Genomic DNA, 144,179 nt, shown 5'->3' with positions numbered 1-144,179 from the left:
CCCAAGCGCTGTGTCAAACTTTGAACAAAGAGACGCTATCCGCAGAACTTGGGGAAACGTTTCAACAACAAAACCTACTGTTCTGTTGAAATTTGTGTTGGGTAAAAGTAAGGATACTGTTTACCAGAGCCTTGCAGAAACCGAAAATTCTATTTATAATGATATTTTGTTTGAGGAAATATTGGAAACTTATGAAAATCTGTCACAAAAATCTATATCGTTGTTGCGATGGGCTTCCACAAATTGTAAAGGAGTGAAATATCTTTTGAAAATTGATGACGACATGTTCCTTAATCTTCCAAGACTTTTGAATGAATTAAACGCTCATCCGAAAACAAACACTATATCCGGCTGCAAAGTCAGTGGTGCTTCTCCATTCCGATTTGCATTCTCGAAATGGAAGATATCGAGATCAGAGTATAAAAATGATTATTATCCAGATTATATTGCAGGAACTGCTTATCTGATCAGTGGGGATATCATTTCGAACTTATATCGGGCAACACGAAATGTTCCGTATTTCATTTTTGAAGACGTATATATAACAGGCTTATGTAGAAAACACATTGGTGCCGATGCATTAGAAAATAAAGGTTTTAATTGTGGATATCGAAATCGTGGTCCCTGTGGAAATAACTTTAGATATCAGATAACAGGACATCACTATACACCAAGGGAAATTCAAAGGATGTGGCTGGAGTTACAAGATCGATGGTCAAATTGTCGACTTGTGGATCATTACTTTATTTACAAATTAGTTGATTTGTTCAAGTATATGTTTCTGTGAATAGGTGTGGAAAATTGCAAAACACATGATGCATGATCTAAATAAAACTAAAATCATCAAACAGTCTTACTTTCATGATCATGAGACCTGATCGAATTATTACGTTTATATAAGACTAAAATTTCTTTAAAAATATTTCTTTATTTATTACAAACATTTCAAATGCCAATATCGATGGGTTAACGTACAGCATGCATTTCAGTGGCATTTTTGATGTCATACAAGTCGGCATAAACATGCTTCACTTTCACCTCAGCTCTTTTGTCAAAACTATTGGTGTATGAAATTAGATCATAAATAAACAATTGGTACTTTGACCTCTTTCCTAACTACATTAAATTTTATTTGGATGTCTGTCTTCTTTCATCCAGAAGTAGGTAACCCATTTAATTTAAAGGGACATGGTCACGATTTTGGTCAAGAATAATTTTTCCGATTTTTATGCTTACAATGCTTCAGTAAGGCATTTTTAATAGGCAACCAAAATTTGAGTGCCATTCGTTAAGTTATAAGCGAATTAAAGTGCTTACAATTCTTTGCTATGTAAACAAAGGTTTAGTTTCCATTTGTATGTTAAAGAGACAATTCCAGTTTTTAGACCTAAAATGAATGTGTTGAGCAAAAGGAACTGTTTTTTATGCTTTAAATGAAGCAGATAGACAAATCAGCTTAAAAAGATTTTTGCAGGTATATTGAACCTATGTAAACAAAAACGGGGCACGAGCCTTGTTTACATTACAAAGAATTGTGAGTCCTGTATCTTGTTTATAACTATGTCTAATTCTTAAATTTCATTTAATCATTAAAAATGCATTCCGAAAGCATTTTCAATGATAATAACAGAATCAAATTAAGGAAGCAAAGACTGTAATGTATTACAGTAAAGAGATTTCTTCTTGTTTGACAGGTTGCAATCATTATATAAAGAAAACAATGAGTGCAAGCAAACACTGCTGATGGGGTTTTCTTTTCGGCAATGTTCGCAAGCAGCTTTGGACTGATATGAAAGAACTAATCAAGGAAGTGTTTGTTTCATTGTGTTCATGACGAATTACTTCAGCACAGTTGTCAATTGTTGATTCATTTCATCAAGTGAACCCTTCATGTTCATGGTTATGTTGACGCGTTTAAATATTTAGTTTGTTCCTTCATCAGATTACACAAAGGCAAACGTAACATGCAATGTCTGTAAAGGGGGTTTGGAAATTTTTTCCTTGTGTATTTTTTAATTCTCGTTCAAAGAAAAATATTTTTTACATATTAGAAGGAAGTAGCTTGGTGGGTTTTTTCTCTTTCTCTTTTCATTTAAATGCCAATGCATATCTGTTACTAACTGGGTTTTCCACCTAGACAAAACCCGTTATTGAAATTATAAAAAAAAACTGGCGGGCGGTTCCCAAAGTGGTACACCTTTTGTACGGATAGCTTATTCCAAGTTTTTTAGTTTCCGCCTGAAACTGGCCAAAAATATTGCTTAAAGATATAAAAGCAATAAATGTGTCATTTTGTTTGAAAAATATGCATACAAGAACAAGACAATGCCTTTTTAATCGCTCAGAACAGTTGTCGAACTGTGCAGCTACAGACTTTTTTGAAGTTTTAAAAATCTGGAAAAAATATGAACGGGGGCCATTTGTTGAGAAAAAGTTTCAATTTGGCTCATTTAAGTTGTACAATCCATAATGAAATGATTGTTTTTACATAAATGAATAAACTTAAAATCTTTTTTTTCGCGCATGCTCATTATCTGGTATAGTAATCAACTTGTAACTTTGCTTCAAAATAGGGTACCATATTTTTATCAGTCAGCATGGGACCTATTTCAGAACAAGAAAAATTCACTCTATACTTAGCACTCCTGTGTCTATGGAGACCCATTGGCGTCATATTTTCATAGAAAAAAATAAATGTCAATTTTAAAAATTCCGTTTTTAAAATTGAAATACATTTCTATATCTGTTCCATGTTTGTTTTATGAAGATTTTTTGGTTCTATAAGTATAAACTAAAAAGTAAATTCTTTTTAGAAGTAGGATATAGGGGTCTAAAAAGTGATTTTTAGACCCCTTTAGAGATCTTATATTAAAAAAGTAAACATCATATTTCAAAGCAAATATATCTGTAATGTACCTCCATAGACACAGACAAATATTTCTTATTTGTGTTTGGGGGCCCAATTTAAGAATAGGTTATCTTACTTTGAGACAAAGTTACAACTTAAATGAGCAACCTTAGACATTTTTCTCAACAAATGGTTGTTGAGAGGACACCAGCCAACCCCTTCATTTTTTTCATATCTTTAAATCTTCAAAATAAGTCTGCGTCAAAACCGGCGTACTTACAAAAGCTGGAGGTCCGCCGCCACCAACTGGCGGTATTTCTCGGCTCGATTTTAATATTTGCGAGTCGAATCAAATATTTGAAGCCCCTTCCACAATTGGCGTTAGAGCAGACAAGAGAAGACAAAATCTTCGTGCAACAAAAACAATTAGATATGGTTCGTAAACTGTTCCCAAAATAATTGCATATACACAAGACATATCTTGTGTCTAAATGCAATTGTTGTACAATGAAAGTGAGTATTGTTTGATAATGCGATAGGATCGTACGAATTCGAAAGACCAGATGATCGGACGACCGAACGTACGCCATTGCGATAGGACGAACGGCGCTCGACCGATCATGCGTTTCATCGTACGAATGCGCGAACGAGTCAGAGGGGGTATATGTGAATATAACGCCCGTTTCTGGCGCTTTTCAGTAAAAATACTTGTATGCAAGAGAAGATAATGCCCAAGAAGATGACTGTCACAAAAACGTCAATTGTGGCCTGAAACAGATAATACAGTGTGTACTGTATAAGGGAACTATTTGCCCCTGTTTTATTTTTGCTCATTTCGTTCTTTTTATCAGTTAGCGGATTAAGTGTTGCCAAATTCAAATGCCTTATATTATCTCTCTTTTACAACAACATTGTTGGGGCGAATTCAACACGAGACAAAACCATAAGTAGAAGCGAAAATATCACGGGGAAAAATATAATGTTACAGTATCCACTAATGATATAAAGCTGCATAAGTGGTCAGACTTTGACTGTTAATGATACAATTTTATCATTAATGAACTACCAAGCCGTCCAGTAATAATGCAATTTCTTAATTATATCATTAAGTGTCAAAATTCACGTCCACTAATGAAATAAGAAAAAGAACGCAATATAAGTACATCGTTAACATTTAAAGGGGCATGGTCACGATTTTAGTCAAATTTTATTTTTCTGAAATGATCATTATTTGCAATGCTTTAGGAATGCATTTCCAATAATCATATGAAATTTGGGTGCCAGTCGTTGAGTTTTAAGCAAGATACACGGCTTACAATTCTTCGTCATATAAACAAGGCTCGTGCCCTGTTTTTGTTTACAGAGGTTCAATATACCAGTAAAAAATCTTTTTAAAGCTGGTTTGTCTAATTTTTTATTCATTTTAAGCATAAATAAACGGTTACTTATTATGATTAACACATTCATTTGAGGTCTAAAACTGGAATTTTTACTTCAACATTCAAAATGTAAACAAACGCTTTGTTTACATAGAGAAGAATTGTAAGCTCTGTAACGCTCTTATAACTCGGCGAATGACACTCAAATTTTGGTTGCCTATTAAAAATGCCTTACTGAAGCATTGTAAACATTAAAATCGAAAAAATAATTATTGACCAAAATCGTGACCATGCCCCTTTAATGATGATTTTTTTATTGCATTACAGGATGAACTTCAACATATAGTACAGTACAATTTTACATCCTACATTGTGCATGTACCCTTGTCTATTTCTCTGTTGACTAAAAGGAGGGTCTGACAGATATTATTGAGATTCTACTTTGCTTTCCTAGCTCTTTTAATTTGATACGATTGAATCTTTAGATGCAAGGTAATAAGAACCATGAATTCTTTCAAGTCTTAATATTTAGCTGGTAGTACAAGGTTAATTGAAAATGTTTATTAGGCATTGTAGAATATAAATATATGATATACTTGATAAAAAGTGTAGAATATTCGAACTAGAGGTGAACAAATTTTTTTAAGCAGAGGGTTAAGCCTTTTGAAATATTATTTTAAGGTATGTTCATATAACTCTTTTCTTTAATACAAAATTTAGCAAGCAAAAAGTCATGTTTCTTATTAGCATGTACCTATGACTGAAGTAATCCCTAATGATATATTCTCAAATGATATGAAGTCGCATTAGTGGGACAGAATCGTAATCTTTATTATTCAGGTACTAAGTACTACCTGTGTAGTAGATGTGTTTTTAATTAAAAAGTTATAAATAAAAATGAAATATAAATGTAAATAAATAAAAGTTTATCAAATTAAAATGAAATAAATTCTAATTCTTTCTTCTACTAACAAGGTATTAAGTTAGAGGCTTCCACCCCTTTAGATTCACACACACACACACACACACTCAAACATTTTACATTCATTGGTTGATACTGAAAATTCTCGGGTTTTATTTATTGGTCAAAAGTTTTCATAGTCTTGTGAACAGTATTCAGGTAGAACACTCTCAGAATTTGAACAGAGAAGTTTATATTGTCAAATATTATATTCCTTTTATTCTGAAGACCTGAAGACATCCAGACAATGTAAGTTTCTATTTTAACCACTTACTAATATTATAGAAAATTGGAGTTTATATTATGAACTATCAGGATTAAGCATTTAGAAGGAATTACTCTGTAAATATTGTATATATCAGATGTAGATAAATCTGATAAGTAAAGTTGTGTTTTTTCATTGTGTCAGATGTAGATAAATCTGATGGACAAGCATAGGATATACAGCTTGATATATAATAGTAAATATTTCTAAGGAAATATTAAATTGTTTTATATTGTGAATAGGAAATATATGTAAGGAACATGTATTTAAACATATATTTAATATTCAGATCAATTAACATCAGTAATTGAAGATAAAGGATTAAACTGAGGAACCGGACTCAATTCCATAAATTGGTATGATTTATAATTGTGTATTTTAATATTTTATTGTAAAAGAAAGATAACTTTTGTATGTTAAAATTGATAAGAGTTATTTCCCTTAATTGTGTCTTTCTGATTTTGGACTGAATGAAATTATATGTATATGGGAATGATGAATTGTGTATATTTCAATGGAAATGTATTTAAAGATAATTCTATTGTAATAATGTATTTTTTATGACTTGATATTATACAATTATGTTATATTTATTTTATCATAATATATTACAGAGTATAAAAATATAACGTCATTGACGAAATTTGGAGAAAGGATTGTCTTTATTATTGCTGGGAATTCCCGTTACACCTGCTTTAGTTATTGATGCACTTTCCGGCTTGGATCCAGAACTTCTTCCAGAGGGCAGTCAACTCATTTTTCTAATAAACTGTCATATATTTTTTTTTTATCTTTGCAAATTCCGGGGGAGTGGGATCAGCCCCCCCCCCCCCCTTTCCGACCCCCTCTCTTGATCCGCGCATGACTTTAAAAATTGTATACTAGTAACAAATGGTCAAATTCTAATCAACTGATGTATTTAATTTATTTATTTTTTTTGATTTATTCTTTCAAATAAAAACGCTTAACATGGACCTATTGTACATTAATAGTTTATTGATATGGCTTCTGTTGCATCAGTTGGTGGACTTGAACCATTAATTGAACCCCTCTATCTATATCTCTGTTGGTCGAGAATAGTGTATCAGATCGATTATCAACAAAGAAGACAATAAAACATAAGTACAATGTTTACCAATAATGATGAATCGCTATATTCCATTAGGCCCAGTGATTACTGTTGAATCATTAAAATCCGCGGGGCCAAATTTGTGGATTATTTAAATTTTACAGGCTCGTCGGAAAATTTCGTGTATTATCATATGCCTACAAATGCAAATAGGACTTTCCCTAATTTATTAATTCGTAGATGGTGTTAATTTGTGGATGAGAGAATTCCACGAAAATTGAGGCACCACGAAAGCTGATGATTCCACAGTAGTCTGCCTGGACTATCCATTGGACAGGTCATGATCTTATTGACAGGACAGTCTGTCTATTTCTAATATGTTTGCTTAGAAACGTATTGGATAATTTATTTAAAAATTAAACAATTTAAAAGAATACATCTTTGACGCGCGTTATCATTAATGATATATCATCATACGTGTATTGCACTATTCCTAGTTGATGGTGTTGCCTTATGGACGGATTTCAACCACTAATGATAAAATTCCATGTATGAAGAGGTACATGCAAATTGCAAAATTAAAAAAAAGTACTATATTATACATAATTGTATCATTAACGGTCGAAGTTCGTCCTTTAGTGCAATTAAAATTTTATCATCACAGTTCAACGATGCAATTATTTTGCGGGGTTTCTTGTCTTATGTCATTAGTGGACGCGAATTTTGACCCTTAATAATGTAATGTTGCAATTGTACCATTACTGGACGGTTAGGTAGTTTGTTAATGATAAAATTGTATCAACAACGGTCAGAAGTCTGACCACTAATGCAACTTTATATCATTAGGGATACTGTATCATTAGAGGTTACTGCAAAGCCCTGTATCCAGTTTATACAAGTGACAAAGCGATCTTCTAGTGGACATGCACACTATTCAGACGCGACCGAACGCGATCCAAATTATCGCAGTGCAACGCACGAACATTAGAACGATTTTACAACGTTTTGTGTACTTGCAAGAGTGATACACGATTTATAAAGATCGTAAGATAAATCTCTGGTGTTTATGCGTCTGTTTTGCGACCGTGAGACTGTTGCTCAACGTGTCTCTTGTAATCTTGCAACGTTTTACTATCACTGCACGATCTTAAAAATCTTGCATCACTCTTGCGAGTACACGCTGTAAAACGTTCGTACTAATGTTCGTGCGTTGCAATGCGATGCTTGGGTCGCATTCGGTCGCGTCTGAATAGTGTGCATGTCCAATATTTAAAGCCCCTTTAACAATTGATGCACGACCACTTTACACCACTTTGCGATCGAAATTTTTTAGCTTTGCACGAGCTCTCGCATACGTTGCACGAACCCTAGCATTCGTTGCATATGTATTACTGGTCGCATCAAGTCTCCTCTGAATAGTGGACATGCACACTATTCAGACGCGACCGAACGCGATCCAAATTATCGCAGTGCAACGCACGAACATTAGTACGATTTTACAACGTTTTGTGTACTTGCAAGAGTGATACACGATTTATAAAGATCGTAAGATAAATCTCTGGTGTTTATGCGTCTGTTTTGCGACCGTGAGACTGTTGCTCAACGTGTCTCTTGTAATCTTGCAACGTTTTACTATCACTGCACGACTTATCAGCCTCAATACATGTATGCCTTGCTTTGCTACTAGTATATATACCCTGTATAAGTATCTCTGTTTCAGAACAAAATTACAATATACATTTATTGCATGATGGTAAGGGAAATACATGTATGAAGATTTATTACCTGAAGAAAAATCATCTGGGTCCCGAGGGCTTCGCCCGAGAGAAATTTGTTTTTTCTGGGGAATAAATCTTCATATTCCCTGAACATTAATGCAATAAACGTTTTATTATACCAAGGATTATATGATTACACAATATACGCTGATTTCTAATAATGTTTGACTTTTCAACAGTCGCAACATTAACGTCGTGATTATTTAATTTCCCATGAAACTGTCTCATTTTTCTTTCATAAATCATAGATAGTTAAGTTGGTTCTGAGATATAAAGAGAATTATAATGACTAAATATTTTTGATTTAGTCATATTTGTCCTCATCGTATGTTCATATCGGCTTTTTCATTCCTATGACATCGCCCTGTCACGTGACTTTCTAGACCAATCAGATATATTAGAATAATCATATTGAGGTATAATAATAAATGCCGCTGTATATCTGTATCTACTGTTGTGATCGGCTACGGCCGATCACTGTTGTGTCCATATGAGGCATCCGGCAAATGCTTCCACATGCGCACACATTCCACTTGCATAAGTAGTTCTTATAAAATCTTGAAGCTTTGATTTAGTATTTATATAACATTTTATTCAGTTTTATTTCAATTCATTTACCTTAAGAGATGAAAAATCATTAAATACAGTTCGATCTGTTAATTCAAGAATGCACATTTTGTCTCACGTGTAAGAATTTTGATCGAAAGATTCATTCAGTAATGCAGTTGACCTCGATGAACTGACCTCGATCATAAGAAGATGCTCCATGAACTGACCTCGATTTATTGATGTTGCATAATAGTAGCTAGGAAGACGGCTTGATTTATAAACAAGGTTACGTTATAATGCGACCTCAATAGCAAGTTATGATGGCATTCAATGTTTTTCAGTCGCATTAAGGTAGTCCTATACTCGGCACTTAATGGACTCAATCATTAAAAGCTTAGCTTTAAATGATAAATATACATTCTAGCAATACATATACAAAAGAAAATAGGTATGTTTACATGCTAGTTTGTTTGTTATCACCTCTCAGACGGGTGTTGCGAAAATTATTGACAATTATGAATTTGCCAGACGTCCGTTTTTCATAAAAATAATTACCAATTTTGGGAAAATTAGAACTGAACATACAAAATAGAGTATAAAAATTTATTTAAGCCATATCTCATCAATAATTTTGCGCAAATTTTTGTAAGTAAGTACGCTTTATGGACCTGATGTATCAAAATAGAATACAAAAAATGCAATGCTACATGTAGTGTCGCGTTCGATAATTTATTTGCTATTTTATGGACTCAAACTTAAATTCATGGTGTTTATTCTATAGATTGACATCTTAAAAAAAAAAAAGATTTGGTAAAAAAAAATTATATGTTGACGGATTACTTTTCACGCTATAAGCTCTAAACCAAGTAGACCCTGACGAAAAAATCCGTAAAAGTCACATTTTGCTACAGTTTTCTGCCTAGATCTGTCAACAATGTTAGATATCATTTAAACATTAATTAATTGACGATTGATTAAATTTGAAATAGCTTCTGTCTCTAAATTTAAACCGGTTTTAGTAAAAGAAAAAGAAAAATTCGGGGGGGGGGGTTAAAACAAAGAAGATATAAGCATACCTGAGATCCTGGTTAATCAGAAACTTCGATTTTCATTTTACTTTAACAGAATCGAGTTTCTCAACATTAATCATTTCTATCTCTCATAGAATGCATATATTACCCTTCTAATTGCTTATTATTGCCATTGTTTACAACAGCGATGTAGAGCAAAATCAATACCGGGTATCAAAAACGCTGTGTAAAAGTCGAACCAATATTGTAAAATCCGTATTATGACGTAGTGCGATACTCGGACTACTTTAAATTATTTTAATACAACTCTTTCTTTGTATACGTGTTAATGCTCATTGAAGAGCCCTATCAGAGACATAAATAACAATGTTATTTAAGACTCTGGCCCTACTCAGTATTCTGAAGAAGAAGAAGAAGAAGAAGAAGAAGAGTTTACGAATGGCTTTCCCCAAATTTATTTCAAAATTAAATTTGTTGACGGTTTATAATGATGAAGTTATGGTGTACAGATTCAAGATATTCTATAATTTGTAAAAATACAGTACTTTTTAAATTATTTTGCATCAACTTGATCATGCTGATTGCTTCTAGCTATCTATATATCTTTATTGCCGATCATTCCTTTAAAAGGAATACTTGTCTCGCTTTCAACTATGTCTACTGAACATGGGCGGTGTATATACCCCTCTGACTCGCACGAACATTCGTACCATGGAACGCATAATCGCACGTCCAATCACATTGGTGCACGTTCAATCGTCCGATCACCTAGTCTCTCGCGGGTTCATATCGTATTATCTTTCAAAAGTTGCTTTCATTGTACAACAGTCGCATACAGACGCAAGATATATCGCAAGATTCAAAGCGTTTACATCATACAACGCTCGCTCAGATCGTGCGAATACTTTTTTCATATGAGATTTTTTTGGCAACAATTAACGATTCATGTCTAATTTTTTGGTCGAACGAATATTTGGTCGCTTCTGCTCGTGCGCCAATTGTGAAAGGGGCTTTAAGGAGACATGATGCAAGCACTAAAACGCATGCAACGAATGTGAGAGCTCGTGCAACGTATGCAAGAGCTCGTTCAACGTATGAGAGAGCTCGTGCGAATCTAAATAATTCCGATCGCAAAGTGTTGTAAAGTGCTCGTGCGCCAATTGTGAAAGGGGCTTAAGACACGTTGAGAAACAGTCTAATGGTCGCACAACACACACATGAAAGGCTGCAATTAATCTTACAATCTTTAAAAATCGTGCATCGCTCTTGCGAATACACAAAACGTGGTAAAACGTTTGTACTAATGTTCGTGAGTTGATTTGCAACAATTTGAATAGCATTCGGTCGCGTCTGAATAGTTTGCATGTCAACTATTTTGAGAAGATTTGTTGCGACCACAAAAACGCATGCAACGAATGCAAAAGCTCGTGTAACGTATGCAACTGCTTGTGCGAAGCGAAATAATTCTGAACGCGCAGTGTTGTAAAGTGCTCGTTTGCCATTTATAAAAAGGGCTTTACACACAATTAACTAATAAAACTACGATACAACTACTCAATAATATCGCTTTAATGGGGTCTTGCATCTCAAATACAGTCTAGTAAACACAGCGACGTGTTAAAATTTGTTTATTTCGCGCATTTTTAGAATACTTTAGAATACTCTATAAGCCTCCTCTATTGCAACCGATCAGCTTGCATGTGACGTCGATAATGAACTTAGTAGGTTTGGTGGACACCACCTAGTGACAAAAATTTACCATACTCGTTTAGGATTCATATTTCAATATCATTTTTCAAAATAAATATTAATTTATTTGCAATTACAAAAAATACAATCGATAGTACTAAACAGATGGCAATCAATAAACATAATTTCTTTCGTAAATTTTGGGTTATACGTCAAATTCATAATATTTATTTACACCACTGATGAAATCTGTAGGTATAAATTCGTGATATGCACATTTTCTTGCAGAAATTCACGCTAAAATATTTAAAATCGATGCGCTAAGCTGGTAATCAAAAGGCAATATTCACTTTATTGGTCGTCAAAAATTAATAATTTAACGGCAAATTGAGAATTTTCAAATTTTACAAAGCATTCTTTTTGCAAAGATAATACTCTTACCTTTGCAAGAAAATTTATATAAGTTACTGGAAAATTGTCATTTCATGGTATTTTGCGCAAAATGAGCTGTATTTCCTCTTCATAATTTTTGGAAATGGTAAGAAACATATTTGATCACTCTCTACAATCGAATCATATGTTATGTAAAAGAAAAAGAACAACTATGCGAAATTGAGATACTATTACCTAACATTAGGGGTTTTAAACAGGGGCGAAGATGAAAATGATATGTTTGCTGTTCAAGAGTTTGTATTGATTATATTAGCATAAATCTATATATATTAAAAATAATTTTTTTATAATCGTAACTATTAAAATATTTTTTCTGTTTGCAATTTATTTGTTATTGTGTATATATTGATTTCCATATAAGAGTAGGAACTCTTCAAGATGTAAAATTCTAAAAGAAGTTTCAATTTTGTAGTATTTGATATTGCAAAGTCTTCATACTTCAAACCTTCTTTATCTTAAAATTTGGAAGATCGTTTATTTTTATTAGTTTAATTCTCTCTGAAATGATGCCTGCGTCTATCTGTACTTTGAGTACTTTGATTTAAATCTCGCGATTACAGATTTTGCGTGTTTATTGTTCTGACGTGCGTTATTCCTATCCTATCGTTTATTTTGTAAAACTTAACGTTGCGGGTACTGTATTAGGCTCTACTGTCTGTATTTGTTCATCAGTGTGATTATCAGAATATGGAGTAGATTTTCATTTTAAGTGGTATATTGGCGAGTTTTAATGCATATTTATCAAAATAAAGTCGACTTTAGTTGGAGGCTTCCAATTTCCAATTTTCGTAATGGCGCCTGTTTTGACGTTTTCCTGGCAAGTAAAATATCGAAATCATTAAAATAAAAGCCAGGAAAACGACAGATAATTCCCAATCCCTATTCTTTCTAATTTGATCTTGCATTTGTATGAAAATATATGTTTTGTACCTGATGTACCAATGATATGGTTTGAGAGATATAAACTTTCATAACTTTCCCCCCTGTACATAATCTGCAGTTAGATAGATCAAACATTTTGGTAACGAGGTATCCGTTAATTATTTGGATTAATTATCTTTGCACGATTTTGGTGACGAGGGCTTTCAAATGTGTGGTGTGATCATGAATCAGATACCAATATAACTCCAGTTGGATTAAGACAACTAAGACAACTATTAACCAAAGGTTAAGAGATCAATTTTTACAAAAATGGCATAACGATATTCAGGAATCGACCAAGGGTGTTATATATAGAATTTTTAAAACAAATTTTGAATGTGAACGCTACTTACTCTTGTTACCCAGTAAATTAAGAAAAATATTAGTTAAGTTTAGAACTACAAATCATCATCTTCCTGTTGAAATAGGAAGGTGGGGTATTGTTGAAAGAAGTAAACGTTATTGTAATTAGTGTAATTGTAACAAAATTGGTGATGAATTTCATGTTATATTAGAACGCAAGGAATTAAGTAAATTACGAAGTCAGTCTTTAGATACATATTACTGTTCTTCTCCTAACACTAAAAAGTTCTATGAAATCATGTCTTCAGTTGATTACATTACATTAAGAAAATTGTGTTTCTTTATTTCAAAAATTAATCATACTGTTCGTTCACCCCACTTACTTTCTTGAACTTTACAACTATATTGTATATATGTAAATATGTTTGGTCTTCTTATGTACCTCTTGTACCATTATATGGTGTTGAGTGAAATAAATAAAATAAAATAAACTGAAAAAGAGGTATAAGTTAATTATCTGGGTTAATTATCTTTGCACGATTTTGGTGACGATTTATCAGTTAATTATCTGGATTAATTATCTTTCAACGAACTTCAAACTTCTCGGCTGTCGATCTCGAATGATTTCGTGTTGATGGTTGAGTGAATTTGCGATACCAGGTGGTATCCCCCCTTTCAATGTGGCGTGGCGAGGCGTCCTCAAAAATCCTTCAAATCTCTCTCTCTCTCTCTCTCTCTCTCTCTCTCTCTCTCTCTCTCTCTCTCTCTCTCTCTCTCTCTCTCTCCATTATCATGATTGCTACCTTCAAAATCCACGGGAATCCTCTGAGAAAGCCTTTTATTGTTAACATTTACATTTTTTTAAACAAGTTAATCATAAATTGATCGAAAAGAGTAAGTAAAAGTAACTAAACTATTGTTAATGTACATACATGTAAGTACATTAGATAAAAGAAAGGGTCAATTTATCAATCAAAGTACTGAAGTACTGACATGAGTTGATTTTATCGATTATTATTTATTTTAGAAACAACGATAATATTATTTTGCATGGCAAGTGGTTTCCTACATGTATTTGATTTATGCACATTTTTTATAATATGAATACTCGGACTCTTCCGAAAAGAATTTCGAGAAAACCCGATATGAATCATGTCGTGTAATATTTAAAGATACTATTAATTCCATCAACGTACGTATCAGTAATCGAAATATTTTCTGAAAAATTGTATGGATCCAAGCAATATTGAACTCAAGCTTCGTTCAACCAGACGCTCGGCTGTCTCCGTTAATCTCCGAGAAGCAAGAGAAATTCTCTGCTTGTCGAAGATTTTACGGAAACCACAGATCGTCTGGTTGAACGATACTATAGTAAACTCTAGCGTAGGAATACATAACACTACAAAAAATGTCTAAATTGTTTCCTATCATTTAAAATCTGACTATTTTCAAGTTATCAATAAATAAGTTTCCTTGAAAAACAATGCTTGAGAATTCATTACCGCGAATTAATCGATTATTTCCGAGAACTAAGTCTTGTCAGCGGTGATGATTTGTGCTTAGGTCCAAACACTGTTTCACTTTCGGTTTGCCAGAGTAACTGCATAGGAGAGTTGATTAAAATCAACTCCCAAAAAGGGAAGAAAAAAAGATCTAATTCTTTCTGGGGTTTATAAACATGTCATTATTTTGTAATTCACGAGCGTTTCCAGGGAACAGTTCATGGTCACATTAATGTTTTATTGTTTTTATTGTGCTGTCGAACAGATGCCGGATGCTTGCAATAAGCACTCAAGGGACTCTTGTTCATTTATACGGTAACCGTAACAATAAAAATTTGAATTTTTTGAAAGGACCCTAAACTTCCACATCAAATATCGTGCGCTTAACAATGAAGAGAGGAAATGAGCTTCATAAATATCCTTAATTTCATCATTTACGTTACATCTCAATAGATTTGATTCGATCTGTCGCAAAATGAAACATTTTATCAGAACACTGAACTTGAGTTAAAATTTGAATCTTTTAATTTCAATATGAATGAACATGAATTTATATTGACCTGTGACAACACTTTGAAAAAAGTGCAGGGTTTGCATGGTTGACATATTTGATACTTTTAAACAGAGTAAATAATTTAGTTAAGTAATAGTTAGATCATATTAAGTAAAATTTACACGATAAGAACTCTTATTGGCGTAAATTTTACTTAATATGATCTAACTTACTTAAAACATAACCAACTTGTTCACTGCATGGTTGATAAAAAGTTCTGCGCCAATCAAATACATGTATCATCTCTCTTTTATTTACAGCTCTCCAAGCTGTCAATCGAAAGTTGACATCGCTGTCAACTTAGAGAAATTCTTAACGATTATAAAAACATAATTTAATAGAATATTTAGCGACTGCTAATTGGATGAAAAAGTGGGTTATGTTCTAAGTAAGTTACATCATTAAGTATTTTTTTTACAGCGTCAGGTGTCATGGAGCAGACGATCTAATCAAACGACTAACGTGAAAACAGTTAAGCTTAAATGACTTTTTTAGCTCCGCTAAAAACATAGGTTTTTTTGGTAATGCAAAATGTTATTCTTAGTATTAGTAGTTTTTTGTTTGATTGCTTGTTTGTTTGTTTGTTTGTTTGTTGTTGTTGTTGTTTTGTTTTTTTGTTTTGTTTTTTTTTTGGGGGGGGGGGGAGGGGGGCTACATGTATTTAGTCTTTACTGCGGTTTGTCAGTCATTCTGTCCCATCTTCGTTTTGCAGACTTTTTACGCTATCATGGTTAGGCAAACTGATTTCAAATTTCTTGAGTAATAATGCACTACAGATATAGTATGACGATTTTTATGTTTTATCAACATGTGTTAACGTACTTATTTTTTTATCTGTGAAGTTCTACTGACTGCACCAAATCATTACGCGTCCCGGAAGAAAACTTGATAATCGCATTTATAAAAGTGAGACAAATAGACTTCCCTGTATGGCGTCCCTGTCCTAGAAAATTCAAACTTACTGAAATAGCCCCCCCCCCCCCCCCCCCCCAATCGAAATTATCTTCTACCCCCCCCCCCCCCTCGCGATCGTAGTACTAGTTACTAGTTTTACAGAAGTCATATGTGCAGCGTGAATCACTTGATTAGGTAGCAAGTTAATTAGGTTGATAATTTACTGCACGTATTCCTAGAGAGAGAGCAAAATCTGAAAAGTATGTGCTTGATATGAAATTTTCATCATTTATTGTAATGTACTTATTGACATAAAATTATTTCAAGGCCTATGATTTAACCAAAATATTTCCTTGGGAAATCCAAATGATTTAATCAACTTACTAGAATTGAAAGAGTTAGCACTCTTTGTGGAACAATCTTCATGCATATGACAATTTTCATCTAACATATAATCTGTATACATACTGTTTTTTTCTTCACTTTTATTTCAGCTATTATGATATATATAACATAATAGCAACAATATTTGACCAGTGATATCAGTGCGTAATTTAAAATTGCAACATACAGAATAATTGTAGGCAATCTGTTCACTTGAATGGCAATCATCACTGTACAGTGTACATACATTTTATCGCACGAAAACCCCTTTGACAGAGTCAACAGAGATATGGAACGTGACAACTACTAAGACACCATTGAATACCATCTAAGAGGGTCATCAAGACCTTATATGAAGAATTCTTGGTACAAGTGATACCTGAAGCATCCCTCACTGACCACAGGGGCTTGGTTGTTGGATAGTGCATTTCCTATCTTATCTTATGTGTATTTCTGTGTATTTTTATAAATAAATTCACTGAAACCCCCCGTTTCACTCATGTTAAAAAAGTGTATTCAATGTACATTAAAAAAAGTTTAATGTATATTGAATACACTTTTTTAACACGAGTGAAACGGGGGGTTTCAGTGAATTTATTTATAACAATACACAGAAATATACATTTAGATTGACAATTTTAATCAATTTTTTCTTCGGGAACAAGTAATTAGGAAATTTACTATCCAACAACCAAGCCCCTGTGTCACTGACTCCTTTCTGATAAAGACTGGATTGAAAGAAGGCTGCTTACTCTTGTCCATCCTTTTAAAATTAGTGAGAGATTGAATCGCAAAACAGGCATTTGACAAGCCAAGGGGAATACAGGAATACAGTGGACAATGGTCAGAAGGTTAGTGGACCTCGCCTTACTGTCCCATTATATATGTGACATCAGAGAGAAGTCAAACAAACTAAATAAAATTGGAAAGAAAATAGGACTAAAAATTAAAAGCAACATTTCATAGTTAAGAAAATCAGAAGGCCCTCTACCAAAATTGTGTCATGTTGTTTTTGAATTTACTGGGTGGGTGTAAATACAAAATTTACAACATGACATGTTGTAAATTTTGTATTTACACCCACCCAGTAAATTCAAAATTTACAACATGACAATTGAAAATTTCATATCCCCTGGGTAGGGGTTTTGACTCTTGTTCGGGGCAAAATGGTCATATATAGTGTAATAGCGAGCGCAGCTCGCCGGCGCGCAGCGCCGGCGCGAAGCGAGCTCTACCGGCAAGGCGTGTGTGAATAGAAAATTCGGACTAGTTGCACATTCATTCAACGGATTTTTTTGGCGTCAGTAAATCGGACCAGTAATGCATCGTTTTAATCGTCCCAGTAGTTCCCTGTAATCATGGCAATTTTTATCACTTCACACTCTCACGAGAATCAGCAAGACAAATTTAGACAGTAAAAACAATAACGATGTAAGCGACATACAGTCAATGTTACCTCTAAAGTTCACCTCAGTACACTTTCAATCAAAAATAATCGTGTGACGTCACAAACGTTTACACATTGATCCGATATATTTTTTTAGTCTCGTTCAACCAGACGCTCGGCTGTCTCCGTAAAACTCCGACGAGCAGAGAGTCTGGTAAAGCGTCACGTTGATTACCGCTACCGATAGGGGGCGCTGATTTAGTTTCATTTTGAATCGTTGTCAATGTGTGCCGGTTAAAGATTTGTGTGATATACAGTACTTTATTTTCTTGCCGTGAAAATTATGGAACTTACGTCAATTTAGTCTTATACTATAGTCTCGCTTTCGATAAACTCATTAAACATGACTGAACTTAAGTTCGACGAAGCTGTGAATGTTTGTTTACAACCTTGACAGCTTTAAAATAGATTAATTATTGGTTTTACCCTATCCCGTATGGTAACACTGCATATAAATCATTTGCATTTATAACCGTTTTTAAACTTTCCAGTCGTAGATCCTTCAGTTTAAACGGCAAAATCGTTTGCTTCTGTCATTGTTTACATGTTATAGGAGGTGTGTTTCTTTCAACCAATCAAATTCAATACCAGGATTTTGGTAAGCCTCGTTTTGACGTTACAAACAATAACGTGACGCTTTACCAGACTCTCTGCTCGTCGGAGATTTACGGAGACAGCCGAGCGTCTGGTTGAACGAGACTATATATTTTTTCGGAGTCAGTAAATTTTGACCCACAATTCATAGTACCAATGGTTTCCAACCTCACGTTCCAACATCACGTTCTCCCGAGAATCAAAGTAAAACCTTTGAAAAGCTTATAAGATGTGTAATTTTAAGAACAGCATGCTTTTTAAGTAAATAAAACAGTATACTTCGCATACTTTTATTTCTCAGGGGAGTTTTAAAGAGTAAGACGACACTTAACCAACGTCAGCTTTGACGTCACAATAAGCACTGATAAGGGGAAATTACTCTAATTGAAGTTATTGTAAATCTGCTGAAATGACCAAAATCCTCTTCAAATCTTGCAAAGGCTAAGATAAAGAACAGATGACGAATAAGGACATTTCTTCAGATACAGGAAACAGTTGTAAATTGCACTAATTTGGATGAATGCTCACAAATATTTTATTCACTATAATTACGGTAATTTCCTGAAACGTAACGTTATATACGTAGCAGCGCCTTTTTTTAAAGGGGGTGGGTGGGTGGATGGCAGCCTCATCCAAAAAATCTTTGCAAGCAAAAAGAAAAATAAATCATGAAAATTCTAATCCTTCAGCTCTTTAGCAGTTCAATGGTTTCTTTATTTTCACTTCCATTTATTACATGCGGGGGGGGGGGGGGGGACAACACCATGTTCTTTTAACATGATAAGCAAATATTTTTAAGCGTAAATTAAAAATAAAATTAAACATTAATTTTTTTTTTTAAGTGGAGGGGCAAATCCATGGTAAGTCGATTTTCTATGTATAAATTGACAAAAATGAAAAATTTTTTAGCATGGGGGGAGCTCTATGATGAGTCAAGTTTTATATGTAAGTTTAAGAAAAAATGTCTACTGCAAAAAAAAAGGGTGAAATCAATCAATCAATCATAATCACAATCACTTTAAAAGAGGAGATCGATGCATTGCAATGAATATTTATATATTAAATTCTTTATTATTTAACAACATTGTTTCTGAGATTAAACTATTGTTCTACATATAAATAAATAAATTATAACAAATCTTATAAACTATGAATAATGAAAATTTACTGAAAAATAGGTATGTTTTATTTTTTGGCATTCAAATTTTACGTTGTTAATTTTATTTTATTAATTTATTATAATTCATTGTTTGATCACATGCTGTGCTCGCCCCAACGGTCGCACCGTAAAACATATTATATATAATATTTACATTTTCCAGTGTCTTTGCTTGGGATAGCACTACATATCGATTTTGTACTATATAACCCATAATTTCAAATGTATAATTAGGGCGGCAGCGGGGTGTGTTTATTTATATTTAAATATTTAATCGTACAATGGCTTAAAATTATATAAATATACGTACTGAATTGTTTATTGGTCAACAGCTGTACAGCTCATAGACATATACAATTAATATACACATGCTAAGTACAATACAAGTCACTTGAAAAAGGCAAGTTTATACATGAAGTTTTCTGATAACAAAAGCATTCTTAATATATTTACCTAAATTGCACAAATCCTTTACATTTTGTGTTGACAATCATAGAATTAATTTAAAGATAGAGGGTTTAAGGAATTTTTCTTTTAAGTTACATTAATAGGGACAAGTGATAAGGAATCATTCTTTGAATATTGTGAGGTGATAATTTCGGTCGGGGCGTGATCAAATCTGTCACGGATGGATAGATGGATGGATGGCATCACTTTCGATTTTTGCGAGAAAAGAAAGGACAAGGTGGATGTATTAAAATGTGTAATTTTGTTTGGTTGCTATTCTTTATTTTTTCGTTTGTCAATCTTGGCCGACTCCCGTGTAATAATACTGGCGACAATATGGCACTGTGCCACTGTAATTATTTGGCTCTGGTATATATATGCTTAATAGTTAAATTGAATGTGTAAACGACGTCTGAATCTACTTATATACACAATTTGATATTTTAGCTAGTCGCCATGTAATACGCAGTTAGTTGGTTTGGTTGAAAAATTATACTTGTTTTAGGACAATATAATTGTACTGAGAGAGAGAGAGAGAGAGAGAGAGAGAGAGAGAGAGAGAGAGAGAGAGAGAGGTGTCTTTTCTATATTGACAGATTTTACTGACAAAAACAAAGAAAGATGCGAATAAGATTACAAATTTGCAAGCATCAACTACTCCAATTATTTGGAATTTGCAGATTTATATGTCTAATAGATACTACTCTAAAACCTCGAATTTCTACAGGATGAGTCGCTCCAACAAAAAGGATTATTTAAGGAGGCCGGGGGGGGGGGACGTAAAAACTACGATAGCAAAACTAAGTTTTTAACCATATGTAATTAACACCAACTATTTATATTTGCGAAGTTTCCAGAAAATCTGCCATCTGGTTCTTTTTATGAGCCACCTAAAAAAAAAACCAAGTACACTTACTGTAGGGATATACATGTATATAGGAAATTGTCATTTTTAAGTTCAAGGACACTGTCATTGTCAAGGTCATTGTCAAGGTCATTGTCCACCGACGCGAAGCGGAGGTTGACAATGGTTTTCGAGGGGTGTCAATTTCAACTGTTATCCTCCCAAACAGGCACTATTTATTTTATTATACTGAATGTCTTAATTTTAGAGATTTTTTTAACTGATTTTATATAGAAATGACGTGAATCCACGGCGAACCGCACGCGCATAATTTACGCGCATGTAACAATTCGTTGTGTTACCCGTTGCTAAGTGTGTTGCTAACGCCGAGGGTAATAGGACGGATCATCAACTGCGTCTATTATTATAATCAGATATCAGTATTTAACATGAAAGTATAATAAATGAAAAATGGTGCATCCAAAAGAAAAATACTTGAATTGTTACATATTCTTAGTGGAGAGTATTATTTATGAACTTGTGCACAGTATGTCTAGTTACTGTTTCTTGTCATGATGACAAGAGAGAGAGAGAGAGAGAGAGAGAGAGAGAGAGAGAGAGAGAGAGAGAGAGAGAGAGAGAGAGAGAGAGAGAGAGAGAGAGAGAGAGAGAGAGAGAGAGAGAGAGAGAGAGAGAGGGAGAGAGAGAGAGAGGGAGAGAGAGAGAGATGTCATGATGACAATAAAGTCATATTTTTTCAGTTTTAACCTTTTTGATTGTTTGTCTGTTTCATCCAATGTTCGTGTCCTGCCGATCTGAACATTGTTCATTTCTGGATTTTCATAACCAAATATCGTATGTTTATGACCCCTCTGAACATATAGTGAAACAACATAACTTATCATAACTTATCATGAAAATTTTAAGAAATTTCATGAAATTGAAGCTGTAAACTAAATGTCCTATAAGTGTACTTTGCGATACAAGTTAAAAATTCAGTAAGAAAATCGCACAATTCTTAATTACTCCCTATTACCTCGGTAAACACACTTATCCCTCGGACCCCCCCCCCCCCCCCGGTAAAAATGATGATACCAAAATAGACCCTATAAATGGGCGCGTCTTTTAACCACAATGATCCACAATGAACCGCGCTATAGATAAATTCGTGCATATTTTCACGCAATTTTTTTTTTTTGCATTAATTCATTCACACAATCATTATATCTCATTTATTCATCAGTTCATTCAGCCAATCTGTCATTCTACTGTTCTATATCTCCCATTATTTAGTCTTACGAGATTTACCAAATCGAACGGTTTTATTTAATTTCTGCAAATATGCCATCGAATCTTAAATTAAGATCGGGCTCTGGATTCCAACAAGTTTCGATCAACTCCGGTAACTTCATGAACTTTTGTGAAGTCTGTGATGCATGTCACGTAGACTCAGATCGGGTGGATATCTGGGACGGTGATATCATGTCTGAATGAAACTATCATACCTGTATTGGGGTAAGCATTCTTCTTTTTAATATTTGCCTAGTTCTGCATTTTTTATCATCCAGTTAGTTTTGTTGAACAGTCGGTGGGTAGAATCACGGGACTTGTCATCAAAGCATGATACATTTAGAGGCCTGTAACGTAGTCTATTTATAAGCTTCGCAAGCGACAGGTCATAGATGTTGTTTACTATTTACCGTCATAGATAAAACTATCAAGTCCTGTGGTAGAATACGGCAATCGTTCCTATACTACATGTGGTACCTCATAACTAGGAACGTATATACACGATATATTGGACTTACTAATATATACGTCCCAGTACTCTACCCAAAAATGGCTTAAATTAATTAAAGTTCATGGCCGGATTTAATTTGTTGATTTGTGGAACTTATTCATGTTATTGGTGGTGAAATAATAAAAATCTTTTTTTGTTTTGTCAGGGACGTATATACTAACTTAGTATAAACGTCCCTGGTTTTGTGGTATAATTTCATTGGTTTTATTGACCGTCGAATATTAATCGAATTGAAGAACAATTTCTCAGATTGACATGAGGAAATGAGGAGTGAAATTGAAGTTATAAAGTACGCCGTAAAACTGTTTCAACCTACCGTATTTTTCCGACAATTAGTCAGTATTTTTTTTCCTCTGAAGCAGAGCACCCGACTTATCGTCTTGTTCGACTTGTCGTAGGCTCGATGTCAGAAATTTTTTAAAAATAGCATTAAAAATCTTGGTTTTAATCATCTTGAGTTGGCTGTGTGATTGAAAATTACGTTGTTGAATTCACTGTTCATCTTTAATAATTATCATTTTCACTCATCTGTCAACACTTAAATACATAATAATAACAACAGTTATTAAAAAATGTTACATTGTCCTTAATCAATTAAAAGTTTTACCGTTCCGTTTTTATAAACACATCGTCACATGGTTCTATGTATCACTAGTAGGAAGATAACATTGCGCAGTAAAATTGAAACCAAGTTTGAATGGAAGAAAATATTGCAGTAGGTCCGGGGGATGTTTTTTTAAATTTAATTATTTTATTTGTAGAGTTGTTAGTGGAAAGTATAAATCAGAAATATTTAATGGTCAAATTCAATCTTAAAATACGTAATCGGCAATTATCAATACTACTGTTTATACAATAGGCTGACACCGGTTGTGTTAATTATCTTGCCCTAAGGCTGAGATCTTTACGGCAATTTCACTCCCTGTGTATATAAAGAGTACCTTTATAAGAGTGATTATAGTTCATTAATTATTGTCCAATTCTTTGATTATTGTTAGATAATTTTTTTAGGAAACGTATGTATGTCGTATATCGTCATTATCAAGTCGTACAAATGATCGATCTATTTCTATAAGTGTCTATGTAAAACAATAGCGTGTAACTGCATTACTGGATACAAAGTAAACAAGTTTCATTAAATCATAGTAATTGCTAAGCTTTCTTCACTTGAGATCCCCCTTTGAAGTCCGACACGAGACAGGTGCATGCCTATGACACTGGAAATTGTTAAACAAACATTGACCACGCGCCAAGTCAACAGGTGGCTGGTTACGTAATGGCGAATACACTGGCGATAGTCAGAGTGGATACTTATTTTAATGCTTGGGAATAAAATATTTCTGACAAAGTAAGTTTAGTTTTGCATAACCTGCGATATCGGGAATTGTTTAAAATGCAAGCGACTTTTTAGAAGTTGCCGGTATTTGAAAATTTGATGCATAAGTATAAAGCGTAATTGTTTAAATGTTAATCATTAATAATAATTGGTAGCAATATCGGTGACATCGTGGCATCATACACTGATAATGTTACTGCAGTTTTATAGGCCATTTTGAAGTGATAAGATCGACGTATGGTCTGAGATCGATGTATCATAGGATTTTGTTAAAATTTTGGCTAAATATGGGCAATTCGACGAGTCGTCCGCATCGACGAGTCGTCGGGAAAATACGGTACTTTATATGAGTCTTCTGACTCTTTTTTAGCTATTGAATTTATTTTGTTTATTGTTTGAAATTGAGACAAATTTGTTCTCTTTAGGAAAAAAATGAACAAAATTTAAACGTAACATTGAGCGGCTTAGTACATTTTTATGTGTGAGCAATTGTGATGTCATCAAAAAAGTTTATAATGTGTTACAAACAGATTATAAATGATTCATATTTCATAATCAAGTCAAATTCTTTGATTTACAGTCAAAAAATTAAGTCATAATGATATCAACTGTGTAAAGGGGTTTTTATCAGTGAGAGATCTTTCTCATACCAATATCTACAATACTTTGATTTTAAAAGACCTGACTGATCCAAAACATTACACTTTTTTTTTAGTGCTCCGTGAAGAATTATTTGTGTCACTGAGGGGAAAGGGCACCATAGGATAAGGGGAACTAACTTGTATAGGCCCAACCCAACAGACAGGGGGTCGACCTATAGTTATTAGGCTTGAATTGACCTTTAAGTCGAATATGCATAGAGCTATAACTCGAAGGCAGGTTTCACAATTTATAAATTAAGTGATTTGAATTCACTATGAATTATCATTTATTGACTGTCCACCCGAGTCTGTCAGTAGACTAAGAAACATAGAGATAAATTTTAAATCTGACTCATTTGGAACAATTATATTGACTAATTGGGGATAATTAGCAGATCAGACTGACCACACTAATTACTTGTCATCTGGCATGAGCAAACTCTAAAACACATATGTTACACAAAATGACATACCACATGACATTTGATTAGTTTATTTTGAAAAATTTAACTATTTTACTATGAATTTAAGTTATTATTAAAAGAATGGGCACAACACATGCTTATTAGAAGGAAAAAATTGTCCGGTGAATTTATGTCAGATCCATGGCAAAACCAAATTGAAAAATTTGACATTGAAATTAAATGATAAAATCTCCAATGACAATGTTCATATTGAAAATGTATTTTGAAATTTACATCTTCATTCATTTGTGGCAGATTTTGTATTTTTGTGGAAAACAGTTAAGAAAGAAATATTTAGATTTTGCTAAATCATTTTACATGTAATTTGAATATCTTGGTAATAACCAAATTTTTGATGATGGAGCATCTGATGTACTTTATTCTAAGGTTACTTTATTGTTAACCAGGTTTTCCAACGGAAAAATCTTGTTATTGAAATGGTGAAAATGGTGGGCAGGTGGCTGCCAAAAGGGTACCCGCATTTGTCGGATAACTCCTCATACAGTTTTCAAGATAGGAAGTTGTTCTTTTGCAGATCAATTGTACATATATCAGAGGTGTGCATATTGGTAGGATTTTGATTTCTGAAAATTTATGAAAAAAATACTAGCTTTTGAACTTGATTACCAGGATGATTATGTTAAGTAGTTCTAATTCAACTAGGATAAAAAAAAAAAAAAAACAGCATGCGGGTGCATTCTTATTTATTTGTATATTTTAAACCAAGTTCTCCGATCCATGGGGGGGGGGGGGGGGGATGTGTCTGATGTGTGGTGAAGTTGCCCTCATTAAGATAAAAAATAGGATAAGTTTAATGCAAGATATGTTAAGATTAGCTCAAAATACAGAAAAAACTGACAGGTGAGGATCAATCTAGAGCATCCTTTGTCCAGATACAATGTAACTCCTCTTACAGTTTTCAAGATTTAAATTCAGTTATTTGCATTAATCAATTGTACAAATATGCACCATTGAGATACGCATCATACATGTACTTTGATTTTTTTATAAATCAACAATTGGATTATTGATACTACATGTTCACACAAAAGAAAGTCTGGTTTGCTGTCACATTGACTGAATCCTCTTGTTTATCTTTTCCTCAGGAGGACGTCAGATATTTTTGTTCATAAGTGAAGGACAGGCCTAGCCTGAACTACATAGGACACTCTCTGATGTTCCTTTTACTTTCTAGAATATTCTAGAATAGTAAAAAATAACTAACAGTTCCACCATTGACTTGGATGATGATTGACAAAGCTTATTTATCCTAAATATTCACACATTTGCAAAAAAAAATAATATAATTTTATTTTACATGATTCAAGTTTACTACACTGTTGATATGTATACTTTCAGAAACAATTTCAACTTAATGATACCGAGACCCAGGTTATTCGGAGGTCAGGGGAATCAATATTAAAACCATTATAAACTTATAGACCCGTATGGAATGCATAAACCTACATGTACGATCTTATATAGGTATAAATGTTTGTTATAACAGTAGTGCATATATCTTATGAAAAGCTCATTTCTAAATTAAAAGTACATGTGCCTCATGAGTGCTTGCATGCATTCAGCCTAAGATTATGTATAGTCTGAGGTGAATTTAAAATAAGAAATAGAAATGGTAAGGCATCATGACCTTTATGATCTTAAAATTAGGTGATTTAATACCTATAAATTCTGTCACACTTGACTGAAGATTAAAAGTTTAGATTTAAAGACTAAAAGTACCGGTACTGGTAGTTTTTAGTCTTTTAAGATAGAAAAATGTCCCCTCCGCGGTAAACACAGCTAACTACTGCATAGAAACGTGGTTTAAAAACACAGCAGCAGCTAGCATACAAATTGATATTGCAAAATTTCTTTTTCCGTTGTGTGTGTATGTATGAGCAAGTGTGGTCACGTAATTTAAATCCGTATACAAAATACGCACAGTGGCGTTTGGTGGACTGTGTACAGGCTAGCAAACAGAAGTGTCGTGATTATTTTTATTTCTCTCTTTTCTCCAACTTTTGAAGGAAATCTTGAGCGAGGAAATGTCACTGACAGTAAATGTTTACTCGCAGTCAGGATTAAAACATTGATGACAAAGAGAAACAATGTAAGTTGTAAATGCTTGTAATATATTTGTTTATTGCTCTATGGCTATCAGTTGTACAGCTATGATTCGAATTGAACTTATTAAAATAGTGTCTAAGAAAAAAAGTATCTGTTTTCAGAATTAGACCGCATGATTGTTGATATAATATTAATCTTAAATTCACTGGCTTATCAAAGCATGAATTACAGTAATTCAGTGAACCTATCAGTATGGACTTACATGTGCTTGTAAGTTATTGTCTTATTTGTCAGTGTTACTTTAATTAATTTATATTCTTGATTGTTAATATATGCACTGATCCAGAAAAATTTTCCAAGGGGGGGGGGGGGGGGGGGTCTAAATTGAAAGCTACACTAATCATCAGAAATCTTGGGGGCAATGTAGTACATGTATACATATAGCTTCAACAAAAATCCATACCCAAAAAAGAAAAATATTCCCCAAATCATGAAATTCATGGGGGGTTAAGGTGGGGGGGGGGGGGGGGGGTCCGAGACATATTTGCGATAACTTTACTATGTAAATTTAATTTAATAAATTTTCATTTTCATTTTCCTGGCAGGACTCCCCCCCCCCCCCCCCCCTCTAGATTTGCGCATGACAATATGTTTGACTTTGTTAATTATGTGTTACATATGTATCATGACTATTAGCTAGTGCTAGGTTTCAAAAATGAGATTTGTTCCAACATGTACATGTAAATTGTAAGCTTTTGGTAGATGACTGTATGTTTTCTGAGGATTTAATATTTGTCATGTTGATAAAGAAATACAATACTGTACACAACAAATTGAATCTAATATTTGAAAAAATCCAATATTTAGATAAAACCCAAGTTGATTAAGAAAAAAAAAATTATTTATATATATATATATATATAGATATATCAGCTTAGTTCACCAACAATACTTATAAACACTTTAGAGTATATATACATAATATATATTAAACATTGTATTAGATATTTACAACAGATATGTAATTTGATATGGCATCGGCTAGAGTTTTTTTTTTTTTTATCAATACCCTTGCATGGTGTTGGCTAGACTGTTATGAAATCTTAGGTCATTATATAGGACAACCATTTTTTTTTGTGCATTGAAAGTCAAACAAAGAATCTATAATTAAAGGAGATTAAATTTCTAGTGGCCAAGTTGTGACGTGACCATACCGGATATGGCCATCACAGTGACTGAAAGTTATGTCAAGATTAACCCCCCATTCCTGTTCATGTTATAATGACCATACTGTATATGGTCACCACAGTGACTGATGATTATGTCAAGATAACCCCCCTTCCTGTTCATGTTATAATGGTCGTGCCATGTTTTATCCTGGTACGTCCTAGCTGGTATATTATTGTGCACATTTTATATGTACATGAATAACATCTTTAATTTACATGGAAGAATTTAGAAACCAACTTTGATTTCAACAGAGTTTTAAACTTCAAAATTCATATACATGTTTGTAAGTATTCCACTAATATACTGTAGATTCCTTAATTAAACGTGAGGAATTAATATCCGCGTAAAATCGTGGGAAGCATCCTTCTGTGATTTTAAAATCTCGCCATTATTTTCTGAGTGTTGACAACTATATTGCAATAAGAAGAAAAGTTCCAAGTTTGCAATTTTTTCTGATGACATTGCTTATTTTGTATATAATATATTCACATCAGAGTGGAGATATCACTAGAGAGCATGGGCTCACAGTTAGCTTGTTTTTTATGCTTTTGAAGATATAAGTTAATTACTAAGAAAATGCAAAATAAACAAAAATCTTATACATTTAATTTTAAGTAAGTAGCAATGCATTAAGAAAAATAATGGATGTAGTATAATTCAAGATGTAGATGATAAACTTTGGTAAATCTGTATTGGAGTTAAATGTGTGACAAAAGCTTTTAATTAAGTCTGCAGCAGTGTTCTATTCTGACTAGATTAAAATACTGTTCTTTTCTTATAATGTCATATACCACAAAACACATCTTTCAATGTTTACCCAGCTGACATTTATAGCCCCAAAAGGGGTCTCAAGAATGGGGATGGGGGGAGCTGGCCGGTTAAAGGTATTTTTAAATCCTCCAGTGATTTTGTCCAGGTGAATTAGAGATACGTGATTTAAAGCATGAACTGGTCGATACTGCGCAGTAGATAGGTTCACCTCAGAACCCCAAGCTACAAAGCTTCCAGCCAATCTTCAAAGATCTGTGTCTGTTTATCAAACCTACTGTACGAAGTACGAAGTCATCACTTAATTGTACTGTCTCAGGCGAGTGCCATTATCTCTCATTGCTACCTGTTTACAGGTGAGAGAAGGACTGAGGTAGGTTTTTTGTGGGTATGGTACAGTGATTAGCATGCATGGTGACACAGGTCTTTTATAGGGGGGTGAAATATTTGTCCTTTTCTGAGACCAGTGATCATGATCTGGAATTGAAAGAGAAGCGTGACTCTCAACTACTTAATTTTAGTGAGAAAGACATGTGATCTTGGGATTTAAACAGGTATGTAGGAGTGATCAGCGTATTCATGATCGGCCTTTAAATACTGAAGGTAAACATTACCCTGCTGGGTGGAGAATTTAAAAGGTCTGAATGAAATTTCGATTAATCCACAGGAGACTTCTGGGACCTGGGTGTTAAAAAGCTGTTACAGTGGCTAAAGTATACGTTAAAGAAATACTTCAAAATCATTAATAAACAAAGTTTAATTTTTTAAACAATTTTGTGTAATATGATATGTTACTTAACTTTAGATTCAATGTTTATAATTAGTTTTTTCAAGATTTATTAAAGAAAATGATTATTTCTGCTCTTACTCCAAATTGTTTCATGTTGCTTCAATCAGTGTAACATGAGTTGAGCCTCACATTAAATGAACTTAATTATTTAAAAAAGATCAAATCTTACATTTAATATATGAAGGATCAATTCCACTTGTAATCAATTAAGTTATAATTAAAGTTGCATTACATGTATTCTGAAAAATTATTGTGAAGATTGGGTTGTAAATTGCATGCCTTGGGAATCAAAATTTCAAAATTTCATTTTTTTTTTTTATTATTATTATATGAATTATTCTATTATATTCAAGCAGATTGGCTAAGGAAGATAACTTAGATAAGAAAATTTAATGTGCTTAAGTTTCAACAGTAAAATAATTATAACTGTAAAATTGGCATCTTATCTAACCCAGCTTTCTCGTCCCTCCATCAACACAATTGGACTTCATTAGTTTTTATCATAGTACATGTATTTAATTCTTGTAAGAGTTATAACCCTATATACTGCTATTTAATTAATATCGCTAATATTGAACAGACATAAGAAAAACAAGGGTTGAATACAGTATATTGTGGGTGGCTCTTTATGTCTTAATTAAACAATCACTGGTTTTTGGAAATGAAAAAACAGACTTTTCAATGATGGAGCTGTGTGTATAATGATCAAAATATGTAATGCGGGTGCTACAGGTATCCGTTGGTATACGGTTGACCTAACGAACATTCAACAGGAGCATTAGCTTATACAATGAATATTGATTAGAGGGGCTCGCAGGAAAGTCATTAACTTTCATTCAAGTACATTGTTTGCCTGAGAGCAGTATTGATTCATGGATTGATTCAATAAAATGTTGACAATTTTTTTTTTTCGTTCATTTTATGCTGAGGTGGTAGAGAATAGGGACGGCGATATAAGGCCATACAAGGTTTCGGTGGTCAGTGGTAGGTCGATATTGATTTGCTTGGAATATAGTTTGACTGCAGTCCGGTGTATAGAAATGACTTTCGTTTCCATAATAAAAATTTACAGATATCATACAATGTAGATTAGAATGATTTAAATATCAATTTTGTGATTGTTTTCCTGTGGTGTTGTTATGATTGAGGTGAGGGGAAGTTGTCATTCATCATCGAAAAACATCCTCACCTTGAAGACTTCTTACAGGTATGTCACTTGCCTATACCAAATGCCTTTGAAAATTGTTTTAATGTATTAAAATAAGATAAACCACACAAAATGGCCTTGACCTTGAATACATACAGGTGTAAACATACCTGACTTTTTTTGTTTGTTTGATATGTTGAAGTCTTTTACATGTTCAGTATATGCCACCTATAAGGCATCATTTGCATATATATATAACTACAGATCTACTTTAACCTTAACTTGACCACCACTAGATGCAATTTCATTTATAAGCACCATAAATGCAAAATATTTAAAATTGTAAAATCATTGTATTTAGAAACAGTTAACAGGTTGGAACCAGTTCCCCAAATGGGATATAATAACCCTTTTTTTTGATAAATTAGCCAAAATGGGATATAAATTTAAAGTGCAAAAAATGATAATTTTTGATTATGAAATTTTTGATATAAATCTGCATTAGAAAAGATGAAATATAACAACTTTTGGTAAACAACCTTTTCTGTAACTGTACTATAATGGAGGTTGATCCCTCAGTATATCCAAAACTTCTTGGGGATCAGTCTTATAATCTAAAGACATATAGAAAAACTTCTTAACCAAATGTTGCATTTGATTCACATTAATGCAGATTTATATCAAAAATTTCAAAGTCAAAATTTTTTATTTTTTGCACTTTAAAGTCATATTCTATTTGGGCAATTGGTCCTGACCTGGTTAACACTAAGACATACATGTATGGAGAAATAAACATGTTAAATGGGAGAAAATTAATCATACATTAATGCTTCATGTACATGTGTAAGTATAGTTATGTACTTTAAAAATGAAAATGAATATTTTAAAAGTATTACTTGTACAATTAAGGCTGTGATGGGTTGGGGTCCAAGCTTGTATATTCCAGGCTTCACAATACACCTTGCCTATTTTTTGGTGTCTGTAGAATTAATTCAAGCAGGTAGAAAGTACAAGCTTGTACTTTAATTGTTGTCAATGTACTTTGAAGTTGTTTACTGCAAAAATAACAATGATTTTTAAGGAATTTTACACAGGTATTTTGTTATTTCATCTGAAAGGAAAACATTGTAATACCGTCATGATCATCATAATTATAAATGAAAGCTTTAATTGTTTAATTATTTAAATCGATTACTTAAAAAATATAGTTGTAACAAGAAGAATGCAATGATTTATATATCTACATTAATAAGGTTCAATATGCCATAGTTGTTTACTGGAGCATGTCTGTATTAAAGGGGAAAATATTGTTTTGATTTACCGGTACTTTTTAACTTTTTATATGCCGGATGTCTGTCACGTAATGGTATCACCTACCAACTGCAAGCCAGGTGAATGTGTGGTTGTTGTATCTGATTTATAAGGGGTATGCTTTTGTGTGTTAATGCATTGAGTCGGAAATTTCCACAGATCTGTTGATTGTCCTCGCGGTCTCTGATCATAGCTATATATAACTGGCAATATGCATGTCTCTCTCTGATCACCGGTTTGTAAACAGGTGATAAATGTGTCTTGTTAATAAACATTTTTCACCTCATCAGATACTATACATTTTCAAATCAATATTTTCTAAATGTACAGCGCGACTGTGACTAACTCAATAATTGCTTTTTCTCATTTCAGATTTCCATCCTGTGTCAGTTGACGTTTTTTCGGTAGTTTGAAACTGTAGAGAGGAGTATTATGGGAAGTTTTGCAGGACATGCCCTTCCAGGGTCTTTTTTCATTGTGATGTCGGTATGGTGGATCATCTCCATCTTTACGCGATATTTCAAAGCTCTGAAGCGCGACACCAGGTTCAAGAGTTCCGTCACGTTTCCATTCCTCTGCTGTCCTGGGAGACTGCGGAATTGGCCACTGGAAGCCATGGTCAAACTGTTCATGGTGTCTGTTGGGTTCTCGCTAGAAATCTACACTGGGACCAGTGATGGAAAATTCACAGCACTTGGCAATGGGCAGCACGCCACAATGTTTTTCTTTTTTGGAATAACTGCTGTAATAGATTTACTTCTCTTCTTCGATGTGCCACTACCAAAGGACTTAGATTATGTTTCAAACATTTTGGCCATTGGAGTTGAGGGTCTTCTTTTCAAATTTCATCTGCATGGCCGAACACATTTGGATGTTCTTCTGCATACGCTTTTGATTTACTCTATAGCCCTCAATGCATTAGGAATTATTTTGGAAATGAAGTACCGACATAATATCCTCTGCGCCCTGTCCAGGTGCTATGGATTTTTGCTCCAAGGAACCTGGTTCTGGCAGGTTGGCTTCATTCTCTACAATCCATATCCAAACCACATCCCATGGAAACCCGACGACCATGACGATTTGATGATAGCCACCATGTTCTTTTCGTGGCATGTAGCTGCCAATTTCCTTGTCGTTCTATGCATTGGTGGAGTGATAGGCTTCCTTCACCGGCGCTTTGGGGGCTACGCAGGCGAGGATGAGTTCGCCATGAAGCGGTTGATCCACAAAGACTCAAACGGCCAGAGACTGATCTCCATGCATGAGGAGAGTGACAGTGATATAGAATTCCAAAAGCCTGCCAGCAGATAATTCAGGTTCATCCATCACTTAACATTTGTTTTAATTGTTATGCAATTTGTTCATATTATTCGTACATCTGCCATCTAGAAAGTCTCCTAGTTACATGCATGTGGAATAAGAAGAATCCAAGGGGGCAGATTGTGGTAACAAAGTTTTGCTTTTGATTTCCATGAAACTGTTTTAAAGTGTGGACTTGTAACAGATATATGTGTACCATTGAGGTGTTTGTTTGGATTTAGATGTTTCATTATTTCTTTTAAACGGGAATGTAAGTTGTAAAAGCTGATCGAGTTAGAAAGTGGTATATTTGTGCAAAAACTTGTCTTTTTATTTTATAGGAAAAAAATATCATTCATTTTTATCTCATCAATAACATACAAAGAAATTTCCTGTTGATTCAGAAAGATACATGATACATTCAAAGTGAAATTTATTTCAAGTTTTAAAGTCCCAATGTCACATCTCATTGATCAAGCATCAAAAATGCCTAAAGACATACTTTTGTGTACAATTTTGTTGACGTGTTAAAGCAAAAATAAAGCCTGAATTGTTGAAGATGAAATCAATTTATTGCTATTTGCCCCCAGGCACATACCAGTAATCATCTTCGATTTTTTGTTTGTGTTTACCCAATTGTTTAAACGAATTTAAATGTTTTTGCTCCCACTCTATTTTTATTGTTATAAGAATGAATTCCTTTGTCAACCACTCTGACTTTTAAATATTAATTTGGTTTTAAAAAATTGAAAGACTTGAATGAAGTTGATGAAAGTCTGTTACACAGTCATGTTATATACCGTTTTCCTGAAATGTGATAAAACCAAAAGATCAAATTTTTCTTTTTACTCTGATTTTTTGCTGTAGAATATATCAAAGAATGTGATTCATTGTTTTTATATTTTTTTTTAAAGAGACAAAAAATAGTGATTCAGAAGGAAAAAGAAACCAAATTATTATATTCATTGAATCCTAACTTGAACCACAAAGGGAACCTTTAATACATCTTCCCAAATTGAATCCTTGTTTACAATATGTAGTGAATTATACTTTTTCTTCAACATATCACGTGAGGTTGTGATGGATAACTTGAAGATCCAACCACATTGTGATGCTATCTTGTGAGAGCTATCCCTTCATGTATATACACAAACAAGCTTCCATCCAGGCATTTAAAATATATATTTATGCAAAATTTACATCTACATGTATATTTTTTATATAGCATAATATTTACAATGTCCTATAGAGTTTCTTTAAGTTTTTGCAATGTTTTGCTACTATGTGGACATCAATATGTTTATTATTGTCGATGAGGGAGCTATTTATATCAGTATGTATTTTACGTGTACTTGTTCCTTTATTTTGCATGTATTTGAATTTGCCGTTAACATCTTAATTAGTATTCATCTTTTCTCTCCCCTCAAATGTTCAGTGCTAATTAAAAAGTTTAGACCCACTACACTACATTCTGTACATGTTGTGAAAACAAGTTTAACCTCCATGGCTCCCCAAACACATCTCCTCCAGTCTAAAAATGATTTGGTCTTGTAATTATAATTTTCTCTTGATAAAATTTCACACCAGTATGTATGTAAACTAAGAGTCCATATTATTTCCATACGTTTTTTGGTTTTTTTTGCTCAGATAATAGCAATTTGTTATATAATGACATTTTATTTTATATAATGACGCAGTTAAAAACTGAAGCTTGCATTAGACAGGGTTGCCTATTGTCCTCCTTGTCTTTGCAATAATCTACAGAAAAAAAAGTACCATCTTTTAAGGCTTATTTGTGTGATTTGTTTAAGTTCTTTAAACATGTTTGTTATTTATTATGGTATTTCTACATTGCATACTACACTGTTATATTATAAATGTGTATGGAAAACAGGTGTTCAAGAATATTTTGTTATAGGATTATCATAGAAATTATCAATGTATTTAAAGAATAAATACTACATCCAGTTATGGACAATATGATCTTGATGAGATGTGTGTTTATTTATGAAAAGTTCATCAATTTTATCATTTTGTGATTGAAATGAGAAATCCATGAAGAAGTCTTATATCATCTATTTTATGTATGGTATTTTATTTATTATAGTTTGTTAGCTAGTGATGAAAAACATGAGCATGTGTTTTATACGTGTATGTTGAAACAAATCAATTAGAAAGTTTATCTATTCTCTTTTTTTTTACCATCCAAAATATTTCAATGTTACACAAATCTTCGTTAATATTGCAGCATAATATGAGTGTATATTGGAAACATTCAGTGTCCAATTTTTTCATGACATAGTCCCAAAAAATATGAATTGAAGCAACCAACTCTTAAGTATTTTGTTATTTTTCAAGTTCAATTCGTTTTTTACATGTTTGTATATTGGTACCAAAAATGCATGTTGAAAACAAAATGATATTCTGTGTTTATTGTAAACATTCTGTGTCCAATTTTTTCATGACATAGTCCCAGAAAATATGAATTGAAGCAACCAACTTTTAAGTATTTTGTTATTTGTTCAGTTCAATTAAAATTCGTTTTTTACATGTTTGTATATTGGTACCAAAGTATATTAATGCATGTTGAAAACAAAATGATATTCTGTGTTCCTATGTGTTTACATGTTTCTGTATAAAACATTAAATTTATTAATGTTCCGTTTCAATTCTTGTTACAATAGAGTTCATAATTACATTTTTCTGACCTCTTTATCTCTGTAGATAGTTTGATTAAAACTTGATGACAAAAAATGTATGTTTTTGTTCTTTAATTTAAATTATGATAGTTTAAGGTGGTATGGGACACTTGTCAGTATTCATTTGGATAAAAGTACATTAAAATCAATGTATTTTGACTTGTTTTGAATTTTTATAATTTAAAATATTTGACCAGAAAATTTTGGGAACAGAAAAATTAATAAAATCCCAAAGGGGATCGATTCAAACTCATGACTTGCAGATTCGTAGTTAACGCTCAAACCTATTGCGCAACGCTGTTGTGAAACAATTTTTGGGGGGGGGGCATTTATAAAAATTATATTTGAATTATTTGTTTACTAATACATGCATTTCGATATAGGAAGAACGTCACAATATGGATGTGTCCCATACCACCTTTATTAATATTGAATACTACAGTGTGTACCCAGTCTGAATGAATTACAACTCTGCCTTACACAAACAAATCAAGCAGGATATAGATTTGGTATCGGACGTATTCGCTTAATTGATTATGTTACAGGACGTCCTGAATTCTATAATGTGCAGAATTTTGATTTGTATAAATATTGATGGGTTTTATGTACCTAGGTAAAATAGACTGGTAAATTCATGTTACAGTAATAGTGTGAATGTACAGGCACCTGTTTTAATAAAAAAAAATTTAATCTGAAGTTTTCGCCTCCACTAGCTTTCAGAATGGTCTTCGATTAACGAATATTACCAAGTACAATGAGGAAACCCACGGCAAAAACCTTGGAGTGAAACTTGATATCCTAACCATGCGTTCACAGTACACACTACGATTGAAGTCCCTTTTGTTGAACAAATTCCTGGCTTATTTTGATTGATTTCAACTCGTTCAGGTGGGAGATTGGGGAATTATTCCATGCCTTACCAAACATGCAAAGCAAATACATGTATTCTGGCGACATCACCATAGTTTCATGTCCAAAGTCGGGGGAAATATATAAATACAAAAAATCTAATTGTATACAGGCTGGATTCATCAAAATTGCCGGAGATTATGTAATTTTTTTATGATTATTTACGTAGTTTATCTTGCATGGCTCTTATAATTGAGATTTTCATTTGTGTAGTTACTAAATCTCAGCAAAATACATTACAAATCTGGTATTATAGTAATCAGGGGAAAACGGAACGGAAATAGTGTTTGCCATGACACACTTTCATGCTATTAGCAAAGTGTCGTTCATCTTATCTCGTCATACATTCCGCATTAAATTTACATTAAAAGAAAAAGAAACAATTTAACGGTTCTAACAAATCGGTTTTTGAGAATGTACACGCTGTTCTGTCCATGCCTGTATAAACGTTTTACGTTAGGAATCGATTAATTCAATTGTTTTTCGGTATGGTTTCGTTCATATTAAAAAAAACAATCAATATCTTGTTATTGATCGGTAGGTTGTATATATTATTATTTCACGATCTATTTGATTTAACATATTTCTTCAATTCATCATTTCTATATTTTAATGTGGTTTACAAAGATGGTGTACTGTTCCACTACACACACAAATCAAAGTACTGAAGAACTGAGAGGAGTTGATTTTGTCGATGTTTATTTATTTCAAAATCAATGATATGTTATTTTGCATGACAAGTACATGTATTTTCTAATTTGAATTACGCATATTTTTATAATATGAATTTTTGGACTTTTTCGACAAGAATGTCGAGAAACCCCCATATGAATAATGTTAAATAATATTCAAAGATAAAATTAATTCAATCAAACTATGTATCGGTGATAGAAATATTTCTAGAAAATTGTATGGATCCAAGCAATATTGAACTCTAGTCTCGTTCAACCAAACGCTCGGCTGACACCGTAAATCTTCGACAAGGATTCACGGAGACAGACTCTGGCGTAGGAATACATACGACTACAAAAAAATTTAAATTGTTCGTACCATTTAAAATCTGACTATTTTCAAGGTATTTAACAATAAGTTTTCTTGAAAAACAATGCTTTAGCATACATTACATAGAATTCATCAATTATTTTCAAGAACTAAGTCTTGTCAGCAGCAGTGATTTGTGCTGAGGTCCAAACACTGTTTCACTTTCGGTTTGTCTGAATAACTGCATAGGAGAGTTGATTAAAATCAACTCCCAAAAAGGGGAAATAAAAAAACAATTGACTTTTTTATGCAGTCTACATTAACTGTTTAAGTTGAATTTAATTTTTATAGAATTGTTTTAATGAAAAGGAGTTAAATGGGTTTTTTTTTAATTTTGCATCCAACATTTTATTTTAAAAAAAAAAAAAGTCTGTCTGATGGACGTCCATGTGTCTGTTTTTAATGTCGGTCCGTCCGTCCGTCTGTTTGTGTCTGTCTGCAAAAAAAAAGCCTTTTCAATATTTGTATTGTTGGGGGTTTTTTTAACCGCAGAAGGTAATATTTCAGAATTTTTCATGTATATTTTCTCGCTGTGTCAACCTTATAATGTTGTACGTTGGCAAAATAATCGTGCATAGTGTCATAAATAACTTTTATGTAGACATAATGAAAAATAACTTCCATTAATATATAGTGTCATTTAAAGACTTCATTTATATATCTTTATAGGATATTCTATTGAACCTTTTTTTTTCTTTTTACATTTTTACAATTTATGCTGAGGTAACGCGGAAGAAAAAAGAGCCCCCTCCCCTAGAACAGAATCCATAACACCTTTATAGTATCCATTATGTTTACCTTTCCCAGGGCAACACTTACATACCATCGAGGCTGTGCGGGAATGATATGCGCCAGACAGCATGTTTACGACCCAGAGGTGTAAATCAAACCAAAGCCCTCATGATTATTTTATAAAGCACCTTGATTAAACAAATCCAACAGCCCGGGTCCTGCACTTCAATCTGAAAATAAAATCTTTATCATCGGGGAAAATCCCAGGTTATATCGATTGATAGTGCGAAGTTCTTTGATTTAGTTGCGCATTAGAATGGCCCTTTCCCGGGGTTTTTGCGTACATTGAGTGCAAGAAATCTTTCCTTTTTTTACATCCAGTTTCCGGGTTTTATTGACATCGACGGTTATCGGCCAGTGTTGGGACTAAACATCTACTTTAATTCGAAGCTTTTATGATTCAAACATATTTTATCATGTGATGGAAAACAAAAGGATTGGGCACAAGTTCTGAAAACTTAGAACGTCCATTCCTACATAAATAGTTATAACACAAAGTGATGTTTAATATTAAAAACACAGAAGTATCAAAGGTCAGTATATAACGTTGCAATGTATATGTACACATTGTAGTGGCTAAACTTATGACAGCAGATATACAGAAAAATAATTAAAAGACAAAGTGAATAAAAAACGAAATGTAAATAGTTTTGATATTCTTTTAGATAGGATTCTTACAATGACTTATACATGTACTTAAGATTCTATATATATATATATTGTTTGGCCTTGCATTGAATCGATGAAAATAAATGAATAAATAAATAGTGTTTTGATCTTGAATTTATCTTAATCAGATGTATTTTCCTTTTCCGCGCTACTTCTTGAAACAAGACCCTATACTGGTTTTATGACTATACAATTACATGTATGTATGTAGCGCAAAGATTTATTACAAGTGCTAATACTAACGACCTTGGCTATAAAGGCTTGGAATTAAACATTAATCTTTAACACGAAGTTTTAATAATCTTTAAAATTAGAATTCTTACAACGACTTGTAAAGTATTCCATATTTTTTATTTTAAAGTTTGTCCTTGACCTTAAAACAATAAAAAAAAAACACTGGTTTTGATATATTTATATTTGAGATATTTAATGTTAAACTAACAATGCATATTGTGTTATTTTATGGTACTTCTTGATCAAGATCTCATCCACAGTATTACTGGTAATGTATTGTAAGAATCAATTTCATCAAGGCCTTGGACTTTCGGCAGGATTTAACTATCATATCCTTGCGTCAAAACAAGTTAAAAATGATGATGGTTAATTTCAAGCGAAATGAACACCGATTACTTAACTCAAAAGCCAAACAAATCGTGTTGATTTCAGAGAGCCATGGCTGAGTAGCCAGCAATGAAATAGGCAGGCCTATACCTCACAATGCTGTTTGACACAACTACCCAAAGTCCAAGCTCTTGTTAGAATGGTTCAAAATCCGGTCATTTTTGTCCTCAGTCTCATTTTTTCGCTCTGTTGTATAAAAGTGAGACTGAGATAAAAACTGCGCTCGGATAAATCTTATATGGCATCGAGATCGGAATTGACAAAAATAAAACAAACGGAATTGTGTGTTCATTAGTTTATTAGAATAAGCTTTCAAAAGATTTTTATGATTACAAGCCTATCGATTTTGAAAATTTAGTCGATGAATGATTTTCAATCAACGAACGTATGATGACTAAGCAATAAACAGAGCAGCAATAGCAAGCATACAGAATCTGTCCTTTGAATTGGAACAACGTCTATCACTATCTATATATTTCTGAAATAAGAAATTAATTTTACATGTATTCTTTAAATTGATTTTCAAAATTTTATGGTATTTTATAGTGATATTTATCTTGTACACGTCAATATCTTTTACGTTGTATGTTTTTTTTCTGAACCGCATCTGTCTTTGGGTGATTGAAGCATCGTGATAATCTTTCATATACAGACGTGCTTACGCGAAAAAACTACTTATCACAAGACTCCTCCTATGATTTATTACTCTATATGAACGACAGATGTAAAATATCTTTTCAGTCTATATTATGTTTACACTAATGTCTCACTTGCCGCATGTTATAATATTATCGGATGGTTATGATCGATACATATTTACTAAAGATTGATACAGACTCTCTCTCTCTCTCTCTCTCTCTCTCTTTCTCTCTCTTTCTCTCTCTCTCTCTCTCATCTTTTTTTCCCTCTTTCTCATCCAATCGCATCTCTCTCTCTCTCTCTCTCTCTCTCTCTCTCTCTCTCTCTCAAAAAGAAAGAAAGAAAGAAAATCCGGATTCCGATTGTAAATATTTCAGAATTAGAACGAAGATGGTGTGGTCCTATCAAAATTGTAGTCGAACGGTCATATAAGTGATATTTCGCCATCGATTTATAGGCATCTCCTCATCTTGTTTTCTATAACTATTCCTTTACAAATGTGATATATCTATATCATTTTTTTTCCTTCTCCAATATAAAAGCACACAGTAAATGTTCTTAAAAGGATATAAGCGGTTCTGATTCTTTATATATTCTAGCACGACATGGGTTAGAAGTAATGAAAAGTTTTCTGGTCATAGAAAATCAATAAATATATTATAGAAATTGCCAGAAGTTTCCCTGAAGCTTTAAAGCAATCATGGTTAATGAAAACCAATATCGGTCCATCGATTTACAATAGTCACGATTGCAAACGTTTCTATGTGTATCTTACGTGTTTTGAACGAACTGGCAAACTGGAAAATAATTTGTTGTAATCCGACTATTTTACTGTTTTCTAATCGTTAAACGGTTGAAATAATTGGCGAATAAAATTTAATTGTCATCAATTTGATCGAAAACTTGAAAGGTCAACCATTTTCAATTGCATGTGTGCACTATTTGAGTGTAAATTAACATTTGATATTTTGTCATTCAAGTACATGCAATACATAAACACGCGCTTTTCATAGAATTTAACATTACATGTAGAAACACAAACATGTACAAACACAACGAATTTCCCGTTAATCTGCAATATATCGAATACAGGAACATGATAAATAAGAATTAAGTTGCAATATATCTCGAAAATACATAAATACAGTTTATTTACCATTACGAATATTTTAAAGATTATTTTTTTCAGAATGAAGTGATAATAATTAAGAAAAATCATGCATGGCTTAAATATATAAATTGATGTATAAATCTACTTTTAGCCGAGGGCATTTGAATAATTTTTATCAATGTAGATATTAAAAATTAGTAAATAATTTCCATTCGCCAAACAGAGACAGTATTTGCGAAAAAAAAATGCTTATTAGGCAGGCATGTAGCAACCGGGATCGAAGGGGGTGATTGTTCGGGGTTCCTCTCCACTTAATTTTGTTAAAATGAGCGTACATGATAGAATAGCTGATTATCCCCCCCCCCCTACCGGATTGAGAATTTGAGACTTGTCAGAAATGCCAAAACTGTATAAAATATTGCTTTAGTCTACCGGTCTTATGAAAAAGCTTCACAACACTCTCAAAATCTCCAAAAACGTGATTTTACAGCCATAGGATGGTCTTAGGACATGGTAAGTGATGTCCTAAACTTACATGTAGGAAAAAGTTATGGCGGTTCCTAAAGTTAGGAGAGCTTTGAGGAACATGCAGACTTAAGACGAAGACGTATCCTAAGAGTACTTAGGACACACCATAGTCCTAAGATACAATGTAGCTTTGTGAACATGCCTGCAGGTTTCCAATATTCATAGAAACCCTATACCTGGAAGTCTGCGGTGACAGTTTACCTAGTCGTTAGTACCTGGTTTATCCGGTAATGCCACTGGTATCGTTATACTATTAGCAAATCATTAAAACACTGAGAAACACGTTACACCAATATAATCGTTTTGCATTTTTATCAGGTACGTGAAACTGTATACATTTTACATAATATGCTATCTATCGTTGCTTTCAGATTACGGTACATTCTTAAATTGTAAAGAACCCCCTATAATACCCACTTAGTTTGGCACAAGTACATGTATCAACTACATGTCCTATGACACACCTTAATTGCCCTATATGTACATTATTCATTTTATGATGACCACTCTTCATTATATAAAGGTGCTTTTATATTATCTTATAGCGCTAGACACTAAATACCTCTTCATGATATGCTGGTTCCTATAGCTACAAGATGCTACTTGTAATTCCTTACATGATGAAATCTTGACATTACCCGCCACCAATTTCGTCTTTTAAGCTGATACTTTGTCTGCTGGTAATTGGTCATGTATCCTAATAGTTTGTCATTTATGCTGATATGTCATCATTTTTGCGAATACTCCGTCATTTTATGCTAATACTTCGCCATTTGTGCTAATACTTCGTCATTAATGCTGATACTTTGTCATTTATGCAGACTCTTTGTCATTTAAGCTGATACGTTGTCATTTATGCTGGTAATTGGCTAATTTTCCTAATAATTCGTCATATTTACTGAAATGTCATATTTTATGTTAACACTTCGACATTATATGCTAATACTTCGTCATTTATGATGATATTCTGACATTATATATCATGCTATTCGACATATATGTCATATATCATGATACTGTGAAAAAATCTTATTCTTTACTAGGATAGTGCAGTTGGTGAGCATTGGTTTTTGGTTTTATGGTGAAATGTTAAAAAACTTAATTTTTATCTTTGAAAATTTAAAAATAAAATTAATTGTTTAGATAGGTAATATTTGAAAGCTATGAAATGGCGCTTCTGTTCTTCTACTTTCTTTCTTTCTTTTTTTAGCCCATGTTTATTATACAATTTACATCATGTTAAAAATCTTATGCCTCGTAAGATGTTTATTTAATGTAAAATAAAAAAAAAATGAAATAAATTTGAATGTTATTTCAATATATTTTTGAGCCATCGCCAGAATTCACCGAATCGCTTTTTATTTGCGTGGGACATTCCTTACAAAATCAGATAAGTATGTCATTTGATATTTGATAAACTAGTGTGTGACGTGTGACCTGGAATCTGTGTTTTGCTGTACTAGTCTCCTTCTGGATCTGATATTGACAAAAATCAAATTGACGCAAGTGTCAAACGAAAGGTCTAGTTTTACTTTACATTTTTAAAATACATGGATGTGAAATGGACAAGATTGAGTTGGTGTATTACATGGGCAATACACTTAAGAAAATTTAAAATTAAAAAATTTCCATATCACAAAGATTGATAAACAAGTCAACAAATTATATTAATATCTCTTGTTTGCATTTAGTGTTATCATCCTAACCTTAAATTAGATATATTTGTAAATACACATGTATTTGTATATTATATGTCATCTTTCATGTATTTGTATATTATATGTCATCTTTCATGTATATGAATATTATTAATATGTCATCTTTTATGTATTTGTATATTATATGTCATCTTTCATGTATTTGTATTCTATAATTATGTCATCTTCAGTCGGAATGATCGAACAACTACAAGTGTGTTCCCTATGTTGTGCGTGACTCCTGCAAAAACTGCGTATCAAAAAAATCAGATGAGTTTTAAAATGAAAACAAAGCTAGTAGTGTAAGTGAAGCGCACACAGGACCATTAAAGGGTTTTTTAAAAACCCTCAACTCTGGTGAAAAACACTAGGTTAATTTTTGTTCTGTTTGAGGAGAAAGGTACAAGACGTATTTCTATTTTTCTCATTTTCTTGCCGAGTCAAATTCAACATAATTTTGAAAAGATAACAATAGAAATAAATGGATATTCATTTTTAAAAAAAATTAAGAAAACAAAACCAATATCCTAATGAGTATAACGACACAAATTAATTTTAAATACAAACATTGTTCATTGTTTTATGCATTGTATAATTTGGATGATTCCATATATTCATCATGATTATCACGTATCTAATGCGAACGCCCAAAAAAAATTCTGTTTTGTTAAATCATGTATTTTATTTTTTCTTGAAAATGCATAAAAAACACCAACCTGTTGGTTGTTAAAATCCATGAATTGAGAAGGTTTAGTGAACGCAATAACAGGACTCTTCCATGGCTTAAGAGTCAGACATTTATTTACGGTATTTGTTGTATGCATAAATGATATAGAAAGAAAAAAATATCAGAGGAATTAATATCCAACGGAAAAAAGATTGAGAAACGAAAAGCTCACGAAACATAACTCGTAGAACAAGAAAGAAATGGGACTGATGGATAGGAAAGGGACATATGGCATTCATGATCACGTGTTAAACTAAAAAAAAGCTAACGAAAGAGGTAAATGACATTTACTTACATGAACAGTGGGAGACATATGAAGATTTATCAAACAAATACAACGGAATCATTTAAATTTGTGGGGGCCAATTTTGTTGGAGTATACACTTTTTGTCTATTCGTTGGGATGTAGTTTCGGTTTTCAGTTTAAATAAAAAAATCTACCTTTTGTTTTTGTTGAGAATGTCAATTTGTGGGGTTAGGCTATCCACAAATACCACGAAAATTGAGCCACTGGTTTTTTTTTATCCGGTACACTGGTTTGATGGAGTATAAAGGAGAGAAAATCAGTGGATTCGATTCCGAAGATATATGTCCCAAATACCTGTTTGGGACACTTTTCGATGTTTTTTTTTTAAAATATCGGAAATACACTTCTCTGCCAAAAAGTACAACTGATATTGATGTATGAATAAAACATGTCACATATTTTCTTTTTAGCCAGAAAATTTCACAGCAACGAAAAAAAAATTACGGTGACATTTTTTTTCTGTTTAGAATTTAAAGTATTTTGAAACACATAGGACAATTTTCCACTGTTATCATAATCTCCATATATTTTATTATTTTTATTATTTAAGTCGCGTTTTTCAGTCAGAGAGGATAGAGGGGAAATATAAAGAGAACATTTTTCATTTTAGTGAGTGAATATCCTGAATTGAACTCTGAGATATTTATGAAAAACAAAAAAAAAATCTAAACATTGTGTTTTGAGGATATCTTTGAACAGATTATAGTTGTCTTTTTAGTGGCTTTAATTCTGTCTGTAAGTGTCTTGTTGCATGTCTTTAAAAAACTGGATTAGCAAAACCTTTTTTTAGTGAATGAAGACTGTGTATTGGCAATTCTTCAAAGATAATATCAACTGCATTTACAAAACTGTATTGTATATATTGGGGTTTTTCAATAAAAGAAATGCATAACATTGCATACACAATGACCATTTATAATTTGCTCCTCCACTTTCTACTTTGACGGTCTCCAGATAGTTAAGCTTGCATGACGTCTATTTACATAATTTTTATATATCATATACACTCTTATTTCAGATCAATGCAAAATTAGCTTTTTAAGTAATATGAACATAAATTATCAACTTTTGTTATTAAAAATACTGCTAAAAATATTTCACTTGTATGAACTGGAATCAAGATACATTGTACTTTTTTGTCTTTATTACTATAACTTGACATCCGAACACTTAATAATTACTAATATTTGCAACAAAACGTTAGATGTACCAACTTACATTATAAGTTACAAACTATGCGCCTCTTGTATTATGTGATTAAATACAATAATTTATAACACGATACAATGTCATATTATATGTTACAATATCATATTGCACCATTATTTATTACACTATTATATTGTATTGAATTATTTATATTTTAAGTATCATAGGATGCAATATCATTTTTTATGTCATTGTATTGAAAAACATTGTATCTTATAATACCGTATGAAAAGAACATATGCTTATCATACAATTTTTAACAGATGATATACGATATTGTGTCAAAACAATATCTATGAATATCCAACATCGTAAAGTATGATTCTCACATAAAATGATAAAGGTGTTCTCATACAGGTGATGCCTCATTGAGGTGGTGCCTCGTCTCGGTGAGCTTTGTAATCTGTGATTACCTATGTTTTAAAAATCCCAAACACACACGAAAAAAGAAAAAAAATGAGTTTCAGTGAATTTTAAATTTCCTATTCTTTTGAAAACCTGTTTTCGGTTTTCAAAGTTTTGACGATTAACGCAACTAATTAAAGTATTTCTATAACAGTGTGTCCATTTACCAATTGATAATGAACTACTAAATAAATAGCTTTAGTAGTTGAACGCTAATACTTTGAAATTGTACTCACACGTATAATTGATCTATATGGTACTTCTTCCTCCACGCGTAGGTGTAGTCTGGTGGTAGTACAGTAGGTTGTATGGGGTATATTCAATTATATAGATATCAATCAAAATTTAATGCATAATTACACACCTGTATATACGCCTATACAATACTGACAGCGTTCATTTTTTCCCCCTACAAGTATGTTCGAAGTACAGAGTAAGAAAATGAGTTTTTCTTGTTTCGTGAAAGATTTACATGTAACAGAATATGAAATAACATATTCCGAGCATCAGCTGGTTTACAAGAAAACCCATTCAGGAACAATGTAAAATAATTTTAAATTTAGAATTTGTTATAACATTTGTTCAAAATTTGTTTATCTGTTAAATTCTATCAGTTCGTAAATATTTGTTAATCAAAGATTTTGACAATTTTTTATCGTACTGTTTATTTTGTAATAATAAAATAATTACAGACTTTAAGAAGTAGTGATCTCAAATGTTTGTTCTTCGAGGGAAGATAGTGTTGAACACATGTTGTTATATATGCATGTACTTTGAATAGTCTTGCCCAAACAAAAATATGATATTTTAAGTACATATATGCAACTGTAATTTACTATGATAAACTATATTGTTTTTTAATTGCAACGTTAATAAACCATTTTGCACAATTATAAGAGACAATTTGTTAAAAATAAAGATTTATAAAATGAAGTATTTTGGTAAAAAGTGTTAATGAAAATTATTCAAATAGTATTTGTGAATAAAAACGTTATCCTATATTGATGGATTTGCAAAGATTACTGTTTGATTTTATTTCCATATTTTCAATAAATATAAGTTTAGATAAATTGATGTTGATAAAATAAATATCAATCAAAACGATTCTATCTATATTGAAGTTATTTTTTCTTTTCTTTGATATGGTATTTATTACACTTTATTCCTTGCCATAAAAACATTATTTAGGAGAGGGCTTTCAACCCCAAAAGATTGTGCGCGCTTAAAGAAACTGCACCTTCGCCATTGATTGCTTGCCAGTAAAAGATTAAGACGAGGGGCTAGGCCCAGAACATACACCTGCCCTAGTGAACCAGTTCCTGTTACATGTGATACAGTACCACCACTTCTCACTAAGGCAACTCCCTGCCAAGGGATCCCGATCTTGTACATGTAGATGTACAGGCGACAAATCGTATCACCAGTATTATCTATATCCACCCCTGGCCTGCAAAACTTATATTAGATTTGGATTAAAGAGATGAATTACTCATTTGAAGATGATATATCTATTAAGATTGCTTCCAATAATTCAAATTTCAAGTTATGATTTTCAAATTAGATAAAAGAACATTGAAACGATGAAAAATCGCTTTCTTCCCTCAATTTCTAATGAGAATATCCCATTCGAAATTCCCTACCTTCATTAACTTCATGTTGTATGGTTGATATGTTGATCGATGAAAAGAAAATGATAATTTTTACCAATCTTTCACGAAAACTAGATAAAAATGGATCTTCGAAAAACGATTTCCCCCCATAAAAATTATTCTCAGGTTATTTGAAATATTATAAATATATCCCAGTATTTCGTCGGGAAGCAGATCCGATCAATTTATTACTTCACCTTCCTTAAATGGTCTTTCAACAATTTCTCTCTAAGGTTTATCTTTGAAAGACTATGTTGGTACAAAGAAAAAATATCCGATGAGCAAGAAAGATTGATAAATACATGTACTTAGCGAAACATAACTATAATGAAATAAAATGTCAAAAAGAAAGGTTCGCCAACAGAAAAGTACCCCATATAGATGAGAAACGGAAGGGAACTGAATAACAATGAACAAAGAAAGAATTACTGATGAAAAAGAAGAAGACATATAGGATAAAAAAGATAATGACATGCACAGTTGACACACTTTGAATCAACAAATGAAATAGCAGGGTATATATGTCTGATAAACAACTAATGCCCTTCAATAAGAATCACACAAATCCGTTAATAAGGAGAAAGAAACAACAGATAAGGAAGAAAGAGGCACTGCTTTAATTGGCAATAGAGAGATTAAATTATGACAAATGAAAAATAGAGATATATATTTCTGGTGGATAAGAGAATGTCAAGTTCCCGCGAATAAGGACATTTGTATGTAAGCAGTACATCGGGTGAAGAAGGAGAGTTGACTTAATATGCATTACATTTGATGGACTCAACTCGTAAAGAAAAAGGAAATTTTATGTACAACAGAGACGTTCATGACGTTTTTTTCTTTTGAGGTAGGAGCTCGACCTTTATCATTTGGCAGAATAATCTACACAATGAGGTTCTTTGTATTTTTGTTTTCTTAAACACAATGATAAGGAATATCTTACTTATAGTCAATTGTTTTATTTACAACATAATATAGCAAATGAGAGTGTTTCAATATTTCCGGTATTTCCATATACATGTATATCAACTTGAAATGTCCTCTATGTTTACATATTAAACTATAGAAAAATATATCAAGGTCAGGCCCAGGAGTCATATAACTGAGGAATAAATACAGATCTAAGTGAGCTTGTTTGATTGCCTTCATCTACAACCTGTATTTATCATTAAATGAATATTATATTTATAGTATGATAAAAAGTCCAAAATATTTTCAGTAGTATTTACAAAGAATTACAAGTCTCAACTAAAAAGAGTCCGTATCCATGCTGAGATCTTGAATGAAATTGCTTCCGTTTCCGGCTCGTAATCGTCGTCCATGGCTGTGTTTACTTTTAATTACTGGAACCGCGCACATCTCGACTAAATATGACACATACACTAAGATAAGGTCACAGACTTGAATAGAGGATAAATAGAAGAAATAACTTGAAAAGAAATAATTTGAGGCTCTAAGTATATCTGAAGAATAACCTGGCACTATGTTTGCAAGTATATTTAATTTTTAACATAGTGCAGATTTTACTTTGTTCAATGGTTATAAAAATGCGTCATACTTAAAAGCCATGATAATCACGGAAATACATAAAGTATATTTTTAGGGAAATATCTGTCATAATACTGTTTAGGGAAATCCGAAAAAAATATCTATTTGCAAAAAACATTTGCGGGACGGCTTTCTACCTTCTACCCCCCCCCCCCACACACACACACACACACATGCTCAATAAATCAGTTAACCAACTTTTTGCATACCTTTTGAGTTGATGTCAGTTCTGCAGAAGAAACACATTTGTAAAATTTACATCAATGGTTTTATATTTGCATGTTGTTTGATTGAATATCCATTGATATGTTTAGGCCAAATGTCAGCTATATATCATAAATCAATATGCACCACCAGGATGTGATTGAAAATCTTGAAATTGAACATAATGATGACACTTCTCTATCTTAATGACGATGATTTATTACTTCCATTTTAAACATTTTTAGACTTTCACCCCTTGCAAGATAAATCATTAACAAAACCCAAAAACACATAAATCCACCTCAAATATCAATAAATAAATGTGGTACGTGAAATGTGATTCAATAGAGATTAGATTTAAGGGAGAGAGCATTGCATAAATCAAAAAGATGTATATAAGATACTTCAGTGACAAGATTCCTTTCTTTAAAACTAAATTGACTCTTTCAATTATTTTCTAAAATGTTTCTATACTTAATTTAATACCATTGTTAGTATAATAGATGCTTTTTCAAATATTTCATTTTCAAACTGAATCAATTTCCATCAGAATTTTTACTTTTTCTATGAAACCTTTCTCCTGCCATGTACCTTTTTTAATGATTAGATATTAAAATTAAATGTCATTGTTATTATTTTTTAAATTATTTTATTCCCATAAAGTATTAGTTGGCCAAAACATATCTTACACCATTATCTATTTTCAAAACATGGAAAGATTCAATAGCTAAGTACATTGAAAGTTATGTTTAAAAACTAACTTCACTTCTTTTTTTATTTTATTTCATCAAATATTTTACATATGTAGTTAGAACATTTTTTCTGATCCATAAAAATTAAGATTCAATAACTGTTTTCTTTACTAAAATGTGCTATAAGCTTCTTTTAATGTGAAAAAAGCACACCACCATGATTGAATTTCTTCAGGCTGAATAAAACAAAAATTTCTTGATTCACACTTCGATTCCAATGCGTTGTAGAACAAATGGCAATTTCAACTAAAAAAATATTCATTTTTTACTTTTCCGAGAGAACTGAAAAATGAACCTAAAATTGTTTGCTATATTTTTAAATAGCTACTACATTCGTTAAGTTTCGTAATGTTTAATTTGTTTTGCTGATGAAAAGTTTTCTTCTTTATTTTGGAGGATAGTGGTATTTATAATTTTTTTTGGTGGTTACTGTTTTAATGGCTATTTGAAAAATAAAATATTGAGTTTTTACTCCTAGCGATTTAATCGATTTCGCAAAATTAACCAGAGAGTATCCTGCAGACATTTCCAAAGATTGAACTAGTGTGGGAGACAAATAATACACAGAACAAGAATTAATTGATATATAAAAGATATTTAGTCCTTCTGAAATTTCTCCCGCTGATCAGATCAGTTTCAAAAAATGTCTGATTCCTTCGTGAAAAAAGCAAGGGGGTCAAATATAGAACTTATCTAGTAATCATTATTTTAACTTATCAAATGGCACATCCTACATAACAGTACTGTACGTCAAGTAACATTAAAACGAAACCTATTTGTAAACATGCAAAATGCACTTGATTACAGCATTGATTATGCGCCCCAATAAACACTTTAAAGATCCATTTTAACTGCATAACGTCATAAAGCCCATTCATTCATGATCAGAAACCGAAAGTAAAATTAGGATTGCAAGACCTGAACATAATTATTTGTCTGTGTATATCTTGAAGGAAATTTACTGTAAACTAGAATGGCAAATGTAAGTAACAACTATTGTTTGCGTTGATACAATGAAGATAATTATGTGACGTTACATGCAGACGCGAAAGAGTAAATATATAAAGCTAAATATATATTTCATATGACCTTGACTGTTTTACTCATTGAATATTTACGTTTTGCAAAAAGATGCAAAAACAAAGAGAAACGTTTAAGATGCTTATTGTACTCATGTAGATTTTTCTATGCAACTGTGATTACATTCCCTGACATTTGACAAGCTAGCACTGAGTATTTTATGTTGAGCTCACACTGAAGTTTTGCTGAATTTAGGGCAATGTAGTAAATCGTGAACATGTTAAGAAATACTAGACTAGTATATATATATAGTGAGATAATTAGCGAGAGTTAGAATTCATTATGGGTCTTTAATTAATCTGAACATTGCTTTGAACCCTCGTATCATTTATTAATCTGCGTGTTGGTTTTTGAAAATACAAAAAAAGTCTTGACATATACTGGATAAACCTTTTTTCCTTGTAGCCACGTAATCACAAATCAGGGTCCTTTGAGAAATTCAATATATAAAAATAAATCAATGGTTGCTTTTACATGGTGATGTATATCTGCATTACAAGTGTTCATAACCGGTTTTGTAGAGCAAGACTTCCCGGTGAGACTTCAGCCCAGACATGAGACTTCCATCCGGATGTGAGATAATAAAAAAGGAGCACATTTATTAGTTTTGTTATGATGGGGTCACAATTTTGTTCCAAAATTTTTTTCTCCCTTTTTAATGTTTACAGTGCTTTAAAACTAAGATATTTAAAAGAGTTAGCCAAGATTTTATAACGGCAGTTATCATGTTATAAGCGAGAGACTGTTTTTGTTATGTAAACAGTTTAAAGCTTGTGCAATTTGTTTTTGTGTACTTTATGGCTGCATAATAGAAAATATATTATTTGAGGGAAAAATCAAATCATATATATTATTTGATCAGTGATTTATTAGTATTCTAGGTAATACTTGATACTGAAGCCATGGCAATCTTTAATCATTCTTTCAACAATTGAAATAATTTTACCTCTTCCATCATTTATTTAGATTTTTTTAATATTAAAAAATTGTTGAAGCAACAGTAACTACAACAGTTACTAGTTTTACATATATATACATATTCAACTTTTTATCCACTATTTTTAGTAGTCCATATCATAATTTATGATAAAATAGCTGTTTTACCTTGTTTTATAGGGTTTTGTAAAATATTTATGACCGAGACATTGACCAAAATTTATTTTTATTTTTTAAATTAAATATATTTCTAATCCGTATAGCAGAATTAAGGTGTTAATGTTTTGTTTATACAGATTCTTGATGTATATATACAAATCTTTAAGGTGCCTCACTACACCGTGAAATAGTTTCTCAAATCAGCAGAAAATTTCTTTGATTATGATAGAAAGCGTGATGGATAAGAAGTATACTGTGGAATCATTGTCAATGTCAAACATTGTGGAATGTCAAATAGGCGAACAAATGTGCAATTTTAGATAAAAAATTATGTTTTCAAAAATTTCATTCAGTAAACATAAACAAAAGCCCCAGGTGGATTCGAACTCATGACCTGCGGTTCACAAGCCTGTTACTTTAACCACTGAGCTATGACAATATACATCTGAATCGATTGATACAAACAGTTTAACAAAACATTTAAATCGCCATCTTGTGACGTAGTGTCTTAAAAAGTATAAGTCTCAAGTACCTTAAATTAAACTAGCAATAACCTTTTTCTATGTACATTATTTAAAAGTTGACAATATATTTAGAGGATTTTGAGTCAAAAGTCCGTGTGTTAAAGAAACTCTCATTACTCTTTTCTATTTCATTACACATGTATTTAATTGTTTCTAATTGTCTGCACGTGGCGGATCTCTGAATAAGCTTAAACTTTCAAGGTTTACAATTAGATATTGTGAGTGGTTGGAAGTATGTCAGACTTTTTAATGGATATGTTTTTAAAGTTATTAAACTAAGATCACTTCCTGTCTCTTCTTGGAGTGCCTCGTTGATATTCCTTGAATGTAGGAGAACGATTCGTTGTCTTATACTAATTCCTATAGGTATTTCTAGATAGACGACTGTACAGCAATCATAGTTATAGGTTTTACTTACCGTCTTTATTGAATGTTTACATGACAAAATCGACTCCCATTCACAGAACTACATGTTTAGTCAAATCTCCATATTAACTACATATTTTCTAAATTTCAATTAGTAGTCGACGGAAGCAGGGCCTTTCTCGAGTATAAAAATGCTAGGGGTTTCCTACTTCATTGACAAAGAGCAAATCAAAAGTATTTAAGATATTACATGTATAATCCAATGTTTCTATCTCATGTTGAATCCTAATGACTCTCCATTTTGTTTCAGATTGTGTAAATTAAGCTGTCTTATTTCTTCAAGATGTTAAGTGCGAGTGAATACATTCTATAACCGAATGAAATATGCTATCAATGATATGGTGACATTTTGATTTGAATTAACTTTTAACATTACATCCATGCTACGAAGATTTGCCTGTTCTTGAAATGGGAGACAAGTTTGTAGGTCGTTGTAAATTAATGAATGATTTGAAAGAGAACTGGAAACAAAACAGAATTCTTGGAATTTCTGGATCGATGAGTGTCGGTAAAACTCGATATGTTAAGGAATTTCTTCGGGACTTGAAGAAGTCTGATGAGAATGACAAATATAAGATTGTTGCCATAGACTTCAGATCTGTTGAAACGTTCGAGGAGTATTTTAAAACTATTGCTAGTTGTCAAGGGATATCGATACAGGATGCAAAAGCGATAGTTCAATGTGTGAAAAGCAGTGAATATGTCTACATATTTCACCATGACCACCAAGAATTAGCTAAATTGAAGTCTAGCTCTGGCGGGGAACTAACGAAAACTTCTCAAGACAGTCTTTGGGACAAAATTTACGAAAGTATCGTGAAAAAACTCTTAGAAGACACCAACAATTTTTTTCTCATTATTTCCTCTACCGACGAGTTTAGATTTGTTGGATTTCGAAACCTTACTTGGAGTCAAAAGCTTCCGGAACTTACGGAGGATGAGTCGTTGGAACTTCTTGATGGAGTTTGGTCGTCTGCAGAGAAGGACAAAGAATCCTGTCGGCATATTGTTAGACTCTGCAATGGTGTTCCGTCAGCAATTATCAACACAGGTAGACGTTGTGGGGGCTAGGCTAAAATACACCTTTGATAAGCTAACAGTTTAATGAAAAACGTCAAAAATTGCAAAATAAAATACATTTTTTGACATTAATGTCTTTTCTACGATGATACATTATATAAATAGTGCCTGTTTGGGAGGGTAACAGTTGAAATTGTAGGGTGTCAATTTTAACTGTTATCCTGCCAAACAGGCACTATTTATTTTGTTATACTGAATGTATCAATTTTAAAGAAAACTTTACTGCTTTTATATTGGAATGACATGAATTCTACGGCGGACCGTACGCGCATAATTTACGCGCATGTAACAATTCGTTGCGTTACCCGTTGTGTTACCCGTTGCCAAGTGTTTTGCTAACGCGGAGGGTAATAGAGCGGATTATAAACTGCTTCTTAACCAATCAGATTTCAGTATTTAACATGAAAGTATAATAATTAATTTTAAATCACACTTCTCAAAGTATATACATGTACATTTCATATAAATAAAATTTATATGAATACCCTCTAAATAGCCACTTAAAATTTATACTAAGACAAACGAATAACGTTATGATAGGTTTGAAATAGTGATTGTTTAAGCAACAATAAAATATTGAATCTTCTCTCTATGATAGACATAAATGTTAATAAAAATTGGTTCACTTTAGATGGAGAAAGTAAATCCATATACTGTGGTTTCATCAATATTCGTTGAATACCAATTTTCGTGGATTTCGTTGTTAAGTTGATCCACGAAATTAAATGTTCATTGAAGTTCAATTTCAACAAACATTTTGTATTGATAGGATCATTGGCCACGAAATTACGTATCCTTGAAACTGTGGTTTTCAGAAAATCCACGAAAATTGATACCCACGAAAATTAATGAAACCACAGTATGTACCGATTTTAAGCGTTATTGTTTTGCACATTTTTCAATATATATTAATTATACTTAGAGTCCAAGTGTAATATATTGATTCTGGTCTCTTCTATTTTGAATGAAACTGTTTAGTCAGTAAGATAATTTTATATGTATAAGCAGCATGTGGTCAGGGTTTTTTTTTTCGCTATGTTTTAAGAACGATAATCTTACAGGACATTTTTCAGAGCGTCCATAAAAAGATTTTTAAATAATTTAATTGAATTCCATGTGTATTTCAGTATGGAACAAGGAGCACTTTTTATATCAAAATACTTGCTCCATCAATTTAGTCATGAACTCATATTAATATTTAGTTCCTAACTAAATCAAGCAGTCGTGATAAAAGTTAAACGGTTGTGTGTACTGGTTAAACAAATGGTTTTGTCTGGTTTTGGAAATTGTGGATTGAATTATCTCTTCAGAAAAATTCTACCTTTCATATTTTTTTAATTCTTTTTTGGCAGGCCTTCTTTTGGATGAGGGCGCTTTTGACGTCCAGGAGGCAATATGTTTATTATTGAAACACATCATTCAATTCCTTAGTGACGAATCCCTTCCAAATTCGGAGACATTACGTAAGGATATTATACAATTATTTAATGCTTGAGCAGTCAATAGACCAGAATATTTTCCCGAGGTGCAGGGAACAGCTCAGTATGATCTATTGCCCGAGGCCAACGGCCGAGGGCAATAGATCATACTGAGCTGTTCCCTGCACCAAGGGAAAAAATTCTGGTCTATTGACTGTTCAAGCATTAAATAATTGTTTTATTACCTAATTCCTTTTTTAAGTTTTCCGTGTTTATAATTTGCAGATGGTTTTCGTGCCATTATGCAATATACTAAGATTTTTTTTCATCTTTTACATGCACCAAACCTGTTGCATGCATTACAACATCTCAATTTAATATCAGTTTACACATAGAAGGCGGAGTCTTCAACCCATTAGATTTTGAATAGTCTTTTACCTTATATGAGGCTTTAAGACCGCGGAACATTAACTGGCAAGATTGCAAATATACAGCTTTCGTCAGTTTCACTTGTTACAGTCTTCAGACGTCCCTGTCAATTTGTTTCCGCCCATTTCAAATGTTTTGACTGCAACAAGTGAAATTGACGTACGCTGTATATTTCCAATCTTGCCAGTTAATGTTCCGCGGTCTTAAAACTGTTGAATATTTGATACTCCATTTTGATAACATTGAATTTGGATTCACCAAGTACTAAAACAGCGTCTATGTAAAGAAATATACATTCCCTGAGAAAGGATGTAACATTATAACATACACGCGTTTTGATATACATTGCCGGTCCAATAGATCACAGTCTATTGACCGGCGGTCCAATAGATCGCAGTCTATTGACCGGCGGCCTAATAGATCGCAGTCTATTGACTGGCAGTTCAAAATAGACGCAAATATTTAATTTGTAATAAAACAACAAAATCCCTTTGATTAGGTAATAATATCGATTATTATATATGGTCAAAATCCTACACATCTGATTGACATAGTTTTATATGTTGGAAACAAAGATTGCTGAGATTTATTAAGTTACATATACTTTGGTTCTTATAATTGAGTTCATACAAAAATCAATAACAAGACTTCTTCTTAATCGAAGTATTTCTTATTTTATTATTCTCTATTATTCTCTATAATGTTGTGTTTTTTTTGTTTTTGTTCTTTTTTTTTTTTTGGAAAAGTTTAAGGTCCAAGTTATTATTGTTTATTTTCTCACATTTTAGGCAGACAGCTGCTTTGTCGATGGAATAATTTAAACAGCGCTCAAATGGACCATTTGGTGAAAAGTCTTGTAATCATTAAAAACACCTGTCGAATAACAGTTAAGGCGCTAGCCGGACTGCATCGTAAGTTTCTTTCAGTACTAGTGTCACGATTATATTATACATGTATCAGGTTTATTTTATTCGGGGGGGGGGGGTGGTAAATTAAAAAAAAATGTTTTATAAATATCAACGAACAATTAATGGCGAAATACTCATAATTATAAACTGTCTTTTAAAAGATTTATAGCCATATTAAGGAATATTCTGAAACATTTGAGTAATTTATTTCATTAATGATTGACACTTTTTAAGTACACTGTATGTACAATTAGAATGTTTATCTCATCTTTTGAACACTGTGTCTCCTGTACATTTTTCTAGAAGAGTATGACAGCGTTGCTGAATTCAAGTTGCTTAATTTGCTGCCGCTGCTGAGGAGAAATCTTCTATCTGTCAACAAGGACGACAACTCTGTGATAGCTTGTCCTTTGATTCAGCATATGCTAGCGGCTGTGGATTATATTGATACAGGTGAAGAAAATTCATACAGAGAGAGAGAGAGAGAGAGAGAGAGAGAGAGAGAGAGAGAGAGAGAAGAGAGAGAGAGAAGAGTAGGAATTATTATTCCTGTATTTTTCTTCAGATGCACTTCGAAAAGAAATAAAAGCACAGATTTTAGCCTTACTGGAGCCAAACGCGGAAGATGGTGATAACTGTTGCAAGTCATTGCCAAAAGAGTCGACATATGTTAACGAACTTTCAGAAGACAATGCGCAGTCAGCAGACGTCCAACGACCACCAGGCATAACCATACATTGTCGACAATCATTGTGGAATGAGGATAACAACGAACTCACGAAAAACTTGCGAGAAACACCGATGGAAAGCAACCAGTTAGAGGCCACTCATCCAGAACAGTCTTTAAACCTAAGCACTGATGAAAACAAATTTCAAGATTTGAAAAACCCTTCAGGATTTCAAGAGAGTCGACAGAATTCATTTATAAGAGACAATTTGGACCGTGAATTTTCAAAGAAAGGATGTGTTTATGAAGATAAGGACATGCATTGCAGCGGGGATTTTTCAAATTCTAAACAAGATTCTGCTACAGATAGAAAACAATCTAACCTAGACCACAGCACTGATCATTCTCTAGACAGTGTTGCTAATTCGGATAAGCCAGATATGTCAGAATATAAAATTGGTCCTGAAATTTCGTTATCAGGCGAGCTTTCCTCAAGCAATAGAATATTTCTTCGAAGTCCAGGCTATCAAACGAATAACTCTGAACCAAATGCTGGATCAAGCTCCCTTAATCAATCACTCCCGTCACTCACCCAGGGGGATCAACTAGTTACTGTCTCTGGTTTAAAGTCAATTGAAACAAACGGAAGTAGGTGCAATCAAGACGGGGCTGATGCCAATTCAGAAGGCAGAAAGCACATGTCTCAGTCATTTCAGACGTCTCCAAAGAACAAACTTGGTGAAGCATTAAGTAGGACAAGGGTCGAACCCGAAACGAACATTCCAGGTCCCTCTCTTCAACTCGACGTCACGCTCAGTGGTGAATCAAATAATTCCTTCCAGAATTTGCACCCTGCTCAAACTTCACAAGAAGGCCAAAATGTACAGTCAATTGACGTACACGCACAGAACCAATCAAATACAGGTTCTCCAACAACACTCAGTTTGGAAGCAGAAGCAGAAGGTCAGAATCGTTCGAATAGTTGTTCAAATATCAGATTTCTGATAGATGATAGAAGCTATTCGTGTGATGACAGCAACCGTCCACAAGTACAAAAATGCCCAACATTGGAGCAAGGCACATTAATGGAAGAAAAAGCTAGAGGTTTTCCTAACCAAAACGCCAATGGCTCCCAAACACAACACATGTCGTGTGATGTTTCAGAGAGTACTTCCGGCGTCTCCATCGAAAATGAATCACGTGACAGTGAGAGAACGAGTTCGGAAGAAAGCGAAACCAATGAAACGACGAGTTCTGTATCATCTTTATCCATTAGGGGATTGATGCAAGGAATTGTAGAGTTATATAAGAGTACTGAATAAACGAAAAAGAGAAGCGAGTGAGAGAACACTTAAAGTTTAAATTTTAAGGCATTATTTAATACTGTCATCCGAGCATTATGTACAATATTTAGTTTTATGACGATTTGCTTGTTTGTTAAGCATTGACTTTTTCATAAAAATTATAGATTATCAATGATACATAACAGTAGTATGTGTTAAGAAGTTTGATGTTATTTTCTATTTTCTATTCTGAGCTGCGATCTCACTGAAGTATTACGACAAGGGTTTAGACTGTCTGTAATTTTTGCTCAGTATTATCATTTTTGTTATATACGTAGATGTTGAAGACTTATTGAATCTTGTTAATAGGAATCAATGGCATTTAAATCATTGGTTACAATGAAGTATATTACTTGATGACATTTTGAAATATTGTCTGTTTATTTTACGTGCCAGTTTTAATTTACAAAAAATTCAGTTCTTTTTTTCTTATTTTATTTTATTTTGCATAATGTATTCCATTTTTTCAAAAAGCATAATACACTCTTGATTATATTATTCTTCTGATGTAAATGGTTTCTTTTTATCATTTCTTTTTTTTTTATTTATGTATTTTCTATGATATTTTTAATGCGTCTTGATTACAACACTGATCATAATCAAATTATATATGAAGTATACTCAAATGTTCATCCATACTTAGGTACCCAAGTGCCTCTTTAGATTTGTACAATCAAAATGTTGTGTTCAAGAGGGTTTTTTTTTAAGGGGGGGTTCCTTCTAAGCCATTTTTAAGCCCCCTCCCTTTTCCATGTTTATAGTTCATGGTATGGTGCTTTTAAATTAAACTAAAACTATAATATGTTACGCCAAAATACAAAAACAAGAGAAATCATTTATTTATATAACATTCATCAGTCTGTTCATACTGTCATGTTGTAAATTTTAATTTACTGGGTGGGTGTAAATACAAAATTTACAACATAACCATATGTACGGAATTAAGTTGCCGTATTTATGAATACATATGTACTAGGGTATTACACATTATTTTACAAAAATGTAATTCAGTCAAATTTAATAGAGGAAAAAATTTGGGATCTAAAATCGATGTTTGATAAGTTTGATACATCAAATGAATTTTTTTTTAAATATTTATAGTTAATGTATCTTTTATACAAAACAGCAAAAGATTATTTCGTCATGTCATACACGGCACTGTTTTCTGTGTGTGTGGGGGGGGGGGGGGGGGGTGGTTAATGTTGATAATACATGTAATTTTTTTTCACTCAACCTATCCGTATGTTCGGATTCACGCGCGGCAGCGCATACATGAAGTCCGTACGTGCATGTAATTACAAGCAACTCTCCAGCTTGTAAACGTTTTCATTTATATTCTATCTGAATTATAGTTTAAGTTGTAATGTTATAGTATTTATTTTGTAAACTGTTCATTCACCCCAGTTTGTATTCGTACAAATTATGCAGCTATGGAATTCAGTTCTCTAAACTTCTTTTATATGTTTACAGTTGCATAATATCTCTAAGTCTACCTTTGATGTTTATAGAAACATTTTTAGAAGTCGATTTGATAGAGTAAACCATCTGGATAATAAATTGAAAATAAATCATTTTCAAACTAATTGTCTTTTTATTAAGTAACGCTTGCTCCGTAGGAAGCTGTTCCATATATATATATATATATATATATATATATATATATATATATATATATATATATATATATATAAACAACACCGACTGATGAAGACCGGTAACACGGTCGAAATATTTTGAAACAGTGTTTTAAAAGTTTTTTATTATATATATATATATATATATATATATATATATATATATATATATATATATATATATATATATATATATATATATATATATCTATCTATTAGTGGTTTTTGGTAATACATTGTAAATGCTTGCAACATGTTAATTTCTGTCACGGTGTTGGTTCTAATCCTGGCACCATCCACTGTTACATGTATAGTAGATACTGCTACAAGGACTCCGTGGCCGGATATTGTTCATTTTGTACTTTTTTTCGGAAGCGAAAATGACTTTTAACTGATCATATAATAAATGTTTTCATGTATAATATATTTCAGTAAAAACAACCAATACAAATTAATCTATGCTTTAGCCAAGTCAGAATGATTGTATATATGTACATTTAAAAGTTCTCCTTTAAATCCATTCATTACTTTCCAAATGAAAGCTGAATACTATAATACACTAATATGTATTAGTAAATAACAACACACTGTGTGGAATTAGCAACGACACGCTGCAGTTATTTAATATTTGGCATATTAAATGTACAAATACATAAATATGGCATAAAGTTGGATCACATGATTTATTTTATTTAATAAAACAATTCTGAAAATTTCCGCTATACATGTCGTCCAATGAGCAATTCTTTATATAGCCTTGCTAATAAACCGGTTCTTAATTAAGAACCGGGTGACACGAACAGGTATTCGAATGAAAACCTTATATTTCCGGATAATTAATTCATTATTATACCAAGCAGAAATTGAATTCTGTCTAATTCGTCCCTCGAACAAAAGAAATCATACATGCATGCATGTACCCTTTTTATATAATGTACAGTATAAATAACTGGATTTTTATTTTTAAAAATAGTCCGACAACGAAGCCCCAGTGGTTACTGCCATCCGATTGTTTGTTGTTTTTTTTTTGTTTTTTTTTTTTGGGGGGGGGGGGGGGAGGGGGAGGGGTAAATGGTCACAAGATCAATCTCTCCAAAGAATGAGTTGAAAAACCCAATTCAGATCCTATTATTTTAAAACATACGCATATAGCTACATTGTATTTTATGCAACGTGCAAAATATCCATCTATATAATCAGATTTCTAGCACATGTATTTAATCGAATAAAAAAATTCTTTGATATTTGAATAATAAATCATTTGGACGAAATACTAGATTATATACATATACGAACATGTACTGTCTTCTTGTTCAATTATTTGATTTAATATGCGTACGTATCAAAGTAGAGCATACAGATAAGACACAATTTTTCTACAATTCATTCCTTTAAAACTTTGATCATATTTTATTACATGAATTTTCATTAACATGATATGCATGATGATATGCATGATATGAGGGAAATTTTGGCACGCATTGATTCAAACCTGGTCGCTTCTTTGCGTGGAGTGTAAAATTAATAAAAATACAGTTTGTCCATACTGTATCCAATATTTCATTATATTTCATCACAGGCACTTTTTTCTGTTATATACCAGTAGTAAAATCATTATAATACTGTGGGGGTAACACGGTTGTGCGTTAAAGCGCCTGTTTACCATGTTTACATTGCATTTCACCTCACACGTAAAAAAAATATTGTATTTTGTGATTTGAATTAAATTAATATCTAGTTATTGAAACCATCAATATGTCACTTCAGTTTGATAAAACTTGAAATCTAGGGGTGTAAAATGTAGACAGGGCGAGCATAATAAAACCCTTTAATCTGTTAATACTGCTTTTGAGACAGCCCCTGGATTCACTTTTCAAAAGACGGCGCTGCGGTTCGCACTTCCGTTCAAGAAAAAAAGGAGACGATCCCAAGTCAACCTCGATCGGTATGTTATGCTTCTTTTAATTTCGAATTGAGATTTTTTTATGGGTAAATTAATAATTTGATATACTATGTGGTGTCTTTCATGCAGAGGTTGAATTCAAATAACCCTAGGCATAAGATCTTGCTTGCGTCGAAATGCCAAAACACCGATTGTCCCAGCCCATGCTGATCTGAATGAATGAATGAATGAATGAATGAATGGGGACAGTAGTCTGTCAGTAGCTTAAAGCCTTAAACTGTCACGTTAATTTTTTTATGGCTGTGGTACGGTGAACTATTAGAGGACACACTATTACACATCTAGCAAATAACATTTATGAATTGCGTTTTCATGTATTCATTCAGAAATGGAGACATAACTGGATATTTCAGCTGCATTGGTGGTCATCTGGTCATAGTGTATAGATTGTATTTCTTAATGAATAATGTGTGGTGTATTTGCATGGTCGGATGTCGTAATTTTCTGCAACTTTATATCTTCCCCACTATCCTACCGGCTACTGTCAGCAGGGATAGCATAAGCATTTGAAAAATCATGTAGTAATCTACTTTGTGATTTAATAGCTACTGTTAAAGTGGTAGTAAGCAGGAAGACTGACTCTCTAGTGCAACTATACTGGCGTGCGACCAGTTCTCCCCGAGTACCATTTCTCGCCAGTACATTGTGACATAAAATTATAGACGAAAAATGACGTCACAATGTACTGGCGAGAAATGGTACTCGCGAGAACTGGTCGCATGCCAGTAATGTACATCTATACAGCAAACATGAACTTGTATCACCAATCTTCTGAATCAATATTCAAAAACGTACAGTATAATATGCAATTAAAATCATATATTTAGATCATTACCTGGCAATTTTTATATCGTGCATCCTACTGTAGCCCAAGATCACTGTATATATCAGCCCAAAAGCCGTCAGGCTTGAGGGCTGATATATGTCCGGCTCGAGAGCTGATATACAGCGATTGAAGGCTAATATAAGAAGCAATAAAAAAATTGCCATGTTATGATTTTTATATCATATACTTTTAGAGAATATTAAAGAAGCAATAAAAAAACATCATGTTATGAATGATTATTGTTATCAAAACGCTCCATGTCTGTATATTCAATCTCTAATAATAAACTTTCCTGAAATTTTGCGCCAGCTCTTTGTATACCGAGTTGATATTATCTTTGGTGATCGGAGTTGACGAGGAATTATTTGTCATAATAGCCGATTATTAACGGAAAGGGGTGTGATATTATTATAACATCTGAAGATTGCTGGAGAGGGATGTGATATAAATCTTACATCACACCCTTGGCTTTATATCACTTGGGTAGGTGAATTTTATGTTTATATCGCATGGGGCAGAAAATGGTATATTTTCTAGAAGTGTACAATATATCATATCATTCATCTTAGATTTTTTGCTCATTTATTTTTTATTGTTCAGGAATTGTCACATTTAATACTAAGCTACACATCTAGAAAGAGCATTTTATTAATAAGAATAAAACTTGACGGCATTTTTAGCTTTTCTCTCCATAATTTTTATTATGAATGGAAAAAGAAAACTGCAGTAGGCCTATCAGGAAAATTATAGTACTGGCATTCTAATGCTTCTTTGGGGCTAGTTCAAATGCATACATACTTAAAAACAAATCTGTGATTTACTGGTGCATGTACATAAGGTATGGAAAATATAAAAAATACATTTTATAAGATAAAAAAGAAAACTTTTAATTTATTGTAAGTCTTGTTAATTTGTCATGATCATGTTCGAGTCCAAATTCTATAACAATGTCAGAGAACATACAAGAAAAACAATTATTATTCTGAACACATATTTGTTCATTCCATTGACCTGTTTATTTTCTGTACAATATTACTACAATACTTCAGTTTTTCTTCTAATCTTCACCATTGTCCTTTTAATGTCCAGTCTAGCTGCAAAATATCACTTTTATGTTCTTTAATTTACACTTCATCATTTAGAAGAATTTTATAAGAATGAAGAGAAATTTTAGAATCATCTATGGATTTTATTAGTATCTGAGATGTAATACAGTCATGTATAATTACACCAAGTTTTTCATTAAAAATCATTTACCGGTAAATTCTGTCTCTAAATTAAGCTAGTATGGAACACCTTCGTATTGTGCCATACTTCCTAGTATCGAAATAAACAATTAAATCAAGTATAATTTTATATAATTGTACACCTTAAAAAATATTATCTAACAGCACAGCCCAATGGGTTTTGAGCATTAGCTATGAATCTGTAAGTCATGAGTTTGAATACTGCTGGGCCTTTAATCATTTTTCCCTTTCTAAAAAAATTTAAACAAGTTTTTTGGTGAAATACTGTAAAATTCTGAAATGAACATTCTGAAATGACAAAAGTATTTGGATTATAATGTACTTTTATCTAAATCAATATCAACAAGTGTCCCATACCACCTTTGAAAGCTTTGGATTCTTTCTTATGCAGGGCTAAATTTCTCCCCATTAATTAAAGACTCTATAAGAAAATTCTTTATCAACTGAAATATATTATGTAAGAAATATATTATGTTGTTCTGTGAACAAATCTTTCTTTTGAATTAAAAAGTGATTTGAAATTTCTTAAAAATCCTAATGAGCGAGAGAGAGAGAGAGACTGAGACTGAGGAGAGAGAGAGCAGTATTGATTTTGTTTTGTGTGTGTCACATCTGTTTGTTACAGGAAAAAATGTTAATTTTTGTAATAATTCTCCATCAGAGTAAATCTAGTCATCATAATCATGCTGCTTTTTATTCTCTTCATGCCAGATTGTCGTCTGGGATCACATTTTAAAAGATGACAGAGGAGAAGGGGGAAAAAATCCCCATGCTGGAGAGCAAGGAGCCTGGTATGTACCATATGTACTAAGATATACTAAGTTAGTGTGACTAATGCAGGGTTGAAAATGTTCCGAAGTTGAAGGAAGAAATAAGGCCTTATAAAAAAAATGGTTTGTTTCCGCTTTCCCGACCGACCCTAGCTTTTACCCCCCGACTCAAAACTTTTTAAAAGGATTTTTGAATGAAAATCGTTTATTTCCGTTTTTATCCGATTGAGAAAAAATTTACTCAAAATTTTGGTCACAAAAACGCTTGTAGCAGTTACTCTTTTCAAATCAGTGTAACTTAAACATTTAGATTCAAAATGACTGTATGTTTCCATGTGTTGTAGATATTAATAATGCTCTCATCGCTTGCAGAGGAAGTATCTAATATATAATATCATTTTTGTGTTTTCTTAAGATCAGCTTAATTGTCAGGAATGATATTAAAAGTATTTCTCATTTTGAACCATTCAGCAGTGTCAGTATCTAACCGGCATGTATGAATACTGCCATATTAAAGGGGGGAAAAAATATTTGAAAGAAAAAAAAAATTCCGACCGACCGACCCTACTTTTTTCAGCATGAAAGCGGAAACAAACCATTTTTTTTGTTAGACCTAAAAAAGCAGAAGGGGGTCTGGAGGTCTAGCCTCCTTCAGTATTTCTCAGAGAACATGAAGAACATGACCGACTGTCCTCGCGACTTCAAACCGGATCACGACTTGATATTATAGTTACGCTGATTAATATTTGAATTCATTGATGTAATTATTTTTTAACAGTTAAATGAATCCAATTTATTAATTTCTCAGTATGCCAAAATTTAAGTCATCAAATTACAGAGTGAAAATAAAAATGTGTCATTAGAATTCAAAACGCTGTGCACTATTTTTGTCAGCATATTTCAGCTGTTCCAATGGCTCTTCCTTAAATTGTGCATTACTCGTTGGATAAGGCAGAGATTTTGAAAAATAAATCATATTTGCAGAAAGGGAATGTAAAAAACAAAATGTAAATATAACCATTGAATCATTATTTTTTAGCTCACTTGAGCTGAAAGCTGAGAAATTGAAAAGAAATTAGGAAAAAAGAAATTAGAAATTGAGCATGTTGAGCTGATCACATTTTGTCTGTCGTCTGTCTGTCCGTCTGTCTGCAAACTTTTCATATTTTACACATCTTCTCAAAGTTCTGTTATCTGATATATGCCATGTCTAGTTCCCTATACTCTGCTGTCTGTGTTCTGTAGATGCCAATGACTCTCTCCACTGACCAGCAGTAAGTGTTACACATTAAAATCTCTCTGTTTCTCTTGTAATATTATCAGATGATGATATATATTAGATATAGACTAAGGATAGATAGTTAGATACAGACTTTCTACCCCTCCCCTCTCTCTTTCTCTCTCTCTCTCTCTCTCTTTCTCTCGTCTGAGTGCTCCCCCCAAACCCCCCTCTCCTCCACATTTGATCACCCTACCACCTCTATCAAACATTAACCTTCTTTTACCATGTTTATCATCTCCAAAATACAATTGTTCTGTCATTGGTTGTAAAAAAAATGTCTTTAACTGAGTGAGAGAGAAGGGAGGGAGATAGATTTGTTGGCGTACATGTACTACCGTACTTAGTCATTTAAGTTTTGAGATTTCCCCTCAATATTACCTGGACCAGTATTACAAATGACCTTCACCTCTACTTCCACACCTGTATTCGGATCATCGCACAGTTCTATTTTCACCTGGGGATACATCCATACAACATCTTTATTGTGGCATTTAAAAGAACATCCTGGGATTTAATAAGTGCTATTGTTGAGAAGTTATGCCAGGAATCTAGAGCGATATCTTTTGATTGTGTTACAGAGGATTGTGTTCTCTTGGCTTCATTCATGAGGATGTAACATTTTCTCACCTGGATATTTGGAGAGCTTTGCATGACTGACAGCAAAGAATGAGATTAAATTACAAAAGTATCTGTGCAAAGAATTTTTTGTGGGCATAGTAGGAAAAATATTATTGCAAGGGAAGAAACAAAAAAGAACTTGTAAAAGGAGAGATTTCCTCTTTGTTTATTTAGCAGATTTGATTTAAACCTTGAGTATTTTTTTCCGGTATGTACATCTTGTGTTAGTAAAGTTGTCTTCGATCAATCAGTGTACTAACCAGGAAATGAGCCTTGCTTTGGTGAAATTCATGCACACTGACTAATGCAGGCAATTCCAACATAGAGCAACTAAATTGTATGCTGATCAAGTGTAACAAAGGAAAGAAAGGAAAGGGGAAAAAATAACTGGAACAGTTAATTTCAAATTTACATGAGCATGATCAGGAAGATTAACAATTTGCATGCATGGAATAATACTTTTGTGTCTTCCTAGTTTTACTCAATAACTAAAACAACTTTGTAAACAAATCTTTCAAAAATGGCTGATGATGACAAGCACCTCATGACATCAAGTAGAACTCGGTTGTCATATGCTCAAATGACTCGTTTACCTGAGTTTGAGTTCCACAACCCTTTAGCTACAGGTTTATTTTTTTGATGGTTTACAGAAAATTGGACAATGGACAGATTTACAATATTTTCCGAGTCTCTCTCTCTCCTCTCTTCCTCTTTCTCTCTCTCAATCTCTCACTCAGTCTCTCATAGATTCAGTATATTATACATGTACTCTTACTATCTGCATATTTATTCCCAACTGCTGAATTATTCATATTGCCTGTTTAAAATACAATGAAGCGCATTGAAGTGGTAAAAATGTTCGTTTGAATGGAATATTCTAAACTTTGTATCGAACGTCAATTGTTACAAAGGACACACCCATTTATTTTATAACAAGGAAAACAGTATTCATAACAATGCTTTCTGAACCGCTCATCTTCTAATTTATAAACAACACAAGCAGGGCTGCAGACCGAAATGTGGACACAAGCTGAATCCCGATATTTTCTCCGTATCTGTTTTCCATGCCCCATGCATATCCCAGTCCCCTCAACAAGCTGCGAACACAGCAACAAATGCAGAAGATCGAAGAAGACGAAGAACGTAGCCTACCCCTCTAAAACGAAAAACTGAAACATGTGCATATATGTTGTAAAAAAAACTTTTCTTTATTTGCAATACAGTACATGTAACAGGAAGTTCAAAACACAAAGTTACTAAAAATATTCTTATTTTGAACAATATCACTGTTTCTGAACATAGTTGGAAAGAAAGAAAAGAAAGAAAGAAAGTTTGTGCTTTTGTTTTTGTGTATAATGTGCGTGTGTGAAATTCATGCTTGTGTTGTTTAGAAGAGGGGCGGTTCCGAAAGCATTGTGACGAATACTGTTTTCCTTGTTTCAAAAGAAATGGGTGTGTCTTATGTAACAATTGACGTTCGATACAAAGTTTAGAATATTCCATTCAAACAAACATTTTTACCACTTCAATGCGCTTCATTGTAAAATAACATTATTATTAGTCAGTTTTCGTGTACATGTCTTTCTCAATTTTTAATGATGTCAAGTGTAAAGTATAATATCCAATACTTGTAACACTTTCGATGCATTGCTTTAATTACCACTGTGACAGCCAAAACTCTATATCAGTAAACAACTTCTACAAATCATTTTTTGAAGCCTCACTGCAATGAGATTGAATTAAAATTTAAGACGATATTAGGATTCTTGATATTGCATTTATTTTCACCAGACGAAGTAATGCAGTCCCAGACCAATGGTGGAGGTAAACAAGTGAGCGCAGACGCACCGAAGAATGTGGAGGAGGAAGAGGAAGAAGATGCGGACGTCCAGGACAAGAGACCCAGTGTAAGGGCTATATATACATATGTATTACTAAATACTGAAATACATAAGGACTAAAACTTAGGAGATAGTAAGGCCTACGTTACATTGTAATACAGAGGCCCACTGTAAAGGTTACATTGATAATACAGAGGCCCAGTGTAAAGATTACATTGATAATACAGAGGCCCAGTGTAAGGTTACATTGATAATACAGAGGCCCACTGTAAGGTTACATAGATAATACAGAGGCCCACTGTAAGGTTACCTTGATAATACAGAGGCCCAGTGTAAGGTTACATTGAAAATACAGAGGCCCAGTGTAAGGTTACATTGATAATACAGAGGCCCACTGTAAAGATTACATTGATAATACAGAGGCCCAGTGTAAAGATTACATTGATAATACAGAGGCCCAGTGTAAGGTTACATTGATAATACAGAGGCCCAGTGTAAGGTTACATTGATAATACAGAGGCCCACTGTAAGGTTACATTGATAATACAGAGGCCCAGTGTAAGGTTACATTGAAAATACAGAGGCCCACTGTAAGGTTTACATTGATAATACAGAGGCCCAGTGTAAGGTTACATTGATAATACAGAGGCCCACTGTAAGGTTACATTGATAATACAGAGGCCCACTGTAAAGATTACATTGATAATACAGAGGCCCAGTGTAAGGTTACATTGATAATACAGAGGCCCAGTGTAAAGATTACATTGATAATACAGAGGCCCAGTGTAAAGATTACATTGATAATACAGAGGCCCAGTGTAAAGATTACATTGATAATACAGAGGCCCACTGTAAGGTTTACATTGATAATACAGAGGCCCAGTGTAAGGTTACATTGATAATACAGAGGCCCACTGTAAGGTTACATTGATAATACAGAGGCCCACTGTAAAGATTACATTGATAATACAGAGGCCCAGTGTAAGGTTACATTGATAATACAGAGGCCCAGTGTAAAGATTACATTGATAATACAGAGGCCCAGTGTAAAGATTACATTGATAATACAGAGGCCCAGTGTAAAGATTGCATTGATAATACAGAGGCCCAGTGTAAGGTTACATTGATAATACAGAGGCCCAGTGTAAGGTTACATTGATAATACAGAGGCCCACTGTAAGGTTACATTGATAATACAGAGGCCCAGTGTAAGGTTACATTGAAAATACAGAGGCCCACTGTAAGGTTTACATTGATAATACAGAGGCCCAGTGTAAGGTTACGTTGATAATACAGAGGCCCACTGTAAGGTTACATTGATAATACAGAGGCCCACTGTAAAGATTACATTGATAATACAGAGGCCCAGTGTAAGGTTACATTGATAATACAGAGGCCCAGTGTAAAGATTACATTGATAATACAGAGGCCCAGTGTAAGGTTACATTGATAATACAGAGGCCCACTGTAAGGTTACATAGATAATACAGAGGCCCACTGTAAGGTTACTTTGATAATACAGAGGCCCAGTGTAAGGTTACATTGAAAATACAGAGGCCCAGTGTAAGGTTACATTGATAATACAGAGGCCCACTGTAAAGATTACATTGATAATACAGAGGCCCAGTGTAAAGATTACATTGATAATACAGAGGCCCAGTGTAAGGTTACATTGATAATACTGAGGCCCAGTGTAAGGTTACATTGATAATACAGAGGCCCACTGTAAGGTTACATTGATAATACAGAGGCCCAGTGTAAGGTTACATTGAAAATACAGAGGCCCACTGTAAGGTTTACATTGATAATACAGAGGCCCAGTGTAAGGGTTACATTGATAATACAGAGGCCCAGTGTAAGGTTTACATTGATAATACAGAGGCCCAGTGTAAGGTTACATTGAAAATACAGAGGCCCACTGTAAGGTTTACATTGATAATACAGAGGCCCAGTGTAAGGGTTACATTGATAATACAGAGGCCCAGTGTAAGGGTTACATTGAAAATACAGAGGCCCAGTGTAAGATTTACATTGATAATACAGAGGCCCAGTGTAAGGGTTACATTGAAAATACAGAGGCCCAGTGTAAGATTTACATTGATAATACAGAAGCCCAGTGTAAAGGCTACATTAGTATCACTTATAGAGAAATACAATATGACCAAGACTTAGGAAGAGGTAGTAAGGCCCAGTGTTAATGATACTTAATACAGAGAATTATAAGGAAAAAAAGAATAGACCTAGTAGATTGAGATAGTTATAGGCCCAGTGCAGATTGAGATAGTTATAGGCCCAGTGTAGATTGAGATAGTTATAGGCCAAGTGTAGATTGAGATAGTTATATACAAAAAGGCCTTGTGTCTAATTCAAAACATAATTTGGTCTTCTTTAGAGGTTAATTAATAAGGTATCTTCAGCAATATAACTTCAGCAGTATTAGAAGTCTAATTTCAATCTCTTGAATTGTCAAGATCAAGACGAAAAGATTCTTACAAATTCTTACAAATTAAAGAAGATTTATCTGAGAAATTTGTTTTTTGCATGGTACAGTCTAGCTAAGCAGCATGTATCTTTATAAGCGATAAGAATCAATGTTGATAATTTCAGAACATTGGTTGACTTGTTTTTGTCATTATATTGTCAGTTGAATGGCCAATATCCAGATCTGTTAGTTTATTTTTATGTTAGTTTTATATACAAAATATGCATATAAATCACTTATGACAAATTATGATGAATTGTTACTTAATCATGACAGATTTATTTTGAATTCCTCTTCCTGTGTACAGCAAAGCAAGGCCTGCTTATTCTGATGTTGACTTACATGTTTATTTTGCTTTTCATGTGATACTGTGATGGGTCGTTTTCCGGTTACTCTTCATAAAGTATACCTGATATTTATCAAGGTTTAAGCGAAGTTTTCAGTGACTAATTATTAAATAAATGGTGACTTACTTTCTAAATCTCTCCTTGCTCTATAGCAGCCATTGGACCAGGAGTTAGTGGTAATTTGCCGCAGCATGCCGTCTGCTACCATAAACAAGAACTTTACTTGTACAGACCTAACTGTCCTGTTTATTTTGTTTTTTGTTATTTTTTTTTGAGTCTGTGCCTTTTTAATTTTAAGAGATCAACAATTTTTCATGAAGTGCATTCAAATGATACAGTATTTAATTGTGCATCTGTAACACAACTTTCATATCTATGTACATTTTACTCTAAAATGATATTAAATAGTTGAGACAAAATTGCATTGCAATTTTAAAATAAGCCAACTAGCATCTTCTTTAATTCAAATGAGACTCTCCTAGCTTTGAGCATCCCTGTCTTCTCCTCCCCCCACTCCCCCTCAAAAAATTAAATCGGTGAAATTTTTTTTTCTTTACATTTTAAAGTTACATTGCATTATTACTTAAACGTTTACAAATTTCTCTAGATATGATATTATGTATTCAGATTTTCTACTGTCCTAAAGTAATACTTTTTTACCATTGCTTCAACTTTCTTTGACTTTGACAATTATTTTTATTAAAAAAATTGAAGTATTGAATTTTTGATTATAGAGACCTTGATCGTATGAATATTATTTACCGTATCTTAATTTTAAGATGTCAAGAAATAATTAAAATGCCAAAATAGATTCCCTTGACTATCAGACTCGAGTGTTTTTGTTGAAGTCTTTACAAAAAGTGTGTGATTTGTGCATGCATGTACTATGTAAGGCATGCATTGAGGTGTGAAAATAACAAGCTCATCATCCAGAAACAGATTTAATCCAATATCTTAACTAAGTGATGGAGAGTTATCCTGTTTGTCCTACATGTAGTGGGGGAAGTCAAAATATGTGAAATACTCCTTCAGTAAAAATTTATGGTCCATAATTACAGGATTTATTAACAACAATTTTGGAAAATTACAGTTACCAGTTTGAGCAATGTAAAAAAGCAGTGTGACATAGTCCTTATTGAAATATGTTTCATTGATTCTATATTAACATAGTAAAGTAAATTTTAAGTTTATATGGGAGGTCAAAGTGACCTCATTAATATACCTACCATATGTAGGCAATTGTTCTTGATCACATTTCTTTCTAGGTCATTCAAAAAAAATTTCTTTCATTGCTATTTCATATGGATGTGTAACGGCAAGTTTATACCTTTGTAGGGCCGTAACATGTTTTTCAAGGACGGAAAGAAGAGGATTGACTACATCCTGGCCTGGAGCACCGAGGGGAAGCCGGAGAAACTGGCTCACTCCCAGGAGTCCAGGGCGGTGTTCGAAGAGAACCTGGAACAGGAAGGGCTTAAACTGGAGAAAGATGAGGTAGGTTATACTCGGGCTTACAGCTGAATGTTTCTTCCGAAATCTGATGCCAATTGTAAGTGTATCAAATAATACTGTACAAACGCAAATTTTTGTTGGCCGGATTAAGGTTTGGTTTGATATATTTTGTTGTGTTTCATTGATGGATCCAAATTCCTACTGTATGTGTATTGCTTCAGTAGATGATCATGCAAGAAAACATTAAGAACACAAATTTTCATTGGAGATTTTGGTATTAACACATAAAATATATGTTTGATTTGCATAGTAATATTCTTGACGTTTAAATTTGTACAGAAAGAAGGAGAGGAGGTCCACTTCCTGAAGGTCCACGCCCCCTATGAAGTTCTGACCCGCTACGCCGAAATCCTCAAAGTGCGCATGCCAGTCAAAAAGGTGGGTACTGCCAAATAATATAATTAAAGGATTTAATCCAACACGCATACATATTATAATAGCTTAATTTATGTTTATAGTGCATGAAGTAAAATTTTGTTTTTATTCTATGAGAGTTAACAATCAATGGCAAAATTATTACAGGCACTAATTTTGTTCAATATCTTGTTATTACTATATGAATATATTATTAATAATCAAATGAATAGAATAAAGCTTTTCTAATTGCAAAGGTGACCCCAGAAAATATTTTCCCACATATTGTAGGGTACAGGCCTAATTTCATTAACTGCATCGCTTGAACTTGTCTACTGACCTTGTCATAAATATTGATAATTATTCTGGGAAAGGAAAATTCATTGGCAGGGGCAAACTACTAATTTTACATCAATTAATTTGTCTTAATTTACTTATGATTTTAATAGCTCTAACTAACCAAAATTGGCTAGGGGTAGGGATTGTGTAGATGGGGTTGGAGTGAGTTGGTCATTGACAAATATTGCCTTGATGAGGAGGGAAAAGACGGTAGGAAAAGTTGGGAATATGTCAGCTTTGTCAACATGTATTACAAGACATATTAAAAAAAATCTGGAATTATCAAGAATCTGCACACCTATTATCATTTTGTCTCAAAAAAAAAAATTGAAATTGCTTTGTGTCAAAAACGGGAAAGGGTATTTGGAAGGTATTATTAAAATTAAACCACCAAAGAATTGCAGGGAGAAAACTCTGACATGAATCTACTCTGTTTTACTAGTCTCCTACCAGTGAAATCGGGGGACTGCAAGTTTTATCTCTGTCCGTGATTCTGTGCCCCACTTGCTTACACAGCTTCCAGAATGCCTGTTTGTAATGTCTAACATGTTTAACATGTTTTCTTGCTATGATCGACAGAGTCTGGATTTGGACAAGATTCAGCAGAAGTATGCCAAGCTTGAGGTACTTGTTTGTCTCACTGTGTTTCATGCCCTCCCTAGCGCTCTCTTATTTAACATTGCAATGTAGTGTTTGTCTTCTTCTTCTGATCTCAATGGTCATACTTGGAATTGTACGTTGGCTGATATATGAACTCTGCTTCTTTCCTACTATGCTCATTGGCTAGATTCTAAACCAATAATATTGATTGTGAGGTTTATTTTTGTAGAATAGATATGGGTCTGTAACAAGGGCCAGGAGTGATTTTTAAAGCTGACAATTTGGTAATAGTTAAGGGGTAAAGATTTAGTGAGTATTCAAATGTGGGGGGGGGGGGGCAGTTTTTAATTTTGAAAAATTCTATCTACTTGGTACACTGACTGTAAACCAACATTTATGCATTACAAATTTATATTGCAAGTTTTCAGTGACTTTTTGGTTTATTTTTCCACATTGTGCCAAAATAGAAATTTTCTTGCTTTCAAATTAAAGTTGTTTTACAGTACACTGTGTGCTTTGACCACTTATATTGGTAAGAATTATGTTGGTATAGAATATTTTTGAGAGCATTAAGAAATCAGTTTAGATGAAAAGAAATTCTTCGAAAGCTACTGCTTTAATTATGTGTATAAAAAAGTTACATGTAATGTATATTATGTAAAAAATGAAATCTAGCTGGTATTTGAATAAGAAGTCATGGGAAAAAGAATTGTGAATTTTTGCCTTGACTTGACTTAAATTTACTTTTAGCTTAAATACAAATGCATTCAAGGTCCTGATCTTGATGTAAGTAATTTAAGGAAATTTTAACCAGAAGACACAAAGTGTGGGGTGTTTCTTCAAAGTACATAACCAACCTTTTCACAGTCTGAAGTATATTGATCCGATTTTTTTTATTGTGTGCTTGTATAACCTCATTATTTTTTGGTTGCTTTAATATTTGACCAGTGTAAGTTATCATTTTGATATGAACCCTTTCACTTTGAATCATAGATTTAAAAAAATGAATAATTACATCTATCAGAAATATAATTATGCTAAATGATTATGAGAATTGGCTCATAAATAAAGGACTTAGTCTATGTAGTAATGGCAATTTTGACTTTCGTTAATTTTGAATACGAGCTTGTATAAGACAAGATCTTTTTTGAATCAGATAATCAACCATTAGATCTGATATTTGACATTCAAACCTTTACGGTATTTAGATATGTGCTTCTTTCAGTTTCTGTTTATAATAGACTAGACTTGCTTTTTGCTTTTTTTTTGTATAATCAATTGAGAATAAAAGGGTAAGATTTTGGAGGTGATCAAAATATAATCAAACTGGGATGATAATGTGTGTGTGATTTAGGATAGTATGAAAAGAAATGTAACCCATGTATTACATTAGTTCATCTGTGAATGCAGGTATTGGATTATTTTATCCATAAATAGTACATTCACTGGATATTTTTATTGTCTGACTCAGTACTTTTATCAGATAAGTGCATGGTGTCCATGTATACCAGATGAATTATCCATGAATGGATGGAATTATCCATCAATTATGTATTGGATGAGAATATCCATAATAAGTACAGCATCGATAAATGCATTGGATAAGGATGAGTTTATCCGTTAATACATATACTAGTAACTATTAGATTAATTTATTCGTCATAAACCTCAATCTTTTTCTATATATTGTAGACACAAATATTTTTTTAAAGAATACCATTTATATTAAATGAAGAGAATAATTATTGTTACATTAGATTAATATTTCATCATTAGTCTATAAAGCTATATAGAATAATCACAAGCATTCCACATACTCAGTATAATGTATATATTCTTGACCCTGCTCAGAAAATCTTGATAAAGCTGGAGGGAGGAGGCTTTCATCGCCGGGCGGTGGTATGTCACTTCCTTCACGATTTGGAATTTCCGTTAGCGTTGTTGTCCTGTCAGCTATTTTTTGGAGTTGCCGTGAATGCCTATTGTTACAGCATGTGTGGGTCTTGTTTGTCTGTCCGTTTGTCTGTCTGTGTGTGTGTTTGTTTGTTTGTTTGTTTCAGTAACCTTGATGATAATGAGTTTATACAGTTTTAAATATTTCACCATAATTAAATGTGAAATATATTTTGAAATTCTTTTTTTGATATATAGAATCGAGTTTAAATGGTTTTAAATGATTAAATATCAATTCTTAAAGCATTGCTTAATTTTGAATAAATTTATTCTGATTTTCTGAAAATTTTTCTGGGTGTCATGTTTTTTAAAAGCATGTTATCACATGTATTACATGTAAGTAGTTATTATGCTTCTTAAAAGCATGCAGTTGAAGCACTTGAGTCGTAAGTGTTTTTACCAAATAACAAAAACAAAATGACAAGTATTTACCTGATTTGAATTTTCTGGAAATAAAAAGGATAAATATAATATATTTTTCAATGGTGTGTAAGATATGTAAAAATTGTAGTGAACAAATATGGTGAGAATGTGCATGCCCTTACATTTTTCAAATTCGTGTATCAGTTACCTGTTGTATATTTAGCTGGAATTGGAATCAAGCAGATATGGAGCTTGTTAGAAGATAAATAACTAGAGTGCATATGGTACACTGCTACACACATGGTTTACAGACCAATTAGGAAAAAAAACAGCTATATAGGGCATAATATTTGAAGGTTAAAGCTGGCAAATGTAGATTGGTCTGAAGGAGATTTGAATTTTACAAACAACCGTAGTATGAAAATATTGAAAGGAATATCTTAGCACGCAAGGAGAACAACTCTTTCAATCAACTAAGAGCTTTTGAGTGTTTCTAGAAACTAAAATATTGTCATGACTGATTGTGGCTCAAAGGGTCAAACATTCTCTGTTTTCAGGGTCTATTCAGAAATACTGATAAATGGATATTTCGTTGCATTTAATACAAATTAAAACATGTGCAAATACAGTATAAGGATTTGATTGAATATCTCATGCATTGTTTAAGAGAGTTGAAATTGGTTAAGGAAATATGCTATGCTATTTTGTGTACAGAATTTTCCTGTGGTAACAATGAATAAGCTCAGTGTACATAGATATAGTAGACTGTCATTCTTTTGATCCTACTTTTTTCAAGCTCTTATGTTCTGGAAAATTGATAAGATATGTTACTGTTACAGAAGTTTCATGTATTTGGTACATTTTTCATTTCCATTGTTTTTCAGAGTATTTAATTTCACATGTGGTTATTTGATAGGACATACCAGTATGTAATCCGTTTGGAAGATTAAATTTGAATTATTGCATCAATTTACAAATTGTATTCTTTTCTAAGTCCCCTTTTTTTTGCTTTAATTTGTTTCCTCTCTGAGTTTGTATTTTTTATTTTTTTATTTCATTTTCACCTGACTGATGTATTTATTTTCAAGTGATCTTTGACAATTTTGATAATTTTTAAAATTATTTATTAGAATTTACAGGAACGGATACATTAATGTGTATAGTCGTCTATTTATATTTGGCTTTTTTTCCTTTATCAGGCAGATTCTTCCTTGTATCAAATAAACTTAATTGTCATGCATGTACATGAACAAAATGTGCAAATATACTCAAAATAATACAATTAGTTACTTGCATTTATTAAGTAAAAAGCTTGATTCCAGTTTGTTCTATACACAAATAAAACTTTCTTTCTTATTTATGGGATAGCCAGGTATATCCTCTACTAGCTGTCAATAAATCAAGGTTTGATAAACTACAATGTGTATTGTAGACCCCGATGAAGGCCGTCAGTACGCGACTGTGGGACACAATGACCAACATCACCAAGAAAGTGTTCACCCCCTTCCAGCTGGACGAGGAGGTGGTCAAACCGATCAAGAGGAGGTTTAATGTGGCCTACAGTAGAGACAAGGAGTATCTGTAAGTGTAGAAATGGTTCAATATCTGTAGGTGTAGAGGGGGGTCAATATCTGTAAGTGTAGAGGGGGTCAATATCTGTACGTTTAGAGCAGGTACAATATCTGTAGGTGTGGAAGGGGGGGGTCAATATCTGTAGGTGTAGAAGGGGTCAATATCTGTAAGTGAAGAGGGGGTCCAATATATGTAAGTGTAGAGGGGGTACAATATCTGTAGGTGTGGAGGGGGGGGTCAATATCTGTAAGTGTAGAGGGGGGGTTTCAATATCTGTATGTGTACAGAGGGTTAAATATCTAAATATAGAGGGGGTTCAATATCTGTAAGTGTAGTCGGGGTTCAATATCTAAGTGAAGTGGGGATTTATTATATGTAAGTGTAGAGGGGGTCCAATATCTGTATGTATAGAGGGGGTTCAATATCTGTAAGTGTAGTCGGGGTTCAATATCTAAGTGAAGTGAAGTTTATTATATGTAAGTGTAGAGGGGGTCCAATATCTGTATGTGTAGAGGGGGTTCAATGTCTGTAAATGTAGAAGGGGTTCATGTAAGTATAGAGGGGGGGGGGGGGGGGGGGTGGTGGTCAATATCTGTAAGTGTAGAAGGGGTTCAATATCAAAGTGAAGTGGGGGTTTATTATTTGTAAGTGTAGAGTGGGTTCAATATCTGTAAGAGTAGAGAGAGTTTAATATGTGTTAGTGTAGAGGAGGTTCAATATCTGTAAGTAAAAAGGGGTTCAATATCTGTAAGTAAAAAGGGGGTTCAATATCTGAAAAAGTAGAGGGGGTCCAATATTTGTATTTGTTGAAGGGGTTCAATATCTAAAACTTTAGAAGGGGTTCAATACCTTAAAGTGTAGAGGGGGTCCAATATCTGTATGTGTAGAGGGGGTTCAGTGTCTGTAAGTGTAAAGGGGGTTTGATATCTGTATTAGTGCAGCAGTATTTGACATCTAAGTATAGAGGGTTTGATATTTGTATGGGGGTTCAATATCTGTAAATGTAGACGGGGTTCAATATCTAAGTGAAGTGGGGGTTTATTATATGTAAGTGTAGAGGGCGTCCAATATCTGTATGTATAGAGGGGGTTTGACATCTGTATTAGTGCAGCAGTATTTGACATCTAAGTATAGAGGGTTTGATAAATGAGTGTAGTGGCAGTTGGGTATCTGTGTTGCGTAGAGGGGGTTGTTTCAAATTTGTTGGCAATATAATAAGGTATACTCTAAACTTCAGTTGAGTTAATCCTTGATAAATATTGTGCACTATCCATTAGTCCTACAGAGATGTAAACTAAATATATCAGTTAACATCTCAATATTTGGAAATGGTAACATCATGTCAGATAATTTTTTTTACTTTTGGTTTATTCGTAGATTTGATATCCCTGACGATCGGGAGAAATATTTTGACCACGCCACAAGGAGTAGAATCGTTAACTTCATTTTACGTCGTAAATCTTTCAGCAAGGCAAAAGAAAAGGCATACTCATTTGGTAGGTCCATCAAAGCTGATAGAAACTCACAAGTGCTGGCCTGAAATTAAGTGTGGGCATATTACAAGAAATACAGTTACTGTATTGTACTGATTTACAACAGATTATTTTTTTCTGTGTATTATATCAACATTTTCCACTGTGATGAATTAGTCAATTTTTATACATGTATCTTAATGATGTGTTTTGTTTCTTAAAGTATTTCTTCTGTGCAGTGTGTGCTGTGATGAATTACTCAATGTATTGATGTGGTTTTTTGTTATAAATTAAAGTATTTTTTTCTGTTTATTATATCAACATTTTCCACTGCGATGAATTACTCCATGTTTTGATGTGGTGTGTTTCAGGCATCAATAAGATGATAGCTGATGGACACTACACGGATGCCTTTCCTCTACATGAAGTAAGTTGCTTTGAAAATTGTTCAAATTATGTCCACTTTGAACAGTGAACTTAAGGTATCGGATCCATAATAGCCCCAGATTCAATGGATTTGGAGTATACTAAGTATACACGGACATGATTTTCTTGTTTAACTATCAGTATGTAAGAGCAGAATGTGTCCTAATAAATGACCTTTTCCTGTCCTTGAAGAGTTGTCCCCCTTTGTTTTTAATCTATAAAAATCAATTATTATAAAAATCTAAAGGGTACAAAATTCATTCTTAATAGTTTTTGTAATTTTAATGAATAAATGCGTCTTTCCACCGAAGCATTTATTGATATTCTTAGTAATTACTTTTTTATTTGAAAAAATGTGCTTGTCTCCATAGACCTTAATGCAATCTTCATTTGTTAATTACTGCTTAGGTAATGATATTTTTGAAAATTTCTCTCGGTAAATCCTTTTCTAAACTTCAATGCTTTGAATAAATAATAGATTTTTTAATACATAATGAATTTTCAAGGTTAGAAAAATTAGGTCCTGATATGGATCGGATACCTTAAATAAATTTTATATTTTTTAACCGGGTTTTCCAACGGAAAAATCCGGTTATTAAAATGGTGAAAATGGCGGGCGGGCGGGCGGCTGCCAAAAGGGTACCCTCATTGTACGGATAACTCCTCCTACAGTTTTCAAGATAGGAAGTTGTTCTTTTGCATATCAATTGTACATATATCAGAGGTGTGCATGTTGCTAGGATTTTGATTTCCGATAATTTATCGAAAAAATACCAGCTTTTGAACTTAGTCATTTTTTGGCAAAATATTGCATATAGGGTACCCTCATTGTACGGATAACTCATCCTACAGTTCTCAAGATAGGAAGTTGTTCTTTTGCAGATCAATTGTACATATATCAGAGGTGTGCATATTGCTAGGATTTTGATTTCCGATAATTTATCGAAAAAATACCAGCTTTTGAACTAGTCATTTTTTGGCAAAATACTGCATATAGGGAACCCTCATTGTACGGATAACTCATCCTACAGTTCTCAAGATAGGAAGTTGATCTTTTGCAGATCAATTGTACATATATCAGAGGTGTGCATATTGCTAGGATTTTGATTTCCGATAATTTATCGAAAAAATACCAGCTTTTGAACTTAGTCATTTTTTGGCAAAATATTGCATATAGGGTACCCTCATTGTACGGATAACTCCTCCTACAGTTCTCAAGATAGGAAGTTGTTCTTTTGCAGATCAATTGTACATATATGAGAGGTGTGCATATTGCTAGGATTTTGATTTCCGATAATTTATAAAAAAAATACTAGCTTTTGAACTTAGTCATTTTTTGGCAAAATGTTGCATATACATGTAGGGTACTCCATTTCACTGGATAAGGGTTGACATAGATTATGGATACAGTTTACATAAAAGAAAACCCGGTTTGCTGTCACATTGACAGCATTTCACTTGTTATTCAATTTTGTAGATTCTACCCCCAAAAAATGATGCATGAGTTGAATGGGACAGTATGAGGGCAGAAAATTTTATCGTTGTGAATGCTCTTACATTTGTTGAAAACTTTTTTCATTATGAATTAACGTGAGTGTGTCTGCATGTGTAGGGTCACTGGAAGCCTGGGTCTGCTGACAATGAAAGAAAGCTGCTGTTTGATTACTGGGCGAACTGGAGGAACTGCTTCAAGATCCAGCCGCTGGACCATGTTCGGTACGTCTGTGTTGCATGCTGGGGATATTAGCCATCCATAACCAACTGTGTTAATGATGCAAATATTTATGAATTACTGTGGTTCAGAAATGTATAATGTTTTGGAAGAGATTTGATATATGTAGTCTACAAATTTTCTTCTTAATTTTGTAGAAAAGAAATTTATACGTAGTGCACTTTACTAATCAAATGTACATGTATATATTTAAAAAATCCTTTTAAAACTATTGACCTCAGGGCCTACTTTGGCGAGAAGATAGCGATCTACTTTGCCTGGCTGGGTTTTTACATGCAGATGTTGATTCCTGCCTCCATCATTGGCCTCATTGTGTTCATATACGGCTGTGTAATATCGGGGAATAGTTACCCTGCGTAAGTCAGCATCTTTGGTCATTATAGATAAAGGTTTCATTGAAAATGGAAAGCAAGAAGTTTATTTGGTGGATTATGATTTATAAATTGATTTTCTCCGTTCTTCACCAGATCATGGACATTGTTCAATCAGTGAAAATAAAAATAGATTCTTACAAGTCCGTTTTTCACTTAAAACTTTAATCAACAGAATTTCATGCCCACAAAAATTCAGATATTTTCTGCCCATTTCCCTGAGTTGTTTCCATTGTCTTTCCTCTGCAGTAATGAGGTTTGTGACAAGAGTAAGAACTTCACCATGTGTCCGCTGTGTGACTTCCAGTGTCCCTACTGGAAGCTGAGTGCTGCCTGCTCCCACGCCCGCGCCAGCAGGATCTTTGACAACAACGCCACCGTGTTCTTCGCCATCTTCATGTCCTTCTGGGGTGAGTGTTTCCACCATGCTCCTTTTTCCTGACAAACATGCATCCAGTGATGCAATGATTCATCAGAAGTTTAATTATTTTATTTTTTTGTACATTAAACATTTTGCTGAAGCCATTACAAAACTTTTGGTCAAGCATCTTTTATATGCTTTCAGTGATACCAGTACTTTGATTTTCACTCTTTATATGTATTTATCTAGGTACATTGTTCCTGGAGTTCTGGAAGAGAAAAGAAGCGGCTCTACAGTTCAAATGGGACCTGACTGACTTTGTGACCGAGGAGGTAGAGTATCTTAGTTTTCCGGGCACTCGCTTTATTTGGTTTTGTACCTTTATGTTGTATAATTGTTGATATGTATTGATAATTGATACCAGGCAAGCAGTAATTTATCGGGGTATTTTGACAATAATGATCATAATGTTAACATTTTTGTAGCAACCCCCTCGTCCTGAGTTCTTGGCCAAACTCGAGCACATCACCACATACAAGGAACATCCTATCACTGGGGTAAGGCTATTTACATGTACAATCCCATCACTGGGGTAAGACTTATTACATTTACAGGTACTTCAGGACTTTGTGTATTTAAAATATACATAGCAAAACAGATCACGGAAATGAGATTTGCTGATGAGATCAGGCAAGGGGATTTTAAATGAATTTTTTTTTTAAATTTTATCCGTATTTTATTTTGACTATTTAATGCTTTCTTCTCTTCCTTAACTCTTCCTAAACACATTTTTATATCACATATAACATTTATTGCCATAATATTTTCTGGGAAGTATTTTTTTCTATCTGTATAGGTATACAAAGCATATGAAACATGCCAGGGTTTCAGCAAGATGTTGAAAACGTATCCTGTGGTTTTAATTTGTATTATGAATATACATAGTTACATGTTTTGTAGATTAAGGAGCCCCATCTTCCTTTCTGGAGAAGACGCTTCCCCATCTACCTCATGTCCTGGACGGCCATGTTGTTTCTGGTAAGTCCTGACAATGATCAGTCTGTCCTACCAGTAATGGAGGAGTTTTCATAATGGAGAGATATTATTAGTGATATGATTAAGGTTTGATTTCAACAGCCTGAGTGGGAAAAAAAAAAGAATGCACATCATGTAAAAGTATATTCTGAGGCTGTCACTCTGTATGGCATATCTTTTAATTTTGAAATGTAGTTGACTGATATAGTGTGTTTGTTTCTCTTTAAAGCATCAGCATGGAAAACATTTCACATTTTGGGGTTTCTTTTTTAGATGTTGCAAAAATTTAACATGGCATAGCATTACAAAACATATTTCTGATCATATACATGTTCCCTGGACAGCTATGATGTCTTTGTGCAGTTTGCAGGCTTTGTCTCTGACTGTCAGTATGTGTGTTTGTAGGCATTTCTGGCAATCATTGCGGTGGTTGGAGTGATTGCCTACCGCATCTCCACGCTGGCTGCCCTCCAGGTACTGACAAGGAACACGCCAGTCACTAACTCCACGTTCATCGCCACCACCGCGGAGGTCATCTACCAGAACGCCAGTCTGGTCACCACGGTTACTGCCGCCTGCATCAATCTCCTCATCATCGTCATACTCAACATTGTAAGTGTCCGTCATGGGGTATCCTATTTTACAATGTAAAAGGATATTACAGAATTTTCTAACTTTTGACGCTGGCTTATTGTTTAGGGCATTTTGTTAGCTGTTTGTAGGGCAATGATTTCACGAGACAAACAAAAAGTCTCCTTTTCACCAGTAGTTTCATTCCACCATTTTGTTGTAATTCTACATTTATTTTAAAATACAACCAATACATACAGTGATATAGCCTTTAGTTAATTCATACTTTGCTTTTAAAGTCACCAAATCTGTACTTTAAATAAAGTTTAAATTACATGTACTTACAATTACAGTTATAGCAGAACATTTATTGAGATAATTTTGATCGTTGTATATGTTGCTCTGTAGATCTACAACCGGCTGGCTTTCTGGCTGACAGACATGGAGTGCCTGCGTACCCAGAAGGAGTACGACGACAGCATCACCCTCAAACTGTTCTCCCTCCAGTTTGTCAACTACTACTCCTCCATCATATACATCGCATTCTTCAAAGGGAGGTAATTGAGTAATCTCATTTCTTTAGAACATTAAAAATCAGTATGATTATCATTGATTTTTTGTTTTAAGACAATGAAGATTTTACCAAAAAGCAAAAAGTCATGTCCTAAGTCTTTAATATATTTATTAATTATTTAAACCCAATTTGACATCTCTATGGTCATTTTTAGAATGGTGGGAAGACCTGGTAAATATGCAACATTATTTGGAGGTCGCCAAGAGGAGGTAACATCTCTTTGATTTGATTTTTTTTATTGACGTAAGTTAAACAAAAACGTATCACTAATTACAAGTAAGAGAAAGAAAATATTAAGAAAGATTTAAGGCTTTAAAATGCAGACTTGGAAAGTGATTGTTTCTGTTGCCGCAGTGTGAAGCCGGGGGCTGCCTCATTGAGCTGTGTATCCAGCTGGCCATCATTATGACGGGGAAACAGCTGATCGTCAATAACATCGTCGAGATCCTCATTCCGTAAGGCTATCTATTTAATGACTATTGATTACCACTAGGGCTTGAGACTTGAAAATAGAAATTGTATTCAGTGATAATGATAATTAACTATGATGTTAACTTTATTTGTTACTCTTTATAATGATATATTACGCAAATCACCTGATTCTTTTGAGTGAATGTATTGTTAACTTAGTGGAAGATTTTCACTCGATAATGTTTGTAGGAAAGTCATCAAGTGGATCAAGAGGAAGATCTGGCCGGAGACCAAGGAGCAGAAGATGAGCCGGTCGCCGTGGGAGAAGGACTACAGGCTGCAGCCGGCCGAGACCACCTCCCTGTTCTACGAGTACCTGGAGATGAGTATGTACCTGCATGTACTATTTATTTCATGTGTCACCTCTCTGTCAGTGGTCAATATGTTGGTTGTATGCATTTCATTAATGTAATTATATAGAAATGTTACATAAGAAATACATTGACTGTACAGAATCAAGATGAAATGTTAATTGCTAAACATTTACGTTTGTTCATTGCTGAACATTTAAGTTGCAAAAATTAGATGGAGTGGTTTCAGTAATTTTCGTGGGTATCAATTTTCGTGGATTTTCTGAAAACCACAGTTTCAAGGACACGTAATTTCGTGGCCAATGATCCTATCAATACAAATTGTTAGTTGAAATTGAACTTCAATGAACATTTAATTTCGTGGATCAACTTAACAACGAAATCCACAAAAATTGGTATTGAAGGAATATTGATGAAACCACAGTACTTAATGTCATTATGAGTAGTGAAGCAATCAGACTATAAAGTTCTGTATTGTAAAACCCTTATTGATTACATTCTTAGCCTGTGTTCCAGTCCTACAGTCTGGGTTGTGTTTTTAGTCCTACAGTTTGGGGTCCTGACCCTATTTGTATTTCTAGTGCTACAGTAAGGGTTCCAGACACTATTTGTGGTTTCAGTCCTACAGTAAATTATAGGTGTCCTAACTCTATTTGTATTTCTAGTCCTACAGTTTAAGTTTCGAACCCTATTTGTGTTTTAATTCCTACAGTAAATTATATGTTTCCTAACCATATTTGTGCTTTCAGTCCTACAGTTTGGGTTCCTGACCCTGTTTGTGGCTGCCTTCCCCCTGGGTCCTCTCTTTGCCCTCATTAACAACATCCTGGAGATCAGATTCGATGCTGTCAAGTTCACCACCCAACTTCGCAGACCCATGGCTGAGAGAGTCCCAGATATAGGTATAAAGTGCATGTAAATATGAGTCAAAAATAAGTGTTATGTGATGTTTATATGAAGTTATAATTAAAAGGATTAAATCATTACCTTTTTCTGAAGTAAATTTTTTTTCTTTTCAAAATTAAATTTTTAAAATCTTGATTAAGCACATTATGATCTTTATTCTTTGGAATTTTCAACCTGAATACTGAGGGTAACTGTAAGTTTTGTGTTTACAGGCGTGTGGTACAGTGTTCTCTATGGAATCTCTAGGATAGCCATCATCTCCAATGTAAGCTTTATCAGAATTCAGTGCTCATGTCTACTGTGTAAAAAAAAGTCATCATTCCTGAGATAGAGTCACTGTGAGCCCCTGTAATTAGGCACCTGGTTGACATAATACCTGTACTTAGAAATAAGTTAGTACAGAATATTTAGGTCAAGTCAAAGAACCACTTACTAGTATTCAAACAGTTCAAATATAAATATCAATACAGGATAGACCTATACAATGTACCAGACTGAATTTGTATTTGTTTGCTTACTTTGGAACATTTTCTTTTAATAGAATTACCATGTGCAACTTTTCTTTGAAAAGAAATATTGCTTCCTTGAGCTTTACTGTGGTTTCATTAATATTCAAGGGTATCAATTTTCGTGGATGAAGTGAAAATCACAGTTTCAAGGATAGGTAAATTCATGGCCAATGACCCTATCAATACAAAATGTTAATAGAAATTGCACTTCGATCAACTGAACAACGAAATCCACGAAAATTGGTATTCAACGAATATTGATGAAACCACAGTATGTGCCAATTGTCACTGCATATTGATGTACATATGAAGGATTTAACCCCCAGCTATTGTTCTACACTCACATTGAACATTGCTTGATTTGGCTGTCCTTTGCAGGCCTTCATCATTGCCCTGACCTCAGACTTCATCCCACGCCTGGTGTACACGATGGCCTACAGCCCTGACGGGACCCTGAAGGGCTACGTCAATCAGACCCTGGCCGTGTTCAACACCTCCGACTTCGACGAGGCCCACAGACCGGTATTTGAGGGAAGCGACATTGTGGAGTCCTGTCGGTAAGTCGTTCATACTGATCTGAGATCTCTGTCTGTTAGAGAATGCAAAGAGAGTTAGGACTATGAAGAATAAACCAAGGAAATTTACGTAAACTAGCAAAGAGGGAAAATATTTGGTTATTTTGACCACTTAATCGTTTCCCCTTTGTTTATATGTTAATACTACTATTATTCTTGCAACTTATGTTAAAATAATTCATCTATTTTCATTTAGTAGAGTGATAGTTTGTATGGAAGAACATCAGAATAAATACATCCCTTGATTGATCATTGTCATCATTGTTTATCCCGGCAATGTCATACCAATATGTATGAACTTTCTTGAAGATGACCAACAAGTGACAAAACATTAAAATTCTGACTTTTAAAATTGTGAAAAGAGTTCAAATTTCTGGTTTGTTGTCTTGCAGGTACAGAGATTTTCGTAATCCCCCGGACAGTGACGATCCCTATGAATACTCGCAGATGTACTGGCACGTCCTGGCCGCAAGGTTCGCCTTTGTTGTGGTGTTTGAGGTAAATTGCTTTAAATCTGTTACACATATAGCATGACTGGAGATAATTGGGTTGGAGAGGAAATTCAAAAAGAACTCTAATAGCAGACACGCTGTTAAAAGTGATAATTTGTAAAGAAATTTGCAACAACTATGATTTTTGTGGATTATAGTCCCCTCAAATTTTGTCAAACTATGCAAATCGGCGTATGTAAGGTTTTTTTTTCAAAAAATTACACATTGTAATCGTACGGTAGTTTCTAAACTTTATTTCATCAAAATGATGTAATGCTTTATTGACAATGATATTTCAGTAATATCATAACAACCGTACCATTATGAATTGTTTCAGGAGTTTGTGATAGATGTTTGAGAGTAATGCAGACTTTTGTTGTTGACAGAATGTGATCGTTGTGATCACGGGCCTGATCGCCTGGTTGATACCGGACGTCCCTGCCAAACTCAAGCTGCACATCCGGCGGGAAGCGTACATGAGTAATGAGATCATCATCAAGACCGAGTTACTACGAGCCAAGGGCGAGACGGTGGGAGAGGAGGACATAGAGAAGATCATTGAGGATGAGAGTCAGCGCTACAAAACCAATGACTTTGGCAGCATGGAACTGGTGCATCGCAAATCCGCCTCGCCGGAGGCCGCGGAAAACAACGTTGTGTAGAGATATCCATTCTGCCTTCCCCATAAACAATACTCATGTGTACATGTCAACATGTACTTGTAAGTCACACATGTACTTGTAAGTTATACATGTACTTGTAAGTCACACATGTACTTGTAAGTCACACATGTACTTGTAAGTCACACATTTACTTGTAAGTTATACATGTACTCGCCTTCTGGTGGTGAATATGTTCTTTAACCAGTTTCAGATCTGTTTGCTCTATTTCTAGGAGGTATTCATATTGAATATGCGTGGTGATTGTTACTCATAAATGACGTGTTAAATTATTGACATGTTATTTTTTTGAATTTATAATTAACATTTTGGAAAATTTCAAAGAGATTAAACAGGTTTTCAGTCCTATAGGTAGCATATTTCCTCTGAAGTTTGTTTTCTGTGATGAGCAGCTTTCGATGCGAAAATCTGTTATTGGTTTGATTCTGTGCCCTTAAATGAGTCTAGCTGAAAATTGATGATGGAAGCTTTATATTCTCATTACAATCCTGCATGTTTCCTGTACAATACTAATGGATTTTATTTACATCATGTACCTACCCTACATAGTCTTTCTATGATACCGCGTATTCACTTCAAACTCGAACCAATTTCACCTTGATAGAGGTCCATCCTTATTTGAATAATCCTTATTTTATTTGAAATAAGAATTATTTTTAACCACTTATTAAAATCATAAATGCTCAGAAAAAATCTTTATTTAGTTTTTAAGTTGTTGATTTTTGTAATATCTAGCATTATCTGTAACCAATTTACATTGTGTGTAGGTCGTACATGTGTTTATGAGGTTGTAAACATCAATGCAATGCCACTAACCCAAATCTACTTGTAATACATGTACATGTATTTTGTTCTTTCCCTATTTTATGTTAACATTATGATTATACATGTTGATATATGTTGTATTCAATGGTTTTTCTTTAATCATATTTTTGTATTACGTCAAGTTATCTTAGTTGTGGCTTGCCAAAAAAAAGCATTTATAGATTTTTTAGTCAATGACATCCCTTTTTATTTTTTATTACTCTTATTATTTTTCATTTTACATCAAATGTTTGTATTCACGAGTAAGTGTCTGTGAGCAATAATTTGAACAAGCAAATAATCTCGTAATTTTACCTACATCATCATTTTTTGTATTCCTAGTATCAATTTTTGATTAAGACAGTTGTAGATGAACAAAACTTGACCTCAAGCTTGGTTTGAATTGTGCCTTATAGATATTAGACATACTTTCTACAAATAAGAGATGAACATTTATGTTAAAAAAATATATATGTAATTGAACTTAAAACATATTTCTTTATACAATATTATCTTGAATATCATATATATGTTGAAGTGATTTTAAATCCCAACCAGTGTTTCCTCATGCATTTTTACCCTAATATTTCAAGGCATCAGAGATCTAGAAGTTTTTTTTTTTAATCTCACTGAGTTCAATATTATAGTGTTTGACTATATTCTGTCATTTTTGAAATTTTTCAAAGAGAAAATTAAAAATCAATGAATGAACACAACATACCCCGCTTTATCAGGGACTTAAAAATACTAACTGTACTTATGGTACTTGTAGGTATTAAATCTGTCATATCAAGTTTGTCTGTTCAAATTCAGGTAGTTCATTGCTTTAAAAAAAAACTCCCTTGTGAATAAGGCTTCATTTTTTTTTCAAAATAAATTAAAAGTTGATGGTAAATTTATACATTTTGTTGTTGTATATTTATTTGGTTTATGCTTTATCTTATTTTTTTATGAAAAAAAATGCAAATAATGTGCAATTGGTGTTGTCCTTGTGAAGAGAAAATGTTTTGTTTTTATTCACTACTTGTTATGTATATACACTGTGGGTTGTTAAAAGGATATACTGCTTATTCTATTTTTAAAATTCCTTTATTAATTATCTTGGTGCTTAATCATTGATTTAAATTTTTTTTTTCAAAACAATACCTATGTCATTTTGGTGTTCTTTTTTGAAGCTGAAGCAAAAAACATGCCTTTTCAAACTTTTTTTTATATTGGAGATCTATTCTCAAAGCTATTTTTTTAGAGACATGACCTTCAACTTTGAACAGTGTTGTGACCTTTCATTCTATTTGATCTTGCCTGTTGTAGTAAATTGAAGTACCTGCATGGCTGGGATTCTTAAGACATAATTGTACTTATGTTTTTTGCTCAGATTTATACATTTATACTTTTAACAAGCTGTAATTAAATACTTTGATAATAAATTACTCAAACTTCAGATCTTTTACTGGAGTGGAAAGCTAATTTGGATTACAGAGATGTAATTTTGTTGTGAATTCTGTTGAATTTTCATTTTTATATCTTTATCAGTTTAAATTTTCATTTTACACCCCATGTGGCTTCGCGCATTCAAATGTTACAAGACACTTTTGTATGAGATAATATTTCGTGATAAAACATAGTTATGTAATTATAAAATTCTGACAGTGATGAATATTAATAATTTACAAAAGATTAAAGAATGTAAGAAAATACCGTACAGCTCTAGTGCATATGTGCATGAATTGTTTCGATGATATTTGATGAATGATATTTGTTCATAGTTACCTCAAGGCAATGTTAAAATGAAAATTGCAGTTGTTTTGATGAAGCAATAGAGGTGAAAAGACTTGAGTAAAAGTGAAAGTAGATGAGGTTGTAAAAGTGAAAATAACTTTTTTTTTACTAAAGGTTTATTGTTTGTTTCTGCTCAAAAAACTTTATTCATATATATGCACTTAAATAAAATCAAGTGTATTCATTCTAATTGACATATTTCTAATTGACCTATTTTTACACACCACCATAATTAAATTCCCAGCAGCTCTGATTATCGTAAGCTTCATTGTGAGAAGTTGTACTTGTTGTGTTTGTATGACTGAATCATTACATTTCAAATAAAATACCCATGTATATGTACATGTATGTGTTTGTATTTGTTTACTTTCCTATTTTGTCTTAGAATATTTTGGTTAAACATTATTTATGCATGTAGTTATAATATCAATTAAAAACAACTTTCAATTTATTTTTCTACATGTGTTATTTTTCATCTTATTCCTTATTTTTTCCGTGATGTTTTAGAATTGCTGCTATGTAACCCGTTGCCATGACAACAGAAAATAGATGGAAATATGACAATTTCAAGCTATTATTGAGACATATGTAACCTGTTGCCATGACAACAGAAAATGGATGGAAATATGATAATTTCAAGTTATTATTGAGACAAATTTTAAAGGGATTCATAGATAACCCCAATGGACCTCTATGATGACCACTCGGTGGTACCTAGACAAATCAATGAACTTCAAGGCTACCAAAACAATCAATTGCGAATGAACTACATGTAATAATCAGTAACCAAACCGATCTGCTGTAAAATTTTAGATACGTTATGATTTTAAAGCCATACAATATTACTAAGTAAAAAATATTAAAATATTTCAATTTCATAATTTTAATTGTTTCCAAAATATTTACAAAGAAAGAGCCTTTTTCCCCCAGGGAGATAAATATAGCTTTAAAATGGCGACGACCACTTAACCCTTTATAGGAAAGCTATGGGGGTCAGTTTTCGTGAAGGGATATAATTTACAGAACCAAGGGGATGCAATTCTATGATAAATGAATTAAATCATATTTCGTACTTTGTAATGAATGATATTTTTTAAAGCTATTGATCCTTTTTTTTCATATTCGTTATTTGTTATGAATGAATTTTGTTTAAAGCATTGATATTTTTTCATGATGAATAATTAAAAAATATAAAAGTAAACGCACTAAAAGAAGTCGATGAGTTTAAGTATTTAATCACTACAAATATATTTCTGAACTAGGCTCTTTTCTATTGAGTCTCACAATTTATATAATTTACAAGACATTGTAAGAAATTATTTCGGAAATACTATACTTGATTGATCATTTAATATTTAGCTTGAAATGTTTTTTAATCTATTTATTGGTCGTAATATATCATCTGTTTTTATGAATACATAAGATTCAGTCCAATGAAATCGTTATCACTGAGCATAATCACTGAGCATATTCTTTCTTCTTCAAGAAATAATACTCATAGAAAATACTGCATTGTCATGAAGAAACTCCTATAATATGAATTTATTTCACCATTCTTGGTCTTCAAAGCTGTTGTCGAAGTGAAATAAAAATTGGGAAGAACATAATGTTCTTAATGAAAAAACCTTATAAAACCTCCAAAAAAGAAAAAAAAATCTGTACTTCTATATTGATAGAAATCATGCAGCACATATCATTCATGTTTTAAAAAGATTTACAGAACCCTTGTATGTATATTTTTTATTGACTCAAAGAACCATGTGGCTTATCGGTATACACATGCAAGGTACATGCAAATGTTGCCGTAGATTCAAACATAGTATTATGTATTTAAAATTACTATCTTTAGAAATTGTGTCATATCATATCAACTAAGTCACTGAGAAAATGAAGACAGCATAAATGGTGTTATCAAACATCATGGCATTATCAAACATCAAAATATAATAAGCGGGGTTACAATAAGAGGAATCTCAGATTAGAGTTCAGATTTCGAAATAAATCTTAAAATGCCAACATGAGACTTTCTGACATGTCACTATATTAACATCCACCAAGTATGATTCCCTCTACTCCTTAGGAAACTTATGCATGTAATCAATAAAGAAGCAGACTGAAATTTACGCGCCCCACTTATCGATTGGTCGAAATCTACAGCGGCTGAAACTGACATGATTGAAATTGGCACGCCCTGTTTTATCGATTGGTCGAAGCCTACAGCGACCTAAGAAAAATCACGACTGCACGAAATAATCATGATGATGTCAGACTAAAAGTCTCACAGAAGACGATTTGGCTGTTTCTTTTAGCTAAGTAACGTATTTATGTACAAAAACTAATTTTAATTAGTGAATTTTACTTACTTTTTATTCATTTTAATTATTTATTAATTTGTTAAAAGAAAGATGTAAATATAAACAGTAAAATGATTTCTTTGATAGGGTGAGAGTGGGGCGAGAGAGAGTGTGTGTGGGTAGAGAGTTGGGCGAGTGAGAGAGAAAGAGTGTGTGGGGTGGGAGAGGGGCGAGAGAATGTATGTGGGGTGAGAGTGGGACGAGCGAGAGAGAGAGAATGTGTGGGGTGAAAGTGTGTGGGATGAGAGTTGGGATTGAGAGAGTGCATCTGATGAGAGAGGGGCGAGCGAGAGAGTGCGTAGGGTGAGAGTAGGGTGATAGAGTGTGTGGGGTGGGAGAGGGGCAAGTGAGAGAGAAAGTGTTGGGTGAGAGTGGGGCGAGAGAGATTTGTGTGGGTTGATAAAGGGGCAAGAGAGAGTGTGTGTGGGGTGAGAATTGGACTAAAGAGTGTGTGTGGGATGAGAGTAGGGCAAGAGAGAGAGTCTTTGAGGGGTGAGAGTGGGGAGAGAGACAGAGTGTGTTGGCCTGTGGGGTAAGAGTGGGACTAGAAAAAGTGTGTGTGTTGGGTGAGACTGGGGCAAGAGAGAGAAAGAGAGTGTGGGGAGAGAGTTTTGGTTGAGATTGGGTGAAGAGAGAGAGAGTGTGTGTGTGTGGGGTGGAATTAGGGTGAGAGAGTGGGGTGAGAGTGTGAGGTGATAAGGCGGGTAAGAGATTGGGGAGAGTGTGGGTGGTAGAGTGGGTCGGGAGATGAGAGTGGGATGAATGAGCGAGAGAATTGGGGTTGAAGTTGGGCGAGAAAGAATATGGAGTGTGTAAGTCGGGCAAGAGACAGAGTGTAGGGTGGGAGAGTGGGACAAGAGAGAGTGTTGGGTGAGAGTGGAGCGAGAGTGTGGGTGAGAGAATGGGGAAAGAGAGAGAGTGTGGGGTGAGAGTGGAATGAGAGAGGTGCAAGACAGAGGGGGCAAGGGGGAGAGTGAGGATGGGTTTCAAGTGAGGAGAGGAAAGAGAGTGGGCAGACAGAGTGGGATGAGAAAGAAAGCAAGAGAGAGACACAAGAGAGAGGGCAGAGAGAGGCAGAGGAGAAGAGGGTCACAAGAGAGAGAAGAGAAAGAGAGCAGGATGAGAGACAAAGACAAGAGAGAAAGAGGAACGAGTTGGATGAGGTAGAAAGGTGAGAGAGGGATAAGGGATAAGAAAGAAGGGTGAGGCAAAAGTGTGCCAAGAAGGTTAGAGAATGAGGTTATAAGGATGAGATAATAAGATGATAGGGGAGAGTAGAGTTAGATAGGGATTAAAAAGAGGAATAAGAGTGGTGCAAGAGAGAGAGGGTTATATGAGAGGTGGGTAAGGGAGTTTGGGTGAGTGAGTCAGATGACGTAGTTGGGTGAAATTTTAGCAATGAGTTTGATAAGATGCAATAGACAGGAATGGGGAAAAGGGTGAAAGGGATGAGAGCATTTAAGGAGAGACGAGAAATTAAAATGTAGTGAAATGGGAAGAGTTTAGTGAGAGAGGGGTGAAAAGAGGGTTGTGCAAGAGAGAGAGGGGGTGAGGTTGAAGGGTGGGTGAGAGTGATGGGTGAGGTACAAGTAGTTGGGTGGGATTTGGGCAAACGAGTGGGATGTAGGGGTGAGAGAAAGGGTAAATTAAGAGTGTGGTGGGAAAGAAAGACAAGAAGGATTAGAGAGTGAGATAAGAGTTGATGAGAGAGTAGGATGAGAAAGAAGGATGAGAGAATAGGGCAGGAGAGGTTTTAGTCAACTGCCATGGAAAACACAACTATCAATTCTATCATCATCCGCCACCAAAATCTTGCCATAACCCAGACTTATCAGGTCAGGTGATAGGTTGGCATGCAAGACTGATCAATATATTTGGGAAAAGTTTTAAGATCATCCAAAATGTGCTTAATGGTAGAAATTACTTGTATTCACATTTGTTCTTTATTGATGATAGTAATAAGATAAGTATGCTATATACATTAATCTTTAAAAATAATAATTATGTGATAATCATGACCTGGCTTGGACTATAAAGAACATAACGCATGATTGAGTCAGTATTGTCATTTATTTTGACAAAAAACAAAAACAGACCAAGGGGAGGTCCTTACAATAGTGAGATCATCCGACATTGGATTTAAGTATGAAATGTGACCTCCGCTGCACACAACTAAAATGTATAATTTATATTAAACCTTATGCATACAACAAAATACAACAAAACATGCAACAAAATATTGATAAAACAAAAAAAGCATCCGACATTGAATGCAAGATCAAATAAAGTACAGTAAAACTTAGTTATCCCAAACTAGATGGGACTGTTCCGAAATATTTAAGTATTCAAGATATCAAGTGTAAAACATATTCATTGTATTCGAGATATCAGTGTTCGAGATATCAAAGTTCAACTGTACTTAATTACCTCTCCTGTAAAAACAAAAACCATCGGCAAACTACACTGTAGGTGATGGAGTCCCAGGAGGGTTGGTAGGTTTTATATTAAAAAAAAAGTTTTTTGAAGTGACGCTATGTAAACATCAAATGACAATTATTAGCACACCGTATTGGTCGATACTTATAAGTAACAAAAGGTACTGCTAAACACCCAAATGTATGGTTGAAATTTTCTAAAATTAAAAAATACCCTTATAATTACCGTTTGGACAAAACATATCACAAATTACATATCAAATGCTATTATTAACAATAATGCTATATTGATTATTAAGGGTACATATTACCTACTATCACACAATATGTAATCTAGAAACATTATATTACAATAATGAAATGTTTTCACATGTATATTATCTCAAAAAGACAGCTAAAGCTTTTTATTACATAATGCAATTTCATTGTTCAACATCAACATTGTTTATAAATGTATAAATACAAGACTTATAAACATTCATTTTTCAACATCTTAAATAAAGTTAAATTTTTTTTTTATAAATTCAGCAAATTTTCATACCTATGAAATCTGAAGGAAAAAGTTTCTTTGATAACCTGTACATTTACATTCAGCAAATAAGTTTTCTAATTTCTGGTTTTTATTCTATTCTGAATGAAACCCAAATTTAATTACATATATGAAAAAGATCATTTTCTACAAAATAGGGAAAATTTTGCATTTATATATAGCTGGGGTCAAAGATGCTTAAAAGGTCTAGAAGCATCTGACTGTTTTAATTCAAAAATCTTATGATAACTTTTAACTAAACTGACATTTAAACTGACATTTCTGGTGGTGCTACCCCTGTATGACATTAAATTACCATTGGTAAATGCTATTCAAGCAATTTTTACATAATTATGTACACACTCTGTAAATTTTTGTCCCTAAAAGTGGCTCATTGGAAAGATATTTGTGTCCAAGATAAATTTCACTTGAATTGATTAATGTGATTTAAGGAGGCCGACTTTAGTTAACTTTGCATTGCGCATGTTTTTGCGCATTCTAATATAATACAGTTGATTTATACTTCTTATGAATTTTTTTCGATATCATAAATCATATCAATTATAAAATTGAACACAATAAACAAAATACAGATAAAAATATTTAGATTTTTAAAGGAAATTTTTATTTTTTACACGATTTTTACGTTGTGCGGAAGGGGGGCATTGCCATTGCGCTTTTATGACGTTATGATAAAATGAAGCTTTGTAGGAGTACGTTATAAGAAATAACAGTAAAAGTAAAAATTGTACGCTGTTGAAATTTTATATACAGAATGATGCTATCCTCCAAGACATTTTCCTGATTTTTTGAATGAATCCATTATACCAATCATCATTCGTGATGATCTAAATATATAGCAAAATTTGGTGCATTTTAATATTTTGAGATGGCCCCCACTAAAAAAGGTAGGAAATGATATTACTAATCATATATAACAATTTGAGAAAAAAAGCTATTGTAGTATTTTTTTTAACTGCTTTGATGTGCGGAAAATGACAGTTTCCTATATATTCCTATAGTAAATGTACCTCTATTTTGAGATGGTCCCTAAAAAGAACCAGACGGTCGATTTTCATGAACCTTCCCAAATAAACTAGAGTTGGTTTAAATTACATATGGTTAAAAAATAAAGAGTTATGCTATTGTAGTTTTTCCGCAAAAAAACCCAAATCGGCCTCCTTAAAAATGAAAAAAGCCCTAATAAGAATTTTACATGACAAATCTTTTATAGCGAATTTCATGCTAAGAGCATGCAAGTATGATATAACATTCTTATATATCTAGCTCAAAATTGTTACGGATTTCAGTGTCAAAATTTCATAGGACACTTAAAGTTAATCTTTCTCAGCAAATTCACATAAAGAAATATTAATCTTTGCTTTAAAGAGGCACAATATGCTTTGATTAAAAAAAAGACCAAAAAGGAATTTAATACAGAAATCATTTTCTTTTGTACAATATCCTATAATTATAATCATCATTTTATCCATCAATTTTTTCCATTAGCCATTAGCAACTTCAGGTGCTCCAACAGTTCTTTGCTTGTCAAGGCTGGAATTTGGAATGGTAGTTTCTTCCATTGCTGGACTGGTAGGGGACGATCTCCATCTTTAGTGTCATAACTGAAGGACTTCTGCGCTAAATAAAGCAAACGAACACCCTTGTATAAAAAGATGGTTCCCAGTTTTTTCTGGCAGCCTTGGTGATTCCACTCAGCCTGCATGACCAAATCTGACTTTGTGTTGGCCTTTTTTGTCAGAGGTTTTTCTTCAATCTTGTCCCACAAGTCGACATCAAGCGCAGCGTAATTTGTGTTGTCAATGCACCGCAGTACACTGCAATCAATTTCAAAATGACCGCATTTGCAAATCAGTCTGTGGTTTGCAGCTCCCTCCGGTTTTGTTTCTGCCTGTGATGCTGTCAACATCTTCAGCTCTTTGTCTGCAACCATTTCATCAATGATGTTTCTTATCTCTTCCTCAACATTTTCATCAGATCTGATCATTTCTACAGCCTGCTCCATGTATTTTATCCGGGCCTTGTTGATAGTCTCTCTATCATAGTCAGAGGGTTTTCCAAGAACAAGGATTTTGGCTTTCAATTTTCTTGCTCGCCCTTCAATGCAAAATATTTGTAATATTTCATTACTTTGGTGGAATAAAAAAAGCCAAAATAAATTAAATTTTATAGTATTGATTTGGCAAACAATATTCTAATTTGTGAAAATAAAGTAAACAAAATATTTGGTATAAAAAAGTTTAAATCCGTAATTTTATTTTAAAATGCACTGGATTTAAATCAGATAGTCTACCTTAAAATCTTAACCATGAATACAAAGGCATTAAAATCAAAGAACTGAAAGTACTGTTAAACATTTATCAATTTTAACTGTTACATGTATTTGCCATGTATATGGCATTTTAAAACATCAAAATTTATTCATTTTTTCTAAAAGTTTTCAAATTGTTTTTTTTTTGGGGGGGGGGGGGGGGCGATACAATCTACATGTGTGTAATTATTACTGAATAATACAAATCTTTTTGATTTTTTTTTTTTTAGAAATTGACATTTATACATTTATTATTCTGGTTGTTACTGAATTAAATTTACTGTTCTGTGGCTGGTATTACATTGCAGCATTCCATCTTTTGCAGTAATGGCAATTTTGCTTCAAAGAGCCCTTTAAATTTTATTTTCAAAATGCAGACCTGTTGTTTTTGGCAAATATTTCACAAAATACGCTGTAAATTCACTCTTCTTTTCTAGCACCTAAGCATAGTTGGCCATTAAAATCAAAGCATATGACTGTACTGAAAGTATTCAAATGCCCTATTATCTTTAAAATGCAGTTCTTATTATGGAAAATGTCCAAAGGTAAATTCACAAATTTTATTTTAGCAGACACAATTACGAGTTAAAGCTTTAAAAAACCATGACTCACTAAACCATCTTACCCATGGCTTGTTTATATGATATTTCATTGCCAATATAGTTATACAGGATAACTAGGTCGCAGTCTGGGATATCTATACCCTCCTCTGCCACTGATGTGGCAACAATTCCTTGAATTTTCTTCTCACGGAATTTATCCAAGATGATAATTTGATCTGTTTGGCTCATGGCTAGTTGAAAAATACATGAGATAGGTATGAAAAGTGAATCTAACATTTTTCTAATTCTATGTAGGTATTTCTAAATTTTGATTTCCTAAATCTCAATCAACAAAATTCCATCTTTATGATACTTTACCTCTTGTTCCAATCAGGCTTTCACATGTATAAGCCTTGATCTTTAACATTTCACTCAATCGTTTGGCGACCTCTATAGTTTTTACAAATATGATGAACTGTGTTTGTCCACCATTTGGTTTGTCCTTTAGGATAATATTGTCCTCCATTGTTCTCAAAAGAACATTAACATTTTTTACAGAATTTGTCTGAGCAGTGGAACCAGGCTGCATTTTTTGTAGATCTGATTGCAGTGCTGAAATATTAGTTGAAGCAATTTTAACATTTATAGAACCAAAAAGGTTCAAGAACTGTAAAATTTCACAGCATAATATTCGATTAAGAACACAACAAAAGAATCATATCTAAGCGCAATAAATGAAAAATCCTTGCAAATCTAAGACATAAAGAGTCTTAAATCCCTTAGGCTAAGTGAATATTGGCAAACATAAATACAGTAAAACTTAGTTATAGTGAAGTCCTAGGGTCCAATGAAATTACTTGGTTATATCCGTAATTCGTATTATCCGTATAACAAATTTGTAATAATATCTATAGAGAATTCACTATATACATGTTTTCTTTCACCAGACTATAAATTTCGCTTATTGAGGCTTAAAATAAAAATTCATTACTTTGATACCTTTAATAATCAGATTGTGAATTGACAAAATTATATGAAAATAAATTCATTCAAACTTTTTTATTAATTGGCATTGCTAACTTTTTTAAACTGTACAGAAATTCATTATAAAGGTGATAAATTTCGTTTTATTTTTTCTCTACGGGACTCAAAATTAGCTCGCTATATTCGTAAATTTGTTATATATATCCGAATTCGTTATAACTGTGAAAATTTGCAAAAATTTGTTAAGATTTTTACAGAGGATTCCAAAAAAGTTCGCTACGTCTGAAAATTCCCTATATCCATGTTCGTACTAAACGAGTTTTACTGTATCCTTTTTTGATGGCAAAAGATTTCCTCACTTTCAATTTTAGTATCGAAATAAGACTTCATCGATTCCTACACAAACATGGTCCGTGCTACTCAGAAAGTTTTTACTAAGAAATCAAGTTTTGATTTTTTATGACTACTGTAAACAGTTAAATATTCGCCCCAGTTTTATTTTCACCCCTCTTGCTCTCGTTGTAATTGCATGGGCAAAATCAAGACTTGGCAAACTCCAATGTCTCAAATTATATATATTTGAACACAACTTTGTCAGAACGACACCATTTACAAGTAAATTAAGCCAAGGGCGACACTAACATTGGGTGAAAATATATAACCCTGTCTACTGGAAACTGATTTTGTAACCACTACGTGTACTATCATTTTGACAGAGTAAATGGTTAACTAGTTAGCAATTGCCATCTTACTGATCATCAGAGTTGCAAGTTTTCTCTCATTATTTGTGACATTTTCCACATCGATATTCTCCACTTCTTTCTTCAGAACCTCCAAAGCAATGTCTCCTGTCAAACAGTCATTTACCTCCAGCAACTCACTCAGTTTCTGAAACAATTCATACATTTACCTTTAGGAGTTACTTACTTCATCTAAACTTTCTTAAGATTTTAATAAAAAAATTAACTTCGTTCTGGTACGTTGTAACAGGTTATTTGATTGGCCGATAAAATGATTGTATTGAAAAAGTAGTATAGTGTAAAAATTTTACCTAGTTCATCACAATATGACATCCATCTGACAATCACACAATTTATCACAATATGATATCTATATACATGTTTTCTTTCACCATGCATGCAGACTTTAATTTTTGCTAATTGAGGCTTAGAATAAAAAAACGTTTCTTTGATACCTTTAATAATCAGATTGTGAGCCGAAAAATTTGTATGAAAATAAATTACTTCACACTAAATGGTCAAATGGTAGTGCAAACTTTTTTAAACTGTAACGAAATTCTTTTAATAATTATATAAGTGTTAAACTTCATTATTATTCCCCTCTGTTGGACTCAAAATCAGTTCGCTTTATTGTGTAAATTCGTTATATCAGAATTTGTTATAACCATAAAATTTTGCAAAGATTTGTTAAAATTTTTACCGGGGATTCCAAAAAAGTTTGCTCAACCGAAAATTCGTTATATCCGTGTTCGTAATAAACGAGTTTTACAGTACTGTATATCTGAGGTTTTTTTGCATGTCACAAAATAGGGGTAAATGTACATTCAAGTTCTTTTATTTTCTCGGTCAATTTTGCAATTTAAAATATTTCTAATCACAAAAATTATTTTCTATATGAAAGCAATCAAGTCAAAAAAAAAAAAAAATCAGATTATTGCAAAACAAACTAAATGCATGGTATTATTAAGTATAAAACATGTTCTTCAAAACATAATTCTGTGATACATAAGTTTAATTTACCCTATCTCAAAACATGCAATAAACATATTTGTTTTGCACATCAATGTATGCCCTTTTTTGATATGTTGAAAAATATTGCATTATACTTAAAATCATAACCAAATGGGTATTATAAATTAGTAAGAGTAGAAAGCATTAAAAGTTAAAACCCATGGTTCCCTATACAGTACCTTCAGATACTCCCCACCAAGTCGTATTCTTTGAGAAAGATCGGGCTTTCTCGACAGAATTGGAATGGCTTTTTCTTGCAGACGACAACACCACTGCACATATGCTGGTGAGTTCCTGCTTGCTTCCAGTGTCCTGTTAGCATTTGGTTTCCTCAACAGTGTCTTCAATATCTCTTTCTCATCTTCATTTTCTGCATCTAAGTGTCCTTTAACTTTCAATTTAAAAAGGAAATATATTAACTGCAATATCAACAGCTAATAAATGCATGTTGATGGTTTAATATACATGTATTATTAAGCTTAATTAATAGCACTAGCCAGCCACAGGGCTATCTACTTTTAAAAGTAACCATGCAGCCCTGCTCAAAATCAGCTGCCAGTCCTGAAAAAAATGTTCATTGTTAATGTTATGAATGTTCTATAAATAAAGCTGGGTAACGATACCTAACAATTAGATAGCAGCTTTACTTTTTATGAAAGAGGTAAACGATTTAAAAATAGTAATACTTGGTTTAAAAATAGAACCTGGCTATTAAAATTTACCAGACCACCGGGCTGTCATCTGAGGTTTCGCCCCCGCCCGCCTGAGAAACGGACCGTCTAAGGCAGCAGGGTTGGGGTCAATTACTTTGAAATGTAATTAAATTTATAATTTTGTGAATTACTTGCAAATACAAATACATTGATTTTTTCACATGTAATTAATTACTTTCAATTACTTTGACAAAAGTAATTAATTACAATTCAATTACTTTAGTTTTAAAAATCTTGAGAGCAATTACATGTACCAGTATAAATATCATTAAGATATACAAGGCTTTGTTTGGGTAATGTTTTAAAAGATTGTGGTTCTGTTTAATTGTCATTTATAAAAAATATTCTTTGACATTAAATTCATCTTGTACCATTGAGTTCATGTTTTGTTTTTAAGAAGATCTTGTATATAATAGTGGATTTTTTTTTGTGTAAAAATGTTTTTATGCAAAAAATTAAAATTTTGGCGGTATATGTATATGTATATAAAAAATTATATAAGGAATAAGGAATCATTCATTGAGTATTATGAGGTGATAATTTCGGTCGGGGCGTGACCAAATCCAATAAAGCCCGAAGGGCTTTATGATAGACTTGATCACGCCACGACCGAAATTATCACCTCATTATATTCAAAGAATGATTCCTTATTACTTATATTTATATAATTTTAAGCCATCGTCCGATTAAATATTTAAATATAAATAAGTAAACCCCGCTGGCGCCTCAATTTGGTGTCATTTGTATTATGAGTTATATAGTACAAAATCGATACATAGTGTTATCACAGGCAAAGACACTGGAAAATGTAAATATATATAAGTATAAATCACAACAATTCGATATTTAGAATTAGACTCCCTTGAATCTAAAATATGGGGCTTCTTGGGTATGAAAGGGGTTCACACCTGAACAAAATTATACATTTACCTATTGCCCTGGGCAGTGTGTTCTGCTATATAAACATATCAAACATTATCAGACATTTAATTATTGTATAAACAAAAGCCCATGCCAAACAGGTGTATAAAATAAACATAATTATAAGACATTTAAATTTAAACTTGGTAAAAAAGTAATTGAAATGTATAATTGAAAAGTAATTGAAAATACATGATATTTTTGGAAAATATTTAAATACATTCAATTACTTGTATTTGAAGATAGGGTCAATTACAAATTACTTCTAATTACTTTGAAAAATGTAATTAATTATGCTTAATTACAAATACTTTTTTCAATTACCCCATCCCTGTCAGACAGGCTATAATTTCCAATTCTGATTCAGTCATATTTTTTCTATCCCTTAATTTGCTTAATTTTTGTTAAAAGTTGTAGCATTTATAAAAATTTTGAAAAAAAGATCCACATAAAATATCAGTAGTTGGCATCTTTGTTCTGTGGCAAAGATGACCAAAGATGGTTAAAATTCTTCAAACATGCATATAAGCTGCAATGCTAGCCTGAGAATTAAGGTTCCTGTCATGTATTCCCATCCCTAGTGATGAGGACAAATGCATGCATGAATAAATGAATCTGACCTTAGACTAATGAGATGACATGTAATGGTACTGAGGTCAAACCTCAATCAACTAACTAATAAATTTTATTGCTTAAATATTATAAAAAATGGTTTCTATATATATTTCTTTCAGAATAAGAGAACAAATTGGAAAAATTAAAGATATATTTCTATATTACCAAAAGGACATCTACATATCATAGCATTATAGTCTTTTGTTTACTTTTAAAAATTGCAGTTTTACAGTTCAAATTTCATTCAACTCAATTTTTTTTATATTCACAATGTAAACTTTGTGATGTTGGGAATTTGTAGAAATTAAAGTAAATTGGGAATTTTATGGGGCTTTCCCAATTGGGAAGGATGATCTGTTTATTTGACCAAAATCAAAGAGATTGAATATATAATTAATATATGCCATGTATTCTTAACATCTTGCAAAAACAAAATTTTGTTGTCCTCTTAATACCCTTTTCCTCATCCAAGATTTTTTCAATTTCTTCCATTTTTTGCTCAATTCTTTTGTGAACTGGATCATTTTTAACATCCTGTAGAAGTTTGACTTTTTCTGTAAATAAAAAGCATACATTGTACGAACACCTATAAAGTTTAAATCTATTTGTCTTTTCACTATTATTTTTTATAAGCAGTGTCCCCTTATAAGAAAATGAGTAATATAAATGAGAAAAGAAAAATGACTATATATAGCCTAAAAAAGTTAACTGTATATTACACCTTAATCTGAAAGTATAATGAATAAATACTTGCAGGTTCACAGCTGTTGTGCTGAGAAATCATTTTTATTTACAAATCATTGTCATATATCACACCTACCAATATCAATTTGATCTCTGTTTAACTGTGGGTCATCTTTGTATTTGACGACAGTTGACAGCTGATGGACATCTAAGTTGGCCATGACCTGGAGGATGTGCTCTTTTGCTTTGCTTGGAGTGTTGGCCTTGTTGGTACCAAGTGTTGCTGTCAGACCCACAATCTAAGAAAAAACAATGGAATTCATTTTGTGACATGCGTGTGTTTGTAACATACAGAACCTATTATGCCGTCAAATAATATAAGTATGAAGTTCAACTTAAACTAAACACAATTAAGATGATGGCCAACTCATAGGACCGAACTTTAATGAATAAATGTTCTTCTGGACCTTGAACTTTGGTCTAGAAAAAACTTGGTTCAAGGTCACTGAACACCCTTTACCATTTGCAATCACTCCTTATATATGTGCAATATGAGTGAGATAAAGCAGAGGGGAAGGTAACTAATATTGTCAAATACAGACTGATTACTATATATGATATCTTCATATAGCAGGACCATATCAATCAAATATACATGCATAGAATTGGCTCCAAAATTTATTCAGTTCACAGATGAGGAAAACTGCACTTAAGCAATCCCATACCAAAAAAAGTTACACTTAGTCATAACTTTTCTGTAACTAAAGTGTAACTTTTATGTACCTAAGATTTAGGCACATAAAAGTTATAACTTTTTTGTACCTAGATTGGACTTAAACTTTTTGCCCTATAACTAAAATGTACCTACATGGAACTTAGAAATTTCTTAGTTTAACTAAAATGTACCTACATTGAACTTAGAAACTTTTCAGTATAACTAAAATGTACCTACATTGAACTTAGAAACTTTTCAGTATAACTGAAATGTACCTACATTGAACTTAGAAAATGTTCAGTATAACTGAAATGTACCTACATTGAACTTAGAAACTTTTCAGTATAACTAAAATGTACCTACATTGAACTTAGTCAATTTGTGAATGTGTTTGGACTTTGTCATTTTTACACTAAAAATTTAAGAGTATCTTATCCAAGAGGTTCAAGTCTAAAGTAGACTTTTATCACAATAAATCTAAAAACTAATATAAAATATCGTTATATCTTTGTTTTTTATAAAAATCACGATAAGTGGGGGGGGGGGGGGGGTTAGATGTAGGTTGATCACACACTGGGTAGTAAAATCACTAAGATTTGTTTGAAAACAATGACATAACCATTATAACGGGAATCCAGTCCATCAATTGCAACACAAACACCTGTCCAAAATTTTATCGTTTTTATAAGGCAGAAACAGGAAATCACTTTCCGCCTGAACGCACACACATCCCAGGTTAACAGTAAAGGGTGTCTAAAGAGGTCATGCTTAGTCCGTGCTGTGATGACACTGATGTTTGTTTAAGATAAAAAGTTGATGTGTGTGTTTTGACCAGCAGACATTTTTTATTTTGCTCCTGCAAGCATTATTTTGTTATCGGTCTCTTGAACATCATTAGACATATTACGATTTCGTTTAAACACTGTTAAATACTAAGGGATAGCATCAACTTTATATTATTACTGAAAATTTTTCCAACTTTTCATGGCCTACCCCATGAAGAAAGGTTTCTAGAAATTGATTCAGAATTTTCCCACGACATCGAATGCATGCGAAGAAAGGGGGGGGGGGGCTGTGGAGGGGTGGTAGCATTGTTTGTTATTATGAGATGGGTTCATCATATTTATTCACATATTTCATTAATAGACATGCTGTTAACAAAGAACAGTACTGCTATTTCCATCTGTATGTTTTCCCAGTACAAGCCTATCTCTCACCGTAATTTATAACAGCACATAGCTATAAGGACTGTGTTATAAACTTTGGGAAACATGTTTTATTTAAATAAGGTGTTATAATTTTTGGTTTTACATATTCATCAATTGTAAAAATGCATTGGTATTTAAATTGATTTAGTTTTTAAAATTCCCTCAAATTATTCAAAATGGCGGCTCTTGAGACCGGAAATGCCCAGTTTTGATGATTGGTTAATAAACTAACAGGTTGTAAGGAAAGAAAATATTACTAAAATTTGTTTCAATTAAATGCAGAATTCTTAAGATAATATTAAGTAAATAATATTGTTTTTTAACCAAAATAAATTTTAAAGATTTATCCCGGTATTAATCGTGGCTGTATCGTGATTGGCCAAAATTTCAAACTTTGACTTTCGTGAATTTTGATTGGACAATTGCCATTCCGCCATCAAATTTTGAAATGGGCAAAGAAGACAGGAGTTGTTGTGAAGATTTTCCTGATTTTTTCAAGAAATATGCAGAATCACAGCGTGTTGTATGTAGTAATGAAACTGCAAGCAGTGGTTTCATAAAGATAGACATGCTTAAGACCTGGATGATATGGCTTTAGTTGTGGATGACCATTTCCATTCAGGGTAAGTCTGATGTACAAACAAGTCATTTTAAATAATTCATTTGTGTTTGCTTATCTCAATTTCTATATTATTGCTTTGCACTTAGAAATGAATTACATTTGGAATATTTCTAGAATTCTAATAAGAAGTGCATGATTTTATCATCTATATCAAAGTCTATGCAGCCATGTATATCTAGTGATGTACATTCTATATGTAATCAAATTATGGCCGACTCTTTTAAAAAGAGTATCATTGTATTGCAGAAAAAAATCCCAACCAAGTCAAGCTAGCAGACTGTACACCAGATTGAAGATACATCATTAATACAAGATGAAAAAAGTAAGTGTGTGTGTTTATCAAGTAAAGATATACAGATTTTAAATTTTTAACCATATATTATGTATATCTTTTAGTAAATGAATTATTGTAAATCTGAGAATATAATGGCAACTGCATGCTGTATCAATGTTGACTTTTTTTTAGAGGGGGGGGGGGGGGGGGGGGGGGTACTAGGTCAACAGAGAATTGAAAAGTTTTACTGATATTTAATAATAATTTATGCTACATATATTGAAAATTGTCAAACAGTATCATGTTTTAAATATTATTGCCTTCTTTTAGATTAATGGAGGACGAGGATAATACTATGAAAGAGATCATATGCAAGAGCAACCGTTCCCATAGAAATACATGCAGCCATGTAAACAGAAACCAGTTTTCACCTGCCAGGTGCTGGTCACATATATATTCAACTTGGTATGCTATATAATTTTCTGTTTTAAGTATAAGGTAGTTGTCAATGATTTTAACAGTTACAATGAAAGTACATGTAGTAAGAAATTGCCATAATGAAACATTCTTTTTTATACATTTTAGGAAGTTCAACAGATTCAAGAAACAGATCCAGTTGTTTGCTGATAAATTACTGCAGGTCATTGGTATCATCTAGAACCAGGACTGTTTTAAAAATCATACTAGTATGTTTGGAACAAAATCATGCTAGTATATGTTAGGAATTTAACCTAAAACATGCTTTAATTATGAAGGTTTTGGTCAAATTTAGGTTTACAAAATAATGTTTTTCAAACTTTCTATTCAAATTTAGCAAGAACATTAGACACACATGTAATCCCAAATGCTTTTATGTTAGATTATTGCTTTATTTAAAAAAACTTGCATATAGGGTCTGTAATGATTTGAGATAATTATGTAAACAATAAAATGCTTTTTTGGTGACATATGCGGGATATGAATGTAGCGACATTGCAGAAAAAATACATTACCCGCATTAGCGAGTTATGTAAATTTTTTCTGCAATCATTGCTCCCTTCATTACCTGCATGAATCGTCAAAGAAAGTTATATTGTTTATATTTACATCTCTCTTTTAACAAATTAATAAATTGTTTGTAAAGAGTAAGTTAAATTTACTATATTATTTTTAATGTGCATCAGTACGTTAGCTAAAAGAAACAGCCAAATTGTCTTCAATGGGAATGTGAGTCTGCATTGATATCCTGATTATTTCAATGATTTTTCTAAGGTCATTATAGGTTTCGACCAATCGTTAAACAAGGCGTTAACTATAAGTTTCCATAAGAAATGGAGGAAAGCATACTCATTAGATGTAAATATAATTCAGTAAACATATTGATTAACATAAACATTGACTTGTGTTCTTCTGCTCACATGAACAGATATGATTTTAAATTCCTATTCAAGAGCAAAAACAATTTGATGAAAAGTTCATGTCAACATTAGGGACTTTTTTTTCATCAGTATAACACCTGAACATGTACCTGGGTTTTTTTTTTATCTGAAGTTTATGATACAGATAGATATTTTTTGCCTACATCTGTAATTTTTCTGTGTAACTTTTCTGTACCTAAATGATAACTTTTTTGTACCTACATCTATAACTTTTCTGTACCTAAACGATAACTTTTCTGTAACTTTATGTATAACTTTTCTGTACCTATATCTATAACTTTTCTGTACCTAAATGATAACTTTTCTGTAACTATATGTATAACTTTTCTGTAACTATATGTATAACTTTTCTGTACCTACGTCTATAACTTTTCTGTACCTAAATGATAACTTTTCTGTAACTATATGTATAACTTTTCTGTAACTATATGTATAACTTTTCTGTACCTACGTTTATAACTTTTCTGTACCTAAATGATAACTTTTCTGTAACTATATGTATAACTTTTCTGTAACTATATGTATAACTTTTCTGTACCTACGTCTATAACTTTTCTGTACCTAAATGATAACTTTTCTGTAACTATACGTATAACTTTTCTGTACCTAAATGATAACTTTTCTGTAACTATATGTATAACTTTTCTGTACCTACATCTATAACTTTTCTGTACCTGAATGATAACTTTTCTATACCTATATGTATAACTTTTTTGTACCTAAATGATAACTTTTCTGTAACTTTAATTTGTAACTTTTTTGTACCTGAATGATAACTTTATTATAACTTTTTGATAACTTTTTTATACCTATTATTTTTATGAAAAAAATAAATTGTCAATAGTTACACTCTAGTTATGACTTTTTTGTACTTAAGCAAAAAGTTACAATATAGGTATAACTTTTTGATGCTAATTTGGAACCATAATTGATCAGATGGTTCCAAATTGTGCTAACTTAGTTATGACTTTTTTGTAACTTTTTTAAGGGCTCATAGGTATAACTTTTTAGTGCTTTTTTTTTGTATGGGATAGTTTTAAGAGTGCAAATTTTGAGTGCATTCTTAAATGTAATACATATACATGTAATACAATTATCCCCCTAAATTCTATTTGTTTACCTGAGGCAATTTTGTCTTTCCATCACTTTTCATCAAGTGATATTTCAGCATAATTTGGTTGTAGGTGTGGCCTTTGCAAGCATGGTGACATTCATCAAATATCATCAGTGAAAACTTGGACAGAATGAGTTCATCCTTCTCTGGATGGATAGCATTTTCCAAGATGGCTGGTGTAAGAAGGAAAACTTGGTACTCTCCCACGAACATGTGGAGTTGTTCGCTTCTTTCACTTTCCCCCGTTATGTTTAGGGTTTTCTCCTATTAGAAATTAATAAAGTGAGAAATTTAGGTTTAGTTATTAAATCAAAATCACTCTGTTTGTTTTATAATACTAAATATTCAAATAAACAAGAGATGTTTGTGAAACACTTATGCCCCCCTCCTTTAGAAACATCCACAAAGAAAATGAATGTAAACTGCAAATAACTGGAATTTTTCTATTTCCAAGGGCCATAACTTTGTCGAAAATTGCTCTATCATACCCAAAATCAAACTTGACCTAGATATTATCATGATAAACCTGTATACAAAATTTCATTTAAGAAATAAACAACGTTATTTAGTGAACATGGCGTTATGAATAGCAATTGCTCTGTTGGCATATTCCATGATGCGCGCTAGCGCATCATGGAAAATATGCCAGCAGAGCAGTTGCTATTCATAACACCATGTTCACTAAATAATCGTTGTTTATTACTTATATTTGCATTTTACCACTCGCAAATACCCTGTATTAGCCTAGACCTTGACATTTAGCTATTACATCAAAAGTAAACATTCAGACTGTAATGTATCTTTTTAATTTAAAATGTTATCAAAAACATGTTTTAATATTGCATGTAAATACGTTAATTTTAATGGAGTTGGAGAAAAACACATGATCATGATGTATCGTATAGTGGTTTAAATCTATAACGTCATGGAAAAGTATATATAACGTTACACCTTTATGACGTCATAGTATACTAACAGAGCAATTGCGATTATAGAGAAATAATTGCAGCTCCTCCGTATGGGCTTACAGTGGGAAAGAACAATGAAAATGCAAATATATCAATATGTGCACCCTCTGTGAAGAAAATGAGCAGAAACTGCAAATAACTGGAATTTTTCTAGTACGTCCAAGGCCATAACTCTGTCAAAAATTGCTCTATCATACCAAATATCAAACTTGACCTAGATATTATCATGATAAACCTGTATACCAAATTTCATTTTAATATGTTCATCCTTTGCAAAGAAAATGAGCGGAAACTGCAAAAAACTAGAATTTTTCTACGTCCAAGGCCATAACTCTGTCGAAAATTGCTCGATCGTACCAAATATCAAACTTGACCTAGATATTATCATGATAAACCTGTACACTGAATTTCATTTTAATATACCCATCTTCTGCAAAGAAAATAAGCGGAAACTGCAAAAAACTAGAATTTTTCTACGTCCAAGGGCCATAACTCTGTCGAAAATTGCTCGATCGTACCCAATATCATCTTCGCTAGCCAAGGGTTTTCGGTCCACTTTGCTCCCCATAAACCCTTGGCGGATTTCATTACGAAAACTCGGTGACAAGCTCCGTTTTATGATTGGCTGCAGCTGCGAGTAGCTGATCCAATCGCAGTGCTTGTAAATATAAACTTTAAAAGAAAACACATGTGTGATCTTTGGTAAAACATTCGGTGCTTTTAACAAGTTGAGGCACAAGTTCTCGAGTACAGTGCCTCCCCAACGATGGTCTAACCAGATCGCTTTAAAAACCTATATATTTTACTGGGATTAGACATAGTTCTGCAAACTTGTCAAGGCTCGCGTGATAGCATGGGAAGTAAGCATGGCGAATGTAGAAGTTGCCTATCCTGTTAGTATATTCGTTCCTGCTTATGGTTATTGCTTTAAAGGTTCAATGAGCTCTGTTTTATTTTATTTGTTTGGCTGGCATTATTCACGACAACGATACCTGCTTTTATGGCATAAAGCTTTCATATAAATCGGCAAATTTTTCACTCCCAGTACAGATTCTTACAAAACACTATGAATAAAACATTCCGTGCTTTCCCATGGTTACAACTTAATTCCTATTTAATAGCATCGTTAATTATGTTCCGATATTCGGTAGTCAACATGTTTTCAAGTTGTATTAATGCCGTAGTGTATATAAAACCCCTTGTTTAATTCGATCAAAATGTAAATATGCAAGGGGCGCAACTCATGTTGCTAGCTAGATAGCCCCACCACATCACCGAGTTTTCGTAATGAAATCCGCCAAGGGTTTATGGGGAGCAAAGTGGACCGAAAACCCTTGGCTAGCGAAGATGACCCAATATCGAAACTGACCTAGAAATTATCATGATAAACCTGTATACCAAATTACATTTCAATATGTTCATCCTCTGCGAAGAAAATGAACAGAAACTGTTGGTGGACCGACCGACAGCAGCAAAGCAATATGCCCTCCCTTCTTCGAAGGGGGGCATAATTATATGATCACTTGACATGACTCCATCCCCCCCCCTCCCAAATCATTCTTTTAATATACCGGTAGGATTATTATAGGATCTTACAAATTTTCTCGATATAGGAGCATTATAGGATCTTACAAATTTTCTCAATCTGATTAAAATAAGATCTTTGATCCGCTCCGACAAATTCAATGTTGCCACACAATAGGTGCGTTCAGAGTTGTACCGTTGGTGAAATTGAGATTTACCGCTGGTCAACATTGGTAACCAATTGTTACCACTGGGAACCATTTGTAGACATTGTTGACCAAACTTGCCGTTGGTAACAATCTGGTGAACTCTGAACGCACCTATTCTGATTAAAATAAGATCTTAAGTTGATCCGCTCCGACAAATTCGATGTCGCTATACACTTTGTGTTTTGTCGGAGCGGATCAAAGATCTTATTTTAATCAGACTGCAAATTTGCTCAACAAAGCGTTATATGAACACCAGTGTTGTTATGAAAACAATTGGACAGGGACTGATTCGCATTGAGAAATATTCATGACAACAAGGCTCTTTCAAACCTCACTAAAATTTCTCACACGCAAATAAAAGTTAGTTTACAGTAAATATATTGTGTTGGACAAATGGAGAGAGGGACAGGGCAGACATAACATTTACATCATATACCAAGATCATATACAGGGTCAGGGTCATCAAAATACCGGTACCTTGAAATTCCTAAATAACGAACATGAACAGTGTACAATTGACTCACCACTAAATGAGGCAACAGATGTCTCAGGACCATGTAATGCTGGTTAACCAGTGGAACTGTGGGGGCCATTACTACTACCTTACCTGTAATCAATACACATGTAATAAAACATCATCATCATCACCTCATAAACATGAAATCACCATCATTTCTTTAATATCTTTCTCATTTTGAGATGTACTTTTCAATCATTGTCTCATCATCATCATCTTCATCATCATCATCATCTCAAAAATATCATTATGATTGTAATCTACTAGTTAAATGTATGTCAATGAAAGTTAACATCTTCAACTTCTCATGCATGAAATCAGTCTTTATTTGGAATTAAAATGTGCTTGAAATTAATGATAGGTACTGCGATCCCATACCTTCAGGATGTTTCTTGATATGGTCATCAATGATGGCAAATGCCACACGGGTTTTCCCGGTTCCTGTTCCTGAGCAGACAATGGTGTTCTTTCCTTGAATTGCATTCTCTGCTAGCTCCTCTTGGTAGTTGCGAAGATCAAGACCGCGAGGTTTTATATTTTCTAAAAATAAAATATACAGTTAACTGTATTTATTACTATAGTATGAGTATTATTATAGCAAAGTCTTGAATACAGCAAATTTAAGAGCTAGGGTTCTTAGCAAATCCACGTTAAGGCAGTTACAGGTAATATGGCACCTGAAATAGTAGTAATGTACATGCGCGGATCTAGAGGGGGGGTCGGGGGGGTCCCGACCCCCCCTGGAAAATGAAAATTTATTAAATTTACATAGTAAAATTATCACGAAAATATGCCTCGGACCCCCCCTGGCAAACACAATTATCCTTCGGACCCCCCCTGGAAAAATTTTCTGGATCCGCGCATGATGTAGATCATCCGAAACCACTTAGAAATAAAGATGGGGACCTAAAATGATCATTTATTTAATTTGTGACCCATGTCATACGCCATTTTTTGGAAATATAGGGGCCAAAATAGAAATGATAATTTTTCTGAAATTTTTGCTAAAATTTGACATGAAAATTGATAATTTGAAGGAATCAAACAAATATTAATTTATAGTTTGAACTATTATTTAGCTATGATTTTAATACAGTATGAAGTTGAACACATGTAGTGACTATAAAGTAAAATCTAAGTAAAAAAGTAAAGTCAAAGTTTAAAAATTCTTGCTTTACTGGTGGCTTCAAGGGCAGTACATAATGATGGTACAAAATTTTGGAGTAATCAAATTATAACGCAAATGAAAAAAATTATAGTAATGTCATCTTTCCGAAATGAAATGAAAATGAATTAAAAATTGAAAATCCAAAATTATTATAAAATTGAAAATCACCACTGCATGATGAAAAGTATTTTAATCTTTATAAGGTTTTGAGCAAATGTACATATGCAGATAAAATGTACGTGTGGGGGGGGGGGGGGGGGGGGGCATCGGCAAACGAAATCATTTCCTTGAACCCCCCCCCCCCCCCCCCATCCGCGCATGGATCAAAGGCAACCCCGATTCAATAAATTCAATTGTTACTACATTACCTTGGTTATCCACCGGTTCATCTTCATCATCAGACATTAGAACTAATTGATCAAAATTAGAAGAAAGTTCAATTTCGTTTTCGTCATCACCATTTTTTGGTAAAAGATTCTCGAGTTCGGACTGTTCCTCTTCAGAACTCTTGGAATCCATTTCCTCAGCTTTCCTTTTGCGATTCTTTTCTTCGTCTGAAGCTTGATCAGTTTCCATTTCGTCTATATCGGCATCAGAGTCCTTTCTTATTCTGCACTCCATTCCGTAGTCTAAAAAGTTTCACAAAAAATCACCTATTAAAGTGAAAGTATCTGCACTTCTAAATAACTGTCGTTTAAAACGAAAGTAAATTAAAAAACTTCCATCTGATTTTCAAAAAATTAAAGTACATGAGCAGGAGAAGTTGAACAGGCTTTTAAATCATAGATCTAGAGCTCTGTGATCGATCGCTTTATACATAGCGAATTCTGTAGACTAGCGCACATTCTTATTGAATAAGATAAAAACTAAAGTATAACTGAATATGACGCCAAATTCCAAATTTGCAGAATGGTGCTTTTAAACAGAACCATTTGTATTTAATTGTGCTCAGATCTCACAGGATGAACCTCTGCCTTTCAGTCAACAGAAAAGAGACTGAAAAGTAACTGAAAGGTGACTGAATGACATAGCTATGCCATTCAGTCACCTTTCCAGATCATTCAGTCTCTCCGTTGACTGAATGGCAGAGCTTCATCCTGTGTCTACACCCCCCTCCCCCCCCATTACTGAAACTAAAGCACACTTAAAATGATAACTAACGATATCATAATTATTATTTTGAGAGATTGACAATGAGTATTAAAAAATATTATCAGTTTTTTACATAGAATATACAATTTAAATAGTTTTTTTAATAAACACCAATTAAAACTTATTTATAAACACCAAGTAAAACTAATTTACTTGACCGCAAACCTACAGTATATTTAGTATATTTCACCTCTCTCTCTCTCTCTCTCTCTCTCTCTCTCCGTTTAGTTTCATTTTATTTAACGAGAAAAGGAAGCAAAAATTTAAACTCAACAATTGCAAAGGAAGGCGATTACTTCAAATATATCTGGTGAGTGAAATTTAAAAATTCAAATTTAAAAAAAAATCGCATACTATACGACATTCCATGCATGTAAGTGTATCTGTGTTTATTTTTTGCGTGTATCTTACATGTGTGTGCAAGAAACTGTACTTTGTATCAAACATAATGCAATCTGTGTTATTCTAAACCACTAGCACGCCACTATCAAGTGACATAGCTACGGAAGCGTATTAGGGTCGCAGCAGTATTTTTTATTAATTTGTTATAACAGATTAGTAATTTGTTATGACAAATTATTAATTTGTTATAAAAAATTATCAATTTGTTATAACAAATTAATAATTTGTTTTAACAGATTAGTAATTTGTTATAACAGATTAGTTATTTGTTATAACAGATCAATTTGTTATAACAAATAAGTAATTTGTTATAACAGAATATCAATTTGTTATAACAGATTAGTAATTTGTTATAACAAATTATCAATTTGTTATAACAGATTATCAATTTGTTATAACAGATTATCAATTTGTTATAACAGATTAGTAATTTGTTATAACAGATTATCAATTTGTTATAACAGATTAGTAATTTGTTATAACAATAATTAATAATTTGTTTTAACAGATTAATAATAGCATACAGATATCATAGCATTGCATAGAAATCTCATAGCATTGCATTTTTATGCTATTTTTGGGTAAATTAAAATGAAATGCTTTCTGGTGATATATGATATAGCATGATATGGTATGCTTTTGGTATGGTTTTTGTTATGCTGTGATGAATGAGAATCAAATGATATGCTATAATATCCAATCCTTAGCAATGTAATTCCAATGATATGTTATCTAAATTCCATAGCATAGCATTGGAAGTACATTATATACCACTGAAATCTTATAGCATATAATTTAATTCTCATTCAACATAGCATAGCATTATTTAGCGTTTTATATCAATAACATTAAATAGCATCGTTAATCATAGCATATCATATGCTTTTGTGTTTGTAAATTTAAATGAAATGCTTTATGAAGATATGTGATATTACATGATATGGTATACTGTGCTAGGTTATGATATGCTATGATGTATGAGAATCAAGTGATATGTTATAAGATTCCATTGTTATGTAATATGATTTCAATGTTATGTTATTTAAGTTTCATAGCATAGCATTGATATACATTATAAAGCATTTGAATCCTATAGCATTTCATATGATTCTCATTGATCATAGCATTGCTTACCATATTATTAAGCATTTCATTTCAATTTAATATAGCATAGCATAGAAATATTACAGAATTCCATAGGAATACTAAATCATTGCTTATGAATCTCAAAACATTACTTGTAATCTCATAGCATAGCAATGGAATCTCATTACAAAACATTGAAAATATCATAGCATACCAAAAAATAGTTTAAAAATTCAATGCTATGAGATTTCTATGCAATGCTATGATATCTCTGTGCTATTGTTAATTTGTTAAAACAAATTATTAATTTGTAATAACAAATTGATAACTTGTTATAACAAATTATTAATTTGTTATATCAAATTACTAATTTGTTATAACAAAATACTAATTTGTTATAACAAATTGATAATTTGTTATAACAAATTACTAATCTGTTATAACAAATTGATAATCTGTTATAACAAATTATTAATCTGTTATAACAAATAACTAATCTGTTATAACAAACTACTAATTTGTTATAACAAATTACTTATCTGTTATAACAAATTACTAATCTGTTATAACAAATTGATAATCTGTTATAACAAATTACAAATCTGTTATAACAAATTAGTAATTTGTTAAAACAAATTGATAATCTGTTATAACAAATAAATAATTTGTTATAACAAATTACTAATCTGTTATAACAAATTAATAAAAAATACTGCTGCGACCCTAATACGCTTCCGTACATAGCAGTATATTTCTGTATAAAGCTAATGGTATCTCACTGCATGTTGGCACTTATGAAAACGTTCCAGCAAACACCCAAACAATATATATTTTTTCTGTACCTTTTTGATAATGGAATAAGGAATCATTCTTTGAGTATTATGAGGTCATAAGTTCAGTCGGGGCTTGGTCAAATCCAATAAAGCCCTTCGGGCTTTAGGATAGATTTGACCACGCCCCGACCGAAATTATCACTTCATAATAATCAAAGAATGATTACTTATTACTTATATTTATATTATTTCCAATTTGTACACAACATTATTTTAAAACTGTAGCACATGCTATATATTACAACGCGGCGCAGCCAATACCGTTTTTCGGTTATGCTATAAGACACGCCCATTTTGTGTCACTCATGTTTTATGAAGTTATTGGGTTTTAGGATTCAAAAATAATTCGAAATGTTATCACATACAGAGACAGTTGAAAATGTAAATATTGTTCTATAAAAAGATTCCATGAAAGCACCGCGCACTGTTATATGACACCCATGCGCGGATCCAGAAAATTTTTCCAGGGGGGGGGTCCGAAGGATAATTGTGTTTGCCAGGGGGGGTCCGAGGCATATTTTCGCGATAATTTTACTATGTAAATTTAATAAATTTTCATTTTCCAGGGGGGGTCGGGACCCCCCCGACCCCCCCTCTAGATCCGCGCATGACACCAGAGCCACCCAATATTTTTATTTTACTCCAAAGCAATGTACAAACTCAATTTTTTCACCAAACGATCTTAAGTGCGTTTGGTTTTAATTACACAAGAGCATTTAAAACAAATTCTTACACCTAGATAACGAATTTATTTCCTATGATATACATGTACAAATTTTAAACATATATTGTTTTACCTGTGAAATAAGTTTGATATAAAGGACAAAAAATTCATATTACATATGTACTTGAAATTGTGCTGAAAAAATCATTTATTCATACCAATAGCATGAATATTAAGAAATAGGGATTTTGACAAATTATTTATTCATTTACATTGTTTTAGACTAAAAATTTAAACAAGAAGTGCATTACGACGTCACATTTTACATACACCAGGCTTCTGCAGGTGGTACGAAAATTTACACCCGGCTTGTAAACCAATAAAATCTCGCGTTTTAAAGGGGCATGGTCACGATTTTGGTCAAAAATTATTTTCCAGATTTTAAGGTTTACAATGCTTCAGTAAGGCATTTTTATTATGCAACCAAAATTTAAGTGACATTCGTTGAGTTATAAGCGAGAACTTTACAAAGCTTGCAATTCTTTGCTATGTAAACAAAGCTTTTGTTTACATTTTGAATGTTAACGTGAAAACTTCAGTCTTAGACCAAAAATAAATGTGGTAAACGTTAAGATATATTTATTTATGCTTAAAATGAATAAGATGATGAAAAAATCAGCTTGAAAAAGAACTTTTACCGGTATATTGAATTAATGTAAACAACAACAGGGCACGAGCCTTGTTTACATGAAAAAGAATTGTGAGCCCCGCATCATGCTTATAACTTCACTACTGACGGTTCAGTTTCATTTAGGCATTGGAAATGCATTTCTAAAGCGTTGTAAATAATTAAAACAGAAAAATAGAATTTGACCAAAATCGTGATCATGCCCCTTTAAGCGACATAGGAAATAATAGTTGATATCAGGTTGTAGATCTGTAGTATCGTAATAAAAATTATACTATATGATTTATATTGACAGCGCCATGTTTTGTGAGTGTGGGGCACGACTGGGGGCTGGGACCAAGTTCTGCCCGGAGTGTGGCCATAAGTCAAAGATGGCCGACACATCAGTGTCCGCCACGGGGTGGTGCCCTAACACCGTCCTCCACGGGAGAAGGTCCCCGGAGACATGCGGTGCCAGGATTGATGTCACTCAGCGGTTCTGCGGCGACTGTGGCTGGGCGGTGGATCCAAAGATTTTTCGAGGTGGATCCAAGATGTGCGATGGGGTTTTGGTAGCTGATCAACTTTGTGTCAACATCTTAAGTTCTGGTGATAAGTTCTGTTCGGAATGCGGAAAAGCTGTCACCATAGTTTACTACTGAGTTTCAAAATTTCTCTATAGAGATATAAAAAGCATGTAGACATGTAATACACATCAATTGGATAAGGATCACGAGATACATAACATTTGCATGTAACTACTAGTATGCACATGATTATGTAATGCATTTCTATAAGAAATTAATTGTTTAATTAATAAAAATTGCAAAAAAATTCAAGTGTTTTAAATGCTATAGATTTTTTTCAAGCATGTTCAATTGTTAATCGTGGTGAAACCGATATATGCATGTTCTTGTGTGGCATATTCACCGATGATGCAGGGCCTGTTGAACAAACATTCTTTCTTTGTATAATTTCTATAAATGAAACTTTATCATTTCTTATTCCCAAGTCAACAGTCTCTGATCCGCTCCACTTTATGTGTCGCGGATGGAGTCAGATATAAAAGTCTTGGGTTATGAAGACGAAGAAAACGTAGAAAATGATACACGGATTATGCATACCTTTTTATCTCTGAAATATCAATGTTCAAATAAAATCCCACGAAATTACATGTAATTTAAAAAAAAACTTTCCCGTGAATGACATTGTGTGGGAAGATCTATTGTTTCAACTTCAACCCTTGACCTGTTGATGGTGGCAGGTGGGATAAGGGGGGGGGGGGGGGTTAGCCCCGGTAGGGGAGGAATACATTTTGTTTACATATGTAATACGCGTGTGCTAATGTTAACTGATTTTAGGTGATATGATTTTTCCGTCATACAATGATTAAATGTATTATAATTCAATAATTTTAACCGTAAACTAAAGGAGAGTTTCCCTTTGAACTCACCGAATACACCGATGTAGGTATTCACGTGTAATGAACAGTTATATTCAAGGGAGGTCCTTTATAGTCCATATACATGTATCTACTAGGGACTTAACAGTCATTTGTTTATTCGGACAGTAAAAAAATCATACAGTCAAATAACATACATTGTATTACGTGGACTGTCATCCCAAATACCAGGATTCCTGGGTCCCCACGGCCGTGGGACGAGGACTTTGGACCCCTGATTTACTAATTGTTTATACACAAATTGATCATAAAAATAAAACCCGTATTTTTTTTAAATTTTCTTATGTTAACATTGGTGAATTGTGTTTAATTTTCTCATAAACTGTTTCTACACGTCAACTGTTTTGTGGTATACTACATAATGCGTGCATTTTTAAAGAAAAGCAAAGAAATATTCCTATAATATGTACTCTATATATTAAAAATTCTACAATTTTATAATACATGTACTTTGATAAACAGCAATTACATGTAAGATGATGTGACAGATATTTGTCCTAGATTTTATAACAACATTTGAATCGCTTTTCCTCATCGTATTCAACACTACACGATCTGGTTAGATCTAGACTAGGAAAGATCGCACTGAGTAGACCCTGTACGGAGGTTGTTAGTTCGTGTGTACATTGTATTGTCGCGTAATATAGAGGCTTTACTGTAATACATGTCTAACTTTAATTATTTGCACGTACAGTATAGTATTGTAATATACTTTTATGGGATAACTCAACATAATGAAAACGAAGCGATTGCCTACATTTGATATATATTTCCTCTTTTGAAATTCAAGATTTAATTTAATCAGTGACGTATGATATAGTATCCGTCCCTGATTTAATTGTAAAATTAAATGAATATTTCTAAATCAACTTAGCACTGAGGGACCAAATGAGATTGCATTGGGGTCATCTGATCATGTAGTTTTTAGAGATATCATTTGAAGTATATTGATTAGAATAACAAGGTATTGTCTTCACTTATTTTGATACTCAGTACTGGGCATAAATTGAAAAGAGTGGGTAATGGGACGGGCATTTGATCCCTCAGTACCAAGATGATTTGAACACTGTGCCGGATAATTATGCCAGTGCCAAGGTGGCATTTTTGCACCCGCTTAAGATGCAGTTTCGGAAATATCCATGTATACCAAATGATAGACCATTGCCTAGAGAGTATATAACCACTTTTGTTTTTAGTGTGTTTCACCTGACAGGTGAGATATTTACCTTTAAAAATTAATATCCTATCGGAAAATGATAATTCCCATAGGAAAATTGACTCTCCTACAGGAAATATTGGCAATCCTATAGGACTTTTTAAAAGTCCTGTAGGAATTATATTTCCTATAGGAGAATGGTAATTCCTGTAGGAATTTGATTCAGACATGTAGTTTTCCTATAGGATATTAAGTTTTCCTATCGGATTTTATCAAATCCTATCGGAATTGTAATTCCTACAGGAAGTTCTTGTATTCCGATAGGAAATTTCAAATTACCTATAGGAATATTGATTTTCCTATGGGAAAAATAATTTTCCTATAGGAATTTATTTTTGAAAGGTAAATATCTTACCTGACAGGTGGGATACACTGATAACAAAGGTGGTTGTTAACTCTTTAAGCAATGGTCTATCATATGGCATATTTGAATTTTTCGATATATAATGCAGCTTAAGCGGGTGCAAAAATGCCACCTTGGCACTGGCATAATTATCCGGCACAGTGTTTTTGGTAAAATTACAATCAAATTTCATCGAACAAGTAATACTAATATCGATTCCTCAGCCGGTACGGTTGATTTGGTAAAATCAGAGACATAAATAACGTTATTTATGTCTCTGGTAGAATGCATATCAATTGTAACAAAATTTATAAGCACGACAACAGGATAAGGGATATTTATATCCAATGATAAATGAACATATGAATTCATATTATTGTGTGAAAAAAACCCTCTGTGAAGTTCTGTTTAAAAGTGTGTCATTTCAACCCTTAAAATATTCCCAAGAAGGGAGCATTTTATACCCCCCCCCCTCCACTCTTATCCTTCCCGCGACTGTTCAACTCGGAACTCCTTGGATGTCTCCCTCACTCTAAGTACATTCGAGGAGCTCCGACTACAAATGTGCCCGAAATAAAAACGAAAGTACCCACTTACAAGGAAAAACATGATTAGCAGATTTGCTATCGATATCGTATCATAATTAGTTTGTCACTGTGTCAGACAAACATGAACTGAAACGGTATGTATATTAGTTTATCTGGTTGTATAGTAGCAGTGGTCTAAAACCTTCCTGTGGCTCTTCTATGAATTGAAAGACTGAACGTTTCACATCTGTTGTTAGTTGTCATAGTTTCTTTTCAATAGGGCCTATTAAAACGCAATAGTCTGAGTAGGTGTTATCTATGATTAATTTTTATTTTTTTGTATAAATTATATAACGTTAGGACGTGCATATAGATACATGTTTTAGGTAACTGCATTAATTTACAGTTAATGATTGATTACAAAAAGAATTTTAGTTTCACTTTGAATTATTGGAATCATCAATTTTCATGTGAATATTGACCTCACGTTATGCAGATATATCTTATCAGTATATTTTCCAAAACCATTATGAAAAAAAGTAAGTCATTGCAAAAACGAAAGAAGAATTTACCTAAGTTGGATTAAATCTCTTTGCAAGAATTATCTTGCTGCAGATATAATTCATATTTACAGGTATATAATATGTATACATGACCCTTTTTTTAATAATAGAGAATATATTGATATATATATATGTAAATTTTAAAGTACGGTACAATACTATATTTTATTGCTGTTTTTGAGGTCAATACGATGATTTAGCTACCCGAGAAGTACAATATTCACCGAGCCGAATACATGTAGCTAAATCATCATATTGATAAAAAACGCAGCAATAATTGTTTTATCATATGATTCAGCAAAGAATTGATACAGACATATCAAATTGAGTGAAAACAAGCGAAGATTTTAGTTTGAAGCCATAGCCGAACAAATAGAAAAACATGATTTTTTATTGGACGATGGATATCTATTTTTATAGTCAAATGTAGAGAAAGTGACCTCCTAGCTCATGTGCAGGGCAATCTTAGAATAATTAAAATATATCATGTTGCTCATGATGATTGAATTTAGAAATTTCTGCTGGCATATGCTCAACAATGAATCTTTACACAGAATTATTAAAATTCAATGATATTTGATGCATAAAAATTTCAGTAGTTTTAAGAGATTATGATCATTGGGAAAATGTACCTTTGTTACTGATTCAGTCTGGGAAATGATCAAATCAAAGCGTCTAGGTGCCGGTATGTTATGTTAAGTTATTGACAGAAGTTGGAATTAATCAAGGATGAAAAATTGACACATTTTTGTGACTCTAGATTTGCACTTGCTTAGGGCAGGCTTGTTTTTTCTCCTTGTCAGTCCAAATGAATGGCTTTAAAATAAAGGTATTGACCCACTTCTGATGCAGTAGCTTATATTAAACATCTTAAATGAATTTATTGAATCTTTTTTAAAAGTCCTTTCACTTCTTAAAATCCTCTTTAGTTCAGGCTTCGGAATTGCTTTTTTTAAGATCTTGCCTTTTATGGCAAAGCCTTCCGGTTTGCTTTCTACTTACTACATGTATTATAATACTAATTTTTTATGTTTTGCAGGAACAAACATTGAGAATGTTTTGCGAGTGTGGATACACACTGCAGGGCAGTGCCAGATTCTGTTCGCAATGTGGGAAAGAGGTATTGGCAACACAGACCACCCAAACTGTCCCTTGTCCCAACACAGTTCAAAAAGGCAAAAGAATTCCAGTATGTGGTGCAGAGATCCAAAGCTCAGACAAGTTCTGCAGTGGGTGTGGCTGGTTTATAAATATCAAAGCTTTTCTGCCAGGGGCTGTCATGTGTGATGGAAACAAACGCAGTGGAGAGCCGTGTGACAACATAGTAACACCAAACATCAGATTCTGTTCAGAGTGTGGGAAGCCTCCAGAAAGTTGTCCTTCGCAGGAGACCTCTGCATTAGGTAAATTGAATATTTTAAAACTAATTTTGTCTTTCATTGAAATTTATGATGAATATTTTGTTGTTGAATATCTTGAAGTTAAAATCTTTCAGGCAGCTGTACATGTTGTATATTGCTGTACCTCATAAGATATATATTTCATAGTTAATTTATGTCTTTACTTTATTTATATGGAATCTATTTGGTTGTGTGATTTTCCAAGTTAGTCATTTAACATGTTTAATTTCCACTTCTATATGAAAAATAATTTGCCAACTTTTTGCATTATGCACATGTGAAATTATTCTTGCTGTGATCTATTTAAATGATATATAATTTTGAAAAGAATTATGTGGATTTCAAAACTTTTGCATGAATTGTACTCAATTTAAAATTAAATGGTTAATTTTAACATTTTATTAATGACTTTATTAAATATTCTCAGCTGCTGTTGAGAAGACTGCCTTAACAGAAGCAGATAGTGGAAATACAAACCAAAATGTCCAAGCAAACAAAACATCAGATGATCATACAAGTGAAGATACGGACTTTGAAATTGTGTCGGTCAGCTCTAGTGAGGGGGAAACACCAGTGAAGCGGAGCCACAGCTATGATGAAGCATTAAATCTAGAGAACAGCTCAGATTTCTGCAATGGACAGTTAGCTAACATTGCCAAAGACTTGAATTCTTCTACAGGAATTCAAGATTCAAAATTGCAACAACAGGGAGATTTTCAAGAGAAGGGAATTATGGATTCCATGGAGATTGTAGACCTTCCATCTGGAGAATCAATGGAGCATGGTCTCGGAGAAGAGGGGGAAAATGGAAATACAACAAATGAGAAAACTGACAATCTGGAGAAATTACCAGATAATAGAATGGACACTACGAATGATAAAACTGGAAATGTAGAATGTACTCCAAAAATGGACATATCACAAGGGGGTGAAATCAGTATTTCTAATGAAACTAGTAGTGCCTTAAGTGAAACAAGTAATACGGACCCACATTCTTCTGAGAATGTAGAGAAACCACATACCACTCCAAGCCAGAATGAAGGAGCAGAAGATGAAGTGCGAGATAGTGGAACACTCTCCACAGAGAACACAGTGTACAAGCCTACTTGGAGTCAAGATGGTGGACATGAGCAGCAGGTGATCGATGCCCTAAAGACATTGGATGTTAGAAAAAGGAAATCTCCAGACAGAGACATTCCAGAGGTTGGCAAGAAACCTCACCTGTCAGAAAACCAACCAGATGGTGATGACAATGGGAATAAGCAAGATTCTAACGAGGAGGGAATTGAGGATGATGATCAAACAACAGATGATGAGGATGAGGATGACAATGATAAAGATGGAGATGAAGGAGGAAATAATGATGATGAAAGTACAAATCAGAATAGATCCAAAAAGAGTAAAAAAGGAACTGGACAGAAGAAGAAGAAGAAGGGTAAACTGAAATATCAGAAGAAAAAAGGTCAGTTGGCAGATAAACCTACTGATAACAAAGAAGAAGAAATAAAAGAGGGTTCATTGAAAAAGGCACAGAAGAAAAAAACAGAGACACAAAATACAACTTCTGATGTATCAGAAATACCACATAAGCAAGAGAAAAATGAAGATAATGAGAAATTCAAATCACAGGCAAATGCTGGTTGTATTGATTTAAAAAAATCAACAGAAAAAATTCAGCAGCAAAATTCATCAAATGATGGAAGGGCAAGCAAGGAAACAATGACTGCTCAGCTTAAAAACGTAGAAAACAATCTTGGGTCAGTGCAAGACTTCGATAAAAGTGACCCACAAAGGAGGAATACAGAAAAAGAGGTATGTACAAAAACATGTTACCTTAGGTAGGAATGTGAGTAAACAAAAAGAAATGATATCTCTATAAACAACATCTCTTACCTGGTAATTTATTGTCATGGGCATCTTTGTGACAAACAGCAAGCCTAGTTAAAGCAAGGGACAAAGAAGTTTCAAAATGATGAATAAATTCTGTAGATTCATTGTTTATATAGGTACTTTGTTATTGAATGGTTACTGCATTATTGGATCAAATCATGAGAGTATAAAATTGCTAGCTCGTCTATCAAAGGCTTTGATTTCATGAGTTTTGTGTTAAAGTTCTCCAATCGTCTGCTTCAAAATATTTTTTTTCATCATAAAAATGTTATTCACCCCTTTATGAATGAAATACAAAGAAATTGATGGAATCCAAGTTTTTTTTTTTTTTTTTTTTTTACAAAGTTTCTACAAATTTGCCTACGATGAATACTAAGTTTTGTTTTTTTAAAGTTGCTCTGGTGCATCAATAGCTCGAACCCCTTTACCCATATGCAGTTATTGTAGGTCTCTGCTGACTAAGCCAAGCCAATTAAGCATTTCATGGAAAAAAGATTTTAATATTAACACTTCAAGACTAATTAAATTTGTTTCAATGTAAAAGACAGATAAGCAAAAGCAAAAATGTAAAATTTCTTGTGAAAAATTGTATTTTCAAAATTTTGATACAGTAAATATGAACAAAAACCCCAGACAGATTCAAACTTATAAATATACTTTAACCACTGAGCTTCGATGATATATATAAAAACATTCGAACAAAACTTTTTAGTTTACCGCATATTGTTATCTTGTGACTTGTGTCCTAAAAAGTATTAATTTTAGGTGTTGTGAGGTAAATTGAATTAAGTTTCTAGAGCATAAAAGAAAATTGAAAATGCAGGTTCCAGTTTTGAGTGATTCCCCTTTTTCTAAATTTTTAGGGGCAGTTGTTTCCAGACAAAGGCTCCAAAATGGTCTGTAGCAAATAATTTAAAGTTAAAAATCTTTATTATTGACACTTGGAATATTGTCCTCTGATTTTTGTATGTTAGATTTTTCGAATTATTCCACTCAAATTATTATTAAATCGAAATCTATGTTAACTCAGTTAAAAGCTTCACATGAAAACATGTATACCCGCTTTCATTTTGCAAATAGACAATAACTCCCTGTGCATAAAAGTGTTTTAAAGTCGCAATCAATACTTTTCTTGTTTACATAGAAATCTACAAATTTATCAAAATACATTTTTAGTGCCCTGTGCTTTTATCATTACTCGTTTTGGGATAATTATGTCATGTTCCTATAAAAAATAAAAACAAATTAGAGAACGGTTAATTAAATAAAGTTGAAAACTGTTTGGTTTTCTTTTATTAATTAACACAAGAAGTAAAAACAAAACGATTGAGTTATTTAGTACCAAGTTACATAGCAGTGTCTCTATGAAATAGCACCATCTGGTGTAAAATTTAGATGCTCACTTTTGCATAAATGATCCTGCTAATCTTTGATAGCTTATTATTATTTTGAATGTCCAAGTCTACTCGTATCATTAAATAATTATATCAGCCCTATAGAAATGTAAGAGATGCCATCAATTTTGACTATTTACCAAATATTGACACCATGCAACAATTTCAAACTTGCACATAGTCTTCCAAAAATTTAAAAAGATTTAAATACAGAAGTTATCTTAAAGAAATGGTTACGTGTTTTAAGGCGGGTTCGATCTCTTTTAAAATACAATTCCTGACATGAATCATGAGAACATGTACCGTATTTTTCGGGGCATAGGCCGGTAATTTTTTCCTCCGATGAGCGAGCCCCGGCCTATCCCCCGGGATTGGCTATTCTTAGACTCAAAGTTAAAAAAAATTTAACAGTAAAATATAAAATCCACTGTTTTTATCCGTTGTACTGTTGTAGCAATTTATTATGAGGGTTGGTTTTTTTTCATCCGTTTGAACTATTGTTCGATAGTTGTCCAGTTGATAATTTTTGTAATGACATCGTGAGTAATAAAATGTACAGTACTGCACAAGGTATTTCTTTACAATCCCAATCAAAAGAAATTTTTTCCCACGTTCGTGTATGAACCCTGGAAACTATTATTGCTTAGTAAAAAAGAAAATGAAATTGGGTAGAATGTAATATGACAGAATTTTGGTGAATTCTTCATGTCTGCGTTCGTAGGAATCACTGGTCTTGGGTGTAGAATAAATCAAATGCTATGTGTTTTTACAATTAATTTTCTGTTGGATGAAATAACGGTATTCTGGTGTTGTGTGTATATACAAAGGTGTGAAACCCGTGACTAAAACACAGCCTGGGGGCACGTAGCCTAGTGTACACCGTTACACTTCATTGCATTAACTGTGTTTTTAACATTACAACTTCTCTGCATAACGACAAGTCACTATTTAATTAATTAATGGAAAGAACACAAATTAAATATTTTATGTTTGGTATTTCGTTTTCTCATTCATAGCGATTACGGGGGATAACTCTATTTGAATATGAAACCACGTGTTGAGCTAATGGACACCATACCCCGTATTTACAAGTAGCTTTCAAAGTATAACTTGATTAAATGAGATTTAGCAATAAGGTATTAATAAAATATAAAAGGTTTAGTAAAATATTTTATTTAGTTCTACCAGACAGAACCACGGAGGTTGGTGTTGCAATTAAATTTACACTATGTAAAATTACGATACACAACGACACACCGACGAATACGGAAGAGACCAAACAGCCACAAAACACAGATTAATTTTCGGCACGTCTTTTAACCCCAAGGAACCCCAAGGAAACCCCAAGGAACCCCAATTATAGAATTTAATAACTATTAATACCCTAGGGGGTCTCATTAGAGTGCAATGGTCACCCCTCGGTACCCCAAGGATACCCCATGGATACCCCAAGGAACCCCAAAGATGCCGAAATAATACAGATTTATAACTCTTGATGCACCATAGAATCCAAAGGAACCTCAAGGATACCCTAAAAATAAAAAATTTAAACTCTTGGTACCCCTGGAGACTCATTAGTATCCAAGACCCACCTCTAAGAACCCCAGGGAATCCCATGGATATCCAAGGAACTCCAAGGATACCCTAATAATACAGATTTATAACTTCTGATACACCATAGAACCCAAAGGATACCATAATAATACAAAATTAAAACTCTTGATACCCCTGGGGACTCATTGACTTTCCAGACACACCTGTAAGAACCACAAGGATATCCCAAGGAACTCCAAGAATACCCCAATAATACAGAATCATAATTCTTGATACACCATAGAACCCCAAAGATATCTCAAGGAACCCCAAAATTACCCCAAGGATACCCTTATAATACAAATTTAAAATTCTTGATACCCCTTGGGACTCATTGTTATCCCTTACACATCCTACAGATACTTCAAGGAACTCCAAGGATACCAGTACACCAGTAATTTAAATTTTATAATTTTTGATATCCCAAGGAACCCTAAGGATACCCTAATAACACAATTTTATATCTCTTGATACACCTTGGGGTCTTTTTGATATCTCAAACACCACAAGGTATCCCACAGAACCCCATGAATACCCCATGGAACTTAAAGGATACCCTTTTAATACAGATTCATAAAAGTTGATACCCCATAGAACCCAATGGAACCCCAAGGGGACTCATTGGTATCCCAGACTTACCTCTAAAAAGCCTAGGGAACCCCACGGAAATACCAAGAAACTCTAAAAGATACCCTAATAAAACAGACTTATAAATCTTAATACACCATAGAAAAGGATACCCTAATAATACAAATAAAACACTTGATAGGTCATCACTAGGTATCCGAAGGAACCCTATGGAACTCCAATGATACATCCATACATTTATGACCTTTGATACACCAGGGCACTTAGTGTATACCATTAATACTCTGTGTAATTTGGTTCAATTGGACACCATAATACATCATATGCTTTATATGCATTGTTTTTCAATGCCTATTTGTGACGACTGTATTTCCCAAATAACCTAAGATAAACTCATCTATGGTGACTTATTTTTGCGATCAACCTTAATCTACAACTGTGTTGTTCTAACACCTATAGGGCAAGAACTGATTCTTAGCAAGAAATATTTGTGAGGATGAGGTTCCCGGGACCTCTTGAAAAATTCTTTCCCGCAAGTAAAAGTTAATTGCTTTCCAGTATTTGATAAACACACATGAAAAAAATGACATTCTTAAAAAAATGTCAACCCGAAGAACCTTAAATATACTCTAATGTACTTGAACAACACTCCAATTGTATGGTATTTACATGTACCTAGTATTACCTAAATTGATAAACTAAAACAAGATGCATTGATTATTTGAATGACTCCTTTTAGGAAAAAGGAACAACTAGCTCTCGGTCTTTATACACAAGTTATTTACTGATGATATCTGTTTAAGCTTAAAAAATAAGCTTAAAATGGTTGATATAAATCAATGAGGTTTTTTTTAATCATTATTTTTAGTTTAGTATGTAAAGTTCTACTATGTAAGGGGGGGGGGGTATATTTTTTTTCGCACAGTAAACAGCACTCCTTGCACACACTTTTCACCGCTGCAACCCGAGTTCGATCCCCTATCGACAGCGGTTGTATGTGATAGGGTATAGCGGTCGCCTGCTTGGACACGTGGGTTCTCTCCGGGTACTCCGGCTTCTTCCCACAGCAATGACCCCCTCGTGTTAACATCCGTGCCAACGAGAGATATTAATATAAGTTGTAAAACTTGCTTATTAATCGTTGTAAAATAAAAAAAAGTTCAGTTTTTTAAACAGCATTTCTTGAAACATATTTTCCAAGTTTTTGCATCCTCTTTTCCTTTGATTTTTATGCACATCATAAGTTTAATGTACCTCAAATACAACCAGGCTGGTATATACTTTTTATTATTCTTTCTCCTTGTAATTTTATTCAAATTTTTTATTGTCTTATAAAAAAAACACCTTTTTTTAAGGATTTTAAGTAAGAGAGAGGAAGAGAGAGGGGGGGGGGGGGGAGAGAGAGAGAGTAGTAATAAAATTGTTTGATATCGTCAATTATCAATCAATGGCCTACATGTCTATGACTCAACAAGTTAATGAGAGTAATATAATAGTTCAGATTTCATCTTTGTGAAAAAGGGCTAAAACTATTCATTGTGTTTTAATTTGAGTTTTGATAAACAATTTGCTGTAGGGATTCTCCAGATGTACATTTTTATTAAACATAATTAATCAATACAAATTCAGCAACAATTAATAAGGATTGTCTTGGGTCCAAACTGTGTACTGCTTTTGCTTTGAATTCCCCTTGTAATCCAGACAAAAAGTCCATTGGAGCTAACCAAACTTCATAAGGGTTGTCTACCCCCAATAAACAAGGAGATGTAGGAATGAGGGTTGTCTACCCCCAATAAACAAGGAGATGTAGGTAAAGGTAAATATATTGCAACAGTGATGGTGAAGCCATTGTGTCTACATGTAAAGGGTGATGTTGGCCCTTTAATCCCTGTCCAAGAGCTACTACGAATAAGGAGATTAATAATAATTTAGTTTAAAATGACCATCCAGCCATCTTAAGGTACTTCACTACACCTAAACTTATACTTTTTAAGACACTAGTCACAAGATGGCGATATAATGTTTTTTAAATTTTGTATCAATCCATTCAGATGTATATCGTCATAGCTTTGTGGTTAAAGTATCAGGCTTGTGAACAGCAGATCATGAGTTCGAATCCGCCTCTGGCTTTTGTTCATGTTTACCAAAAGAAATTTTTTAAAACATTGTTTTTATCCAAAATCGCACATTTTTTTACCTACCGGGTATTTGACAATACTTCTTATCCTTCATGCTCTCTATCATAATCAAGTAATTTTCTGCTGATTTGAGAAACTATTTGAAGGTGTAGTGAAGTACCTTAAGTCAGATAAACTTAGTATACATGCTGCAAATGAACTCAAAGTAGAATATCCCTCAAAACTTGCATTGCTCCATCATATCTTCCTTTCATCACCTAATTCTTTTCATCTCCCTATGTCAAGTGCTTCTGGCATACTCCGAGTAGTGGAGGGATCGGAAACCCTTGACTTAGGAAGATGAATTCATCTATTCTCTATATTGCTTCAAAACAGTTTGAATTATAAGATGGTTTATACCTGATGTGTATACACAACTTGCACAAGCATTGTTAATAGTGTTGTCAAGATGAACAATTTTTAATCGTTGATCATGCAGTTAAAAAGGTTGTCAATTTACATAATCGATTTTGATATTAAGATCAATTCTATTTAAGAATCAAAATTCGGTGGCCACGCATAGTCACTGATTATCTTCGTACTTTAAACATGTTAAAATTTGATAGATTTTAATAAGTAATAAAGCCTAACAACATTTATTTGTTGCTATGTGGTCCTGTTGTCATGGTAACAGAGCATAAAGATGTAAAAATGACATTTTAATGCTTATTAGAGATATTATTGTAAGTAATGTACATAACCTGGGGCTTTTAGGAATGAATAAATTATTGAACAAAATTGTCATTTTTCAAGTAAAACATTTATGGGGAAACACATCTTTTAAAAGTGTTTCCATGGTAACTAAAGAGAAATTTCAAAATATGATTTTATCTTTTAATTTGAATAATAATTGTAAATCTCTGTTTTTTGGTACACACTATCATGGTTTTTTTTAATTCAGATTTCAAAAATAAAAATTGAAAACCGTTGCTATGGTAACAAGCTGAAAAATAAAGTATTTTTAAAAATAAGGTTACCCAGAGATGTTTTTATGATATTCCATTGAGTCATTCGGTATTAATTAGAAATATGTTTTACAGTAAAACCATTGGGGTGGTTATTAGATTGTATCATTTGGGTACTTTGGGGTTCCTAACTTCCTACAGGTATCCTTGGGGTACCAATAGTTGACCCGTAGACTCCAATAATTATCCTTGGGTATCAATAGTTATCAATTTTTATCATTGTGGTATCCTTGGGGTTCCTTGAGGTGACCCTTGATATCAATGAGACTCCTGGGGTATCACTTGTTACTAATTTCTATTATTGGGGTTCTTATGAGTATCCTTGGGGTTCCTAGGGGTATCCTTGGGATACTTGGAGATGACCCTTGGATTCCAGTGAGATCCCTTCGGTATTAATAGTTATTAATTTCTATCATTGGGGGTACCTTGGGGTGAGCCTTGGATTTGAATGAGACCCCTGGATTTTCAGTGGTTAATAATTTCTATCATTGGGGTTTGTAGGGGTATCCTAGGGTTTCCTTGGGGTGTCCTTGGGGTACTAAGAGGTGACCCATGAACTCCAATGAGACCCCTTGGGTATTAATAGTTATTAATTTCAATCATTGGGGTTCCTTGGGGTTCCTTTGGGTTTCCTTGGGGTTCCTTGGGGTTTCCTTGGGGTTCCTTGGGGTTAAAAGACGCACCCTTAATTTTTAAAAATTGCTTGAAATATATATGTTAAGCAAATTTAATAACTAATTACTCTTTTGACTTTCTACATCGATATTCTGAAAGTATATACTTAATACGATGACTTTCTTATTCAGCGGTCATACTTTCACTATAGTAATCATCGATTGAAAATCGGCTTATCCCCCAATTAGGCTAGTCTAAGGATTTTTCTTGAATTTTGTCTAAAAATTAGCAATTCGGCCTATGCCCCACATCGACATATGCCCCGAAAAATACGGTATTTAATAAAGCTTGCTACTCTAAAAAAATTTAACTCGCCCATTAAACTTCTCATTGTTTAAAGAGTTTTTGAAACAATTACACAAACTGGGTTCGACAACTTTTTTTACAGAAACATTTTCTTCCTGTTTTTTTTCAAAACATGTTTTTTATACAGGCTTTCAATCACAACACATATTTATAACAAAAGCAGAACTGAAAGTTAAGTCATTATAATTGTTTGACACCAAATCATATATATTTTCAACTGGCAGCAACAACGAAAGACCTACTCGTGGCTTTGCCACAAGCTCTGCTCTAGTTCTTCAGATTATTTTACTCAATTGACTGTTGATATTCCTGGTAAAGTTGGATAATTTATTTTTGGCTTGGGTTGATTTTGTGTGCAAATTTATTCTTATTAGTTATTTTGACTTTGCATGCAGGTTGGTGAAAAGGAACAGAAAGGGACTGAAAAGAGTCCATTATATTCCCATGTGGCATCTGGAAGGTAAAATAGTATAGCAATGTTAGGCAAAAAAAAAAATATGTGTGTTTCCGGTTTCCCGACCGACCCTATTTTTTATGCGCCGACCCTAACACTTTTTATTCCAAATCCAGATTATAAACCGTAATTGGTTTAAACAATAGAGTATTTACAAATCAGAGTTTAAAAAACGCATGTAACAATTCAATAGAAAACGCCACTTATCAAAGCGTACGTACGTTTTTAAGATTTCTAAGTGCAGATTGACAGCATGGATGAAAGTTATCCTTGGTTATTTTAGCTAAATTATGATTTATCAATGCAAGAAATAGTTTTTTAGGGCAGTGATGTGTTCAAAATTAATATAAAGATGTACATGAAAAAAGCAGAGGCAAAGTTTTTTTTTATATTTCTGGGTGTGGAGACTACAGACATCGTAAGTCTTTGAATAGGCCTAGCAATCATTCACATTATAAATATGATTTTAAAATGCTGCATTTCAGTTGCAAAATTTTAAAAATTAGTCTTAAACCATTAATGATGTATTCATTTTTTTAAAAAAATTATTGAAAAGATTTAATTCTAAGGCTCTCGTCTGATCAACCAGAATTTCTCTGTTTATGAATTCAACACCTACAGTTACGATATTAATGTCTACCTTTATGTCAGTTGACCAGAAAAATAGAACTAATAACTACTATATAATATATTTGTGGTAATGAGCATTATACTCAGTTCATCTATAGTGGCTGTCATGTTTATATTTTCTATTTACATGAAAATAAAATCTTCGTATACATTCCAAATTAATCTTAGATTTAAGAAAGCTTTAATTCTGTAACAGTTGTCACAATTGCTCCACCTGTAAAATACATTTTATTAATGTATAGAAAAATCATATGCTAGGAATTAAGGGAAAAAAAAAAAAAAAAAAAAAGCCAACCTACCTACCCTATTTTAAAATCTGATGAAATAGGAAACACACATATTTTTTTTTTTGGCCTTAAAGGCAAAAAAAAATGAATGTTTATATCTAAGAAACAATGATGTCGGGTCTAGATTCATTAATTATTTTGCCAAGTGTGTAAAGGGAAATGACTCATCCTTTCAATTTCGATAAATAATCAAAAAAATAAAAGAGTAATTGAAAAATGAATTACATTTATACCCTTTACTTTCAAATCTTCCAATATAGTTAAGATACCATTTTATTTTATGCTCATTCATTACACATCTGTATTTTTGAGAATTATTAAAAGAGAATTTTGGGGAATTGTATCATCTGTAGTAAATTATTTGAAATAGAAACTGGGATAAATGTAAGAGAATCAGTAATAATCTAGCTGAATGTTAGAATGTATGGGTTTTAGGTATTGGGAGTCCCATTTCTTTTTTAGCTCACCTGAGCCAAAAGCTCAAGTGAGCTTTTCTGATCACATTTTGTCTGTCATCCTTCTGTCGTAAACTTTTCACATTTTCAACATCTTTTCAAGAACTACTGGGCCAATTTTAACCAAACTCGACACAAGTCATTCTTATGCAAAGGGGATTCAAAGTTGTGAAAATTAAGGGCCACGCCCTTTTTCAAGGGGAGATAATTAGAAATTAACGAGAAATTTTCAAAAATCTTCTTCTCAAGAACTATTAAGCCAGGAAAGCTGGAACTTGTGTGGAAGCATCCTCAGGTAGTGTAAATTCAAAGTTGTGAAAATCATGACCCCCGGGATAGGGAGGGGCCTCAATGGGGGGTCGAAGTTTTACATAGGAATATATAGGGTAAATCTTTAAAAATTTTCTTCTCAAAAACTAATCAGCCAGGAAAGCTGAAACTTGTGTAGAAGCATCCTCAGGTAGTGTCGATTCAAATTTGTGAAAGTCATGACCCCTGGGGGTAGGGTGGGGCCACAATAGAGGTTTTACCTAGGAATGTTTAGGGTAAATCTTTTAAAAATCTTCCTCTCAAAAGCTATCAGCCAGGAAAGCTGAACTTGTATGGAAGCATCCTCGGGTAATGTAGAATCAAAATTGTGAAAATCATGACTTCCTGGGGTAGAGTGGGGCCAAAATGGGGGGTTGAAGTTTAGCAAAGGAATATATAGAGTAAATCTTTAAAACTCTTCTTCTCAGAAACTGATCAGCCAGGAAAGCTGAAACTTGTGTGGGAGCATCCTCAGGTAGTGTTGATTCAAAGTTGTGAAAATCATGACACCCTTGGATTAGGGTGGTGCCACAATGGAGGATGGATTTTTTACATAGGAATATATAGGGTAAATCTTTAAAAATCTTCTGCTCAGAAACTAATCAGCCAGGAAAGCTGAAACTTGTGTGAAAGCATCCTAAGGCAGTGTAGATTCAAAGTTGTGAAAATCATGACCCCTGGGGGTAGGGTGGGGCCACAATGGGGGGTCAAAGTTTTATATAAGAATTTACAGAGTACTAGTAAATCTTTAAAAATCTTCTTCTCAGAAACTAATCAGCCAGGAAAGCTGAACTTGTGTGGAAGCATCCCCAAGTAGTGTAGATTCAAAGTTGTGAAAATCATGACCCCTGGGGGTAGGGTGGGGCCACAATGGGGGGTCAAAGTTTAGCAAAGGAATATATAGAGTAAATCTTTAGAAATCTTCTTCTCAGAAACTAATCAGCCAGGAAAGCTGAAACTTGTGTGGAAACATCCTCAGGTAGTGTAGATTTAAAGTTGTGAAAATCATGATCCCCAGGGGTAGGGTGGGGCCACAATGGGGGGGGGTCAAATTTAGCAAAGGAATATATAGAGTAATTCTTTAAAAATCTTTTTCTCAGTAACCAATTAGCCAGGAAAGCTGAAACTTGTATGGAAGCATCCTCAGGTAGTGTTGATTCAAAGTTGTGAAAATCATGACACCCTTGGATTAGGGTGGTGCCACAATAGGGGGGGGGGGGTGGGTTAAAGTTTTACATAGGAATATATAGAGTAAATCTTTAAAAATCTTCTTTTTAGAAACTAATCAGCCAGTAAAGCTGACACTTGTGTGGAAACATCCTCAGGTAGTGTAGATTCAAAGTTGTGAAAATCATGATACCGGGGGTAGGGTGGTGCCACAATGGGGGGTTGAAGTTTAACATAGGAATATATAGAGTGAATCTTTGAAAATCTTCTTCTCAGTAACCAATTAGCCAGGAAAGCTGAAACTTGTATGGAAGCATCCTCAGGTAGTGTAGATACAAAGTTGTGAAAATCATGACCCCCGGGGGTAGGGTGGGGCCACAATGGGGGGTCGAAGTTTAACATAGGAATATATAGAGTAAATCTTTAGAAATCTTCTTTTCAGAAACTAATCAGTCAGGAAAGCTGAAACTTGTTTGGAAGCATCCTCAGGTAGTGTAGATTGAAAGTTGTGAAAATCATGATCCCCAGGTGTAGGGTTGGGCCACAATGGGGGGTCAAAGTTTAACAAAGGAATATATATAGTAAATCTTCTTCTCAGAAACTAATCAGCCAGTCTGAGAAGATTCTTTATAATTGTTAAGACTTTGGCCCCAGGACAATTCTTTGGCCTCACAAGAAGGTTCAGAGTTTGATGTAGGTTTATATCCCATACATAAACTATTGTTAAGGATCTTTTTGAGAACTGCAATACTCAACATGTGATATGACTATAAAATCATCATGTTAGAAAAGGGACTAATGATTATAAACATAAGAATATCCAGGGGAAAAATGGATTTTATTTATACAGGATCTACATGTATTATTGTACATTGTCCAGATAGTTTGTATTATGACTCCATTAAGCTGATTTTATCATACCTATTGTTCCTCAGGTGAGCGATGTGGCCCATGGGCCTCTTGTTTAAGTTAACTACAGTACTGAACTAAGGTACTGTGTGTTCGCTGACAATATGGTCAGGGTCTGTTTTTTTAAAATATGCGTCTGATATAAGACCTCTTAGGTCCGCTCAGGGTCTGCAATGTATTTAGTCTGGCTCAACCCTTGGCTTCCACTTAACGCACGAAAGTGTGAAGCAGACCCATCTCTTTTCTTACTGCCTGTAAGCCCGCCCCTGGAATATTTATGTTGAGACCTTTGGTCATTTTCCAGTTAAGGGTTTGCTTCTGAAATCTGTGTTTGCTTTATATGTCTGCTGTGGGTACGCTCTGGGTCAGTCTTGGGTCTGATAAGAGTTAGCTCTTGGTCTACCATAGCAGACCCGAAGCAGATCCTGAGTGGACACAGAAAGCAGACCCGGGGATTGGTTGGGATCTGCTTTCCGTTAGGTTGGGTCTGGTCAGTAAGGATGAAAACTAACAGCTGAAAGATTAGAAACGAGACAAGAAGAGAATATCAATTATTTTTTATTTTTCATGTATACTAGTGGAAAAAAGAAACTGTGCATTATAAAATTAAGTATAATTTTTCTATATCTATTGTTTGTATTTATAAAGTTTAAACAATCGATAATGGTAATGTTTTTGACAATATCAGACGGTAACCGTCTGGTTGCACGGACTTTTTCATGGTTAGTGAGCACCTGTTGTTTATTGAAGAATTTGTACGCATGAGTTTTACGGGCCAATACTGTTTGGAATAAGAACTGTACAGGATTTGTTTTACATTTTTTGTTAAGGAAATCACTTTAGTTTCAACAAAGTTTACCCCTATGTCATGCCACGACTCAATGAAAACCAACGTAATCGTGCTGTTGGGATGCTGCAAGCTGGAATGGCACAAAATACTGTAGCAAGACACTTTGGAGTTCATCGGAACACCATCCAGTCATTATGGAGATGTTTTCAACAATCTGGCAACACTCAGGATCGACCGCGCTCTTGGTGACCTCATGTGATGTCACGTCAACAGGACAACCACATTAGACTTGTGCATCTGAGAAATCGTTTCCAGACAGCAAGTATGACTACCCGTAGCATTCCAGGGCTTTGACCAATTAGTCCAAGAACTGTGTGTAATCATCTGCGCGAGCAAAACATCAGACCAAGACGTCCAGCGGTGTGCCAAGTACTGCTTCAATGTCATCGTATCGCCAGACTAGCGTGGTGCACACGACATCTGCGATTCAGAATACAGGACTGGGCCAATATTCTGTTCACTGATGAATCCAGATTTCATTTGGATAGCAGTGACAGCCGTTGTAGGGTGTATCGTAGCATTGGGGAGCGTTACCAGGACGCTTGTGTTGTGCAACGTCGACAATTTGGTGGAGGTAGCGTTATGGTGTTGGGTGGAATATCAGCACGTGGAAGGACCCCTCTACAAATTGTCAATGGAAATCTCACCGGCGTACGCTATCAAGATGAAATTATTCAGCATCATGTGATACCCTTTATCAACATCAAAATCACATCACTCTACAGCAAGACAACTCAAGGCCACACGTTGCACTTATAGTCAGTTTTGTTTGTTCAACAGAATGTCGATGTCTTGGCTTGACCAGCTGTTTCCCCCAATTTGTCGCTGATCGAGCACGTCTGGGATGAAATGGAAAGATGTTTATGCCGTTTACCAAATCAGCCAGTGACATTGGCTTTAACCAACATCTGGAACAACATCCCTCAAGCATTTCTGAACACTTTATTTGCATCAATGAGGCGTCGCTGTCAAGCATGCCTGAACGCAAATGGTGGTCACACGCGTTATTAATTTTGTTAATTCAATTTCAAATAACAGTGACTTTCGAGTGTGCTGAAATTGACGTTATTCGACGTTGACATTAATGTGTTATGAGATGTTGTTACGAATACATGTGTAAACAGTATTACAAAAAATAAAATTTGTTCATTGTAATTTTTAAATGTTTTTTCATATGTTAAATAATGCAGAGTTTCTTTTTTCTGCTAGTATATTAAATGCTCTCAGGGGGAGAGTTTCTGTCTGTCCCCCTTGGGATGGGGGTAGAGATTGTTTTAAATAAAACATATATTATAGCAGTCTTTAGTTTATCTATGAAGACATATGCACATAAAAGCTTTCTTGAAAGTTGACATATATGGGAAAATTATTTCTTATCAAAGTCTTGCACCTTTTCAATATTTGGTCTTGCACTCTATTAAGTTTTTTACCAAGATTATAAGTTTCATAGTCCTTGTATAATTTCAGGTAGGGTCAGCAGGTGGTCATTACAATATATCATTTTTTTTTTTACTCCAGAATGAAACTTATGAGAATTCTTGACAGGTCTGTGTATTGCCTGTTGTATTCAATTGACCATTGAAGCCCATTGGTCTCTTGTTAACTTTTCAGATTACATAATGTTACAATTCTTTATTCTCAACCATGAATCTTGTTTTTTAAGCAACATATTTTTTTAATATCAGTTTATTTTGCTTTATTTGTTATATGTTTTTTTTTTTTTTAGAAAAAAAATCCTTTCTTTGTCTTTTAAGCAGAACAATTAATACCAGATCAAACACACTGGTAACTAGCTGCTATTAATGCCCATCTCACTTTTTTCAATTCTTTGTATTTATAATTGAAAACTTACATTTCATTTCATTTTCATTTTATTTATTCTCATATTGTATAAAACAACAGAGAAAATATATAATACATACAATATTATGCAAAAAGCAAGAGTGTATTATGACTGAACATGTACACATCAACCTGGAGAGTTGACTCTCTTATTTATAATATTGATAAATTTACATAAATTATTAATAACAGCTAATTTGTTACATGAAAATAATTCAAAAAATTTGAAACATCTGGTCTTCTAAAATACATGCATTGATGGTTAATAAGCAGTTCTATACTCTTTCAAATTCGGACATATCATGATATAGTGATATTTGTCACCAATTTATTTTTACATAAATTACAAAATCATTGATTTTAGTCTTGAGACAAAGTACAAGTTTACATAATTTAAGATGCAGTTTTTCAATGATACATAAATTTTCAAAACCCCACAATTCAGAACCATACAGTAAAATTGGAACAATCATTTTATAGAACATATCAAGTTGACAATCAATCGATAGATTTAATTCTCTTGACTTTTTAATTATTGCGTACATAGCTCTGGTAGCTCTAGTCACTACATATTTCCTAGTACAATGTACTGTAGAAAGAGCCTG

At 33.2% G+C, this 144,179-nt stretch overlaps 7 protein-coding genes and 1 long non-coding RNA gene across 26 annotated transcripts in view; 7 read left to right on the top strand and 1 right to left on the bottom strand.

The window, feature by feature from the left end:
* Positions 1–1,009, top strand: part of LOC128186387 (beta-1,3-galactosyltransferase 1-like) — a 28,189-nt gene extending 27,180 nt beyond the window's left edge. For all 5 annotated transcript variants that reach the window (XM_052856202.1, XM_052856199.1, XM_052856198.1 and 2 more), the window contains one exon: positions 1–1,009. This exon is cut by the window's left edge and continues 230 nt beyond it. In XM_052856202.1, the coding sequence (XP_052712162.1) occupies positions 1–787 (787 nt within the window). In that variant the 3' untranslated portion in view covers positions 788–1,009.
* Positions 1,010–22,456: 21,447 nt separating this feature from the next.
* Positions 22,457–37,291, top strand: LOC128184043 (transmembrane protein 45B-like). Of its 6 annotated transcripts, none has more exons than XM_052853347.1 (2): positions 22,457–22,585; positions 32,998–37,291. In XM_052853347.1, exon 2 carries the CDS (start codon positions 33,058–33,060, stop codon positions 33,934–33,936), a length of 879 nt encoding a protein of 292 aa, XP_052709307.1. In that variant the 5' UTR covers positions 22,457–22,585; positions 32,998–33,057; the 3' UTR covers positions 33,937–37,291. The 6 variants fall into 6 exon arrangements, with proteins under 6 accessions (XP_052709307.1, XP_052709309.1, XP_052709311.1 ...); XM_052853349.1 differs by lacking the exon at positions 22,457–22,585 and adding an exon at positions 27,353–27,422; XM_052853351.1 differs by lacking the exon at positions 22,457–22,585 and adding an exon at positions 28,774–28,892.
* A 15,021-nt stretch (positions 37,292–52,312) lies between these two features.
* Positions 52,313–61,448, top strand: LOC128182755 (uncharacterized). Of its 2 annotated transcripts, none has more exons than XM_052851497.1 (6): positions 52,313–52,413; positions 54,807–55,607; positions 56,989–57,099; positions 58,272–58,394; positions 58,695–58,844; positions 58,957–61,448. In XM_052851497.1, the coding sequence occupies exons 2-6, from the start codon at positions 54,965–54,967 to the stop codon at positions 60,378–60,380; spliced, it is 2,451 nt and encodes an 816-aa protein (XP_052707457.1). In that variant the 5' UTR covers positions 52,313–52,413; positions 54,807–54,964; the 3' UTR covers positions 60,381–61,448. The 2 variants fall into 2 exon arrangements, with proteins under 2 accessions (XP_052707457.1, XP_052707455.1); XM_052851495.1 differs by lacking the exon at positions 52,313–52,413 and adding an exon at positions 52,486–53,084.
* Positions 61,449–63,946: 2,498 nt separating this feature from the next.
* Positions 63,947–93,622, top strand: LOC128184016 (anoctamin-1-like). 8 transcript variants are annotated; one of them, XM_052853296.1, is made up of 28 exons: positions 63,947–63,980; positions 66,783–66,862; positions 68,087–68,115; positions 70,533–70,648; positions 74,747–74,905; positions 75,203–75,301; positions 76,196–76,240; positions 76,967–77,002; positions 78,068–78,115; positions 79,965–80,113; positions 81,482–81,600; positions 81,948–82,003; positions 83,615–83,718; positions 83,956–84,090; positions 84,355–84,515; positions 84,716–84,798; positions 84,952–85,023; positions 85,427–85,504; positions 85,907–86,113; positions 86,480–86,628; positions 86,800–86,854; positions 87,000–87,100; positions 87,306–87,442; positions 88,177–88,329; positions 88,546–88,598; positions 89,221–89,399; positions 89,810–89,915; positions 90,295–93,622. In XM_052853296.1, exons 4-28 carry the CDS (start codon positions 70,541–70,543, stop codon positions 90,568–90,570), a joined length of 2,868 nt encoding a protein of 955 aa, XP_052709256.1. In that variant the 5' UTR covers positions 63,947–63,980; positions 66,783–66,862; positions 68,087–68,115; positions 70,533–70,540; the 3' UTR covers positions 90,571–93,622. The 8 variants fall into 8 exon arrangements, with proteins under 8 accessions (XP_052709256.1, XP_052709250.1, XP_052709251.1 ...); XM_052853290.1 differs by lacking the exons at positions 63,947–63,980; positions 66,783–66,862; positions 68,087–68,115 and adding an exon at positions 68,324–69,367; XM_052853297.1 differs by lacking the exons at positions 63,947–63,980; positions 66,783–66,862; positions 68,087–68,115 and adding an exon at positions 68,325–68,949.
* A 5,778-nt stretch (positions 93,623–99,400) lies between these two features.
* LOC128184294 (interferon-induced helicase C domain-containing protein 1-like) lies at positions 99,401–117,450 on the bottom strand. 2 transcript variants are annotated; one of them, XM_052853731.1, is made up of 11 exons: positions 117,137–117,450; positions 115,979–116,140; positions 115,608–115,690; positions 112,389–112,646; positions 107,168–107,330; positions 106,803–106,901; positions 104,278–104,489; positions 103,100–103,235; positions 101,742–101,975; positions 101,447–101,614; positions 99,401–100,607 (listed from the first exon to the last, which is right to left on the bottom strand). In XM_052853731.1, the coding sequence occupies exons 1-11, from the start codon at positions 117,387–117,389 to the stop codon at positions 99,982–99,984; spliced, it is 2,394 nt and encodes a 797-aa protein (XP_052709691.1). In that variant the 5' UTR covers positions 117,390–117,450; the 3' UTR covers positions 99,401–99,981. The 2 variants fall into 2 exon arrangements, with proteins under 2 accessions (XP_052709691.1, XP_052709692.1); XM_052853732.1 differs by having other exon boundaries at positions 104,278–104,483.
* LOC128184295 (uncharacterized) lies at positions 108,982–111,967 on the top strand. The gene is made up of 4 exons (XR_008243717.1): positions 108,982–109,577; positions 109,823–109,898; positions 110,181–110,315; positions 110,436–111,967. It is a non-coding gene; the product is annotated as an uncharacterized LOC128184295 (long non-coding RNA).
* A 708-nt stretch (positions 117,451–118,158) lies between the features above and the next one.
* On the top strand, positions 118,159–122,412 carry LOC128185734 (uncharacterized). The gene is made up of 2 exons (XM_052855375.1): positions 118,159–118,230; positions 121,889–122,412. Exon 2 carries the CDS (start codon positions 121,893–121,895, stop codon positions 122,232–122,234), a length of 342 nt encoding a protein of 113 aa, XP_052711335.1. The 5' UTR covers positions 118,159–118,230; positions 121,889–121,892; the 3' UTR covers positions 122,235–122,412.
* Positions 122,413–126,737: 4,325 nt separating this feature from the next.
* LOC128185246 (uncharacterized protein DDB_G0290685-like) lies at positions 126,738–129,024 on the top strand. Its single transcript, XM_052854891.1, has 3 exons — positions 126,738–127,086; positions 127,511–128,895; positions 129,016–129,024. Exons 1-3 carry the CDS (start codon positions 126,738–126,740, stop codon positions 129,022–129,024), a joined length of 1,743 nt encoding a protein of 580 aa, XP_052710851.1.
* The last annotated feature ends 15,155 nt before the right edge of the window (positions 129,025–144,179 follow it).

The sequence above is a fragment of the Crassostrea angulata genome, chromosome 5 (assembly GCF_025612915.1).
Source record: "Crassostrea angulata isolate pt1a10 chromosome 5, ASM2561291v2, whole genome shotgun sequence".
NCBI classification, from domain to species: domain Eukaryota; kingdom Metazoa; phylum Mollusca; class Bivalvia; order Ostreida; family Ostreidae; genus Magallana; species Magallana angulata.
The sequence above is the reverse complement of the archived record's forward strand: the minus strand, read 5'-3'. Positions and strand labels throughout refer to the sequence as shown.

What these genes read in the sequence shown, in the direction of transcription:
- LOC128184043 (XM_052853347.1), top strand. Translation starts at nt 33,058, where the DNA reads ATGGGAAGTTTTGCAGGACATGCCCTTCCAGGGTCTTTTTTCATTGTG.
- LOC128182755 (XM_052851497.1), top strand. Translation starts at nt 54,965, where the DNA reads ATGGGAGACAAGTTTGTAGGTCGTTGTAAATTAATGAATGATTTGAAA. An exon ending in TCCAAATTCGGAGACATTAC is followed by an intron (nt 57,100 to 58,271) that starts GTAAGGATATTA and finishes CTCACATTTTAG; the next exon opens with GCAGACAGCTGCTTTGTCGA. An exon ending in TGTGGATTATATTGATACAG is followed by an intron (nt 58,845 to 58,956) that starts GTGAAGAAAATT and finishes ATTTTTCTTCAG; the next exon opens with ATGCACTTCGAAAAGAAATA.
- LOC128184016 (XM_052853290.1), top strand. Translation starts at nt 69,262, where the DNA reads ATGGCTGATGATGACAAGCACCTCATGACATCAAGTAGAACTCGGTTG. An exon ending in TCCAGGACAAGAGACCCAGT is followed by an intron (nt 70,649 to 74,746) that starts GTAAGGGCTATA and finishes ATACCTTTGTAG; the next exon opens with GGCCGTAACATGTTTTTCAA. An exon ending in TCATCGTCATACTCAACATT is followed by an intron (nt 86,114 to 86,479) that starts GTAAGTGTCCGT and finishes GTTGCTCTGTAG; the next exon opens with ATCTACAACCGGCTGGCTTT.
- LOC128184294 (XM_052853731.1), bottom strand. Translation starts at nt 117,389, where the DNA reads ATGGAGTGCAGAATAAGAAAGGACTCTGATGCCGATATAGACGAAATG. An exon ending in AATCTTGGATGAGGAAAAGG is followed by an intron (nt 104,490 to 106,802) that starts GTATTAAGAGGA and finishes TTAAATTGAAAG; the next exon opens with TTAAAGGACACTTAGATGCA. An exon ending in ATCATATAAACAAGCCATGG is followed by an intron (nt 100,608 to 101,446) that starts GTAAGATGGTTT and finishes TTTGCATTGAAG; the next exon opens with GGCGAGCAAGAAAATTGAAA.
- LOC128185734 (XM_052855375.1), top strand. Translation starts at nt 121,893, where the DNA reads ATGTTTTGTGAGTGTGGGGCACGACTGGGGGCTGGGACCAAGTTCTGC.
- LOC128185246 (XM_052854891.1), top strand. Translation starts at nt 126,738, where the DNA reads ATGTTTTGCGAGTGTGGATACACACTGCAGGGCAGTGCCAGATTCTGT. An exon ending in GCAGGAGACCTCTGCATTAG is followed by an intron (nt 127,087 to 127,510) that starts GTAAATTGAATA and finishes AAATATTCTCAG; the next exon opens with CTGCTGTTGAGAAGACTGCC.